Source organism: Anastrepha ludens, chromosome 3 (genome assembly GCF_028408465.1).
Source record: "Anastrepha ludens isolate Willacy chromosome 3, idAnaLude1.1, whole genome shotgun sequence".
Lineage (NCBI taxonomy): Eukaryota > Metazoa > Arthropoda > Insecta > Diptera > Tephritidae > Anastrepha > Anastrepha ludens.
This window is the reverse complement of record NC_071499.1, coordinates 21,523,064-21,624,365: the sequence shown is the minus strand read 5'-3', so window position 1 is coordinate 21,624,365 and position 101,302 is coordinate 21,523,064. Positions and strand designations below refer to the sequence as shown.

Genomic DNA, 101,302 nt, shown 5'->3' with positions numbered 1-101,302 from the left:
AAAAACGGATCGACTTCATTGCGTTTAAGATGCACAAGATCACAAGCGTTGATTCGGTTTGTTAAATGAATTTCTTTCAATTCATGTGGTACCCAAATATCAAGCTTTTTTACCATATGCTCATAAAAGGTTGATTTTGGTATATTTAACTTCTCTCCAATCTCACGCAAAGTTGCATGACGATCCAATTCGATTAAAGCCTTGATAACATCTTCATCGACACCACTTGGTCGACCTGAACCTGGTTCATCTTTAAGTGAAAAATTCTCCAGAACGGAATTTGATAAACCATTTTCGACACTGCCTTTCTTTTAAGACGTTATCACCATACAAATCAAGCAACTTCTTAACAACTTTCTCTGCGCTTTTTCCTTTATGAAAATAATAAAGTAAAATATGACGAAAATGCTTTTTTGTGGGCTCCATATTAAAATTGACGCCAAACAAACAAATATAAACACAATTGTGCGTACTTTTTTTCTAAAGCAAGCTAAAAGTGACAGCTAATAACTGTCAAAAGATAAAATTAAAGTAAATAGTCACAAGCTGTTTAGAACACTGGAGACTTTCTTCTTTAAAAGAAAAAAAAAAACAAAAACTGATGCTATTCTAATCAAAGATGAACTAGTTTGATTTCTTCTATAAAATACCAGTACCTGCACTGGTATGCTTCCTAACTTGTTTGGCTTTGGCTTCCCTGCAGGGCATTAATGGCCACATCCATACATACATACGTAGGTACGTATGTGTGTGCCCTTATGCTGCTAGGGGACACATTAGAATTTCCGTCTAACCGCGATTACATATCTAATGATGTTGTGGGTTTTTTGCTTATTGTTCTGCTGTTGCTGATGGTTTTGGACAGAAGTTGTTTTGTTTTCTGTTGTTGCGAAGGTTTTTTGTTGTATTGTTTTAGTCAGCGACAAATAAGTACTCGCTCGTACAATTGCCAACGTCTCCTTTTGTTTACACACTCAAATATTTGTACTCACTTATTTTTATAGTTATGTGCCTTTGAATGTTTCCATTTAGACATTAAATGAATGCTTTGGACAATTTTTTCATTCATGCGAATTCGTATTTAATGGGCCAGGTCAGTCGCTAGTGCAGAGCTTCAGGACAGTAACTAAGTAAGGGTGTGAAGGGAAAGTCCATGTCACGTTGCTTAATATACATGTTCACCTATGACACGGAGATTTCTGATTTCCTAGAGCTAGCTTCCAAAAAAAAAAAAAAATGAAAATCCAGCGCACAATCAGGCGGAATTTTCCAAATTTTAATGGATTTATGTACATTGCCGTATTAACGCCTATATTCGGCCTCTCCCATAATTGTTAGAGGCATTGCCCCCTCAGGCCCTTGAGAGGCTAATTGATCGGTTCGTAAGGTGTGAAATTCCTTGGCGGTGTTTATGCCTATTGTAAAGGCCGAAAGGTGGGATCGGCCTTGGATACTATTGCTAAAGATATTGACGGGCTATTAACAGTGTCCTCCCGGTTGCAATCACTAGGTTCCTGGATGAACTGGAAGTCTGAACCGACCTTATTAGGCTTATCCACACAATGCTTTGCAATAGAACGGTTGTGGTAAAAAGGGGCGGTGCCTCTCCTGTCGGCAGGTGAACAGAGGCACTCCGCAAGACGGTGCTTGCTCGCCACTACTCTGGGTTGTCTTTCCTAATGACTTGCTAGAGGAGCTGAAGAGGAGAAGCTGCAAGGTGTTTGCCTACACGGATGACGTTGCACTTATTGTTAGAGAGAAATTTTTAGATACTCTGACGGAATTGATGCAGGACTAGTTGAAAAATGAAACGCAGATTGCGATCTTTCGGTAAATAATCTGAAGACGGAGCTTGTCTTATTTACGTGGAAATATAAAATGCCTAGAACTCAACTCTCTCCAATAGCGGGCTCTCTCGGTGCTCTCGGACAGGGTGAAGTACATAGGACTCATCCTTGACAGCGGGCTAACCTGACTCCTCTCTCGACTGTATTCCAATACTTCGATATTAGACTCATTTGGGTTCCTTGTCACAGTGAAAAAGCGGGAAGCTGTTAGGCTGATGAGCTGGTCAGATGAGGGATCTTCGAGACGATTTTACCGCAAAATAAGAACATTGTGATTCCTTTGAGAACCTGTGGTCTGCTCTTGCAAAGATGAGCCTCGCGTCAACTCAGAGAGCGCTGGGTTAATGCGGGTAGATCGGGTGTGCCTCCAATCATAGGCTCGCGAATAAGCATAACAGACCACGTCAGAGATCGCAGTGTACTTTGGCCCAACGAAAACGTAGCGTAACTAACTAGTTAACTGATATTCGTGCTGGCTTAGCTTACAGGAGTCGGTAGGGGTATGCCTCTTCTACAGAAGATCTTAGTTTATGCCATCTTCGTACGGCAGTTAGGATTTCATAAGACGCTGTTGAGGGGTAGTCGCTATTGCGAAAAGCTTTCTTAGGTAGGTAGGTAAGTAGAAGTGGCAGTCAGTCTTGAAACCAACTCACTTAGACCGTTACCAATCCTTTTAAAACAATTTTGTTTTAAGTGCAAGCCCACTGATCTGCCTGACACTTATATTCCTAAGTACATTGGCATCCTTCAAAAACTTTGAGCTAAAGTATCTAAACCTAGTGGCATGGCACGCGGAGACATGAAAGAGAAGATGTCTGACAGACTGTCCCTCCTCCTCATAATTGCAGCTTCTGCAATAGTCGAAATGAGACACGCTAAATCTTTGAACATGTCGACTTAGGATACAGTAGCCTGTGATCGAAGCAACTAACATAGAGACGTTATTCCTTGGCCGATTAGGTAGCCCCTTGAGCGCCTGACATCCCAGATTGGCCAAATTCTTTTTGTAGCGTTACATGTCAGACTATCAACGCATCTCGTCTTGACCGAAGTGACAAAGCTGCTTGCACCACGCTGTCTGTAGGTTGAGAGGGGTATACCTACAATCTCCATACCTAGAGGGAGGCGAGTGGAAGTGTACTCTCTCGCTAATTTGCCCTGGCACGCATATCAAATGGATGCGGAAATATTCCGACCTCTCGCTAAAAGATGTCCGGCATTTGCGCGCTATGATGGAATTAGTGACAACCCCACCAAGAGATTTAATCACTGTCTGGCTATAGGAGTAAATATACACTTCTCACATTTTTGTTTAACCACACAGCTACCCCATCAATTGCTACAATTTCAGCCTGAAATACGCTATAGTGATTAGGTAGGCGAATCGCTTACTTTTGGCTTCTTACAGTAGACGCCACAGCCAATTTCATCGTGTAACTTTGAACCATCAGTAAAGAAAAGCTTTCTTTGTCATTTAGTATTTCATCGGTGGACATAGAAAATGGACTAACCGATCGGTAGTTAGCACAAACCCTCACTTTTACGGAGACCGCAAACGGAAAACATTTGTGAAAAGCCTTCATTTCCCTTGGCCTTGTTGGGCAAGTGGCCAAATTACATCACCAAGTTCCACAAATGTCTCAAGCTCAGATGGTTTTTTTTTAAAAGCTTTTTCAAGGTAGAAATACACTTGGAGAAAAAAAATGTCTACCATTAAACACCAAATGTTTGAGGTTCCGAACCGAGCCACTATCAAATGTTATTCACGCCACATTTATCGGATTACCGTAATAAATACAGTTGCGTTAGATGCAATTCTAAAGTACAGGGAGACTAAGTTCCCCTGCTGTCTTTAAGTTTTTCCTAATGACGATTAAAAAATAAAAACAATTACAATCTTCAAACCATACATAATTACATGTTTTCATTCGGGGGCATCATTGTTTATACAGAAACAAAAAAACAGTAAAAAATGGGTGCTGGTACTATTTTTTTACTGCCATGTTCAAGGAAATGAAATTGCCGATGAATTGGCCAAGTGCGGATCAGTTCCGCAGAAATCATGAAGTGGATCAGCGATTATGTAGACAATCTACATAAAGAGTGATGGTCCAGTCTAAACCACTGCAGTGTTTTGTGACAAGCCCGAACAGAAAACTGTCGAACTTTCATCTACGTTCGGTTGATGGTCGGTATTATTACAGGACATAGCCCGTCATCATCATCATGAATTCCCTGAGTTCCAGTGTAGAACATAGGACCGCAACGGATTTCTTCCATTCGGATCTGTTTTGCGCCAATCTTTTAACTTTAGCTAAGCTGCATGGCGCAGGTTTCTGACTCCAGCGGTTCTCTGCAGGTTGGTTTTTCACGTCTGTGGCTTCCTGGGGGGTTCCAGTCAATGACGGCCCATGGACGCAACCCATGGGGTCAGCATATGACCGCCATTGGAATGAGTGAGGACCTAATTTGCCTGTCTTGTTTAGAGGAGGCGGATGGCACTGAGCATTTTCTCTGTGAGTGTCCCGCATTTGCTAGAGCAAGGCTACGAATTTCGGGTTCCGATGTTATGAGTATGAGTAAAATTCGTGCTCTCTGGATATTTTCAGATTTGCCAAAAAACCTGGAAAATTCTCTCCCGACTAGCTATCAGCTATGTTTGTCGCTATTCTATCCTATCTCTTTCTCTTTTTTACTTTTCTCCTTTCCTCCTTGACTATCCAACCTTTTACCTTCCAGAGCTTGGAATGCAATGAGCTTTTTAGCCAAAGTCCTTAAGGAGTTACCATTCGCCCGCTGCTTCTTGGCTCGCCTTTTTCAAATTTCAATTTTCAATTTCACATGGAAATTATAAAATTTACTATATTTGAGGATTTCGTCCAAATATTTCGGAAAAATATTGAGATTTACATAAGCTGGATCGATTTCAAGGTACCTTAAAACATTGCATTTTTTCACATCAGTTAGTACAATTTTTAAATATTTTTATTCACACCTTTCCTTTGAGAACCTGTGAGCTGGCCTCTCGTCAACTCAGCGAGCGCTAAGCTAGTGCGCAAATGTGCAAAGTCGCGAGATCCTTCTGGTCACGAGTAAATCGTGGGCACTCGAGGGAACTTCTAAGGCTAACAAAGCCGGACATTGTCCGTTAGGTGTCCATGCGGTGAGACTGGAAGAAGCTGTCTGGAGGACGAGGTGAGACTGGAAGAAGCTGTCTGCCCTACTCTCGTCGTCTTTCTTCTTCTCAGTTGTTATGCTTTCATCTGGGCTCTCACTTTTTCGCTACACCTGCGGATATTGCGGGTTTGAATATACACATCTGGTGTAATTCATCAGTAGCTTAAAGCGGTTAATTCAAACGTAAATCGCTGTTGGTCGCCTCTTCTAATCCAAACTCCTTTCTTCCTTTTCTTCACCCTGTCTGATTCCTTCCCATCTCCTTTTTCCCTACCTCCCCCTGTATGGTATCACAACGGACAAATTTAATATTTTTGTTCAAGTGGGCCCCTCGCAAGGGTAGCCTCTTAATCTAACCTAATCTCTTCACACCTTTTAAGCTTCAACTCTTCTATCCCCTGAGGGGATGGAACAAATATTTTTAAAAACTAATTTTTTTGGCCGTAGCCAAATTGGTTGGTATGGGAGTGCGTAAGTTAAAATCTCCGTCCATGAAACAGCAAAATAAAAGAAAAAGTTTTAGTTCTAATAGCTGTCGCCCCTCGGCAGGTAATGACAAGCCTCTGAATGTATTTCTGCCATGAAAAAGCTCCTCATAAAAAACCATTTAACGTTCGGAATCGGCTTAGGTCCCTCCATTTGTGGAACAACATCGTGACGCACACCACAAATAGGAGAAAGAACAGTCTCTTACTGCTCCACAAGACTTTGTTAATTGTATTTTTGAGTTATTTAATTTGTTATTAGTTTTGAGGCTTAGAAATGGAATACCCAGGAGGCAAAAATCGCCATTTTCGACACTCTTCCGCTTTTCATCGAGGCCAAAAAGCTGCCGAAGCAGCCTGATCCATTTGCGATGTGTATGGAGAAGGTGTCATAGGCGAGTCTACAGCGAAATGGTTTGCAAAGTTCACTGCACCTCCTGCAGTGTAAGGCCTTTTGAATTCGAAGAAGAACGTTTCAAATCACTTTCAAACGAGAATCAGTCGTGATTTGGCGGAAAAAATGAGCTACGATCATAAAATGATTTTCAATCACCTTCAAAGAACGTCACCTTCAAATTGCTTCTCGGCATGTCGTCCGCCACCGAGCAACACGCGATCATAAATAGCGTCGAATGAGATGAGAAATGGTGCCTTTACATCAATATGAAGCAACGAAAGAAGTGGGTGGCTCCAGGAGATACGCCAAAGTAGAGAGTCAAAACGGATTTTCATCCAAAAAAGGTCGTGATATGAGTTTAATGAGACTGGTGCACTGGGAGATGCTCGAAAAGACGGTCAACAAGGAGTCCTACATTGCCCAGCTACACCATGTGAATGAGGCTGTTCGACTGAAAAGACCTGATCGACATGGTCGAACCATACTCCTTTACGACAACGCCAGACCTCATGTTGCACAAGTCGTCAAAGCCGCACTCTAGAGAGCTCGAATGGGAGGTTCTACAGCATCCGCCCTATACTCCGGGCTTTGCACCGACCGATTACTATCTTTTACGCTCCCTGTCAAACCATGTGAAGGGCGTTACCCTCGATGACAAAGAGGTCCTTAAAAACTGGCTCAACAACTTCTTTGAACCAGACCAGGCGATTTGTAGCGAAACGGCATCAACTAATTGGCCGAGATTTGGGAAGAGGTTCTAAAGGGTACGAACTTATTCCCTGACCCAATATAATCGACTTTATAAAGGGTTTTCTAATAAGAGGTGTTATTTTGATATTCAAAGAAAAATGCTATTTTTTATTATAAATGATCGGATGTTTATTTCATTATAAAGAAGAAGGTATGCCGTTAATAGTGGAAAATAACATCAGGCAAATGACCACCACGACCACGCTTACAGGACAATATCCTTTTCATAAAATTTTCCATAACCGAATTGCAAAGTGGCTGCCCTATGTCCTCAATAGCCTCACGAATTCCATCTTTGAGGTCTTGAATCGACCCTCGGCTTTTGGCGTAGACCTTCTCTTTCACGTGGCCTCAAAGAAAAAAGTCCCAAGGTGTTAAATCACAAGATCTCGGTGGCTAATTGTGATCACCTCTCCGAGAGATAACACGGTTCGGAAACTCGTCCCGTAAAAGATCAATGATTTCATTGCTTGTGTGGCACGTAGCGCCGTCTTCTTGAAAATACACCTTGTCCAGATCAATATCAACCAAATCCGGCCATTAAAAATCGTTAATCATCTCTCGATAGCGCAATCCATTCACCTGTAACACCTGTTATTGGAAAACCCTTTAGTTCCATTGGAAAAACTGCAACTTTTTTTTATGACGCACCCTAATGTACCTACGTGGCGTTCATGTGGCTCAACAACCGAAAACGCACTTCTCCCTTAAGGTAGAGCAGTGCTGTGATTTTGTCAAACGATACCCGGTCACACACTTAAGTGAGAGATCATTTACTTCCTATATACTTACACACCGCTACTATTAATTCAATTTGCTGTGGCAGATCACTTTTTAAATGCATCTGCTCGAACGCCGTTACGACATTGCCTCAAAGACCGACTAAGTGTGATTTACAAAGAATTCCCAAACATGAGAACGCCGCCGAGATGAACAATGGCTAGAGTGGTGATGGAGCTGATGCTGGTGCTCCGGTATGTGTGCTGTTGGTGATGGCAGCAGAAGTGTCTCCAATGCCAAGCATTAACGGTGAGTTTTCCAAACGCACACTCAACCAAAGCTCAAGCGCTACATTCAGTCCAAGTAGGTACTCGTCACCATGAAAACGCTTGTCTACTCTAGCGAGCGCTTACACATATTTGCACGCACACATGCATGCGCTAAAAACTCCCACTGTTAGGTTGCGAGTGAGCTTACACACGACTTGAACACGGCCAACTCGATCCAACTCAACTGCGCTTCTGCGCATGCGCATAGTATATTTTGTGTGTGTGTGTGTGTGCCTAAGTATTACCACGATCATGCAAGGGAAAGGTAGCTGGTAGTACTCTTGTTTATTATTATGCGATGGAAATTAAAATATACGACTAACTGCCATGTCTACAACTGCTGGCGATTGCCCCTCTTTTACTTATTATTACATATTATTTTCTCAGCCCATTCAAAAACGCCTGATGGTATTGGGTTGCCAGCGCTCGCCTTCTGCGCCAGTCACTCAGTTTACTTCCGAAAACCTTTGAGAACGGACGCGTTTTTCTTTCAACTCGACAATCAGTCTGCAAATTTAATTCTTTCTTACGCGCGCCGACGACTTGGTAACAGAACGGTTAGGAACCACACGAAAAAAAAGAAGAAGAAAACACAAAAACAAATAAAGTACTAAAAACAACCACCGACCGAACGAGCAACACAATTTTAACCACCAACTGCGCCTTTTTTTATTGTGTCATTAATGTTTTGTTTTTGTGCGTTTTGTTGTGTTCGCTTGTTCTACGCGGCCAAAAACCCTCGCTCATTCATATGCAAGCCCGCGATCGCCTCCGAAGCGTGACGTGATATTACCTGTGCGTGTATTCACATGAGTTTGTGTGTGTGTGAGTATGCCTGCATTGGAATTTTGACTACTTTTCGGTGGTTCAAATTTATGTGGGAAAAGTGTTTGTGTTGGTGGTGAGCAGTGTCGTCCTGTAAGGATATTTACATATGGCCGGCCGTATGGAAGGTGCCTGCACCTGTCACGACGTGCAACCGTATAAAAGTGAAAAATTGGAAACTCCTTTCGAGCGCGAAATATTGACTGCCATTAAATTAACTAAAATATTCTAAACTTCAAGCGATAAGCAGGTAATTCATTTTGAGATACGAAATTCGTACAAAAAGTTCACCAGTTTTGTGTTCCCACGCTGAGGAGGTGATAAAAATAATTAATTCTTAGAATTTTTTGTTTGTTTCACATTTGTGTGTACAGAAATCCACGTAATGAGGAAAGTTTTTTAAATGTCATTCACCTAAGAGTGAAACGATTATTTTGACCTCGATTCAAGCAGCTCACAAATTTCGATTCGGCGTAGTTAAGTGCCCAATGGATAGCAATCAAACTCACGATGAAATGATAAGAAGACGAATCTGGGATCTTCTTCACCTTTCTTGCTTTTATCCCATTTCACTTGGGGTTAACTCGTAATCTCCAGATTCTTCGATCTTGGCTCGTCTCGGTTGTTGTCGTTATTGTAGCAACATAAACATTCCCGTTACATATACTGGGAATGTTGCTGAAGTGACAGCCTTTGACCGGATAAAATCCGGGTCGTTCAGGTTACATAGAACCGACTGTCGTCGCCTGTGTGTTTAAGTTTGCACGTTTCATATCACTTTCTATTTGCTTCGTCCATATATGTTGTGGTCGTCCTGGCTTCCTCGCTGCAGTGGCGTTGCTTACCACGTTTTTTGTCATATCTGATTCAGGCTTTCTCGGGACATGCCCATACCAGCAAAGACGACTTTCTTGCATTTCTTACTCAATTTACGCGATTTTAAGACTTCCACCAATGTGTCGATTAGGCACTTTGCCTAGTATTGTGACCGAGGCTGACCATCTCAACATTTTCATATCGGCCGTTTGAAGTTTTCTTTCGTGTGTTTTTTTTTTATAGGCCAACACTCGGCTCCCGTGTGAAAGAGAAGTGTCAATCTTTTGTCGCATAGCACTCCGGTAAGAGTTTTCCATTTTAACCATGCCAAGTTAACCTTGTGTTGCACATCTTTGTTAACTTCTCGAGTATTTGTTAACTAGGCCTAAGCATTTAAACATGTGAACCTCATTTAGCGGCCTGAGGTCCAACAAAATTGGTGTTAAGCTGGCTGTTGTTGAGTTAGCGGAAAACTCACAGCGCATGGAAAACTTCTTATGGGATCCCGCCGGTATATTCAAATAGACTCTTTAATTTAGGTAAAGAGCACATAGAACTCTCACTGTGGGTTACTCGAGATGCGATTATCTATACAACTATCTGAGTAGACTTCTTCTTCATTGGCGCGATAACCACTTACGCGATTTTGGCTGAGTTTAACAAAGCGCGCCAGTCGCGCCAAAGCTCGCACACCAAGTGAAGCCAAGTCCTTCTCCACTTGATATTTCCAACGCAGAGGAGACGTTCCTCCTCCTCTGCTACCACCAGTGGTACCAGCATCGAATACTTTCAGAGCCGAAGCGTTTGTATCCATTCGGGCGACATGACCCAGCCAACGTAGCCGCTGGATCTTTATTCGCTGCGCTATGGCTATGTCGTAAAGCTCATACAGGTCATCATTCTTGCGCAGAATCTTTCTCTCAAACACTTCAAGCGTCGCTTCATCGGATGTTGTCATCGCCCCTGCTTTTGTGCGATACGTTAAGACGGGCATGATGAGAGCCTTGTAGAGTGTTGGTATAGTTCGTCGAGAGAGGACTTTACTACTCATTTGCCTACTTCTGGGTAGATTGCATCTTTTAAATACATTATTCGAGACATGGACGACGTAACGATGAAAAATATTACCTGGGGGTATGCATTTTTACTGTCGCTAGACGAGAATTTCACTAAGTAAGTAGTGAGACTCTTGATCACAAAAATGCTTAATTTTATCAAAAGCTTTCAAATACTAAGCTTTCCAGAACAAATCTCAAGTTGATGCAATGTATATGGACTTCTCTAAAGCGTTTGACAAAGTAGGTATTCCACTCACCGAATACTCTTGCCGAATTATGCATCAAAGGGTATTCACACCACGTTCTTGTCGTAGATCAAGCCATATTTGTCCAATAGTCTCTGCGTAGTAACCGTTGATAATGCGACATTTCGTGCATTGTTCATCGTATTGGTTCATGCTTTTCATTTGCTGATCCCTTGTTGTATGCTTATGATCTTAAAATATTCGCGGACATTAACAGTGGTCGTGACTCTGAAAAGTTTCAATCCGACTTACATAATGTTTAGAATTGGTGCTACTTCAACCGTTTATCGCTAAATTAACCCATACTTTGCATACTTCGTGGACTATTGCTGGCTCATCCATGCAATGCGTTGAAGAAATTAAAGACTTGGACGTTATTTTGGACTCTAAGTTGAACTCCGCTAGCCACATTTACCACTTTATAAGACGGTCATATTCGATGATACCATTCGTACCCCGAAATTGTTCTGCATTGACTAGCCCACACACTCTCAAAACATTGTATTGTGCTTTCGTTAGATTGAGATTAAAGTATGCCGCTGTAATCGAATAGGTCTCTCTAATCGGTTTGAGAGAGTTCAGAAAGTTGGTCTTACTTTTGCACTCCGATCTTTAAACTTTTCAGAATCTTCACATTTACCTCTCGATGTTTATTGATTGACTTAAAAATACTTGATAGTAAAAGATTTATTCTATCGAGTTCTTTTATTACTCGTATCATTAGGGGAACTATTGATTGCACTTAGATTTTGAGTAAAATTTTATGTAATGTTCCTAATAAGAAACTTCGACAATATGAAACCTTGTAAATTGGCTACTCGCGAACCCATTAGGGGCTGAATGCTTCGATTTCTAGGGCATGTGCGGATTTAATTACGCTTTTCAATTCTTCTGGTGCCGATTTTACTTAGTCAACCATTCGAAATGGTTTTTTTTTCTTAGTAATTATTAAACTATTGTAATAGTTCTTCTTCTAAAAGCTATCTGCATCCCATTTGTAGGGCAAAATCAGGACATTGAAAGCAAATTCAAGCGTTCCCGATCACTTAATTAAGAATATGGCGGCTGTTGTCCATAATGTACGTAAAGAAGTGTAAAGCCCGGAAGATTTGCTACCGCAAATTTGGGATCCATCGGAAATGTAGCTTTGTGGCTTATATGTTCTTTAGTGTTCGTGTCCGGAATCAGACAAGGAACAAACTCTAAGAGCACAGTCTATATGAGAAGCCTCGGCATCCCACAGGTTAGCCAAAATAATGATATGAACTTGCAACATGAAAATTACCAACTTTATTTTATCACTCCCAATCAAGGAATGTAAAATATTGGTTGAAGTACGGACGGGACATTGTCTCACTCTATATTATACAGCTGAAATCGGATTGGTTCTGAATGAGCCGTGAACTTATGCGAAGAAGAACGGGCTACGTTAGAGCACCTCCTTTGCCACTGCGTTGCTGTAAGCAGAACTCATTACAACTGCTGGGATGGGTCAACCTGAGAACATCAAATCGACTCAACACATCTCAACAGCTTACCATTAGCCACTTTAGACTGAGTAGAAAAATACACACTCACCTCGACTTGTTCGTTTATGAGATTCCGTAACACTATGCAGGACCAAAATAATAAACCCAGAAATTATGAAAAAGGAGGAGCTGTAGAATATTGTACCATGTGCCGTTTTGTTACATTACATTACATTACATTTGCACACTAAATTTCTCCTAATTTGGTCTCAAGTTCTTCTATGTATTTAACATTATTTGAAAAAAAAAAACTCGTTTGAAACTTCATTTACCATTGATATTGTTTTTAAGAGTCTATAATATTTAGAATTTAAGGCCTCAAAATTTTTTGGAGTACTTTAACCCAATTCTTACCCATCTTATTTATCATCGTAATTCTTACGAATCTGAAAAATATTAAGCTCATAGGTTCTATGGAGGGTCAAAATGTTTAATAAAAATATTTCCCGGAAAATTTCGGTAGGGGTTTTCTCAGACAAAAAAGTGTGCCATAATGAAGAAAATTATACCATATATTTCATATTCAACCTTTTCAAATGAATTATAATATATGTAGTAGAAACTCGATTCTTGCACTCACGATATTTTTTTTATTGCGTATTCAGTGCTTGCCACAACCTCGAAACTTGCATTGGCTATCATTGCGTGCATGAATCGAGTTTTTACTGTACCGACACACATCAATCTCTAAAAAAAACACTTTCCAGCACCACATTATCTATATATGTATCTTATCATATAAAGTACAACGAATTCTGAATAAATATAAAAATAAACTAAGGGTTAGGGGTAGTTAGAGACCCGAAAAAATGCTGATTTTCAATAATTTTTTTTTTTGCTAGTCAATTACTTTATTTTACAAAAATAAAAACATAGCATTAATACATCATGACTTGCATACAATTCGATTTGACTTTAGCAAAATTTCAAAACAAAAATAATAATAATAATTGTAAAAGTTATCGCTGTTTATGCGGAACCCGTTTCTCCAGAAGTCCCTTTCGGTGATCATCACAAGTCCTGGGAGATTCATCTACAATCAATTGGACAAGAGAAATTAGTTTTCTTAATAGATAATCTTGTGCCTGAATGAAGCTTTTTTTTTTTTAAACTAGCCATATTGTGGCGGCCTCAGGAAATATTTTTTTAGATTTTCGAGAAAAAGAAAAAATTCATTCGATCAGGCATTTTTTATGTTTTTCAAAAGCAGTATAAATTTTATTCAAATCTACCAAGCGGTTATTAAGTTACAGTGATCACCAGTTTAAAAAACATAGTTTTGAGAAAAACACATTTAAAGTTTTTGTTTTTGTTTGTTTTGGCTCGAGCGCCCTTTGTAAATTGTTGAATAACTCGAAAAGCATTTGTCATATTCACTTCAATTTTTCGCACAATATTTTTAAGTTATTGTACTTTAAGAAAATGCAAAATGCAAAATCAAATTTTTTGAAAATTCTGACTACTCCTAACCCATTAACAAAATTGTTGCCGGTACTACAAAATTCAAATCTATTTAGAAGCTTTAGAAATTGTTGCGTAAACTTTTTCGTACTCTTCAACATCATTCAAGAAGCGCAAATCTTGGTTAGATGCTTTGGTCGCCCCTGTGCATTCGAGCCAAGCTTTAACATACAACATCCCTACAAGTTAACCAAACATCTTTTAGAGCATTTTTGTCCTTCGCAGTAATTTTGCATTGTGACTGACTTGAACATATTTCCAAAGAATGGATCGCTCTCACCCTCCAGGGTGTCTAATGCATAGCTCGGGGGCCCTTAGTTTTAATTTTTCCTCTGTGTCTCCTCCCAAAAATATTACGCACAGTTCGACCAATTCGGAGTAGTCCTCTCTTACAAAACCTTTGTCTAATTGTCGGCCTTATAAAATATTAACAAAGCTTGAATGTCCGTCACGGCGACACGTTCTTTTATGAAATTAAGAGCTGGTTCAGTGTTACTAGAATCGATGTTTTTCCAATTTTCCTTGAACTTTTTGAATTTCGGAATATCCGGGCTACTAGTAATTTTCTTAATCTTGGCTTAACCCTTCTTTGCATGATTTTTTCTAGAAGCCAAGCATAAATCTAGACTTGGCGATCATAAAGTTTATATGTTTAGAAAACGACATTTTTGATGTAAATATGACCCCCAATCCTTTCTTTTCATACATTTTTTTGAGAGTGGTAGTGTCCAACTTGTAATCGAAATCACTCGTAACTTTGCGTCTATTGAAGGACAAGTGCTGGCATTTACCAGCATTAAGAGGTAAGGAGTTATCATCACACCAAGCTTCCAATCTTGTTAAGTCTTCTTGAAGTCTTATGCAGTCAGCTACGTCCTCTATAGGAACGTAAATTTTCAGGTCATCTGTCAGGGCGATGTCTCGAAAACATTTGGAATGGCATTAACAAACATTAAGAACAATAGTGCCCCAAGATGGCTACCTTGACGTACGCCTGAGGTAACTTTGATGGCATCAGATTCTATGTTATATATATGAACGAATTGAGTTATATTTGTTAGATAAGATGCAAACCACTTAGGTAAGCTAGGATGAATACCAACTGAACCCTCCTTATAAGTAGGATAGTATGGCTACCTCTATCGAACGCTTTCGAAAAATCGGTGGATATGACATCGCATTGTTGGTCTGATCCAAAATGGTTTAAGACAAAATTGCCGAATAACCCTAAATTCGTAACAGTAGGTCTACCCTTAACAAAACTGTGCTGATTCGGCGATATGAGATCTGAAATTTGAAAGATGAAATAGTTCCTTTAGTTTAGTTACAAGTCACAGCGCAGTACTCACGCAACTTGTATGGACAAGTTTAAATCGCAAGTCGGCACGGGTTATCGTTAATAAATCGAACTCATATTTTTTTCCAGACAATAAAGGGTTATTACGAAACTTTTAAGAAGGTATGCGTAAAAAAATATTGAACTTAAAATTTAAGGAACACCCTAATACATACTCGCTCTTGAATTTATTCTGCAGTCATTTCAGTATTTTCTTAATTTTATTTGCAGCCTTTAAATGATTGGAAATCTGAGTACCCGAGCAACCGCTTCGGTGACACATTGTGAAATGTTCCAACAACAAACATGATGTTTCTTGACTTGCTGATCTTCTCCGCAGCCAATTTACAACGACCAGAAAACCACGACGCAACGGCGACGGAGGGTGTCGAGGTAGCAGCGGCTGCGACAGCAATTCACAAAATGACAACTGAAGGCAAACAAAGTGCGCAAACCGCAAACGAATTACAACAAAAGCACCAAGTAATCGTTGGCAACTTATTGACAACAAACAGCAAACAACAGCCAGTAAATAACAACAAAAGTGCAAGCCAACCAAATGCCAAAGCGGCAGTGAGCGCTGAAAAGGGCAAGGCAACGCTTCGCTTTGTCGATGACAATAAAAGTCAAAGCGACAACGACAATGCCAACAGCAACAACAATGGGAGTAGCGGCGGAAATGCTTGCGGTGCAGGCAGGACTGGTGCCGTTGATGTTAGTGCGAGCAACTGTTGGCCGTTTGTGGGCAGCGAAAATGAAACGCTTCAGTGCGCAATGCTGGCAGAAATTGAAGTGGAAGCACCAACAGCAGCGGCATTTGAGCCAATTGAATGCAACGCTGGGGAAGAGTGTGTTGAAGCACAAATTTCGTTGCGCCTAGGGGACGTTCAAGCAACAGTAAACGACAAAGCGGGATTAACAGAAACAAAAGCTGTTAATAACGAGGCAATAGCAACAACTGTAGCAGCAGCACCACCACCACCATCAGCAGCAGCGGGAATAGTGAATAGCTTTGCTTTAGCATGGCCGTCCAGTTTGGCGGAAACGCAAATGCAAACGGCAACGAGTAGAGAGTCAACATATGGGTGGCTGGATGCGGCGCTGCCACTGCTGCACGGTGGCATGGAGAGTAAACACGACACACCACGCACAGGTGGGAGAGCAGGAGCATGCGCTGTGGACGCGACGACGACAACAGTGGCAGCAACAATCACTGTGACGAGTGTGACTTATGCTCTGGCAGCCAACACAGCAACAACACAGTGCTTTGCCACTGACCAGAACAACGAACAGAACAGCAACACAATCAGCCCTGCCAGCCATGCCAGCCACACTAGGCAGCTGAGCTTTGACGACGTCGCCAATAGCTGTGGCAACATACAGCAAAGAGTCACCGACTTGATTGGAGCGGCAGGGGACGTGACGAAATCAACTTCGTCATCGATCGAAAATATTTCACCACAACGAGTAACGATTAGGAGCACGAAGGACTACGCCACTACGTGTGCGGCGCCAACGAACGCCGTTTTCCCCACCACAAATAACACATTCCAACAGGCTGAGGACGTGACAGCGGCAAAGGGTCAACCAACGAAATCCTTACAACAGCAACAACACAGCAGTGGCAGCAGCGGTGAAAGCAGCTATCATGGTGGCGTGGTGGATGTGAAAGCACACAGCACAGCCAGCAGAGCCAGCGACGACAAGCACGACGAGGACAACGACATACGAGTACGACGTGTGGCTGGAGCAGCAGCAGCTGGAGCAGCTGAGCAGGAAAATTTATTAAACTATAGAAAAAATTGGAAAACTGTGAAAAATATAAAACCACCCAGCACTGGTAGCCCGCAAGAAAGTGTTTTAGTGCTTAACGGTAATGAAAATGATTGTGAAAATTTGTTGTGTAGTGGAATTTGTTTGAAAGCCAGTGCTAATAGTATCTATTTATATAATTTAAATGATTCGGATGAGTGGTGTATCTGTGAGGCAAATTCGTTGACTGGTTGCGAGGCCAGTGAGGTCAACAGAGCGGGTGGGGACGACAACAACGTTGCTGAGCTCGCTGATGACGGTACCAGCAGCCGCAGCGCCAGTGCCAGTGCCAACGTTAGTCGTGTTGGTGACAGTGTCGATACCATAAAGACCATTCATGAAAACATTGAAAAAGTAGCCAGTAAGTTTAACGAAAATCGAAGTGCTCCCATAGGTAACAATAATTATAACGGTAAGTGGCAGCAAAACAGAAGAAGCGAATGCAAGACTGGAATAAATTCAATTGAAAACGCTGAAGAAGACAAAAGAGGTCTTGAAAACTTCATTGAACAAAAAGCATACACAGCTGGGGAGCGAAGAGTCGACTACAACAACGACGACGACGACGACGACGACGAGGGCGAAGGGAACTACATTACACATAGCGGGGACGAGGCGGTAGAACTTGAGGGACACTTTTGCTGCAAATTGTCTACACTCGTTGAGAACAAAGCACAGCAACAAATAGAGAACGAACAGCTGAAAGAAAGTGAGGAAAACGCCAAAGAGACAAGTGAAAGGCGAACGAAACAAATTCAAAAACAACCAGCAAACGAAAGAGTAGATAAAATTGAAAAATGGCTGTATCAATGTGCGATATGCACAAATAAGTCTAAGCAAAATTGTGGCAAAGGCACCCAGCATACAGGCTGTACGCATCAAAGCCAGCGGGACGCGCCAGCAGAGGAACCCACCAATGGAGTAGGCACTTATTTCGAATCAACGAATTCGCAACGAGCGCAACGAATACATAATTCGCAAAAGAAATTCAATTCTACCATTGCGAACGTCCACTTCCACGACCACGACCACGACCAACGCCACCAACAGGAGCTTCAGCCTGACTACAAGGCGGCCAATGTTGCGTTCGTTCAACACCGCAATGACAACGAATTAGTACATAAAGTGAATGATAAAGATTCCTTACGGGTGTGGAGCACAACAGACGAAGCCTTAGCGTGGCCACAGCGCAGAGGTGGGCAAGTGAAACAAGACAGTCAGAACGAGGAGCAGTGTGGGCAGGAGCAAGAAACGCAAAATTACACCCGTGACTGTGAAGTTATTAATGAAAGCAAGACTGTCTACACGACCAACCCTTCTGCACCCACACCCACAGCAAATAGCAACCCAACTCAAGCTGCAGCGACGTCTAACGGCTTACAGCAGATAAAGCAGCCCAACCACAAAGCGAAAGCTACAGAAAAAAGTAGTAAAAGTGACGAGCGAGAAGTAGAGGCAAAAGTAAAAGAAAAGTGCGGTGGGTGCGAGGAAGACGTAAAGCAGAAGAGCCAACACGTTGAGGGGAAAGCAGCGACATTTAAGCGTGCAAGTGTTGTTGCAAGTGGGCGCAACACCAAAGGGGTGCCAGAAAGTGCAAGTAATGCACGAAATAAGTGGCCAGAAGGAGACACTAACGACACCGCACATCAAACGGTCGAACAAGTGGCAAATGTTGCCATAGAAGCCAGCGCGCCAGACGACGATACAAAAGTGTTTAAAGAGGCGAGAACGACCAACACGCATTCTCCAACTTTGACTAAACCAGCACTAAGTGAAAGTAATCGACAGCTGGGGTGTTGGGGCAATTTAGTTCAAGTTGCAACACATAAAACTATTGACGAAGAAGAAAAAGTTAAAAGTGCGAAATTACCCGACAAGTGCACTACAGAAAACGGTAAACAAAAGGGACTACTACTAGAGGAGCTAACGCAGCAAACGAGCGTAGAGCAAAAACAAATATTTAGGCTAGGCCAAGAAGAATGTGGGGAGCGTATCGCAACGAAGCCGCAAGCACACAATGCAAAGTTAAGTGAGGCAGATAAACTATTTGTGCATAAACAACAGATTCCAGAAGCAAGCGACGCCGAACACCAGGGAACACATTGCGCCCCACCACCGCGCACAGATAGTAACGATGAGTTTGCGGCTAGTCAGCGTTTGCAACGCTTGCAACAACATTTTCGTGGATTGATATGCGTGACACGCAATCATTTGAAAGACGAGCACGAGCCCCAACACGACTGCGACGACGACGACGAGCATGCTAACGAAGTGAACTTAGGGGAGCCCAAAAAGCAGGAATTACCGTTAAGTGCGGAGGATGAAGTAGTTTATGTATCACATAAATTTTTCCACTCGACACAACACGCAGACATAGAGGAAGCAGCCTTGAAACGCTGCGAAGGCAAACAATTCGAAGGTAAGCACAAAGACTTGTTGGAAAGCGCAGCAACGCGGCAATTCGCTGCCAGACAGGCGACGAAGGCGCCAACGAAGGAAATTGAAATTCCACAGAACAAAAACAACAGTAACAGGCAAATAGACGTAGCTGAAGCCGAAGCTGAAGCTGAACCTGAGGCAGCAGTTGTTGTGGTGTCGTCAACAGCAGCAAAGGCAAGCACAGCTAAAATAATAACAACAACACTTGCGGTTGGCCAAATTGCACACAAAAGACGAAATTGTTGCGGCAGCGTAAGGTCGCCACTAATAGTTTCGACAAACGGCCAAGTCGGAGGCGTTGAAAAGCCAAGTGCAATCCAATTAACAGCAACTCATTGCAACAGCAACAGCAGCACCACCTCCAGTGTCGGCAGTGGCAGCGTCAAGTTAGCAGATAACAACAACAACCAACAGACGAAAACTATTTGTAATCAACACAAAAATACAGAGGAAATTAACAACACCTCTAAGAAGTACAGTAGCGAGTGCGCAGCAGCTACAGCGCACGCAGTCAATGAGTGTGCGAAAAGTAACGAGCAAGGAGCGCTAGAGACCGAAGCCGAGGCAGAGGCAGAGCGCCACTCAGTTGTAGCCACCAGTCGGCTACGAGAGAACGCATTTGACTCGCTGGTAGCGACTAGTGATAGTGGAAAACTAACGGTGCACAATACAACCCCAACTGAGGTAAGAATAACTACAGTCGACGGACAAGCCGAGGTGCGACGGCAGGACAAGGTGGTGTTGGAAGAGGCCGCGGTGAGAAGAGCAACGGCCACCCTAACGCATACAACAAATGTGAGCGCGACGCTGCATACCAATAGTGTAATACCAACAACAACAACAGCAACTACTGAGGTGGGTGACAACAATAACAAAAATCGCGTGGAAATACTTGAACAGTCTGCACGCCATAAACAAAGTGGCATAACAGATGCGTCGGATAACGTCGAATCACGCGAAACTGCACTGACCAACGCAACAGCCGTAGGCACTGAAGCGACGACAAATAAAATTACTCCAACTGTGGAAACAACTTCAGCTAACCCCACATCCAGTAAATCCTTTGCGCATCCAGCGAAAACCACAACATTTACTGAAGCGCAGTGCCAACTTTTGAACGTGAAACCGGAAGTAGACTTGGAAACGCCATTGGCACGAACTCCATCGCCAACGCCAACGCGTTCACCATCACCTCCACCGCGTCCGCCACCACCCAAAGCGGCTTTGAACTTTGGGCGGTTAAGCGCTTTTGTTGCCACAAAACCCTCAAACTCAAAAAGGCATCATCTCCAAACGACTACAACACCATTTCTATGCTGCAACAACGCCAACAACACAAATTGCAGTGTGCACAATAGCTTTAGCCCCTACGCTGTAGCAGCTCCCTTCACTTATCATCAGCCTATATACGCTTTTTATCCGCTTGTGGGCCACTCGTCATCCGAATTTGATGCGCGTCGATTGAGTGATATCATCGGTGGCGTATACGCTACAACAGCAACAGCAACAACAACCGCAATACCAATAGCATCAAGTGCGCTGCCATTGTCCATTGGTGTGGACACAAATCAAAATTTCGTGCGCGACACAAAGAAGTGTGAACTCAATCGAATCCGCGGCCAAGGTAGTAGGGACAGCCCAGTGCCGTTGGGTACGCGCGGTGGTGTCACCGCATTTGCAAATTCCAGCGCTTTCGAATGTTACGACGAATTATTTGACGAGGTGTCGTCAATCGGTATTGAAGCGGACGTGGACGCGAATGCCGTCGATGCGAGCGCGGATGGCGAAACAAGTTCGATATGTGATTGCGTGAATTGTTTTGCGGAGCAAAATGAAAATAATTTACTTAACAACAACAACGATAGTGTAAATAAATTGAAAACAGTGAACAGTGACAACAATTACGCCCGCTTAAACCAAAGTGAATCGTGCGCGTCAGACGTGTCCGCGAATAGTGTCACCAAAAGCTGCCACACGCAAGCCAATCAAAACCACAACCAAAGCAAATACCAAAGTTTAAACGTTATTACAACAGCCACCGCCGCCGCCGCCGCCGTCAAAATGCGTGAAGTTAACGGTCAGTTGCGCGGTCTGTTGAAAAAACCGAATCGTCCGCCGCCGGCGCGTAAAAATCGTGTCGTTTTCGATGAGACACGCAACGAGTTCTTCGAGGCGGATTATATTATTTTGATACGTGAGGATTGTGCCTACGATGAGGAGGACGAGGAGCCGTGCACATGCGGCGAACACGAATTGGTGCGTTTGTGCTGCGAAGAGGGCTGCCAGTGTAATTACTCGGCTGTGGGTGCGAACGTTGGCAGTGGAGGTGGCGGTGTCGGTGGGCCCGGCGATGATACGCGCACGCCGCAGGTAAGTTAATACAACAACAAGAACTGTATGCACGCTATCTACTAAAATAATTGAATTTTTTATAGTTGAACTTTTCCGAACTTTTTGAATTCGATAGACTAGTCCAGCTTTGTGTTACTGTGAAATAAGTATGACATTTCAACTTCGTTATATTGTACTTAACTTTTGTTATCCCGTAAGTTTCAAATGGCGACCGAAAACAGAGCAGATGAAATTTTTGAAAGATTTGTTTGTGATGTAGCGCCGTATAGAGATAATCCATAATCGATTTTGCCAATTGCAGCCAGAAGAAAGGCACACACGCTCAATCCAACCCAGCTCTATCCTAAGTTTAATAGGGGAACTGGGTCTGGATGAGGTACTGTGATGAGCAAAGGGCACAAAAAACCATGAGGTCGAAGTGCAAACCTCAAAGTTATCCAATCTAACCCAACTCATTACAGAAGGTTTTATTGTTTACAATACAGACAATCAAACAAAAACATAACAACTGCGGTTACACTACTGCACTAACCCACTTCACTACACCAAGCCACCAAATATTTAACCTAATCCTTACTCGCTCACGCTAAGTCATTTTAGGCATAAAGACAAAATTTCATGTTCTTTCTATTTGACTTGTGGGAAAATACAGTTACATTTGAGTATATGCACACTTCACGCCACTTATAGTATGTCGTGTCGTGCACAAACCCAGTATTAAATGGGCAATTAATTTATTCGTTCACAGAAAAAGTAATTCACGTTTATTTGCACTTAATTGGCCTAAGGTCTATAATAAATATTTACAGGAAGTTCTTTGTTTCACTAACGATCAACAACTGTCAATGTAGTCATTTGAATGCTCTACTCGGATATGCATGTAGTGGTGTGTGTGTACGTGTACTCCATCCACTCATACCCGTATATGTATTAGTGCACGCATGACATTTGGTGTCTGTTTCCCATTGCTTAGTTAATAGCGAATAATTCACTTATTGAAAGATTCCAGAATCGACCAGAATTTTATTAGAGTTTGCAGTAGCTACTAGCCGCCGCAGCCGTGCAGGCTTGTGTGTGACAAGCATTCTTTTGTTCTCACATTCGATAAACACTTTGAACATCAAATATCAAATGACAGAAAGAGTAGTTCCTATTACCGCTTGTCCCTCCATCAGGTCATGGTGGCATGAAGCTGTGGGCACCTCCATTTGTAAGAGAATATCAAAAAGTACTGAATATACACAATAGGAGATACATACATATACCGATGTATGTATGTATTGTATATTAGAGTGACGAGATGTGCAGAATTTACACATCCACGGATACGACTGAAGATGTGAAGTATTAGAAATCCAATATTTTCTAGATGGCTGTAGTGAACGATATTTCGTAAAGTAACGACCAAATATTGGGTATGGGAATAAGTTTCCGTCCTTTCTCAGTCGAAGTTACGAATTATTTAAACAATGTGCAGTATGTGAAGTATGTGCCATTGGAAGCTACAAATTTACTCCATCTTTCAGGTAGCACACGGATTCCTCAGACGAAGAATTTGAGTTCTTTTGACTTGACCCATTCATTGAGCCAGCTTGCGATGGTCTCTTAAGAAGTGAGCCGCTTTGCAATAAAAGCTGACTGCATTGATACGAACAGATGGTTGTTGATGTTGTTGTTGTTGTTGTTGAAGTGGTTGAGTATTTCCACTGAAATAATCCTAATTAGTTACCAGCACCGTTTTACTACCACTGTCTTCGTGTGATGATGTTTTTTTTCTTTATCCTAAGTCAGATTTAGTGAGATCCAAGTATAGCAGCAAATTCTTTATCTCGATGTCTGAGATCTCATTAATTTGCTACAAGAAAGGCTTACCGAAGGAGCGGAGTCGTACCCAAGCTAGACCTGGATATTCACATAAGTAGTGAAAAAGACTTTCCTTCACCCCTTCCGCTTGACAGCTTCTGCAGATGGGATTGAAGGGTAGGTTGAGTTTAGCTGCATGATCCCCTACTCTCCCATGACCTGTAAGGGTTGCAGTGGGGCGTGAAATATTTGGCCGACAACATCCGAACAGATCATTCGTCCTTTGGATTTCTTTACTTTTCCTTTACTTTTTTGCCGTTCAAAAAGCATCTCACACGTCACCAAACGTCTCTCGATATCCCTTTCCTACATTTGATGTGGTACCCAGTTACCTGCTTTCTGGACCATTGCATGAGCATGCACACGTTTACCGACAGCTGATCTGTCAACATCCAACTCTTTAGACATATAATCAAGAGTTCGACATGCGTCTGCATCCAATAATTGTTGTAGTTGAGTATCTTCGAATTTTTTCAGTACTCATTCGCGATCTTTATCACTCACGACTCATAAAGAAAGTGCCAAAAATGTCGATAAAATCACAGAAATAGTCGAAGTTGACCAGCGTGTTAGTAGTCGCAACATCGGCCAGGAGCTGAATATCGCCCATAAAACAGTTTTAAACCGTTTGCGCAAAGCTGCATTCAAAAAGAAGCGCGATGCACCGATTAACACCAAAAAAAAAACACGATGGATCGAGTCTTCATCTGTGAAGCCTTGACCAAAAGGAATGGACATATTTCTTAAACGGATGGTGACTGGGGATGACAAATGGGTCACGTACGACAATATTGTACGAAAACCATCAAAAGCATCATAAAGCAGCTGAAACGGTGGCCAATCCAAGACTAAGACCAGGAATGGGCTACTGTGTATTTGGTTGGACTTGAAAGGAATCATTTGTAATGAGTTGCTTTTGTGTGGCCAAACACGTAAATTCAGATCTCTACTGTCAACAACTGGGCCGTTTGAAGCCAGCGATTGACCAGAAACGGCCAGAATTGGCCAACAGAAGAGGTGTTGTGTTCCATCAGGACAAGACAAGGCCACATACGTCTGTAGTGATTCGCCAAATACTCCGGGCGCTTGGTTGGGAAGTTTTAATGCATCCACCATATAGTCCGCACCTAGCAGCTTTTTCTCTCACTGTAAAACTTCCTGAGCGATAGGTGTTTGGTATCAAGAGAAGATTGTGAAAATCGATTACTAGAGTTTTGCGCCAATAAGGCCCAAAACTTCTACGAGAGAGGAATTATGAAGCTACTTAAAACAAAATAATAATTGGCGCGTACACTTCAGGAGCTCCTCCTCCTATTTGTGCTGTGCATCTTGATGTCGTTGCACAAATGGAGGGACCACCTATAGTTTTAAGCCGACTCCGAACGGCAGATGGTTTTTTATTAGGAGCTTTTTTATATGGCAGAAATACACTCGCATTGCCTGCCGAGGTGCGACCGCTATTAGAAAAAACTTTTTCTTCATTTTGGTGTTTCACAGAGTTTCGAACTTACGTCTTCCTATGTCAACCCATTTGGCTAAAGCGGTCACATATACCTTTAAAATGGCAACCAATTATATAACAAAACGGATTTCAAATAATGGATTTATTTTTCTGCTTGATCAAAGTTTTCTTCTCAAGAGTAGACCACCAGACCAGAACTCAATAGGTCATGATTGGTCTTACAATAATTGTATAAAGCCAGTGAGCTATCTTCAGGGGATAGACCCCATTTTAAACCTACTGGAGGAGTAGAGTGCTGTAGCAGCCTTCTTTACTCTATCTTGAACGTTCACTAGAAACATTTCTTATCTAGGATTAATCTGCTTAACACGCATTAAATTCTTGTAGAACCTCCAAATACTGGCTAGCCTTGAAGAGAAGTTCTACATGAACTAGAAAAAATCGAAAAACTATCTGTCAATGACAATTCACTAAACTATTATTCCATTTACGTCGTTCAAATTCGCTTTATCAATGAAGTGGAAGGAAAATTTTAAAATTCTTCACACATCAACTGCAACTAATTTTAAATTCCTTTCATCACTTTTTATACTATGCCACGTACCTGTGTGTGTGTGTAAATATACGCCAGCTCCAATAATTATTGGATTAAAACTTAGGAGCTTCCAATACACAATTGAATAGTATTTTTCTCCACAATTGACATGCATCATTGGCTTTGACATAGAAAAGGTCAGCTCTCTGGCAACCTTCTAAGAATAGCACAGAAAAAATAAATTGTATGAACAAAAAAATCGAATGCTAGTTTTTGTTTGAGGTGGAAAACATTTCAATTGTCGTTTATACGAAAGCTATGTTGCCTTGATAACGGGAAAACAGCAGAATCCTTGAAGCGTACAAGGCAACAGACGCGAAGTAAGTTGTATGTACGAGTACTAGTACGACGACATTTGTACACAATGGGGGACTACAGGGCGTATACGTGCTTCCTACACATTTTTACATTTTCTCATTATTTTTGCGCTTGCACTGAATCATCAATCATTGCGCATATTTAAAAACAATTATGCTGTTAAATTGTAACAAAGTGAAGGTGAGCTCGACTCATTTACTTATTGATTTTATGAACTTCTAAAAAAAGTTGAGGTGCATGTACGAGTAGTAGTGTGAAAGGGACTGAACTTCAGGAGTGAATTTTACACGGGAAGATGATTAATTTTTCCAAGTTATAATTTGTGGTAGTAATTGGACCAATAGTAATAAGAGTAATGAGAGTGCACCTACCAAATGTGAAAATTGTTGGCCCTATTTTGATTTCAATTTGTGGTGTGCGTCTGGATGTTTCTCTACAAACGAAAGCCGTAAGCCGAATGCAGTTTTTTTTCAGTACACAGAAGATCCTAAAAATGCCTCAAAGTCTCATAAATGGTGAGCTTTTATTAGAATTTGTTGATCACACTTATTTAGAAATTACTTAGTAATGTAAATAGTGTTTAAAATCGATTAAATGAATTCTGATAACTCGCAAAATTTGACGAAAATTTCCATGCTTTAACGATCTGCAACAAACGATCTGCGACAAACAAACGATTCGAACAACAAACCGTAGGAGTTCGTCGCTGAAGCTAAATAAACAATTCGTCAGAAAATGCGTCTATTTTTGGTATTTTCTTGCGCTTTGGCCGCAGTCGCTCATGCCAACCCACAAGGTTATAATTATGGCACTGGCATCTCGGGCTGTAGCTCGTCGGGCAACAGTTTGCAAAGCGGGAGAGGTTTCGTGGGTGGACTCACTGGACTTGGTGGACTAGGTGGCTTAAGCGTCCCCAGTAGCCACGAAAGCTTTGGCAGCGCCAACAGCAGTAGTGCAATTTTTGGTGGCTTCTAGAGCGGTGGTATTGGCGGCAACTTTTTGGACGCAGTGCTGGTGTTGATGGTATCCAAAGTGGTAGCACTCATGGCAGCTTTGGTCACAGTGTCGGTGCAGGTAGCTTCGATAGCAGTAGCGGCATAGGCGGCGGTTTTAGCGTCATTCGTGGTGGTATTCACGGTGGTGGCGCTTCCAGTGGTTTCGGCGGACAACACCAGCAAACAGGCGGTTTCGAAGCACCACTTGTGCACAAACGATTTCTCACCATTTCTGCACCGGAAGATCATGATTCACTAGAGCAAAGCAAACAGTATATTATTGGACGTCCGCAAAACAACTATCGTGTGATCTTCATTATGTGGCGCCATCTTCAAGTGCAGTTAATCTAAAACTCTCAGCTGAATACGCGCCAAAGGAAGAGAATACCGTTATTTATGTGCTGTCCAAAAAGGATTCTACACTCGAGGTAAACGACATCGCTTCACCCCCACCCACCGTGTCAGCCAAACTAGAAGAATTCTTCATCAAATAAAAGACCGAAGAGGAGCGGCATCATGCACAACAACAAATTCAAGCCGAACATGAGAAAATCGAAGGCACATCCGAGCATGTCGACGGCGGTATTGGACAACAACAATCGGTTGTTGGCATACTGGATGGCGGCGTTGGTGGTTTTGGTGATGCTGGCAGTCGGGGAGTTGGTGGTGGAATCCGCGGTGGTGTTGGTGCTAGCAGCTATGCTTCGGGAAGTGGTGCTGGCATTGGTGGTAGCTTGGTTGGTGCTTCCAGCTCAAGCTTTGGTGTTGGCCAAAGTGGCTCGAGCGGTGCGAAATCTCCCACTTACCTGGCACCTTCCAAACGAGTGTAAAAGTAGACAATTTGCCATTTTTCCGATAATGATTGTTGAGCGAATTTGAATTTGCAACACGAAACTTGAAAAACAATTTGCAAACATTTGTATTTGTAAAAATTACTGTAACGAAATAAAGATGCTTCAAAGTCAAGCAGCCGTTTTGTTCTGTGAATATTTCTTAAGCTATTATATTAATATTATTTGGTTCACGAAATTTCTCTGCATTACCCTTCGTATAATGAGTCCTTCTCATCACTTTAATAAAAAAATTAATGAAAGTTTGAGTTTAGTAGTTGAAAGAACTTAACTAAACTCTCTCAGAAAATATTAAAAGCAACTGGAAATTTTAACTTTTATCAGTGATTTGATGGGTGTAAAAGGTTATTAGTCTTAAAACTTACATACGAGGTATGTTCAAAAAATATCGCGAATTTTGAATTTTCGCAGGTTATGTATTCGACTTTCGGTTTTTGTACTCAAGTCTCTCACTCATGCCGACGAGTTCGACCATTTTGAATGTTCAGTTAATTCTTGATAGCTGCTTTGCTTGCACGTGTTTCGGCTCGTCTTCGATTTTTACCTATTCAAAAAGATGGATCAAAGAAAGTGTATCAAATTTTGTGTGAACAAAATTAAGTGCGCGGATGCATTCCGAATATTGACTGTGTCATACGGAGAAGCTACTTTGGATCAATGCAACGTTTATCGGTAGTACAAAATGTTCTAAGAAGGTCGAGAAGATGTGAACGACGTAAAGCGTGCCGGACGCCCGAGCACTTCAACAACGAACTTCAAATTAATAATTTTGTTAATTCTCTGAATAGAATCTTAGACCTCATATTTGTAAGTGATAACATAAACTACGAGATCAATGAATGTTTGAATTCCATAACTCCTAAAGGTGAGCATCATCTACCCTTAATTGTCAAAATCGACTTTTACTGTTTTGCTACTATTGCGTCTGATGTCAGGCTATCATTCAATTATTCTTTATGCGATTTTGTCAATTTCAATGACTTATTACTGGAGATTAATTGGGATAATTTATTTGCTGAACTTGACACATCTAGTATATTAGTTTTTCTGCTTTTAAGTCTATTTTGTCTAAACTCTGCTTAGATAACATTCCGCTTAGAAAGAAAAAGCCCTATAAATTGCCCTGGTATTCTAAGTCTTTGAAAAGGCTTAAACATCTTAAAAATAATTATTTCAAGAAGTTTAAATCTACAAAGAATCATTTGTACTTCGTTAAATATAAGCAAGCGTTAAAGGATTTCAACGATTTAAATAAATCTCTCTATAACAGCTATATTACCAATATAGAGTTAAACATTAAAGCAAATCCCAAAATCTTCTGGAAATACAATACATAAAATCTAGAAGGAGTAGCGCCAGTGTTCCCACTGGTATGTTTTTCGATAATAGCCAAGCGCGAAGCCCAACTGAAACTGCAAACTTGTTTGCTGAATTTTTTAAATCTAATTTTGTTGACGACGAACTTGATCGCCCATCCGAATTTTCTTCTGACTTAGATTATGCCCTGAACTTTGGAGGTCTTTGCCTCTCTTCTGAGGATATTAGTAACGCTTTAATTAAATTGAAATCATCCTCTCAAACTGATGCTGATGGACTTTCAGCAGTTTTGATAAAAAATTGTCCGGCCTTCGTCTATCTCCTGAAAATTATTTTCAACAAATCTTTATCGTCGGGGTGTTTCATTGACGCATGGAAACTCTCTTTCATTACGCCCTTCTTTAAGAGTGGCAATAAAAATTACGTTAGAAATTATAGGCCTATCTCTAAGTTGTCAATTATTTCCAAAATTTTTGAGCACGCGGTCCATGCAAAGCTGAGTTTTGCCGTTAAATCTTTAATTTGTCCTAATCAGCATGGGTTTATTGCTAACAGATCTGCAGTATCTAATCTGGCTGTTTTTAGTGAATACTGCATTGATTCTTTCTCCGCTGGCTTCCAGGTCGACTGTATTTACACCGACTTTTCGAAAGCCTTCGACAAAGTTTCTCATAGAATCTTAATTAAAAAATTAGCTAGTCTTGGCTTTCATTCTACATTTCTGCAATGGATAAACTCTTATTTGTGCAATAGACGCTGTGTTGTAACAATTGATGGTATTTCATCAATCTCCTTTGCTGCCACCTCAGGTGTTCCGCAAGGAAGTATCTTGGGACCGTTTTTATTTGTGTTATTTATTAATGACATCAAAAGTTGTTTCACATTTGCTAAATTTTTGCTTTATGCTGATGACCTTAAGATCTTCTCAGCGATCAAGACGCAAGAGGATGCCATTAAACTTCAAGCCGATATGAATAGGCTTTACTTGTGGTGCCCAGTTACTCTATACATCTTTTGTTAGATCTCATTTAGAATATGCTGCTTTTATTTGGAGACCTTGTAGTCAGCAAGCTATCAATATAATCGAACGTGTGCAAAAAATATTTCTCAATTTTATTGATCCCATGCCATTATATTCTGCTCGTCTCATGCTTATAAGTCTCAAGTCCTTAGAGATTCGTAGGTCTATACTGTGTCTGTCTTTTACTCATAATATTATTACTGGAGTAATTGATTGTCCCTACTTGTTGGAAAGGATTCGATTTAATGTTCCCCAGCGATCTCTTAGGAACTTCTACCCTTATTATGAGGGAAACTTTAAAACTACGTATGCCAGTAATGCTCCCATTACTCGTGCTTTACGGGAATTAAATGCCGTTCATAATGATGTTCTTCTTGATTTCTCGCTTTCAAGAACAGCATTTTTAAATCTTTTGAACTCTATAATATAGTTAATTAGTAGCTAGTATAGTTTTTAAATACATGTAATATATTTGTAGTTTAATCTAAGCAACTTTTGTATCATAGTCTGTAAGGATTGTAATTCATAGACTTAAATAAATAAATAAATACAATAAATAAAATAAAAAATTGATGAAGTGGAGAAAACGATATTGGCCAATTCGCGAATCACCGTTAGAGAAGTTGTGAGGACCGAGACATATCGATTGGCTCGTGCCATTCGATTTTTTTCAATGATTTGGGCATGAGACGGGTCGCCGCAAAATTCGTACCAAAACTAAGATAACACTTAGAAATTTTTTCTTCGTTGAAGTAGCTTATAGAAGCTCCTTCTACAATTATTGTGCCCAGCACCAACTTTAATTTGTTTGTAAAAGGAACAATGGTTGTCTTGCTATAATTAATAGATCATTCTTCAGCACGATAATAGTCTGATTTGATTGACGTACATACGATTAAAGTCCCACACCACGACTTTGGCCATAGGTTTTTGCTGCTGTCTGCTCCAGTTTTATTAGGAGATCATCAATGAGCAAAGACCACAGAAGTGGTTACAAAACCCTTCCTTGTGTACAGCCTTTCATTGCCTTGACTGAGACAGTTTCAACCCCTAGAGTTGAGCTAATTATTCTGCTTCTGCCAAGCATCGTTTTCACCCACCCTACAGTCGGTGCTTTCATTAAGATATGTTGGTGCACGCTTTTTATAGATACGCCTGCGAAATTTTCTTAGAAGCATACAGCAGATGATGAAAAAAATATCTTCACCACTCATGATTCGATCAATCAATCGAATACATCCTTTGCTCATATTTCTCCCCATTTCCTAGGAAAAGCATGAAAAGCTGCTGTATTCAGTATATTCTCCATCGGGTACTTAACTCACTGCGTCTGCTTTCTGCTGGGTCGATTGAAGAGCTAATCGATTTCGTTAAAATTTCATGGACTTATTGACCCACTCCAGTAGGTACAATGAAATTACTGCAATGTTGCAGAAAACCCCATTGGCAATATTGTAGAATTTTTTAAAAACAAATATTGTGAAATATTTTCGCAACAACAAATATCGAGCGTAAAGTTGTGTTTGTTCAGTTCTTGACCAATTATTCAGACAAGTCAAGAGAATAGAATCCCATTAGAAAGTGCAACTTAAATTTGGTAGCTCATATCAATAGTTTCATAGCTTAGTTTCGTATAACAAAAACAAAAGAAAAAAAAACAACAAACAATATATATTTTATGAATGCCAAAGACGCCCAAAGCAGCAAGCATTTGCACTCGCATGAAATATTTACAATTTACGTAGTACAAGAGCCTTCACATGTCTTCTGTTATGTGTTGTATGTATGTATATGTGTCGTATGTGCATGTGTTTGTGCGTATGTATGCGTATAGTTTTTCTTGTGAGGTTTTGAGTTCCAAAAAGTTACAAATTTATGCTTTTAGGTAAATCGTGCTTTGCCACACAACAAAATACGATTTTCGTTGGAATAGCCTATTTACTTTGAGTGTGCATGTGTGTGTGTGTGTTTGTGTGTGAGTGAGAGTGTCGTAACAAACTAGAACAATGCGTATTAACAACATTGAGCAACACGAGCTTACATGCTTTGGTGCAAGTGCATACAAGCACATGTATGTATGTATGTATGTGTTGTACAGTATAAAAGTTTGACGAGTTTGGGCCCAAACTTCATCCTTCATCGTTTTTTTTTTTTTGTTGCCCAATTTTTCCTCCAAAAATATGTGACCCAGTTTGCGCAGACTCTGAGTGCTTTTGGTTTTTGAGATTAAGATTTATGAGATTGGGTTACGTGGCACTGAGGGCTCGCCGTCATTAGTGGGGTTGACAAAAGCGGACATTTTTTTTTGTAAATTTTCAATTAAAAAGAAGGAGGCATCAGACACACAGAATCCAGTTATCTGGGGCTAATAGTGGGCTGTCGGGACCATCTTACATTAGTTTGCTCTCAAACGGATATTCGGGAGCTACCCAGAGGATACTTGAGCGAAGCTCGGAAGTTGTGAGCTGAAGAAGAATCGTCGTGGCCACTCCCAAGTGAACGGCAATCAGGGACTTTCCCCACTTGCGTGGACTTCTATACCCGGAACCATCCTCCAATCGCTCTTGCCAACAAGTTTTACTTCGGACTAAGTAGGCAATTCAGTAGTAAAATAGGCTCTTGACGAACAAAACTAGCACTCTACAAGACTCTCATCATGCCCGTCCTAACGTATTGCGCAAAAGCTTGGACGTTGACAACAGCCGATGAGGCGTCCCTTAGAGTGTTTGAGAAAAAGATTCTGCGCATGATTTTTGGATTTTTGCACGTTGCTGATGGTGACGGTGAGTATCACAGGCGATGGAACGATGAGCTGTATGAGCTTTACGACGACATAGACATAGCGCAGCGAATAAAGATCTAGCGGCCACGTTGACTGGGTCATGTCGTTCGAACGGATATAAACGCTCCGGCTCTGAAAGTACTCGATGCGGTACCAGCTGGTGGTAGCAGAGGAAGAGGAAGGCCTCCTCTGCGTTGAAAGATCAGGTGGAGAATGACTTAGCTTCACTTAGTGTACCCAACTGGAGCCGTTTAGCACGAGAAAGAAACGACCGGCGCGCTTTGTTAAACTCTTCCAAAATCGCGTAAGCGTTTATCGCGCCAATCAGGAAGAAGAAGAATAGGTTTGTTGGAAATCAAATCAACCATGGCGAGTTTTGGAAGGGGACTCTCTTTCAGATCATCGTCTAATCGAATTCCGACTTGGAAGTAATGCTATATCAATACCTTTTGGTAGAAATCCTTGAAATATGGACTGGTACAGGTAGGTGAGCTTGTAACAAAGCGGATACCAAACCTGAAAAACCCAAATCAATAATAATCAAAATAATTGAAGATGCTACTGAGGAATTAGAAGATATTTTAATCAATTGCTTTGGTGAACTGTGCCCACTCAGTGAAAGCAGACAAAGCGGTCCCTTGGTGGTACGCTGAGCTCTCGAAGTTTCGTGAACGATCCAGAAAACTACTTAATAAGGCCTTAAAAACTCAAACGAAAGAGGACTAGACCAATCGTCGACTTACACAGAGAGAATAAAAGAAAAAAGTGAGGCAAGCCAAACTTGAATCTTATAGAAATTTCTGTAGTAATGTCGAAGAAACGAGGCTAATAGCTAGACTTTGTGAGGTCCTTCATTTAAATCGCTCAATTAGGCTGGATTTTATGCAGAAACCCGACGGATCGTACATCAGTTCTAAATCGGACACGTTTAATGTTCTACTTGAAACCCATTCTCCGGGTAGTAGAACGCTTTTAGATTCGATGTGGTGCTAGCTGGTGGTAGCAAAGAAAGAGGAAGGCGTCCTTTGCATTGAAAGATCAGGTGGAGAAGGACTTGGCTACACTTGGTGTGTCCAACTGGCGCCGGTTAGCACGAGAAAGAAATTACTGGCGCGCTTTGTTAAGTTCGGCCAAAATCGTGTAAGCGGTTGTCTCGCCAATGAAGAAGAACAAGAACACTTTCGGAGGTAGGAAGCAGCAGTGACATTAACGGTAGTAATGGTGGAACCTCTTGTTTTCCTTTGAAAACTTTAAGTCACCTGGATCGGCAAATATTCAGTAATGCAAAAAAGGAGCAGACAAGCTGACTGAGACCCTGAAAAGGATATTTATGGCCTGTCTTGCTCTTGGTCACATACCATCGCATTGGCGACGCATAAAAGTAGTATTTATGGCGAAACCAGGAAAAGATAAAACTTGTAGACCAATCAGTTGGACATCGTTCTTGTCGGGAGATCTAGAACGAGTGGTCGAGAAACATATTCAAGTGAGGGCATTGCCGAGAAGTCTAGAAATCTAAACCTATCTAAAACTTAGTAGAAAAGAGGTTCGGTTGATGGTCGGTATTATTACACGACGAAACCCATCATCATCATCATCATAAATTCCTAGATGTCCGAATATCTTCCATTCGGATCTATTTTGCGAATGTTCTTAACTTGATTCCAGTTAAGCTGCATGGCGCGTGTTTCTGACTCCAGCGGTTGTCTCCAGGCGTTCGCTGGTCTTCCACGTCTGCGACTTCCTTGGGGGTTCCAGTTAATGGCGATTTGCCTGTCTTGCTTAGAGCAGGCGGATAGCACTAAGCATTTTCTCAGTGAGTGTCCTGTACTCGCTGCAGGTAATGCTACGAATTTTGGGTTCCGATGTCAAGGGAATAAGTAAAATTCGTTCTCTCACATTGGAGGAGTTGTTCAAATTTCCTAAAGAATCTGGAAAATACTCACAGGACTAGCTATTTCTGTCTCTGTCTCTATTCTATTCTATCTCTTTTTCTCTGACATTTCTCTCCTTTCCTCCTTGACTAACTGCTCTTTTATCTTCGCAATGTCCTTTTTAGCCTGAGTGTTTTAGTAGTTTCCAGGTCTCTCGCTGCTTCTTGGTTCGCCTTTTTCAAATTTCAGAAAGCTGATATGCCAAGCGCAAGCATAATCGGTTACAGCTTCCGCCAAACATTTACATACATACATGCACACACACCCACATACACACGAGAATTCAGTTAACATTTTATGTGTACAAGAACGAGTAGTTAAATATAAAATAAATTCTCTATAACTGCACGAGCAGTACATAAATCAGCCAAAAGTTTCGTCCTTCTGTCAAAAAAGTGCTTCATGCACTTCCTTCGCACACATACACACACATACATACATGTATGCATGTGAACAGACTTTCCTGCTTGCCAACTTTGCTTGCAGCAGTTACACCAACAACAGTAGAACAAAAACTAAACCAGTGACTTGTAGTTAGCAAAGAAATTTTTTTGTTTGTTGTTTTTGTTGCATGCGTTATTGGCAACAGTTGTTTTTATTTTGTGTGTTTCTGCTGCTTGTTGTATTATTTCGTAGTTCGCACTTTCAAGAATTTGCTACTTCCAAGGAATTTCACTTCTGCTCAGTTTAGTTCCATTTAGTTGAGCTGAGCTTCAAAGCTCTCTTCTCTACTTACACAAGTTCATGCAGCACACACACACACATACTGGTATTCTAGCATCAACACACACATGCACAATTAGTATTGAAGAATAACTAGGAAGGATGCGTTATATAAAAACTATGAGTTACTGCATAATCCCCGAAGAATAGCCTGCTTAATTATGCGTGTGGGATATTTGCAGTTGGACGTAGCGGTGTTTGGGGTGAGTTGTAGTGATTGTTTAACAGCACAGCTATGGCACGTGCTCTCGAAATTGCGCAAACAAAGTTAGCAAATGGATTGCTATGTATTTCGTAAATCGTTTTAGGAATAGTCCAGAACTAGTTCCGTTTGGGGTAGTAAAGCTGTGAGCTTAACTCGTATAATAAACAAATTTCGGCCGTAAATCAAAACAGTGTTGCTATTGAAAAGGACGGTTATACTAGCTTTCAGGACTAGTCCCAAACTAGTTCCGTTGGGAGAAGTAAAGCTGCGTGCTTAACTCGTATAATATAAAGTTTTAGGACGTAAATCGAAAAAGTGCCGTAATTGAAAAGGATTGTTATAGTGAGACTTCAGGACTAGTATAGAACTAGTTCCATTTGGAGTAGTAAAGCTGCGTGCTTAACTCGTATAATAAAAATGTTTAAGCCGTAAATCGAAAAAGTGTCGTAATTGAAAAGGGCGGTTTTAATAGGACCTCGGACTATTCCAGAACTAGTTCTGTTTCGAGTAGTAAAGTTTCGCGCTTAATTCGTATAATACAACATTTTAAGACGTAAATCGAAAAAGTGTCGTAATTGAAAAGGGCCGTTATACAGAAATGTATAAAAAGCGAGGTGTGGGGAGGTATCGAAGAGGTAACGAGGCATCGAGGTGGTATTCGTATGTCTGTCTGAATCCAAAGCAAATTTTCTCCACTTTGAATACTTACAATTCTTATAACTAAATAACTTAAATGAGCTCAGGCTTAGTTTTTTCAGAATGCTTCTCTCTAACTTTAACCAAATTTTATAACAAGTTAAAGTTATTTTTTTCAAAAAAAATATGTTCAACTAAACAATTATTTAGAACTTCTGTCCACCGAGTTCACGTTGAATTTGAGAGGCGCATTGAAAAGTTCGTTGAAGTTAGTTATTTTTGCTTTTTTTTAATTCTTAAATAAAGGCGATTTTTAAGGCTTCTAAGGCAGCATACCCTCAAGTTATGGAGAAATCACTTCTTCTAGTTGTCTAATGGTACATGTAGCACCGTAGATGGGGAAGTAGACTTCGATACCCCAGTCGCTGGTGATGGAAGCGTCGTACCACCATTAGGCGATTCAAAAACTACAAAGCCGTTGGAGCAGACGGACTTCCCACCGAGCTATTCAAAGCTGGAGCAGAAGAGCTGATAAACTGCATGCCGATGCAGGATATGGTCGGATGAGAGCATAGCAACCGACTGGAACCTGAGCTGCCCAATACAAAAGAAGGGTTATTCTGCACTCTGCGCAAACTACCGCGGGGTAAATCCGCTTAACATCGCATACAAGGTCCTGATGAGCGTATTGTGCGAGAGAATGAAGCCCACCATTAACCAACTGATGGACCTTATCAATACGGCTGCATAGCTGGTAAGTCCATCATATACCAGATCTGTATAATACGCCAACTCCTAGAGGAAACCCACGAAAAACAACCAGACACACACCATCTCTTTGTCGATTTCAAAGCCGTCTTTGATAGCACGGATAGAAATCACCTCCATGCCGCTATGTCTGAGCTTGGTATCCCCGCAAAACTAATACGGCTGTATAAGATGGCGTTGCGTGCTACCACAAAATTGGAAATAACCTCACCGAACCGTTCGAGGTTTCAGACAAGGTGATTCTCTATTTTGTGACTTTTTCAACCTCTTGGTGGAAAAAATCTTTCGCGCTGCCGAGCTAAATCGGACTGGTACTATCTTTCATAAGAGTGCAACGCGGACGATGGAATCGACATTATCAGCGAAACCAACCGCGCTATATGCTCGGCATACTCCAGTTTAAAGATAGAGGCGAGCAATGTGGGTCTTGCGGTGATTGAGGGCAAGACGAAGTACCTGCTGTCAATACACAAGGAGTCTTCGCGTCTTGGATAATATGTCAGTGTTGTTGGCAGCATACCATATAAGGGGTCCCAGTGGTCTAGAGCTCGAAAATTTAGGGTGTTTTCAGGAATTTTTTCTTACAATAAAAATATGAAAAACGATATTTCAATTTTTTAGGCTTTTTATTTAACTTCTTTTACATACAAAAATAAAATAAAAATTTTTTTTAATTTTAATAACTTTAAAAATGGCGCTGAAGTTGACCCACCCAAAAAATTGGACCTGGACGGTTTTGTCCATTATTTATCTCAAATATAAAAACCAAACAAATTATTAATCAGTATAACTGTAACTAAGTCCCGTACTAGAATAAACAAAAAACAAAAATTGACAAAATGGCACGGTTTTGAATTTGACACTCTAAAAATCGAAATGATTGACATAATAATATGATTCTGGTTTGGGCAAAAGTCATTGATGTTATGAACAACATATTCAAATTTCAGACGATTCGGTTGAATAGTTTTTTGTCTTTTTTCTGACAACACCAGTCCGAAAAAAGTAGTCTTGAGATAACTGAGCTCAAAGTTTTGAGAGTGGATATTCTCCATTGATGGCAGGCTAATCACCTACCCTGCCAGAAAATAAAATAGATTAATGAAACCAACGCAAGACCGAGTCTTGTCGAGGGCCTATGCTCCCGAGTGGAGTGAACAAGGAAACAAAATTCCATTGATTCCGCCGCGTGACGCATCTGACTCTAGCGGCTGCTGAAGCGAAAATACTGGGAATATCCCTCTAAAAATTCTGCAGTATTTTCTTAAAAGCCTATACTTTCGAAATAGAAAAAAAACAAAAGAAACGATTTGTTGAAAATTTTAGATCACCGCGAACCCTTAAGTCGATTTAGCACCCCACCTATTCTGTTTGGCATTCATTTTACCCTGGATTACTGAAAGTTAAAAATAAAGTGAACCAAAACTACTTCGCTTTTAATATTTCATTCTTGATTGAAAGAATTATTTATACATAGTGTCCACACATTCATATATATATTCTTATACAGTTATGTATAGTAATTGACTGCTTCCGAATAAGCTCATGAAATTCACTAACAAATTTGTTGCCTTCCGAAAGCTATAACCACTTGAAACATGAATACACATCTGTATACATATATAAATACATATACGCAACCATGTGTATATACACGCATACATATATTGTACATATATGCACACATACATATTATTTGTTTGCTCCTGACTTCTCAGCTATTTCTGTTGGCTGGTGTGTGTTGTGGCTTTGTTGCAGAGTTAATGAGATTAAAATGCAGTTCAGTTCACTTGTGATATGAGAAATTTATTACAGTTTACTTAGAAATATTTTGCAAATGAATGGTGGGTTTCAAACACCATAAAAAAAGATGATAGCACACATTCCGTAAGCATTTAGCAACAGCAATCAACTCCAATATTTATATTATATAATGAATTTTTTCAAGAGTCTTTTGGTATTAGAGTTGCTTTGGAAGAAATGGAAATAAAATTTTACATATACTTATACAATACATTTTATAAATACGGTAGGTTCTGTTTTTATGCGGTAGATACGTAATGTAATAAAATCGCATAAAAAAGCTACTAGTTCTATAGTAAAACTATAGATACGTTTCAAATGCTAAAACAGCATAAATCTGAAATAATGTAATAAAATCGCATAAAAAAGGGCACTAGTCCCATATTATAACTATAGATACGTTCCATAGACCGCATGAATCTGAAATAATTAAATAAAATCGCATAAACAAAAAATTGTATTTTTGAAAATTATATCTTTATTTAAGAAACGTCAGAATCGAAAAACAAATTTACATCGACAGAAATAGAATCAGACAATACCCGAATGTTGCGCATTCGGTTAGGATTTGGCGTATAATCACTTCCGTCACTTGAGGAAATGTACACGTCTAATCTGGATGGTGATGCAGGCGGTTCCATACTTGTAGGGTTAGCATTTTTGATGTAATCTGTGATGAGTTTTTGCTTAGCTGGTTTAGAATCTTGTTTATATGTACAATTCGCGATAGGTCGACATGCATTTTGTAATTAAAAAAAAAACCGCACTATTTCAAAACCGCATAAAAAAAAGCCGCATAAAAACAGAACCTACTGTACTTACATATACATATGAACCAAAAGCGAGAATAGCATCTGCTCATTTCCACTCATTTCCGCCATCGTGGCTTATAAGGAAACACCACGTCGAAAGTCGTGAAGTGGAAACTCTGGTGAACGAAGTCATTCAGGCTGAAGTATTAGACCTCATAGAGGTGTTGAGGCAGTGGGGAGTCGAACGTTCACTAAGAGAAGTGTTCATCTTCTCAAAACTACTAAATGATGATGAAGTGAACACACACACCAATGGAGTTACTGGACGATGTTACTGATGACGATGCCGACGTTCCACCGTCCAACTATGCCGAGGTCTTGAGAGCTTTTGCCCGGCTTTACAACATTAAAGTGGGGTGCGACTGCGGGTGCGGTTGGTCTGCCGGCAGAGCTCTTCAATGCTTGAGGTGATGAGCTAACGATAAGCATGCAAATACTTAAAGGCAAATATGGTTGGATGAAAGCATGCCCAGCGACTGGCATCTTAAACTGCTCCGTCTAATCCACAAGAAAGGTGACCCCTCGAACTGCGCGAACTACATCGGGATAAGCCTTCTCAGTATCGCATACAAGGTCCAATCAAGCGTACTTTGTGAAAGGCTGAAACTGCTCGTTAACAAACAGATTGGGCCTTATCAGTATAGTTTCAGTCCTCATAAATCTACCATCGACCAGATATCCACATGATGCCTAGTCCTGGAGAAGACTCAAAAAAAGCAGATGGACACCCACTACATTTTCGTCGGTACAAGAAGGGCGTTCTGAAACCAGGCTGAACCTGTTTATTTCCATCACCTCTGGCTACGGGCCAACTGTCAAGTATTACTTAGCGGAGAGGGAAGGCGATTAGCCGCCGCTGCTGTGTAGCAGTCTTCCCAGACACCTCATCTCTTTCATAATCACGGCCACTAAATCGCATGCCGCATTCCACTTTTCTTTCGGACGTCATATGATGTACGAATATTTCCGGCGAAGGAGGTTCTCCAAAGGTTCTATGTAGTTTTTCTTTTGCAGAACGGAAGCGCGTACGATAAGGGGTCACCTGTATGTGGCCATGTCTGGCCAAGCTCATCCGGCTTTGATGACCTTGTGTCAACAACCAAAAAGTCTATGCGTATTGGACAGCAAGATGCGATTGACATTTACGAATTCGGTGTGGTTAAGGATTTTGTTTACCTGGATCCTAGGTTTTAGCACGAACAACCACGTGAGCCAAGAGATCCAATGAAGAGATCTTACTAACAGGTACTACTTTTAGCTCGGTGGGCAATTGAAAAGCAGGATCCTCTCTCGACGCGCGAAAAAAAAAGTTCTATCAATCACTCCCGATCTTACTGTATGGCGCTGAGTCCTGGACATTGACGAAAACCAATGGGCGGTTATTAGGAGCTTTCGAGAGAAAAATTCTTCGCAAGATCCGATTCGTGTGTGAATGAATGAATAAGATGGAACCACGAGCTGTGCGCCGACACCGACGTAGTGAAGCGCATTAAAATTCAGCAGCTGCGCTGGCTAAATCCTGTTGAGCGAATGGACAACAACAGTCTAGCAAAGAACTGGTGGAACTCTCAAGAAAGAACGGCCTAATTTACGTGGGAAAGACCAAGTCGACGGTGATTTGACCGGCCTTGGTGTTTCTAACTGGCGTCAACGCACGCTCTGCAGAGGCGACTGGCGCAACATTTTGGTAACGGCCAAGACCGACCATCGGTTGCAGTTGCCAGCTATGTAAGTAAGAGTTCATCTTCATTTAAAATGCTTTCATTCCATTTTCTACTTGGGTTCGATTCTCGATGTTATCTGTAAGGGATATCTCGAAAGTTCAAAAGGGCATAGTATGGTTTTTCGAAACTGTAATCGGAGTTCACACAGGCTATGGCTACACAGATACGCGGAGAGTCTAGGTGTGTATTTCTATCTCTTGGCAAAGGGCAAGTATTCATTCGATAGAACTCTTTCTGCTCTACAAAACTATGTTAATTGAATATTTGAGTTATTTAATTTTTTATTAGTTTTGAGGCTTAGATATGGAGTACCCAGGAGGCAAAAATCAACATTTTCGACACTCTTCTTTGCTTTTCATAGGAGCAAAAAGTTGCCGAAGCAGCCCGTAGCATTAGCAAGGGCAAGTATTCATTCGATAGAACTCTTTCTGCTCTACAAAACTATGTTAATTGAATATTTGAGTTATTTAATTTTTTATTAGTTTTGAGGCTTAGATATGGAGTACCCAGGAGGCAAAAATCAACATTTTCGACACTCTTCTTTGCTTTTCATAGGAGCAAAAAGTTGCCGAAGCAGCCCGTAGCATTTGCGACGTTATGGAGAAAGTTTCATAGGCGAATCTACAGCACTGAAATAGTTTGCAAAGCTCAAAAATGGTGACTTTGACGTCGATGACACATCCCGTAGCGGAAGGCCTTCTGAATTCGATAAAGCACGTCTCAAATCACTTTTGAAGAACGGTCGCCAAACCAGTTGTGAATTGGCGGAAAAAATTAACTGCGATCATAAAACGATTCTAAATCACTGTCATTCAATGGGATTTACCGAAAATTGGGAGCTTGCGTGCCACACGAGCTTAACGAAAAAAGCAAAGAAAGTTGCCTTCAAATTGCTTCTCAGCATCTAGCCCGCCAAGGTGCAACACGCGGTCATAACCAGCGCTTTTTGTACCGAATCGTCAGGAGGATGAGAACTAGTGCCCATACATTAATATGAAGGACAGAAAGGAGTGGGTGGCTCCAGACGATACGCCTAAATCGAGAGCCATGCCGGATCTTCGTCCAAAGAAGACCATGATACATATGTGTTTGGTGGCACTGGGAGGGCATGGTGCACTAGGAAATGCTCGAAAATAATACCACGGCCAGCAAGGTACTCTACATTGCTCAGCTACAGAGTATGAACGAGGCTATTTGTCTGAAAAGACTTGATCGACATGGTAAAACCATACTTCTTTACTCATGTTGCACAAGTCGTCAAAGTCGCGCTCTAAGAGCTCGAATGGTAGGTCCTTCAGTATCCGCCGTATTCTCCAGACCTTGCACCGACCGATTACAATCTTTTCCTCTCACTGTCAAACCCTATGAAGGGCGTTAACTTCGATGACAACGAGGTCTTAAAAACTGGCTCAACTACTTCTTTGACACCAGACCAGACGAGGTTGAAAACAGTAATGGCGAATAAATAATTGATTAACTTTTTTATATAATTATTGTTTTTTGTTTAAATAAAGTCTTCGGTAAAAACGCTACGAACTTATTCTCCAACTCAAAACGTTTTAAGTTAGTAGACCACAATGAAATTATTGAATTAGTTTTTGAGTAATAAACGAAAACTGAAAGGCGTTTCTGATATTTTCCAACCTAGAATATTTACGAATACTTTTGAGAGGCACTGTATATTGCTTAAGGCGCGGAATTGCGTTTAAGGAGAGTTGCTTCTAGCGAGGACACACTGTGCACGAATAAAATTATTATTGCAAGCATGCAAACTTCAATGTAGACAAATTTTTCGATAAAATGTTATTTTTTATTTTTAACCAACCAAATAAATTACCAGGGAATTCTTTGAAGACCACTTGAAATTGAAATTTGAATAGGTCGAACCAAGGAGGACCAAGAGATTTGGTGGCTCCTAAAACACTCAGGCTAGAAAGCCTATTATTTTCAAAGCTCTGGAAAGTAAAGACGTAATTGAGGATTGGGTAATTAAGGAGGAAAAGAGAGAAGAGACAGAGAAAAAGGGATAGGATAGAATAGAGACAGAGACAGAGCCAGAGCCAGAGATATCTTGTCCTGTGAGTAGTTTGCACATTTGTTGGCCAATTTAAAAATATCATCCAGTTTTTTACTCATTCGCACGACATCAGAACACAAAACTCGTAGCCTTGCTCTAGCAAAGGCAGGGCACTAACAGAGAAAGTGTTCAGTGCTATCCGTCGATTCCAAGAACGACAGGCACAATGATTCCAATGGCGGTCATATGCTGACCCCATGAGTTGTGCCCTGTAATAATACCGACCATCAATCGAACGTCTTTCCTTCTAAATTTTAGTAAAAAGTTTGACAGTTTTCTGTTCGGACTTGTCACAAAATGCTTTGCACTTCTGCAGCGTTCGAGACCGCAGCATGGTTCTTTATGTACATAAATTGCATACATAATCGTTGACATAATTCATGATACCTGCGGAACTGATTTCGATTATTGGCCTATGGGTGGAACCGCTGATCCACGATTGACCAATTCATCGGCAATTTCGTTTCCTTGAACGCCGGAGTGTCCCGGAACCCATATAAGTACAAGCTTATTCTAACTTGTAACTGAGCTTCTTAAGCTTCTTCTTACATTCTTGAACAATCTTTGAGTTTTGCTTCGCGTTCTCCAGGGCCTTCAGTGTAGCCTGACTGTCATTGAAAACTCCAATCTGTTTCCCGCTCCATCTCCTCTCGATTATCCATTCGGCTACTTTAAGGATGGCAAAAATTTGCGTTTGGAAAACAGTTGCCATTTCCCCCATAGCATAGTGATACTTATTACTATCGTTTAAGTGCCATCGGTCTCCAGACCCTATTTCATTCTTGGACCCATCGGTAAAGAAAATATTCGTCAAACCTCCCTAAATGCATTCTGGTTTGCTCCCTTGCTCACGCAATGGAAATCTGAAACTATGGGTATCAGGTCGTCTTTAGGTGCGAAAAACAGTGGATACAGCTCAGATAGCAACTTAAAGAAGTTCCGTCTTCGTGCCAGAAACCATATTTATGGAGTCTACACATTGCTTGCTTCCAACAAAATTTCGGCCTCAGACGCCTTAAAAATGTTGCAGACAACCTATGGGGACTCTGCTCTATCGCGTGCATGTGTTTTCCAGTGGTACAAATCGTTCAAAGAGGGCCGTACATCAACCCAAAAAACCACGCCAAAGTCGCTCAAAAATTAAGGTTATGCTGACTGTATTTTTCGATTACGAAGGTGTGGTGCACTCGGAGTTCCTTCCGCAAGGTCGATCGGTTAACGCTGAATATTATTTAGACGTTTTAAAGCGTTTGCGCGAGAACATTCGTCTTAAAAGGAAGGAATTGTGGGACAACAAGTGATGGTTCTTGCATCACGATTATTTGAACAAAAATAATGTTAATATCGTTCCGCAAGCACCGTATTCGCCTGATATGGCTCCATGTGACTTTTTCCTGTTTCCCAAGCTCAAGTTGCCGCTCCGTGGAAAACATTTGGAGACAATTGAAGTCATAAAAGAGAATTCGAAGAAGGAACTGAAATCCATGCCGAAATCGGCCTTCCAGAAATGCTACGATGATTGGAAAAAATGTTGGCATATGTGTATCGCCTCCAATGGTGATTACTTTGAAGAAGATAAAATAAAAATTGAACAATAATTAACCGTTTGTGTTTTATTAAATCAGTCTCGTTCATATTTTATATACATACATACAGACATACATGCATATATACATACATATGTACATATACCTTAAACTCCAAAGTGAATGAAAAAATATCTGGATACGTGCAGGGGGAGAGCATAAATACATTAGTATATATTTACACACATTTTTCCCTGAAATTTAAGCGAAGAGAAAAACGATCTCATAAATTTCTAGCTAATCTGAATGAAGATGAATTCAGAATTGCAAATTATTATTGATGGAATGAACAGAAATTGAAGAAGGCATTACGTGATGCCCAATTCACTGGCAGAAATAATAAATGTTCGGTTATATGCATGAGCATTTTTTCTATTATTTCCATAAATTTCTATTATTTTAAATTAAAAAAAAAATATTAAATTGTGAAATTTTTTCTATGGCGATTGATTTACATAAGTGAAAATGTTCGAAATATCTATTTTCATGTTGATATTAATTGGAATATTAATGCATGCACTTTAATTGAATTTATCGCAATAGATGCACAAACATGCATTCAAATATACACACACACCCATACATACGTATATCACGTACATCTGCATATGCATTCATTCACATTTCTTTTTCCCACTTACTCAATAATCCAAGGTAAACATTTTCCGCTTTAAAAGCATATTCTGCAAATTTGTTCAAAGCTCGTAGCCGTTATTTTTGGAAAAATCATTTCCACTGTCATTCCCACGTACACACATACATACATGCCTACACATGTGTACACTCATGCTTGCCAATGTGTTCGGCAAATGAGCAAATCTGCTTTATCACATTTTGGCATGCTGAACATCTATTGACTTTTGACAATCCATCGTAATTATTAGTGTCACATTATGTTGCTCAATTGGGGTGCAGGGGGTGTGGGAAGCTTATGAATCAGTGCTCGTTAATATTATCTCATCAGGTAATATGTATGTATGTACTGCCAAGGTTGCGAGGTGTTTGGTCGTTATTGAAAAATTATAAAAATTATTGAGTAAAAAATACATGATTTCTGATTGTTACAAAATTTGTTTCAATCATTTTTTTAATGCAATATTGACAACTGAAATTTGAAAGAGGCGAGTCAAGAATCACCAAGAGATTTCTTCTTCTTCTTCTTTCATAGCGTTACAGTCGGTGTGAGTTAAAGCTTCCTTCAAAATGGTCCTCCAAAGCGGTCTATCTTAAGCTGTTCCTTCGTTGTTACGTATGCCTTTGGCCTTCACGCCCATTAACTTGCCTGTCAAGGCTTTCTTTACGGTACAGTCAGCAGTAGGCCGGGTCGATTTGTGGGGAGGCAAAAAAATCGCCCATTGCTCTTTGAAAATCATATTCTAGGGATCAAAATAAGAAACTTTGCCGAAAGAACCATACCTCTAAAACGAATTCTGTTGCCCCCCAATTTGGGTCGAACTTTTCAGTTTCTTTTCTCTTGTAAAGGCCAAAAATGGTGATATTTTGAAATGATTGTATGGGGAACCCCCCAGGGGAGTTCCAGGGGGTGTGCCACTGGCATGGGTGGATCGGCCGTCCAAAGTTAGTGGGGGTCGGTCATACATTTGGACTCGATTGGACTTAAGTCGTCAACCTTAAGAGTCCATACCTCACAACCGTACATTAGGATTGGTCGAACTAGCCTCTTGTACATAGTTAACTTTGTAGCTTTAGACAAAAGTTGGGACTTGAACAAGTTAAGGTGGGCTTTGTTGGCGGCGTTGGACTGCGGAAGTTGAATCACCGCTACATGCGAACATAACTCCTAGGCACTTAAAATGCTGCACTGTTTCAAAAGTATAGGCTCTCACATGGAAATTTTGCATCTGTGGAGGCCGCCTCGATTTCAACAGATATTTGATTTTGCCCTCGCTTACAGAAAGGTCAATGCCGTTCGCAGTTTTGTTAATTTTTAGGAAAATTTCTTTTAAATCATTCTTATTTCTTGAGAGCATAGCGATGACATCTGCGTAAGCGCATATCTGGGTTGTTTTAGTTATCTAAGTACCAACTTCGTTGACTTCCCTTACGACAAAGTATCAAATTGAATATGACTGTTGATAAGGCATCATCTTGTTTTACGCCTGATTCAATAAAGAACGACTATGGGAGCTTCCCTTTAATGATCACTTTTGCTTGTGTATTTGTGAGCGTTGTACTAACGAACCTCAATAGTTTATCAGGTATTCCAAGAATAAGCAGTATGTGCTGGATCCTATCTTTTTTAATACTGTCGGAGGCTTTTTTGAAATCAACAAACAGGCAAGAGATTTGGTAACTCTTAAAACACTCAGGATGAAGAGCCAATTATACTTAAAGGTCTGGAAAGTAAAAAGGTAGATGCTCAAGAAGGAAAGGAGAAAAGCAACGGAAGAAAAAAGATACGATAGAATAGAGACAGTGACAGAGCCAAAGATAGCTAGTCCTGTGAGTAGTTTCCAGATTCTTTGGTAAATCTGAAAATATCCTCCAGTTTGAGAGAACGAATTTTATTCATTCTCATGATAGCGGCACCTAAAATTCGTAGCCTTACCTGCAGCGAAGACAGGACACTCACAGAGAAAATGCTCAGTGCTATCCGCCTCCTCTAAGCAAGGCAGGTAAATCGGGTCCTCAATTATTCCAATGGTGGTCATATGTTGACCATCAACCCAACGTTTTTTCGTCACAGTTTTAGAAGAAGATCGACAGTTTTCTTCGGGCTTATCACAAAATACTTTGCCGTTCTGCAGTGTTCTAGACTAGACCATCGCTCTTCATGTAAATTGCATACGTAATCACTGATCGACTTCATGATTCCTTCAAAACTGATTCCGAGTATTGGATCTCTGGACCCGGTGGGAGAACCGCTGCTCCACAGTTGGCCAATTCAACGGAAATTTCACTCCCTTGAATACCGCAGTGTCCTGGATATATGGGTTTCAAGCTTATTCTAACTTGTAACTGAGCTTTTTAAGCTTCTTCTTACATTCTTGAACAACCTTTGAGGTTTGCTTTGCGTTGTCCAGAGCCTGACTGCAATCTGTTTCCCGCTTCATCTCCTCTCAATTATCTATTCTGCTACTTTCAGAATGGCAAAAATTTCCGTTTGGAAAACAATTGCTATTCCTGCCATAGCGTAATGACACTTACTACTATCGTTTAATTACCATCCGGCTCCAGAACCTTTTTCATTCTTGGACTCATCTCCATCGGTAAATAAAATATCCGTCCATATCTCTTTGAATGCACTCTGAATTACTGCATTGCTCATGCAATTTGACATCGGAGAGCTTAAGTCGCAAGATGCAAAATGTTAAAAAAAGTTGTTTCTAATAGCGGGCGCCTCTTGGCTTGACAAACGAGTTTATTTCTGTCATGGAAAATCTCCTCATAAAAAACTATTTGCCATTAGGAGTCGGCATAGAACTGAGGTCGCTTCATTGCCGGAGCAACATCAAGGTTAGATTAGGTTAGATTGGAATGGTTGCCCAAGGAATAGGCACACAGATTCGCTCTTTGTGATACCATTGTGAAGGAGCTAAAGTGAAAGAGAAAACCGATGGGATGAAAAGAGAGGGCGGGGAGCTATGGTGGTGGGATGGTTAGGAGGATTCGTTTGGAGTGTGTGTATTATGAACGATGACTGTGCAGCGTTTGCGTCAACTGCTTTGTGCTGCTGATGAAATTCATCAAATTTTTAATGTCAACGCCAGCTATTCAGCACGCGTAGCAAAGAAGTAAGAGCCAAGATGCCTAGATCTTAACCCCACCAGAGCAGGGCAACTAAGGAGAAGGTGCTGAAATGATTCCACCTCATCCTCCATACAACGACGCAAAAATGACTCGAGGTAATTCCAAGTATCATAGCATGCATACCTCGCGGATACTGTTCTGTGAGAGCACGCACGAAGTTCGAGAGCTGAGATTTTGTCAACCTCAGAAGCTCGCCCGAGTTCCCCCGATCCACACGTGGCCAGAAGGATTTTGCGACCTTACAAGTTTGTGTACTTGCCCAGCGCTCGCTGAGTTGGTGCGAAGCCCATCTTTCCAGGAGCATACCGCAGGTAGTCAGGGGGATCCCAATTCTCTCCCTTGGCGGGAAAATCACCTCATATGTCCCTTCTCTGGCCAGCTCATCCGCCTCACAGTTTCTTGCAATGTCGCTGTGACCAAGAACCCAGATGTGCCTTGAGTCAAAAAATTCGGAGGCAATCGAAAGTGAGGCAAGGCATTCCCTGGGCAGTTTCGAATGCACCGCCCTTGACCCGAGGGCCAATTATTTATTTATTTCTATAAAAAAGGTTGGCAGGCTTCGCGCCGCCCATAAGCATGCAAGTTTTCGGGAGGTACAATTTAGAAAATCCAAGCCAACCCATTGCTATTTAGTATCAGGCTCCTTTACGTATACTTTTTTCACAAAACCTACCATACGTAGGTGCCTTCCCACCAGAATGTGGTGCCCTCCCATCAAATTTCATTGTTGTATTTCCCGCTTGGGCTAAAATAGCTGCGATTAAAGAAACAGAAGGGCCAAAGTCAGCTTCTTAAGCCTTCTTGATAATATTATTGAATCGACAGCTTTGCCGCTTCTATGAAATGGCGAAAGTACCTGCATACATATAAATGTATCTATTTTTGAAAACATGTACGAGCATGTAAGTGGTGCATTTATTAAGAACATCACCATCATTCACGTCAAGTAACTGCAAATAAATTAAATATTTAATGACAAAAGAGATGCAAGGCAGAGTAACTGATTTCACTACAATTCAAAGCAAGCAGCGTTAAAGCCTTCTTCCATTACCAGCCCCTTTCATGTACTCATACATGGATGTATTCGGACAACAATAAAAGGGAAGGCAAACTCGCAAGCGCAAAAACTAAGTTTGGACCAACACGTTTTAGCCATTGCACAAGACGTGTAAGATTCGTATTAATGTCACCCATGCCTGTGTGTCTTCTACAATAGTTTTGCACATCGCTCTTCTGCTCTTCCCGCGCTTCAGAGTGGCATTTGTTGCCACGCGCTTGTTGAACAAAATGTCGTACAATGACTTCAACGCGCGTTGTGTTACATTACCGTCGTCGTCGTCGTCGTTGCCGTCGATGTCATTGTTGCTGCTATTGTTGTCGTCGTTGTGATTGCGCTGCTGCGTCGTTGCGACATAGCGCTGCGATGTGACGCCAACTCGCTGCATTGGCCACCACGAACCGAACTAACAGTGAAGGACATAAAAAATTCATACGACTATAATTGCCTGACAGGAAATCCTAATTTTCCGGTCGCAGCAGCCCAAAAAGCATCACTCAAACTTACACCAACCAAAGCAGGAAACCCACACACATCAAGGGCGTAATAGGGAGAGAGAAGAGGCCTTAAAGCTTCTCAAGTTCTCAAGTTCCCGCATGGAGCTACAATGTGCAGAAAAGTTTGCATGTTCGTGAACATTATTTGGCGTTTGATTGATTTCGAAGCTAGTTTTTTGTTTCTACATATAATATTATCTCATTTTGATCAAAATGCTTCTGTTACTTTGTAATATTGAAATTAGAAAAATACCGCCAAATGTTTCTAAGCATTGGGTTGGGGAATAAGATCGTAGCGTTTTTACCGAAGACTTTTATTCAAACCAAAAACAATAATTACATATATCAATAAGTTAATCAATTATATATTTCCCGTTGCTGTTTATAACCTCTTCCCGCCTTCTCGACCAATTTGTTGATGCCATTTCGCCAAAAATCGCCTGGTCTGGTGTCAAAGAATTTGTTAAGCCAATTTTTAAGGACCTCTTTGTTATCGAGGTCAACGCCCTTCATATGGTCTGACAGGGAGCGTAAAAGATGGTAATCGGTCGGTGTGGGGTCCGGAGTATAGGGCGGATGCTGAAGGACCTACCGTTCGAGCGTTTAGAATGCGGCTTTGACGACTTGTGCAACATGAGGCCTGGCGTTGTCCTGAAGGAGTATAGTTTAACCATGTCGATCAAGTATTTTCAGTCGAACAGCCTCATTCACACGGTGTGGCTGGGCAATGTAGAGCTCCTTGTTGAGCGTGGTATTCTTTTCGAGCATTTCCCAGTGCACCATGCCCTCCCCTTCCCCCCAAACACTTATCATGACCTTCTTTGGATGAAGATTCCTTATGACTCTCGTCTTTGGCGTATCTCCTGCAACCACCCTCTCCTTTCTTTGATTCTTATTGATGTATAGGCACCATTTCTCATCTCCCGAGACGATTCGGTACAAAAAGCGTTAATTATGACCGCGTTGTTTTGACCCGCGATGGCGGGCGAGATGCTGTGAAGCAATTTGAAGGCGAATTTCTTTATTTTTTTAGTTGAGACACCCAGTCTCACAATTTTTCGGTAAATTCCATTAAATGACGGTGATATGGTGACGGAGAAACCTTTTATGATCGCAGCTCATTTTTTCTGCGAATTCACGACTTGTTTGGCCATCGTTTTCCTTCAAAAGTGATTTGAGATGTTCTTCATCGAATTCAGAAGGCCTTCCACTGCGGGACGTGTCATCGACGTCAAAATCGTAATTTTTGAACTTTGCAAACCATATCCGTGCTGTTGACTTGCCTATGACACTTTCTTCATACAACGAAACATATCGCTTGAAATATATAAATTGGGAATTGTTTATAGAAAAAAAACAATGTTTAAAAAAAAAATTCCTTTAAAATCTTTTTCATAAAAAACTTTTAATCTGTGATAGTTTTCGTCTACACTGTTTCTATTTGCTGTTTTAGCTTTTATTTAAAATTTCTTAGCCAAAAAAAAATGTTGGAATTAAAAGATGATTATTATTTTTGAAATTGTCATGTTTTTCATAAAAAAATGTATGCACAAAGCGATTAAATTGTGTTTAGGTTAGGTTAAGTTCACCTGGCTGGCTGAAAGCCATCACATAGACCTACTGGTCCTTAGTGGTATCAGACGGAGCTAGACCCTTACGTTTCTTTGCAGTAGGCTTCTTGTAATAGGTAAGCCTGTGTATTTTGCGTATCTAAGTAAGCTCTGAAGCTATAAACCCGAGAGGCATTCTAACTCCTCATATTGTAGAGTTCCTAAGCATTTTAATTTGGTTCTAGCTAATGCAGGGCAGGAACATAGAAGGTGTGCTAGCGTTTTCCTCTCTTCCAGGTCATTGCAAAATCTGCAGCTATCGTTGTTCGTAGCTCCTATCTTGTATGTGTGTGCCGCTACAAATTGTGACCTGTCAGCATACCTACAATAGTTCTGCTTTCTTTTCTACAAAAAGAGCTAGTACGAATCGGACGTATTTATCTGCACTCTGTATACACATGATTTTCGCGGTTTTGCAAGTGACTAGATTATTCCACCTCCTGTCTGTCCGTCTTTCATGTCAGCAAAGATGCCATTGTAGATCTTTTTTAAGGGTCTTAGTATGTCGGTCTCTTGTTCGAATTGTATGGAAACAGCGCTTTTGTCAATCTCATCTACAATTTCGTTTCCTGCAATGCCCTTATGCCCGGGTACCCGATAGATGTGTAACTGTCTGTCTGCGGCTGGTCTCTCTATAGCTTCCCTGCTTCTTAGAACACTTTTAGATGAAATTTCTTATGAGTTTATTGCTTTTATCGCCGCTTGGTTGTCACGTGTATATTTATTTTGGAGTTGCTTGATGTCTTTGCGAATGCTATTTCCGCAGCCTTACCTACAGCAAAGACTTCTGCTTGAAAGATACTACAGTGGTCAGGAAGCTTAAATGGCAGCCTGATGCCTAGCTCAGCGCAATAGATCCCTGTCCCTGCTCCGTCTAATTTTTTCGAGCCATCAGTAAATATATTAAGAGTATTTGGGTTAGGTCTCATTCCTTTTTTCCATCCCTCTTCTTCTAATGTTGTTCGGAATTTCTTCACCCAATTGCATTTCGGAGTCATAGAGTCCGTATTAGTCCGATAACTTATGCCTATGGAGCTATGCCCGAATATGTTACAGGTAAATTCCCCCGTTGCCTTAAGTCTAGCGGCAAATCTAGGTGCTGTAGGTTGAGTATTGTGTCAAGTGCTGCCGTAGGAGTGGTTTTAATTACCCCTGTTGTGCAAAGTGTACCAAGACGTTGAATACTTTCCATAGGTGTTTTGTGTGTCTTTTCTCTCAATGCAGACCACCATACTAGAGCACCGTAGAGTAATGTTGGCTTTACTACAGCTGAGAATTCGACCATTGTTTATAGATAAATAAAAATGTGTTTCCTAAAATCTCTTTCTTAAAAAAAAACTTTTAATCTGTAACAGTTTTCGTCAATATTTTGGCTTTTATTTAAAATTTCTGAGCAAAAAAAAAAAATAATCACAATTTTTGAGCAAAAAAAATATTGAAATTAAAAGTTGATTCTAATTTTTGGAATGGTCAGGTTTTTCATAAAAAAATGTATGCACAAAGCGATTAAATTTTTTTAATCTACAACCAGCTTATTAAGCTAATGAATATCATCGCTGTAACTTAAATGGCGCTTCTTTAGTAAAAAGGAAACAAAATATGAAATTAAAATATTAATTGAAAGTTTATTTTTTTTTTAATTTATCATATATTCCATAAAAAACATGTTATTCTTAATCTGATTAAGTTTCTATTAATTTACATGAGCTTCATTTTAAATGGCGCATTTCAAATGGCTCCACTCTAGCAAAAAAAACTAAAATGTAAGGATGAATTTTTTAAAGGAAAACATTGAAATAGGAAAATTTTGCATTTATTTGATGAACACGTTTTCTTCACAAAATAATACAATTTTAATTTTTTTCTTCTTCTTCTTAATTGGCGCTATAACCGCTTACGCGATTTTGGCCGAGTTTAGCAAAGCGCGCCAGTCGTTTCTTTCTCGTGCTAACCGGCGCCAGTTGGACACACCAAGTGAAGCCAAGTCCTTCTCCACCTGATCTTTCCAACGCAGAGGAGGCCGCCCCCTTCCTCTGCTACCACCAGCTGGTACCGCATCGAATACTTTCAAAGCCGGAGCGTTTGTATCCATTCGGACGACATGACCCAGCCAACGTAGCCGCTGGATCTTTATTCGCTGCGCTATGTCTATGTCGTCGTAAAGCTCATACAGCTCATCGTTCCATCGTCTACGATATTCGCCATTGCCAACGTGCAAAGGTCCAAAAATCTTACGCAGAATCTTTCTCTCGAACACTCCAAGCGTCGCTTCATCGGATGTTGTCATCGTCCACGCTTCTGCGCCATACGTTAGGACGGGCATGATGAGAGTCTTGTAGAGTGTTAGTTTTGTTCGTCGAGAGAGGACTTTACTGCTCAGTTGCCTACTTAGTCCAAAGTAGCACTTGTTGGCAAGAGAGATTCTACGTTGAATTTCAAGGCTGACATTGTTATCGGTGTTAATGCTGGTTCCTAAATAGACGAAGTCTTTTACAACCTCGAAATTATAACTGTCTACAGTGACGTGGGTGCCGATACGCGAGTGCGCCGACTGTTTGTTTGAAGACAGGAGGTACTTCGTTTTGTCCTCGTTCACCACCAGACCCATTCGCTTTGCCTCTTTGTCCAGTTTGGAGAAGGCAGAACTAACAGCGCGGTTGTTAAGGCCGATGATGTCAATATCATCGGCATACGCCAACAATTGTACGCTCTTATAAAAAATTGTGCCTGAGCGATTAAGTTCTGCGGCTCGTACGATGCTCTCCAACATCAGGTTAAAGAAGTCACACGACAGCGAGTCACCCTGTCTGAAACCTCGTTTGGTATCAAACGGCTCGGAGAGGTCATTCCCAATTCTGACGGCGCTGCTGGTGTTGAGCAACGTCATCTTACATAGCCGTATTAGTTTTGCGGGGATACCAAATTCAGACATCGCGGCATACAGGTAACTCCTTTCCGTACTGTCGAATGCAGCTTTGAAGTCGACGAAAAGATGGTGTGTGTCGATTCTCCTTTCATGGGTCTTTTCCAAGATTTGGCGTATTGAGAATATTTGGTCGATGGTAGACCTTCCAGGTCTAAAGCCACACTGATAAGGCCCAATCAGTTGGTTGACGGTGGGCTTCAGCCTTTCACACAATACGCTCGCTAGAACCTTATAGGCGATATTTAGAAGACTAATCCCGCGGTAATTGGCACAAATTGCAGGATCGCCCTTCTTATGGATTGGGCAGAGTACACTTAAATTCCAATCGGCAGGCATGCTTTCATCCGACCATATTTTGCATAGAAGCTGATGCATGCACCTTACCAGCTCCTCGCCGCCATGTTTGAATAGCTCACCCGGCAGTCCGTCGGCGCCCGCGGCTTTGTTGTTCTTTAGCCGCGTGATCGCTATTCTCACCTCGTCATGATCGGGCAGCGGAACGACAATTCCGTCGTCAACGATTGGGGTATCGGGATCTTCACTTTCTCGGTGACATGCGCAGCTGTCACTGTTTAATAAGTTCGAGAAGTGTTCCCTCCATAATTTAAGATTGCTCTGTACGTCAGTCACCAGTTCGCCGTCTTTGTTCTTACAGGAAAACGCCCCGGTCTTAAAACCTTCTGTAAGCCGCCGAACTTTCTGGTAGAATTTTCGGGCGTTGTTCCTGTTGGCCAGCATCTCAAGCTCTTCGCACTCACGTATTTCGGCCTCTCGTTTCTTCTTTCGGATAATACGTCTCTCTTCCTTTTTCAGCTCTCTGTAGCGATCCCACATGGCTCGCGTTGCGCCCGATCGCAGCGTGGCTCTATAGGCGGCATCCTTTCTTTCTGCGGCAGCATGACATTCCTCGTCGTACCAATTGTTTTTTCGGGCTCGCCGGAATCCGATTTCTTCTTCGGCGGCGGTACGTAGAGAACGAGAAATGTTGCTCCATTGTTCGTGGATGCCGGTTTGTTGGGCAGTACTCTCTGAGAGCAGGAGTGAGAGTCGAGTGGCGAATCTTCTGGCTGTCTGTTGTGATTGCAGCTTTTCGATGTCGAACATTCTTTGCGTAGGTAGATGCACGTTTTTTGCTGCACAGAGGCGTGTGCGCAGTTTGGCTGCAACAAGGTAGTGATCCGAGTCGATGTTGGGTCCTCGGATCGTACGTACATCTAATACACTAGAAGCGTGTCTTCCATCTATCACAACATGATCGATCTGGTTTCGTGTTTTTCGATCAGGAGACAGCCAGGTGGCTTGGTGAATCTTCTTATGCTGGAATCTGGTGCTGCAGACTACCATGTTTCGGGCCCCGGCGAAGTCGATCAGCCTCTGTCCGTTACCGGATGTTTCGTTGTGCAGGCTGAATTTTCCGACTGTGGGACCAAAAATTCCCTCCTTGCCCACCCTGGCGTTGAAGTCGCCAAGCACGATTTTTATGTCGTGGCGGGGGCAGCGCTCATAGGAGCGTTCCAGGCGCTCATAGAAAGAATCTTTGGTCGCATCGTCCTTCTCTTCCGTCGGGGCGTGGGCGCAAATTAGCGATATGTTAAAAAAACGGGCTTTGATGCGGATTGTTGCGAGACGCTCGTCCACCGGAGTGAACGACAGTACTTGGCGACGAAGTCTCTCTCCCACAACAAATCCGACACCGAATTTGCGCTCCTTTACATGGCAGCTGTAGTAGACGTCGCAAGGTCCTATGGTTTTCTTACCTTGCCCCGTCCATCGCATCTCTTGGATGGCAGTGATGTCAGCCTTTACTCTCACGAGGACATCAACCAGCCGGGCAGAGGCACCTTCCCCATTAAGGGACCGGACATTCCAGGTGCATGCCCTCAAATCATATTCCTTATTTCGTTTGCAGGGGTCGTCATCAGCATAGGGAGGTCTCATCCGAGGCTTTTTCAAACTTTTCATTGGGGGGGGATTTTTAAGTGGCGGGTCCCAAACCCAACGCACAACCAGCTATCCTGGAATGTTTCGCCTTCTCACGTTAGCTCACTCCCGAACGGGTGTTCGGAAGCTACCCAGAGGATACGTGGGCTAATCCCGGCCGTTGTGAGCTGCTTGAACCATATGCAGAAGAATCGTCCTGGCCATTCCCAAGTGAATGGCGATCAGTAACTTTCCCCACTTGCGTGGACTTCTACACATGGAACCATCCTCCATTTTAATTTTTTTACTATAATAAAATTTTAATTTTTTTTTTATTATAAAAAATTACAATCCTTTTTTATTATACAAAATTATAATGCCTTCTTATTATGAAAAAAATTTAATGTTTTTTTATTATATTAAATAACTTAATAATACTGCATAACTGCAAAAAACTTAGTGTTTTTTTCGTTTCGATAATTTCAAACAAACGTCCATTAGCTTAATTTATTCAATTTAATTTATAACATATATATTTACAGCCATGGTCATATAAATAACACATTTAGACTTTGAAAGCCAAGAGTTGAATATGTTTTTAAATAATTATTTTTTATTGGGGGAAAAACAACATAAAAAATAAAAAACTGTAACGTTGTATTTCTTTTATTATTTAAAACTTACAACGTTGTGTTTCTTTTTTCGTAAAATATATCTCTCGTATTTTTAATTGTAATAAAAACTCCGGAAAACAAAACCGTTTAGTAAGCTAAGCTGCACGAGCAAGAGCAACATCTGTTTTGCAGCGGCCAGCCACTACAAAGGTAGTTATTGGCAAGCACCTAAGCTCTGCTCATCGCCCATTACCAAACGGAATGTGTGTCCTTTCCAAAAGCGCGCAGGCTTTTTATAGGCAAAATCGATCCTATTAGAAAATTCAAATTTAGAGTTTGAAAAAAGACTTCTAGTGGTCATTACAATTTTAGGGCATTGCCATATAAGAAAACTTTAAATTAAATCTTAACAATTTGAAGGTATTGCCATATGGAAATAAATACATTAATAAATTATAAAATATAAGTATGCTACAAAACTTATTTACTTCTACTTTAAAACAAAAAAATGTTTAAAAGAAATTTCAGTTCTGATTTAATTTACGAGAACGTTGATAACTCACGAAACCTCCTGGACACATAAATAGCACATCCTAAAAAATTCTAAATAAAAGCCAAAATAGTAAACAAATCAGATAGTTAAGTAACAATATTGTTTTACCAAATTAGTATTTTGTACTATATCCATCGTTTCTGATTACTTCTTCAAGCCGTCGCTCCATGCTTTCTATAGGGGTTTTCAGTAAGAACGCTTCAACTTTTAAACTTTTTTGAATAAAACACAAACGGTTTGACTTTTTTAACTAATTTTTTTTTTTATTATCGAGTTTGAACATATACATTTAAGAATGAAATTCGATTTCTTTTGCATGACCACCGCGTGCACGTTTTACGAAGTCCAATCGTTGAACCCAATTTTCGACCACTCTTTTGCATAAATCGGCCGAAATTCCAGCAATTTCGCGTTCAATATTGGCTCTGAGCTCACAAATCGTCGCCGGCTTGTTACTGTAGACCAATGACTTCACATAACCCCAAAACGGGGTGGCTTGTTAAATGGACCGTAAAATGGCCGTAATGCTCTTAAAGTAGCAGCAACAGAACGATTATTTTCATAAAAAATTTGCATAATTTGCAATCGTTGCTCAAGTGTGTAGCGTTGCATGATGAAATGTATACTAATGAAGCTTACAAATGACAAGCGAAAAATAAAAAATATTGCGTCGTTCGCCCTCCCTATCGGAAAAAAGTTGAAGCGCACCTATTGAATAACCCTATACAAGCTTGTGGCATCTTTCCTTTGGAATCGCGTACCAAACCTCTTCAACTGCGGCCCACAAATCATCAAAATTTAAAAAAATTTTGTTAGCGATTTTGACCTTAACGTCATTCCACAAATTTTCTATTGGATTGAGATCAGCGCTCTGCGCCGACCAATTCAGTACATTATTTTTTCTCTTCTGAGCCATAGCTTCACTGTCTTTGCAGTATGATTTGGATCATTGTCCTGCATAAATGTCCAATTTAATGACATAAACTCAAAACAAATGGCTCCATTTTATTCTGGAGTATATCCAGATACTGAAATCTATCTATTTTACCAACCACGTGAACAATCGGGCCAACACCATGCCAGGAAAAAGCTTCCATGATGCTTTCGCCGCCGTGTTTAATGGTTTTTGTTTTGTGAAACTAGGATTTAGCGCTTGATTTTTTGGTGCCATCCTATTTATTTTGATTTCGTCGGTCCAAAGTACGTTTTTCCAAAACTGAATAGATTTGTCTTTGTGGGCTTTTGCAAAGGCAAGTCGGTGTTTGATATGTCTTTTTGAGAGTAGTGGTTTTTTTCTGCTTATGCGGGCAAACAGCTGAGCTTCGTTAAGTCGCCTTCCTACAAGCTTTCTGGACACCTGTAGACCAGATTCTTGGTTTATTTCAAGCATTATTTGCCGTACCGACTTAAAAGGATCTGCTTTGCTCTTGCGTATTATAGCTCTATCCACATTAACATCAATTTTTGCGGCTTTGGTTTTCTTTCCGTTTGCTTAGATAGGATGAATTTTTCTTAACTTAAGATCATTATAAACCATTTTGCGAGAGCACATCATCATTACAGCTATTTCTGCATAGCATAAGAGCTCTTTTCTCCGGCGTGCAATGTTTTCCACGTCCCATTTTTAGTAATTATTTTAAAATTTTATTTAAGAAACAAAAAATTATACTAAAAATCGCTGAAACAATATTAAAGTTTTACTCTCCGCTGCACAGGTTAAAATGTGCTATTTTTGTGCCCACTTCAAAACAGCAAAAAGCATAAATAAAATAGAACGCAAAAAATTCCATAGAAAAATAACGGTAAATTCCTCGCATAAATGTTATATAAATGTAAACAAACAAATTTATTTGATCAAATCAGAGTTCCTACTAAAAACTTAACTTACTGTCCATGGCTGTATGTATGCGTACATCTGTATGTGTATGCAGATAACTGCCTAAAACATATACGCCAATTAGTAACTAAATCTCTGCCGCTCAGCGAGTACTTACATATGTGCGCATACATGTGTGTATGTATGTATGCATGTAGTAAATTTTGATAATATCCTTCTCAAATGAATCCCCTTTTCGCTCCCCTAACACACACACACACATTCTCATTCTCAATTTTTTTTGTTTCTTTCTTTTTCGCAGAGTCCCAAATTCGCGCCACCCATAGAATTTGTCGATGAGGCCGCTCTGAGTCCTCCTGATGGTTACAAGGACAATGGCTTAAAGAATACCCTCGGCGGCGCGCTAAGCGGTCACATCTTCGGCGCCCAACACATCCAACAGCTGCAGGTCATACAGAGGTTGCAGCAGCAGCGGGCCGCTATGCTGGCTGCACGCAATAATAATCAAATTCCGCCGCCGCCGCCACCAGTGGGAAGTGCAGCACTTAGCCAGCACCAACAGCAGCAGCATCAGCAACACCAACAACAACAACAGCAGCAGCAGCAAGTAGCACATCAGGCGCAACAACACCACCAACAATTACAGCAGCAGCAGCAGCAACAACAACAGCAGCATTCACCCGACGATGACTCGTTAGGCGTTTGCACTGAGTGCGCCGAATGCGCCGAGTGTGCGGCCAAGCAACTCCAGGATACAGGTAAATACCATCTAACCACTTTGTGCTCGTATTTGCTTATCGTTTTTCGTATTGCCTTTGTTGCTGTTGTGGGGCGGGGGCACAAACACCTGTAAACTGAAACGTGTCTCTGTCGTCGAAAATCACCGGATGTTATGCACACGAGCACCAGGGCACCAGTTGAGTGCTGGGCAAAGAGCGTGGGGGGAGGGTTTGGGGTCGTGTAATGGAAGTAGGTATGCGGTTAAATTAGAAACCTACAGTGACAATGCAATTAGTCTGACTACTCGCAGCCGATTCTGTTGGCAATTTACGTTGCAGTGCTGGTTGGCTATGCGGCGCTCGGCTGTGTCAGCGGGGTTGAGATCAGCAGCATAGAGTCGCAGCGACTCCTCTGTGATTAGTCTGTGTTAGCTGCGTCTGTTGATTCGCCCACACCTGCAGTTGTGCGCACGGGCGGCTGCACTTCCTACGACTGCGAAATGCAGACCGCCTGCTGTCAACCGTCGACTGGCGGAGGTGAATGCACCAGTTGGTTGGTATTTTAATTAATCGAAAATTATGTGGTTTGTTGATTTTTTGTGTTTTCACTCATAAAGCAGCGCAGTGCCGGTAGTAAATGAATGTGTGATTTTGTTATAATGGCATTCCGTTATGGGGAGAATAATTTATTTTGATTATTATTTTTTGTTTTTGTGACGTGATTGCAGGTCAACTGTATACAGTTTGCCTATTTTAATTAAGATTTTATTTTGCCCGTTGGCTGCGTGTTGTGATAACCGAATTTGTCTGCGCCTTTTGCGCTTGATTGAATGTTTCGCAGCGGAAATTTCACCTAAGCAAAATAATAGAAAATTAAACAATCATCAGTAACGACGCACTGTGGAGATTAACGAACGAGGAACCAGCTTCTTAGGCAAATCAAACACAGAAAGTGGTGCTGGATAGGTCACACACTGAGAAAACCACCAGGTAGCATCACGAGGATGGCGCTTGACTGGAACCCGCAAGGGAGCAGAGGTCGCGGTCGACCAAAAAACACTTGAAGAAGGTCGATGCTGCGCGAACTAGCAGATACCGCGTTTGATGGGACGGTGCAAAAACAACAGCACAGAACCGTGTAACATGGAAGAGTCTTGTCGAGGTGCTAAGCTCCCGCGAGGAGTAAACAAGGACAAAAAAAAGTTTAAACAAAAACTTGCCCAACTGGGATTATCAGATCGACTCAGTAGTTTGAGTGTAAATAGTCACATAAGACGCATGCGCTTGGTAAAAGTTTGAGAAACTTTGATTTTATTGATTGATATCAGAGCCGGACCGTTTGTATCCATTCAGACGAGATGACCCAGCCAACGAAACCTCTGGATCTTTATTCGCCGCGATATGTCTATGTCGTCGTAAAGCTCATACAGCTTATCGTTCTATCGCCTGCGATACTGGTCGTCACCAACGTGCAAAGGTCCAAAAATAATTCGCAGAATCTTTCTCTCAAACACTCCAAGTGACGCCTCATCGGTACTGTGTTAGGATAGGCATGATGAGAGCCTTATAGAGTGTTAATTTTGTTCGTCGGGAAAGGACTTTACTATTCAATTGCCTTCTCAGTCCAAAGGGCAAGAGGGATTCTACGTTGGATTTCGAAACTGACATTGTTGTCGGTGTTAATGCTGGCCCCTAGATAAACGAAGTTTCTTACAACCTGGAAATCATCACTATCAACAGAGACGTGGGTGCTGATAGGAGAGTGCATCGACTGTTTGCTTGATGACATGAGGTACTTCGTTTTGTCCTCGTTCACCACCAGTCCCATTCGCTTTGCTTTTTTATCCAGCTTGGAGAAGGCAGAACAAACAGCGCGATTGTTAAGGCCGATGATGTCAATATCATCCGCATACACCAACACTTGTACGCTTTTAAAAAAAAACTGTGCCTGAGCGATTAAGTTCTGTGGCTCGCACGATCCTCTCCAACATCGATTCTCGCTTCATGAGTATTTTCCAAGACTTAGCGTATTGTGAATATCTGGTCGATGGTGGACTTCCCAGGTCTAAAACCACACTGATAAGGTCCAATCAGTTGGTGCGTAGTGGGCGTCAGCCTTTCACACAATACGCTCGCTAGAACCTTATAGGCGATATTTATAAGACTAATCCCGCGGTAATTCGGACAGATTGCAGGATCGTCCTTCTTATGGATTGGGCAGAGCACACTTAAATTCCAATCGGCAGGCATGCTGTCATCCGATCATATTTTGCACAGGAGCTGATGTATGCACCAGATCGCCGTCTTTGTTCTCACAGGAAAACTCAAATTTACAGGTACAAATTTCGTTAAGTTGGCGCGTAGGGCATCAAATTGAAGTATTTTTATTTCGAAATGAATTTCGTGCGTTGCCTATTGAATGCGATGCTTCTCCTCTTTTATTGTCAGCATTCTCTCTGCACTTGTTGGAGAAACGATAGCTTCTCATCATGCCCACTTCTTTTCCTTGGTGGAGTTTTGGTGCTAACAGCAGTGTATGCTGACGTCCATGACAAGAGTTTGCCTCCTCGTCATAGCTGATGGTATTTGCGTAGTTTGGCGCTTACATAATTGACGAACTTCCAAATGTTGGTACGAGTACATTTTTAATTCTCTCTACGCAAGCCTCAAGTACAGCTGCCTTGATTGTCATCTATTCACTGGCACCAATTACCCTTTCACTAAAGGGTCCTTTTGTTGTTGTTTTAACAGTAATAGAAGCCTCGTCAGTGAAGGGTATATCACCAGTCGTCTCCGTCTGGCTCATCTAAAGGTGGGCCCGGTTTTAAAGGGTGGGTAGGTTTTAAAGGGCATGTGAAAAGGAAGTGTCGTGCGGGGTACCTTCACATGCCGGATATATGTTTGGTATGTCGGAGTCAATTCTGGACAAGTAGGAGTTTAACCAGCTCCAGTATCCAGAACGTAATTGTGCCAGTGGTACGCGTGTCTCACGAGGAAGCTGGAGCTATTCATCTGTAATAGGTGGTGGTTGGATTCCGATTACGGCATTCATTGGACGGGAGCTTAAGATGGTGGTGACGGTCTCCCGCTGAATGTCGTTTAATGACTGCCTAAATATTGTCTGGTCCAGTAGATTTTTGTCAGTGTTGTCCTGGATCTCGTCGGCGTAGGTTAAAAGGTGTCTCCTGACGTTCCTAGGAGGCGGCTCTGTCTCAAGTAGTTATCTGCAAGGGTAAAACCTGCGGTTGCACCCTAACAGGAACTGCTTGTTGAGCAGTTTGTTGTGCTCCATTACCGGGAGCATCTGTGCCTCTTTGTGAAGGTGCTGAATGGGGGACATCAGGAGGCAAACGGTCGCTGTGCGAATGGCAGTATTTTGGCATGTCGTAGCTTTATCCACTGCGTGCCACTAGTTCCAGGCGACCAGACAGACGCAGGATACTTTAGAACAGGCTGGCCTATTGCCTTAAATGTCGATAGCAACAATTCTTTGCCTTTGCCCCAAGTGCTGCCGGCAAGCGATTTGAGGACCTTGTTGCGATTTTGGACTTAAGTGCCAATAGCGGTAGTGTGCGCGGAGAAGGAGAGCAAACTGTCAAAGTTCACACCCAAAATTCTGGGATTGTTTCCTGTCGGGATTGGTGTGCCATCGACTTTTACCTTGAGAGGCAGTTTGACCTCCTCTGTCCAGGTGGTAAAGGTGGTCGCCGTGGATTTAGTGGGGGAAAGTTGTAGATTCCTCGCAGTGAAAAAGCGAGAAAGGTCAGTGAGATAGTTGTTCACTTTCAAACAAAGGCCATCGATATCATTGCCTGACGCCATTATCGTGCAGTCGTCAGCGTATGAGACCAGGGGAGTCTCCCTCTCTGGTGTTTGGGGAGTTTCGAGATGTAGAAGTTGTACAGCAAAGGTGAAAGGACACCACCCTACGATACACCTTGCTTAATCTTCCTCTGCTTTGATGTTTGGTCTCGAAAGATCACTGTCGAATGACGACCGCTCAGGTAGTTTGTGGACCACCAATTCAGCCCAGGCGGGAGTGTCGATTCCATAATGTCATCTAGTAGCTTTGAGTGGCTGACTGTGTCGAAAGCCTTCTTCAGGTCCAAGGCTACTAGGACAGCCCTCTCGCAGGGACGGTTTTGGTTAAGCCCGCGGTTTATCTGGGCGTATATGGCGGTGAGTGCAGTGGTGGTGCTATGCACTCGTCGGAAACCGTGCTGATGTGGCTAAAGTGTCCTCCACCTGTCCGCTGTTTGGGTGCTTTGGTGAAGGAAAGCTTTTTATAGTCTGATATTTCTAAACAGCAAAAACCCATAAAACCAAGAATAACTTTTCACTTTCGAAAATATTGTATCCCATTTATATGCACACCTTCCTCGACATCTTGGCATCTTTGACTGGGGGCCCAGTAGTATTTAGTTTTTTGCTAGCTCCTCCCAAGGTCTGTTTGTCACACCTCTGCGGTATTCGGCAGACTATTTTTTGCCAAGCTAGGGTTGTTGGCTATACTTATATACTTTGGCACATCTGACATCTTTTTAGGTGGGGTTGAGTTTATTAAAATTCGTCCTACAATAAATTTATTGCAAAAACCATATTTAATTATATATTTTTACAATTTACTTACATATTTGGTTAAATTCGATCGTTTACGGGCGGCTGTCGGTGTTCGAATGACAGTTTGATCAAGCGATTATGTTCAGCACTCGTTCACATACATATGCCATAATACGAAATGTGCTTGTTTTAGTGGCGAGTGGTACGTGCACTGATGTGATCGAATCATGTCCCTGGTTTTTTGTTTGTTTACATTCCGATTTAAATTTTGACATTCAAAGCACAAATTGGTAATAACAAAATGCATGTAAATACTGTTTTTGCTCCAGTGACTTCACTTTGTACGGATTCGCCTTGTGCGAGGAGCAGCTGGAAGCAGTTTATTTGTATTTGTGAAATTATCTGTAGGCAATCAAAAGAAGTTATTGAAAGCGTCAGTGGTTCAAGATTCAGTAGTAGTATTTATTTCAGGCGAAATTATGATGGATGATTTTTTGGCACTCCTTGAATATACAAACGCACACAGGCTTAACATCAGTTTCACTCAGGCTGCATATTTTTGGGCGTACAAGGAGAGCTGCCTTTGGCGGTGCAAATTTAACAATGGGAAATTTTCGCTTAACAGCCATGAACTTATACTATTTATGTGCCTAACTGCATACATATCTACTACATATATTGCATGTATGTGTGTGTGCTCACATGCAACGCCATGCTGGTTATCTCGATTTGACCTTGCGCGTTTCTATAGGAAACCAAAAAAACAACAAGAATTAATAAGTGAAAAATAAATGCATAGAAAAAAAAAAAACGAAAACCCACACAAATTTTGGTGCAGTTAATTTTAGTTGATTGACATGAATGGATTTGCGCAGCGTCATTGTTACGCTTTGATTATTAAATACACAAATCGATGATTGCTAATTGATTGATTTATGATTTGCGCATAGCAGTAAAGTCTAACAAAAGGCATGGGATTTGCAGGAGTACGGAGACCAACTGTACAGTCGCCAATACATTTTCTTACCACAAATCGGAGGTGCCTCATAAAGAGACTAGTTTTACACTAACCACTCAGGGAGTGGCCCTAAACTAATTCAAAATCTATGCTGAGCGTCACAGTTTTGTTCTCAGATGCGCCACCATTGCATTTTGAAAGTGGAATTTCGGAACGATGCTCACAGCCAATAATAGATACAAAGTCTGTCACAAGAGCTCCCGAACTGCCGTCGTACCACAGCAACCAGTAGCACCAGCTGCAGGCCTTTTGATGCTACAATCCATCAACCATTTGGTTCAATAGAAGCTGAGTTATTGCGTCTCACGTGGCAGGACTATTCAATTAATGCATTTCGGTCTGGCGACTACTGTTTGCTGGACAAAAGTCGAGAAGTAAACAAATTGCTTTGAAACTTGGTGCGTGAAGGGATTTGAGGGCGCTGATTTGGAATCTGATATCTGATTTTTGGAATTCGAAATGACAGATCTTATAAGGGTACCAAATTTTCTAATCCTTACCGTTTACCTCAAATTTATATGCAGGAGTGATTTTCATTGGATCCATTTTCAAGCACTTTTCTTAGTTTATGAGCGCTCGTAAGATTTGAAAAAACTGTTCTCAAAGCAACAATAAAATCCTATGTGCCCTCTTTTTTGAGTAGACGCTGAAGTAGCGCGAATCGTGAAGCCTTCCTCAAGTTCTTCTTTGTCTTCTTTCGATTTTCCTTGTCTGATTTTCGACTATAAGCAAGAGATTTGCGGCCCATTTGCGAAGTGGTCGGTAAATTCTAACTTTGCTTTTTATTGAGGCCATTCCGCACTTTGCAAAATATTTGCTTTGTCGAATTCGCTTTCCTGCAGCTGTGATCGAGGTGATACTCGAGCTGACGCCGCTTCACATACTTATTGAGCAATCAGCCAAGCGCACCCTGTTTAATATGACTAGGAAACTTTCGGTAAAGGAAAAATCTTCTCATCCAAGAGCGTAAAATCGTTAAGAACGCAGCTTCTACTTAGTCAGTTTTCCAGGGATAATATCACTACGGTTATTAAATTTGAGAAGAAGTTCGGGATCGAACTGAATGATAAAATGAGCGAGAGCTCTCGAAAGGCAACTTTAAGAATTTACAATGCACTGTATACAGATGGATCGAAGACATCTGAAGACATAGAGGCTGGATTATATAGTCCAAAAACTAACGGGTTTGTTTTCTAACATCTAACAACGAAGCTACCAACTTAGATAGCAACCTTCGGAATGAGCAAATTGCCATTCTAAGCGACAGTCAGGCGGCTCCTAAATCATTGGCGTCCTTTGAGGTTAAGACCTCATTTCGTTTCTCGATGCCTGGACATAACCCCAAAGGACGGAAAAGATTTAAAGCCGCTTAACTTTCGCTCAGTCGTTGAGTACATCGAGAAACGAATTTTACTAGGAATGCACAATCGCATTCGTCTCATATGGGTCGCTGGACATAGGGGTATACTTGGGAGCAAAGTAGCGGATGCATTGGCTAGATAACTAGCGGTCTTGTTCTTAATATAACCCGATCGATCCCTTCCTTGCCATGGAACAACACACCATCAAGTAGGAGTTAGGAAGCGAAAAGATAAGGCTACAAAACGTAAGCTGGCACTAAACTATAGGGCTAAGCCTGTCCTTACTGGGTGATATAATCAAAAGGGATTCAGGTAACTCATAACCCTATCCAAGGATAAATTGAGAATACTTGGGCATTCTCACATTCTCACTGCAAATTACGCAGCCATCTGCATAGGCTTGGGATATGGTCCAAGGACACCTGTCGTTTCTGTGACCAATCTCCGGAAACTCCAACGCACCTTCTTTTCGAATGAAGAAGGATTAGATATCTCGGACGGTTGCGGGCGCAAAAAAGACACATACGCTCAGCTTGGTTTTATTAAGCGAGCTGGGTTTGAAGAAAAAAGAATAAAAATATCGAAATTTTTACTGAAAGCTCATAATTTTTTGAAGAAAAAGCAATAACTGCTAAATTCAAATAAATTGCATTTTAAAAATTCCACAGATATTTACTTTCCCAATACATTAGACGCAGAACGCAGATAGTCCTGGGGACTCCATGCCATTCATTTGTAGCAGAAAAGCTGGGTTTACCATTTAATCTCTATTGCAGAAGCTGTGGAGACCTTTAAGAGTAGGAGACCGTTGAGCAGTTTCTCTGTAAATGTACGAGCTTGCCAGCTAGATGATTAAGATGACTGGGCGTTCCTTTCTTCGACAGCCTAGAGCGGACCACGGCCCACCAACCTTCTCCATTATATCAACAACTCTGGTTGGCTGTAGATATCTTGGAGATCTCATAAAGGCATCAAAGCGGCGCTTTAGTGTTATTTGGGGAGTGCCAGAGTGGCACTTCAACAATTTCACATACTCTCCCAAAATGGACCAGTCCTGCACTAATTCTCATTTATGCAGTTCGATTTACTGCAGGGAGTGCAAATGTAAATATATTTGCAAAAGTTTGCTTGTAGTCGGTAAGGGTGAGGCACATGCTACGACGTTACGCTTCATTGTATTTCGACCTTTACGAATCGTCAGCGAAGTACAGTGCGTTTCAAAAGAGTGTGCACATATTATTTATATATGTCTACATTAGAAGGACCATCAATTTAGTTTCGCTTATTAATGCTTTATTAATTATGCTTTATTTAAGAAAAAAATTTAAGAATTTTTTCGAGCGACGTTGAAAACTCCCCGAAATTAAAAGAATGTTGAAAATTAGAAAAATAAAAATGTGTGTCTCGTTTTTTTTTTATGTTTGCTATAATTTTTTAGACCTTTATGCAGATAAATTAAAAGCCAGGATTAAATAATATCGATACGTAAAAATGTTATCCCAAATTTACAGCAAAGTGCATTAAAGAGTCATGAGAATTCAGTGATACTTTGAAAGTGTAGATGATATGGCTAAATATTAATTAGAAAAAAGAAATAGCTGCTTCATTTTTTCGGCCATAGAATACATTTAGGTGGTATATAGTATATGTATATATATGTAATAGGCGCTACGGCGGCCGCCAGTTCTAATGGTGGTCGTTCCTCGGCAGGCAATGACAAACCTCCGACTCCGAGAGTATTTCTGGCATGAAAAGGCTTCTCATAAAAAATATCCGCCGTTCGGAGTCGGCTTGAAACTGTAGGTCCCTTCATTTGTGGAAAAACATCAAGACCCCCGCCATTCAACAGATAATAGCAAACCTCCGAGTGTATTTCTGCTATGAAAAAACTCATAAAAAAACAATAATTGTATTAATTGTCTTTGTTCACGCGCTTAGTCTTAATAATTCGTCGTCACCGTACCTGTACTTCCAATTATCGTTAAAATTCACGATGTAGAGAACAATGAGATGGCGCCTATCGTGGTCCCGTTACTTTGCTGTGAGTAAATTTGACAATATCAGCTGATTTTCGTGACATCACCCTAGCCCAATTGGAGGAGCTCGGCCAAACACCCAATAAGGGTGCAAGCGCCAATTATATATATATATATATACACATGCAAAGTCGCAAGATTTTTCTGTCCACTGGTAGATCGGGGGTATTCGAGGGAACTTCTAAGGCGTACAAAGCTGCAGCTCTCGAATTTGGTAAGTATCTTTACCGGGCATTGTCCGTTAGGTGTCCATGCGGTGAGACTTGGGAAGTCCATTGTGCAGAAGCTGCCTGGAGGACGAGCTGAAAAGATCTCAGCTCCTTCTTCTCGGCTGGGTGAGGTAGGATTCAAAATGCTTCGCACTTACAGCGACCGTCGTCTACTGCGACGTGTGGTGTGGCCACTAAAACGATCCCTCCTCTCCTTCTGCGGAGACACCCTCCCCGGAACTGCTTTCGATAGGGCCCAGAACGGCATCCATAAAGGACCAATTCTATTCACCCAAGTCTGGGTCCACCATATTTGTAGCCAGCTTTCATGCTATAGCTCGTCTTCTTGTGTCTCTATCTGTCCGGCTTCGTTTTGTTGTACTGTGTCAATCCTTTTTTCCCGTAGTACGTTCTCGATGTATTTCTTTACCGCGTTCCAGCTGTCCTCGCATTCGAGCATTTTGCTGATTATGTTGCTTGGTGCGATGCCGCCAATCTGCTCCCTCAGAGCATTTCTTTCTGCGAGCCATCTATTACAACTAAACAATGTGTGTTCAGCGTCATCGCTCATCGCTTCGCAGTATATGCACTTGGAATCGGTTACCTTGTCCATGCGGTATAGGTATCTCCGGAAGTAACCGTAGTCCGAGAGGAACTGAGTTAAGAAGTAGTTCACTTCCCCGAAGTTCCTTTGGACCTATTTGTCATTTGATGGAATAAGTTTCGCCGTCCATCTGCCACTCGGTTCAGTGTCCCAACGGCTTTGCCACCGCAGCATGGTTTGGTATCTCCGTTCTGAGAAGTTAGTGATGACGTGTTTCTTCTTGGAGTCCCACGCATCCATTCGCTCCCGGACCATGAGGTCGACGGGTATCTGCTCCTGTATGGCATCACAACGGACGAATTTTGAATATTACTCGAAGTGAGCCTGTCGCAAGGGCGATCCAATATTCTTGCATAACCACAAAAGGAGCAAAAATTAGATTTTCACTTTCAATACAACAAATTTTATACGCTTTAAATGAAAGAGTGGCCTCTTTTAGTCTTTTTTTTAATTATACGATTTTTTTTTAACTTACACTTTTTGTAGCTTCAAATTAATAATTAAAGAAATAAGCAACAAACTCAAAAATTTTCACATTTCGGATATAAAAAGCACTAAATTGATTGCTAAGAGCGAAGGGATGCCAATTCTGCACAACTAGACTAATGTGACGTCACGCACACTCTTTTGGCGTAATTGTGTTTCTATCATTCTTGCTTTAAGATCATAACATTTAGTGATCGATAATTTTTGCAGGCTAAAATATCTCCAGTACAAAGCGAACGTCCGTCTCTACTGAAACGAACTGTCACTGTTTCACTCTTAATTTTTGAATGATGGATAATTTTTGTCGTTAACGAACGCGTACTTACAGAAATTAAAACCAACAATCACAAAATTTGTTGTTATCGAACACGACAACTATGAATTGCTGCTATTAATTCCGCTTTTATAGTAAATTTATAGGTCTACGCTTTTGTGCAAGCCACTGTACTGTGTGTCGAATTGTGTGCGCTAGGTACACTTATTGTACCATAGCAGATACCTTCATTGGCAATTTAGCATTTGTTTCTTTTTTTGTTTTTTGTTACCCCTAAAAGTGTAAAAGTTAACTGCTGTTGCGCTTAACGAACGCCACTCTTGGCTCGCGAGCTAACCAATCCCTGAAAATCATTTGCCGAAATTGCCCTAATAGTGGAGTGGACTCTGCCTGCCACGCCTTAACTGCTTGCCAACCCAGGCAGTCATCAATTCTTCAAGCAGAGTTCCGCTCGGGCATGGATTTGGAAAGCAGGCTGTTGTTGTTTTTTTTTCGTTTTCAATTTTTTAATGTTTTTCGGAAGGGGGCAAACATAGAAATGCGTGTGCACTCAATCACTCATTCATTCAAGCGTTTCCATATTTTCATTTAGCCTTGCGCACGTGCACAGACATGCAGGGGGAATCAAGAAAGAAGGAACAAAAAAACAAAACGCAACGGGCACTGTTAGTAAGCACATACATACACACGTAGGTATGCATGTATTTGGGTAGTCAAAGCCAGCGTCGCCGATATGCATCTAAAATCTGCAGTTGCATATCACATTTTGACATTGTTGTAGGTAAAAGGAACAGCGCTTAAAATATATATTCCCTCTCCCTCCACGTCGTCCCTTACATCACCCAAGTACGATACAAAAGTGACATTTTTACACGCTCTGCACCTTCACATATTATAATTACTTACATGCATAGATACATATGTACATACACATACATACATATATGCAATCACATACACACATAAACTCGCTTGGGTAGCAATTTCATACATACATACATATACTCGTTCATTTCTAACTGGCTTTAGCCGTTAGCTATGCATTAGCCACTGATTGTGTCACTACTTTTGATTTCATCTATTCATTTTTGCTCGTATCGTATCGTATTGTAGAATGCACTTCACCACAATGCCAAGAGGAGCTCACACCGCTCGGCGTGTCAGCCGTTGCACTGTTGCCATTGCACACCAGTTCACCCGAACGTCGTATCACTCAGAAAGAAATCATTGCCGGCGAAGAGCGTCCCAAATATGTACTCCAATCGCAGTATAAACCATCGCCAGGTATGAAATGAAATATGAGCTCATATTCACTATTTAGTATGTATGTAGTAGTAGTAGTAATCATATGCGCATACATACATACATGTATGTATATATAGTTTTTATTCATGTAAATATGTATGAATATGCTTTGCTTTTTTGTATTTGCTAGCCTCATACGAGTATGCTTTCATCTAAATTAAAGGCACTATTTTCATTTACTTATGTTTTACTGTTATTTGCTTAAGGGATACCTTATGGGCATGCATAGGTGTATATGTGTATATAGAGTATGTACTCGTATGTGCTATATATATACATACATATACATATAAACATTCTCGCCATGATGCATCGAATGTGAAATGTTTGAAGAGACCCAATACAATATTGACTTTGAAGCTTCTCTACCGCAGTGATGTGAAGCTAAAGCAAGACACAGAAATATTTTCAAAAAACAAAAAACAAAACTTTAGATTCATATTTTGAAATTAAATGGTGAATAGTTGCTTTGCTATTCTCTGAAAGTGATAAAGAGACAAAAACGAAAGCAGACTTGGAAATTTCGTCCTAGACCACACGAAATGAAAATTAGACGGTTACTAATACGAAGGCGGTTCAATAAGTACCCGTGTTAGAAATGAAGTCACCAATTTTTCAAAATTTTTTTTTTCAATATAGTCGTCTTTTAGAAATAAACATTTCTCCATTTTTTTTAACCCAAAAATAGGATTTGTCGAGCTCTTCATATACATTTTTTCTTTTGGCGACACTACTATTATTAGAGGCGGAATTTTTTCGCATTCATTTGCGTTTAATACAAGTAATGAACTTCCAAGCACATGCTTTAAATTGATTAAAAAACAAAATATAAACTTATAGTTGAAACAATATTTGATTTATTTATTATTTCATTACTAAGGGGTTAGGGGTAGTCAGATGCTCGAAAAAATGATGAGTTTCAATATTTTTCTTTGCTAGTCAATTGCTTTATTTTACAAAAATGAAAGCATAGCATTAATACATCAAATTTCGACTTGACTTTAGCAAAATTTCAAAAAAAAGAATTAGTAATTGTTAAAGTTATCGCTGTTTGTGTGGATCCCGTTTCTCCAGAAGTCCCTTGCGTTGATCATCACAAGTCCTTGGAGATTCATCTAAAATCAAGCGGGCAAGAGAAATTAGTTTTATTAATAGATAATCTTGTGCTTGATCGATGCTTTTTTTTTCAAAATCAACAATACGGCGGCCTCAGAAAGTATTTTTCAGATTTTCGAGAAAAAGCCGACAATTAATTGTTTAAAAAAAATCGAAATTTAAAAAAAAAATTCTGTGATGAGGCCGAGTTTTTTATGTTTTTCAAAAGCAGTATTCAGAAACAGTTATTGAAATCTACCAAGCGGTTTTTAAGTTACCAGTGATCTCCCGTTCAAAAAACATAGTTTTGAGAAAAACGCATTTAAAGTTTTGCTACTTGCTCGCAAAGGCTCCGGAGCACCCGAGCGAATTTTCACACAATATTTTTTAGACAATATACTTTAAGAAAATGCAAAAAAAAAACATAGACTTTTTTGAAAATTCTGACTACCTCTTAAGTTAAAACAAAAGAAAATAACGAGATCTCTCACTTGATTGCCTACATAACATTAAGTAATTGCAGCAAAATGCAAATATAGCAAGCAGAAAGTCCGCGTACAGTTTTAAAACATATGGAAAAAACTTTATGAATACTATACAAATACGAAAATTAATATTTTGTTGGGTAGCCATGATGTTTTAGAGCTCCAATCAATCTATTTGGCATTGAGTTTACTACATACATAACTTCTCTGTTTCCTCAGTTGGAATCTTCGCTCATTTTGCCCGCATAACACTTCGCAAAGCCACTTTTCTCGTTATTTCATGCATTCGAATTATGTTTTCTATTTTTCGACTATGAGCTGTTTTGAAGCATTGTACCAGAACCAAAACTTAACGATCTTTGTCGAGTGTTTCAGGTCGTTATATTGTTGGAACCAAAACGTTCTTGATAAGTCAAGATTTTAGGCCTTCCGTTTCAAATTCCTTTTTGAAATGTTCAAATACTCCCAATTATCCATTGAGTTAATAAATTCTAACTGACCCACACCATGCCATACATTCCCACACCATAAATCGACCACCGCCGTATTTGACTGCAACAGCAAGATTTTGTTTCTCAAGAGCGGTTTCTGATTGGCGCCAAACAATTTGACGACCTCTTATCCCAAAACTATACAATTTACTTTCGTTTGAAAAAATGACCCGTTTCCAATACTCTGGAGTCTTATTAATATAATTATTAGTGAATTCAAGGCGCTCTCATCTGTTTACAAGTGAAATGAACGGGTTTCATGGAGCGACTCTACCATGATTCCAACTTTACGTAAAAGTTTACGAGCAATTTCCGACCTTTTTTTAAATGTTTTGCCATATTGATTATGCTGCGCTCTTCTCGGACCAATAGTGTTCTTGGACGCTCAGAATTGGGCTTACATAGATGTTAAAATCTCGGTTTGCTTCTAATTTTTTACTACGCGTTGAACAGGAAACTGTTCTCTCAATCGATTTGCCGATATTTCGGAAACTATTTCCACCTTTCTACAATTCCACAAAAACCGCGAAAAAACGAAAAAAATCTTAATAAATTAATCGTAGAAACAAATTGTACGTAGACTTTCTGGTTGCTATATATTTTTATGCTGCTGCAACTACTTACTGGCCAAACATGCAATAAAGAGTGCAAATGCCAGTTATATTCTTCTTCTTAATTGGCGCCATAACCACTTACGCGATCTGGATCTTTATTCACTGCGCTATGTCTATGCCGTCATAAAGCTCATCGTTCCATCACCTGCGATACTCGCCGTCGCCAACATGCAAAGGTCCAAACATCTTCCGCAGAATTTTTCTCTCAAACACCCCAACGGACGCCTCATCGGATATTGTTATCGCCCACGCTTCAGCGCCATACTTTAGGATGGGCATGACGAGAGCCTTATAAAGTGTTAGTTTTGTTCGTCGAAAGAGGACTTTACTATTCAGTTGCCAGTTATATTAGTTTGAGGAACAAGAAATCCAATATTTCCTCGGTATTTGGCCGTATTGATCGATATCTTGTACAGTGAACGGTGCTGGAGTCACAAGTCTTTCGACGGATATAAATTCGGGTCATTCCGCTAACGTAGAACCAACTGTCGTGGGAATGGATGACCTTCGTTGATGGTGAAGAGCCCCCATTCTGATTTTAATGCTTTTAATTGGTTGAGGCGATGGGTTTTCATTAAAAAAAAAAAAAAAAAAGTGTAATTGTCACATAAAGTACTCGTTTTCTTCAAATCGACGCAAAGGCTCGTAGACGTCTACTCACAACAAAACTACTCGTCTTTGATAGATCAGACAGTGTCAGTGACAAACTGAATTTTAGATCTTAAGGGGTCGCGCTGGTCTAGGACTCGAAAATTTAGGGTATTTTCAGGAATTTTTTTTTACAATAAAAAAATGAAAAAGTATATTTAAATTTTTTTAAGGTTTTTATTTAACTTCTTTTATATACAAAAATCGAAAAAAAAAAATTATTTATTGTACAATTTTTAATTCTTAAGGCTTTTTATTTAACTTCTTAAACAAACGAAAATGAAAAAAAATGTTTTTTTTATTTTAATAAATAACTTTTAAAATGACAATTGACACTCCCATTGAACCTGAACGGTGCTGTCTATTTTGGCTCTTCTATTTATCTGAAACACAAAAACCCAAAAAAATTATTAATCAGTATAACTGTAGCTATGTTCCGCTACTAGAATGAAAAACTATTTAACAGAATGGGGCGGTTTTGCATTTCACACTCTAAAAATCGGGTTTTTTCAGTTTTTAATCAAAAAAATACGAAATAAATGCAATAATAATATGATTCCAGTACGGGCGATAGCCATTGATGTTGTGAATAACATAGTAAAATGATTAAGTTAAGATGGTTCGGTTGAATCATTTTGTTTTTGACAACACCAGGCCGAGAAAGTTGTTACGAGAGGAGCGCGCTGACTGCTCTCTACCTAGTTAAGGGGCTGTAGAAGCTGTAATATTGGGAATTTCCGCACGAAAATTTCACAGTATATTCTTAAAATGCTATAGTTTCGAAATATCGAAAAAACAAAAAATTGATTTTGTGAAAATTTTAGACCACCGGGTCTCCTCCTTAATGATTTGCTATGCTTTCGAGTTTTCAAGGACTTACTGATGCATCCTTGCTTGCTTGAATTTTAAGAGGAAATTTAATGAAAATCTTGGCAATTAATTAGCCCTTGAAGAAATAAATTTTGCAAATTTCTTGTAGGCGCTTGAATTCCGCTTTGGCTAAACCCTTTAAGTTATTTTAAGATTATCGTAAGCTTTGCCTTTTTAAATGCGCATTTTTGTAGTACAAATCCCGATTTCATAAACTTTGGTTTCATGCTGTAAATAGACGCACACGCATTAGCAAAGATACATACATACATACATATCTATTCATGCTATTTATATAAACATAAATGAAGCTTTCGCATCAGAGCATTTCGCATCGCGCATTTCGCATTTCGCCTACGCACTCCGCATTCAAATGCATGGCTACATACATACATACATCCATCGCCGCTCCTCCTAGTATGTAGTGCAAATATATGTAGATACTCGTAATGTTTGTATGTATGTAATTTTCATTATGCTGCCAAATCACATTTGTGTGGGGGTGATGATCTACTATACCAATGCGTTCGGGCGACGTGAACTCAAATTGCGCTCATATCTGCGTCAAAAAACATCTACATCTACTTAAATATTCGCTACTTATGCGCTTCTAACTAACTACAACTGAATCCATTACTAACCAATCAAAAAAAAAAACTATAATAATTTTAATATAAATTTTTTACTAACACAACAAATACTAACAAAAATCGTTAAACCGTACATGTAATTGTGCTGTAATTATGTTGTAATCGTAATCGTAATCGTTAACGTAAATACAAATACTTGACTTGATCGTATATTTTGTAATGAAGTCAAAGATAGAAAGGATAATCGCTTGAATGTCACGAAGAATAAACGTTTTGTTGTTGAAACTATTACCACTATGACCACAGTGACCGAGCGGCGCATTGTGCGTGAGGCCAGCGAGGATGTGACAGCCGGCACTGACCTATTGCCGCCCGCATTGCCAGCCAAGCCAAGCGCCATTGTGAGTGCCAGCACTGGCCAGCAATTGTCCCAGCAGCAGCAGCAGCAGCAACAGTCGTCAAACGCTGCCGGTGAGGTGTACGACGAGCAGAAACCGCCACCCATACCACCAAAGGAGTCCTCGCCCACCCAAATCAGTGGTATTTTGAAGGGCGGCAAATTGTGGAAACAGGATTCAATGTCACAGGTAAGTTGAACGTGAATATTCACATGAAAAGATTCCATTTACTTTTGTTATTTTAAAGACTTATATAAGATTGCTAGGATATTGTATGAAATAATAGCAGAGGCTGTATAAGGGAGTTGTTCCAAAATGAGCGCCTAGATGTTGTTTTAAAATAAAACATATAGAAATTTAGGTTTTTTCAGATTTCACTACATTTATTCCAAACAAACTCTTAACAATATGTGAAAAATTGCATCACTTAAATGTCCACCATGAGCACGTCTACAGGTAAAATCCGTTATTTCTGTGATTTTATCGTTATTATCGACATCGACCAAATCAAAGTTGCACGTAATTATTTAGCTGTTACAGCCTTGAGCCCCATAAGCACCATTCACAATTTCCGGGGCCTGGCTTGCATTTTCACCGTTATTAAAGAAAAACTGGAAAATGTACCCAATCCCCTCTTTGTAGGCTTTCATTGTTAACACCCTGTAACTCATTACTGAATGGATCAAACAAAAGACGGCATAGGATTTTTTAGTGTGAAATGTCACTTTGAAAACGAGCATAACCTTTAAATTGTTTGGTCGATACTTTACGAGATATCGATCGCTACAGCCATCTACCGAGAACCTAATGGATTTATTTTTCCCCAATATACAAGTATAAGTTTATTCCTCAAAAGTGACATTATCGACTTCAAAGTACTTTCTACTTATGCCAGCGTTTGTTATTACTTACTTGCTTAGCTGGCAGTTACAAGCAATGGTCGGTCTTGGCCGGTACCAAAATGTTGCGCTTATCGCCTCTGCATGGCGCGCGTTGACGCCAGTCAGAGACACCAAGCGCGGTCGGGTCGCCGTCGACTTGGCCTTTCCAACGCAGATGAGGACGCCTTTTTTTTGCGAGTTCCACCAGTGCATTTCGAATAGAGCACCTTCTTTGCTGGACTTTTGTTGTTCATTCGCTTAACGTGACCTAGCCAGCGCAGCCATTGAATTTTAATGCGCTTTACTACGTTGATGTCGGCGTACAGCTCGTGGATCCATCTTATTCGGTATGTATCATTCACATACAAATCGGACCATAGATCTTACGAAGAATTTTTCTCTCGGAAGCTCCTAATAATCATCCATCGGTGTTCGTCAATGTCCAGGATTCAGTGCCATAGAGTAAGACCGGGAGGATGAGTGATTGGTAGAGCTTTTTTTTCGTGTATCGATAGAGGACGCTAGCCTACCCAGACCAAAGTAGCACCTGTTAAGAAGATATATTCTTCGTTGGATCTCTTGGCTGACGCTATTGTTGGTGTTAATGGGTCCGAGGTAGACAAAGTCCTTGACTACGCCGAACTCGTAATTGCCAATCGTAACCTGCTATCCAATACGCGTAGACTTTGTGGTTGTTTACCGTCGTTTACCGCAAGACCCACTCAGCGGGATTCTTTTTCAAAACTGGAGAAAGTTGCACTGACTGCCCGCTGACTACAGAAGAAACTGAACTTTCAGAATGGACACTGTGCACAGAATCCGAAGAAAGTTAACAATAACGAGCTTATGAAATAAGCGGGAGCGCGTGAGATTACTCTCGAGTTGCTGGTTCACCCGACAGAAAAGCGCCTCGAGCGCAAAGGGTTAATACATTTCTGGGAAGCAAATAATGTTGCACTATGGCTAAACTTGGCTGTTCTATTTTACTTTGATGGAACTGTTCCCAAATTACCAAGTTTTAGAGAAGTCAGCTGATAATTTTTTCCGAAATGTGAACAATTTCTTCCACTTTTCTGAAAGTGCTCAAAAACGCATTCAGACACCGTTTAGAGTTTACTGAGCACGCGAAATTCACTTTTTATTCACTTTGATGAAAATTTACTGAGGTCAAATGACTGTCACAACATTGAGAGATCAGACAGAAAATTGAGGTTCGTTCATTTGAAAAATCCTTCACGACAAACGAGAAGAATTGCCTTGGATTATGACACTCTGACAGCAAGTGGGCGATGTATAGAAGGCCCGAATTTATTTTGAGTTAAAATTAGGTTTAGCCGCTTAGAGGAAGCTACTGAAGATGAAAATATCTTCAGTTTTACCACCACCATTCACAAAGATATCAAGGCTGAGGAACTAATTCTCATTCTATCTGATAAGTCAAACTCGCCACAAGCGAAGTTAAGCAATTTTCGAATAGAGAATAAAACAAGTACCTTTTATTAGCTTTCAATGACAAGAAATTTGATAACTAAAATTTTTTTATATCTTCTCTCTTTTATCAATCACTTTTAGTCGGATGACCAGAACAATACCACCTCGGAGGATGAGGGTGGCACAACAAAACGTTCGGTGCGCTTTGTCACCGAAGATTTGGCTGGTGACGGCGAGGGTCAGACAACTGGCGACGCCGATGAAGGGGAGAATCAGATAAACGAACTCATACCGATCAAGAAACATTCCACATTATTCAATAACGCATTACGTCCCAACTCCGCCGTACGCCAGTTGTTCCCAAGCGTTGCTCACCAAACACCGGTGCTCACCTCGGAAGCATTACGGGCATTTGACGAGTCGAAACGTGCTGGTTGTTTGGTGCCAAATCTGCCCGGCTGTGGTGATACGGACACTATCAGGCGTAGCATCGAGCGTAACATATTGCGACGATCATTGATCAAGTAAGCAAATCGCCTCACTCACTACCCATTTCCCCCCTTTTCAATCACATGAACTACTTATGAATGCATTTTTCCTGAAAACACAAGAAAAAAGGCCGTCAAATCGGACATTTCACTGGAGGAGCGTATCAAACAGCTAACCTGCGACATCGACGAGACGAATGAGGATAGCGCTGCGGAGAACGGTGATGAGGAAAGCTCAAAATTGGCTGCGGAAGCCAATTGTGAATTGATGCATCGCGGTAGTCCCATGGGCGAAGAGAATCCACAGAAGTTCGCCAATGGCAACAGCGATAAAAGTTTTTCACCCAGCTCGTCTGTTTCAAGCTCGTCGAGTGGTTCATCGGCTTACAAGAAGATTTCCGACATATTCAATCGTGACAAGAAACAAGAGAAGATACTTGAAATGGAAGAGAATCCCATAGTTATAATACCTCAGGTAATAAGAATTTATGAGCTACTTTAGCATTCAGTCCAAATAATACTTAAAATCTTGAATTTCTGCAACAGGAATGCCGCTGCCCGGCCGCACCCGATCTTGGCATGGGCATACAAGTGCCCGTCGTACATACCCAAATCCATCGCACACCACCACGTCAAGTGGAGCCGAAACGTCAATTCCTCTCTACACTGGCACCCCTAACCGCTTGTGTGGCCGGCAACAAGGACGACCTATCTTCCTATTACACCTTGGCTGCTGCTCATCATAGCGGTCATGCGGCCAATAATGCACAATTCGCTGAATTCCATTTGGGTGGCGCTAATTTGTGTGAACGGCCAGGCGTTACGCAGGGTGGTGGTGGTGGTGGTGGCGCCACTGATGAGGTGCGCAAAGTGGCACCTGATGTCATTGCTGGTACGCCCGGTCAGGAGCAGCAAGACGAATTGGCAGCCTTTGCTCAGCAGGAGGCCAATCGCACGGAAAAGATTAAGAAGCGCTACACCAACGAAAACTCCAACAATAGCTCTGATGATGATGAGCAAAATGATTATGGCTTTAATAAGCGTCCATCGGTGCGCGGCATCAAACCGAAGTTCAGTTCCACCAATGAGATTTTGCAGCAAATGCAGGAGCAATTGAATCAGCAGATGCCCAGCGTGGCAGTGGGACAAGTATGTAGATATAGTCCATATGTCTATGGGGGTTCGTTTAGCCGGTATATGCCGTAGAGCATTTTCTTAGGTAGTTAAATAAATTTCTGTGGTTCTCAAGTATTGAAATTTTTGCTTAGTACCATTCGTACAGTCTAAATCAGTGAAAATCGCATGGACAATTCGTTGGTTTATTTTCAAAAGTTTTGCTTTTTCTGTTTAGAATTTTTTTGGTTGACACAACCAGTGTTAGTTTATTCGTAAATTTTCATTCAATAGACCAACATTTCAAGAATATTTTTCTAAATTTTCAAAACATTCAAAATTGAGTGAGCGACATTGAATCCTCGGAGGCTACTCAAAAAAAAAACTTTATCTTGCGGTGTATAGTACATCGTAACTCCAAACAACATCATATGAAGAAAAAAACCTCGTTATACGGCCACCGTAGCCGAATGGGTTAGAATTCAGAGAGAACGTGGGTGCGAAACCTGGTGAAAGACCAAAATGAAGAAACACTTTTTTCTAATAGCGGTCGCCCCTCGGCAGGCAATGGCAAACCTCCGAGTGTATTTCTGCCATTAAAAAGCTCCTCATAAAAATTATCCGCTGTTCGGAGTCGGTTTAAAACTGTAGGTCCCTCCATTTGTGGATCAACCCGACTAGAAATTTTGGTAAGGCGGTGATTAGGCGCAAATAAGGCAGACCGCATTCCAAATTTGCGCCTCATAAGGTAGCCAAACTAGGCCCAAGTCCCGAAAGGTATCGCCACACATCTGCCTCATTAGGCGCAGGTTCGAAAAACCGAACTTCGGTAATACTACGGATGCCCTTCTACAAATCAGTTAGGGATTCCAATTTATGCCTAAGTGAGACGCTGCCATCGATTTTCGTGACCACAACCAAATTTGGTATTGTTCTGGAATGACAATCTTTGCCTTGCCTAACGTGGGCCTGGTAAGGTAATAGTGAGGCGTGCCTCAGTAAGGTCTACCTAATTCGGGCCTAACTGATTCTTCGGCATGCCTCACTGTAATTCTAGTCGGGAACATCCAGAAACACCCAGAAAGAGTGTGCGCGTCAATTATATATATATTAGGGCGGGTCGATTTAAAAATCGCTCATTGCTCTGTGAAAATCGTACTCTAGGGATCAAAATAGGAAACTTTGCCGAAGGAACCATACCTCTAAAATGAATTCTGATGTCCCCCAATTTCAAAATATCACCATTTTTGGCCTTTACATGAAAAAATCAGCTAAATGGCTATGTTTTTTCTTTATTTTTATTTATTTATAATATTAATATTTATTATTTATTTATAATAATATCTATTTTTTCTTTTAAGAAATTTATTTAGTCAGAACATATGTATGTAAATGAAAAAATTAATTTAAGTGAGTTATAGAAAAGAAACTAAAAAGTTCGACCCAAATTGGGGGCATCAGAATTCGTTTTAGAGGTATGGTTCCTTCGGCAAAGTTTCCTATTTTGATCCCTAAAATATGATTTTCACTGAGCAACGGGCGATTTTTTTGCCTCCCCACAAATCGACCCGGCCTAATATATATATATATATAGATATATTTCATTTGTTAAAAGAGATGTTTTTCGATGTATCACTGGGAATATACTTCGTAGCACTTGAAAGCCAAAAACCCGATTTTCGCTAAAAAAACCGATTGATTTCTTATTGTAAAACTAAATCATAATATACATATATCTACTTGTATGTATGTACTACTAAGTAGGCCCTAGAAAAATTTAATTGCTAACGTACTTAGCATTGAAATACATCCTAGGTTAGTTTAGGTTAGCCATATTGCTTGTCTGAGACAAGAAACTCCGTGGCCCTGCGGCCGTTGTCCCACATACATTTTATTTCCATCTCCTAACTAAGTTTCTTAAACCACTTAGATCTTTCTAGAAATGTAACTAGTCCTTCTAGTAAGACATTTTGCGAATTTCCCAGGTCCTCAAAAAAATAATCGCCAAGAAATTTGTCATGACTTCTTCGAAGAGCAGAACAATTTCATCTTCAGCTCCACAACTCCTACAGAAGTCATTGTGAGGTACACCCCTTCTACTGGCTAGGGTGCCAATTGTGCAGTGACTCGGTATATACAATATAACACCTGTAAGGACGCTGGTAGTTGATCTGTTGAGTCCAAGCAGACATTTTGTTCTTCTAAGAATCACTTTTGGCCTGTGCGCTTTGGAGATCCTGCAGTTAGTAGTCAGAGACCTCCTACTCGTATTGGTTTCCGCGATTACGCTCAAGTCAATCGCAGTGTACAGTTCGTTTAGAGAAAATGCGTATGTTCTCTACCACTCGCTAAAGGTCAAGCTCGGAGCCTCCACTCCAGAGTGGCGGGACCCAACAAAGTGTGATGTTGTGTTGCTGGAAATTTGAGAGCGGTCTCCTGCATTCTTTAACTGATCTTGAATTGGTGTTCGCTGATGCCAGTGTCTTGATCGGAAATAAGCCCGGAGATAAGTCCATTAGTCTTATCGTTTTTGCTGCTTTGTTTATAGCGTAGATTTTAGCTTGAAAGACGCTTCACCGGTCTGAGAGTCTGAAGGAGCAATTTAAGGATAACTGTTCCTAGTACACTCCCGCTCCAGTGCAATTGTCCATCTTTGAGCCGTCAGTATAGATATGGTTACCACTACCCCCTTATTTGGCTTTGGTCTGACAATCCTTTCTGTCTGGTATTCGTATTTTATAGTCTTTGTTCAGATCTATCTTGTGAACCAGATAGTCTGTTTTCGATGCGTCTTGTAAGATTCGCACTGATAGTAGAACTGCTGCTTGACCGTGCGTGTTTTGTTTTTGCATGGCTGCTGCTTTAATCCTGGAAACAGATTTGGCTGTCATTCCTTTAACATGAATGTCAATTTGAGGAATGTGTCGGGTCACTTCCAGCTCCACCTGAGGCGTCAATCGGAGTGCACCTGTTATTCCTACGCAAGCAAATCGTTGGATTTTTATGAGATCCTTTAGGTAGGATTGTGTCTGCACCGCCTCCCACCACACAAATGCTCCATAAGTCAAAATTGGTCTGATGATCGTATTGCACGCTCAGTAGCTTATATACATTTTCAGACCAAATTTTCGGCCAAATGCCCTCTTACAGATAAAAGGGCATTACAAGCTTTCTTTAACCTTTTCTCGGTGTTCCTTTTCCAAGAAAGCATTGATTCTAGAGCCAAGGTTCAAAGGCTTCATTTAATAGGGTTAGTGTTACTCCATCTATGGAGGGTAACTGAAAACTCGGTATCTTATGTCTTCTAGTGAAAAGAACTAGTTCAGTCTTGGATGGGTTAGCCATTAGACCGTTTGAGGTTGCCCACTAAGGCAGTTCCTTTAGCACTGATTGCATGAGCCCGCCGATAGTCTAGAGAAACTTCTCTGTTATCAGAATGACTGCATCGTCCACATAAGCAACTATTTTGATCTTTTTATTGTTCATGGTAATAAGCAATTATTTCAACGTTCCATAGTAAGGGCGGTAAGCCCTGCTTGTGGGGTTTCTCGTTTCCTAGGCTAGTGATACCTTAGTTCAAGGTCATCCGGTCACTCAGTTAGATAGCATATTGTCTACCCGCCAAATAATATTTTCTTTCATCTTAGAAAACATCCTAAAAAATACATCCTAAGAAAACAAAAAGAAATTTTCAGGACATGTCTGGTAAAAATAGTATTAGAATCTTACATTTTATTTTCCCAACCGTGTCTATAAAACTCAAAAAACCAAGGCGAATATATTATATTAGAGTTGGTATCGGCGCATCAGCTGATCTGTTTTTTTTTTCTTTCGCCGTGTCCATGTGACTGTCAACCCAAAATGAAACAAGGCGAATTCATTCTTTGCTTTCTATTCTGCCACTACTTTGTCGTGACAGTCAAACGTACAATGCATTGTTGTTGGTCTAGTGCCACCGCCTTTAATGAATGTCCCTTGTAAAAGAACAGAATAAACAAAAATAGGAAGCTTTTTAGAAGAGTTGCTGTATGCAGCAGGCCGTGTTGCGCCAGTCAAGCATTTCTCATATCTGGCTGGGTGAGAAGTTCTAATTTCGCTTTTTCATTTTGCAGCCCATCAACCAGGCCATCAAGAGTTATACGCTGCCAAAACAGGCCTCTACAAGTTCCATGACCAAGCAGATCTCTCAAAATCCTTCCCCACAAAATGTGCCACATCCCATCAATGTTGTACAACAACAGCAACAACAACAGCAGCAGCAACAGCAACAACAGCAGCAACAACAGCAGCAACAGCAACAACATCAGCAACAGCAACAACAACAGCAACAACAACAGCAGCTACAACTTCAACAATCCCAACAGCCACAGCCACCATCACAAATTATGGTCGGCCAACAACAACAGCCCACGTCACAGGCAGTGCAAGTGCAGGCCAACGCCATCGCTCAACAACAAACCGAGCAACGCACGTGGAGTTTCTACACGGAAGGTGGCGCCGAACAGCATCGCCTGCCCATCGAAGGCGCAGGCCTCCAGCAGGCATACTACCAAACATTGCCCGGTGGCGCCATGTTCCGCCAAACCATTATGCAGCATGGCCAGGACGAGACGGCGATGATGTACGCCGCACAAAATTGTCAGAGCGTCACCGCCATTGAACAGCAACACTACGGACACTACGCACGCAGTCCTACCCGACGTCCAGAGTCACCGCCACCGCTGCGCAATTACCATCAGACAATGGTGTTGATACCCTACAACGCACAGACCTACTCACAATTCGCCGCCACCAACATGGATCCGAAAGTGGCGCACATACAACGTCAAAACATACTGGAGTACCAGCAGGTGGGCACCCAAACGCTAGAGGGCGATGCATTTACACACTATTATGTCACACGCTAAATCAATTGCCCTTTGTCATTTGCCATTTGCAGGTGACTCAGCAGACGATTCGCGTTCCCATCGGCTATGCGCTGCCAGGCATGCAACTCCACGTGATGGCTGGGCGTGGCCATGCAGGCCATTATGCGCAACACCCGCAACAGGCAGTCGGCGTTGAGGCTGCGGCCGCTGCCGCTGCTGCTAACACCCATCCGCACCAACATCCACATCCACCGCATCAGCGCATCATGGCTCAGCGCTATCAATTCGCACAGGAGGGAAATATACCTGGTTTTAGTGAGCGTGGCGTACCAGAGGGCGCGGCGGCGGTGTCTCACACTGATTGTCACAGCATGGTGTCGCCCACCGCCAGCCAAGCAGCGACTGTACAACAACAAATTCAACAACAAATGCAACAGCAACAACAGCAGCAGCAGCAACAGCAACAACAACAGCAGGTGAACATAGCGCAGCAGCAGCAGCAGCAGCAGCAACAGGCAGCACAGGCGAACATCAGCCAAGGTGGTGGCGGCGGCGGTGGCGGCACCGGCTTACAACAAGCCGCCGCTCAAGGTTCCGTCTATTACGCGATGAATGTATGACCCGCGGCCGATTAGTCGGCGCCAACGGCGGCGGTCATTGTAGAACGTCGTCAGTGTCAACGCGTCGAAATGTCGTCGGTACAGCTGAGCACACGGTAAACTACAATGGGGACAAGGGGCAGTGGCGGCTGAGGGTAATTATGGAGTTATGGGAAGAAATGCGTGGGGTGCACAAAGGGGGAACAGTGTGAAGTGTGCACCAATGGAGGACTTTAGGTGCGGATGCTATGGCGAGAGGGGTTATTTTAGTAGTACAGCATGAAATTGCATGCAAACAACGGCAACGAGGGAATTTAATTAGAACCAGTTTAGATTTAGTAACGGTAGTCAAGCGTATAAAAATTATGAATGGATTCTTAAAGCATTCAAGTACTTAACTTAAAAATGTGTAACCAAATGTTGGTACTGGTCAGCGCTGGCAAATGTGTCATATTCCATTAGAAATGAAAAGAAAGCTTCCATTTAATTGAGAGAAGACAGAAATTGTTACGGGTATGCAAAAAAAAAAAAGAATATATTCAGACGCTAGTACAGCATAATTGCACTATGCAACCAAATTTTTGTGATCTGCAGCTAAAACAGTTTTCTTATTACTCTACTGAGGAACTCTGATCCCAAGAAAAGTTTGGAAATTTATGAGTAACACTGAATAATATCGAGTGTAATTTGTGAAATGTGTTGTGAAAGGCCGATCACCATTGAAAGCTCCCACACAATGAGTTTGCTCAGAGAAGCGATGTTGAGCTGTTCCGTCTCAAGTGATCCATGTTTTTGGACATTGTCGTAAATTCTTCAAAAAAAAATTTGAAAAATCGGTTCATTTGCAGGCTTAAATATCTATAAAGAGAAGTAAATTGAACAAATTTTGAAAATAAAAAATTTCAATTTTGAGATTTACAAAGTCCGCGCCAAAATATAAACTACTTAATGGTTTGTAGTAAACCATTTTCAGCATAGTCTCTTTTTAGGCTTATACAGGCTTCGTCCAACGTTGCCCTAGTTTGTTGATCCTTTCCGAAGCTATTTGCTCTGCAATCACATCCTCGTTTCATGAAAATCTTTTTCCCACCAGTCGTTTCTTTGAATTGGGGAACAATTAGTAATCCGAGGGATCGGAGGGAGTCAATAGAGGGATGGAGAATAGTGGGACGGAGAATAGTGGGACGGAGAATAGAGGGATGTGAAACGAGTTTGAACACTATTTCGATTAATTTTGATTTTAATTCAATTAACTGCTGAGGCGTGAGCTGGTCCGTTTCCGTGCTGGCTCGACTTTCTCGATCTGGCTGAAACTTGGTGTGTTTTGTTCCAAAAGATGCTAATAACTAAACATAACCTCGATATGCACCACTAGTGCCATCTCTCTGACTTTACAAGAACTTTTAAAACGACCCTCTTATCCCATGTTGAAAATTATGGTAAAGAATTTTTTGGGCGGAAAATTCTTCAGTCCTTTTTAGCATTTTTCTAATATTTGGTTATATTTGAGAATATAATTAACTATTTAAGAAAACATTTTCTCGAAAGATTATGGAAATAGCATTACGCAACTTGTGCGTAATACTGAGCATTTTTTTTCCTTGTTCACTCCTCTTGGGAGCATAGGGCCTCGACAAGACTCTTGCATCGTATACGGTTCTGGGCTGTTGTTTTCGCAACCGTCCCATGAGATGTTGGCATCTGCTAGTTCCCGCAGCATCGACCTTCTCCAAGTGTCTTTTGGACCACCGCCCCCTCTGCTCCCTTGCGGGTTCCAGTCCAGTGCCATTCTCCTGATGCTATCTGGTGGTTTCCTCAATGTGTGACCTATCCATAGCCTCTTTCTGCATTTGATTTGCCTAAGGATAGGTTCCTCATTCGTTAGTATTAATATTCTGCAGATGGTGCGAAGGCATTCGTTGTTGACGGATTGTAGCCTCTGTGTGATGGTGTTAGAGACCAGCCATGTTTCGCTTCCGTACAACAATACGGACTTCAGGCATGAGCTGAATATTCGTAATTTAGTGCACCTGGAGATTTGCGAACTTCCCCATACTGTATGCATTCGCCCGAATTGCTTTGTTAGCCTACAGTTGACATCTTCATCTGCTCCACCATCTGCCGATGATGCAGCCGAGGTAGCAGAAGCTTTCGACGAATATCTGCCTTGCGTTATTGTGGTTAACTCTCATAGCCTTGGACTTGGTGATGTTGACCTACAGTCCGGCAGTGCGTGCCAGCGCGACTAGTTTGTCCCCCTTCGCTTGAATGTCAGTAAATTTGTGAAAGAGGAGGCAGATGTCATCGGCGAAGTCCAGGTCCTCAAGATGTCTGGTGAAACCCCATACGATGCTTTTTTTATGCAAGGTCAGTTGGCTCATGATGTCATCAAGGACGATGGAAAAGAGAAGGGGCGACAAGGGACAACGCCTGCGTTGGTGGTGAATGGGTCGCTGGTGTTGCCGATGTGAAGCATTGCTAGTTCGGATTTCTCGTAAAGCTCTCTGATTAGGCGGATTGAGCCTCTCTTGATTGTGTAGAATGCCTTCTTAAAGTCAACGAACAGCATGAGAAGTGGGGAGCGCTACTCAACTGATTGTTCTATTATGATACGAAGAGTGTTGGTTTGGTCAACACACATAATTTTGTGGATGGTATTAAGTAGGGTTATTCCTCGCCTGTTGCCGCAGTCACGCTGGTCGTCTTTCTTGGACAGCTTCACTATGATGCCTTTTGTCCAGGACGCTGGAAGATTTTCATTGCTCCAGACGTCGGTGATGTGGGGATGAAGAATTTCCGCTGATATTTGTGGGTCGGCAGTTATACTGAACATAGTCTAATTAAAAAAAATAATAATAACAAAAAAATATTTTCTTACGCTTTTCATGTCCCATTCACGTACCCTATTGTTTTTTGTTTTTGTTTTGCAAATAATATATCGTTGATCAGTATTTGTATACTAGTGTCGATTCCACAGGATGTGAAGTAAGTGTCTGAGTATATCGAGACAGAATAATAAGGTTATCTTTTGCCAGAAGAATGTCGTTGAAATTTAGTTTTGCAATTTTTTTCTTGCTCGGAAGTGGACTTCTTATTATTCTGAGATTAATTTTACGAAAATTGAAACTAAACACTACTTTTATAAAGATTTTTCTGAAAAATCCGCTTTTTCATTTTAGAATCTCTAGAATTTTAGAATGCTTCTCAGCTACTGCAAAAAGTTTGTGAGGAAAAAGAAGTAATTCGTCTTCACTTAGCTTACTTGGAATAGTAACACAACTACCCATAAACAAACCCTTATTGACTGATATGGCAACATAAAAAGTGTGCATTTTTGCAATCGGAGTAGTTTAGTATATAGAGGGTCTTTTCAGCCTTTTGTTACGTTCAGCCTTTTGTTCCGTTCAGTCTTCTGTCAGCAATATCCTTGAAGGATGAAAAATATGTTGATCATAGGCACATTTGTCGCGCCCTACAAAGAGCAGAGCCGTAGCAAAGTAGGTGTTCCAAAGTAGCCCTAGCTTTCGCTTCGTTGCATGTGTTACACTGGTCGTTCTGGACTAATTCCATTTTGGCTGCATGAAGTGGTGTGAGATAGTGTCCCATCAGTACTCCAACCAAAATTTTGCAGTCTTTCCTAGAATAAGTTTCCTAAAATAAAGTTTCAAGTTTCGTATTCTAAGTGCTTAGCCTAATTTTGGCAGTTTTGTGCGAGCTTGAGTGTTCCCGTATCGACTGCGTTTCGCCTGGAAGAAGACACGCCAAATTTCAGCCAAATTGGTATGTTTCTTTGTGCTTGGCATTCCTTTGAATCGAGGAAGTCGAGTGATTTTGCTTTGATTTTCCATCACGACAACGCAGCAGCTCACGCCTCAGCAGTTGTGGGCGCAAAATTAATGGCAACAGAGTTCCAACTCGTTTCATATTCCTCTATTCACCAGACTTGGCTCCCTCGGAAGCCATCAATCTATTCCCTTATTTCAAGAAATAGCTGGCGGGAAAAAAATTGTATTCAAACGTGGAAGGGATTGCCGAGAGAAATGGCTATTTTTCAGGCTTGCGAAAATTTTATTATTTGGAAGGGAACAGCCGACTAGAACCGCGTTGAACGAATGTATAAGTGTTAAAGGAGGCTATGTCTTTAAATAAAACAGGTTTACCGTAAACAATTAAGTAGTTTCTATTCTTGCACAGACTTCTTAAATTGCCCTCCTATATAGAATAACAATTGGTATTTTATTAGTTGACAAAACTGCTTCAATAAAATTTTGTTGCATAGTGAAATTATTGAAAGATTGCGAAAAGTTTATAAACGAATATAAAATTAATTGGTTGATTCAATACAAAACGCACACAAACATAATACTCGTTCAAAAAGAGGCAACAACAATAGCAAAAGTGCAATTCCAAACAATAATGACAACAAAAGCAACAACGTTTTTATACCAAAATTTAAATTGGGAAAAAAAAGAAAATGAAAAAGTAAATTAAATGGAACTTAAATTAGTAATAAATTAAAAATAGTTGAAAACCAAAAATTAAATACATATACATATTTACTTATATGAAATAACAAAAACAAAAAACTAAAAAAAAAAATAACAAAAACAAAAATATGCATACTACAAATGTGTGCGTGTGTGCTTTAGTGCATAAAAGTAGTCATTACGGAATAATGCAATTTCTCGTGTATTTATTTATTTTTAGTGTAATTAGGTAAACCGTTACGTGTATTTGTATATAATTGCAATGGATTTATTGCTTTAAGAAGCTCAGTAGTTTATTTACATTTACAATTATTCACACATTTACATACATACAAAACCGACTTAGAATTAGCGTGGGAACTTAAGGCCTCTAAACTACTTGAAGTCTTCAAACCTGGTATTTGTTTAGTTCAAATCGAATTCGAATGTACGAACACACACACATGCATATGTATGTGCTTACTAATGTATGCGTGTGCTGCCTTAGTATCAAGCCACTCCGCATACTACTAACAACGCATTGGGGGTAGAATTCCGCGACAAAGTTTCACTGGCTAAGGAATATCAACTTTTTAAATTTATTAATTTTTTTTTAATGGGTCATAAAAATTTGTGTATGAGTGGATTTTGAAAATATTCCCGAAATAAGAAATTTAGCAACAGACCATTCGGTGCAAAAGTCCGTATGAAATTATGAGTCAAAATAGATTTCCAACCCAATATCCTTTATTATACTTAGAAGCCTTTTTCTAATCTCTATGATTAGTAAAACAAATGGAGGGTCCTACAATTTGAAGCCAACTCCGAATGGCAGACAGTTTTTTATCAGAAGCTCTTTCATGGCAGAAATACACCTGGAAGTCACAACGTCTAGAGCGCTTAAGATATGGAGGACTGGAAAATTGGCCAGCCCTGCGTATCAAATATATATCTCATGACGTCCTATCATTATTGAGCATTCTTGAGGTGCTTTGCATAAAGGCTCAAACATCGGCATGAATTCGCATGGTGCGGCCAATATCAGATCCTTAACTGGTTCTTAGCGAATTCGTAGAAATCAGTTAATTTGCTTTCCCCATCTGGGATGTCTAGGCTGCCTGTTTACAAGATTGTGTTGGTAATACAAAAAACAAAAAAAAATTAACGCAGCCAATATCCATTTCACCTCCTTGGCAGCTGATGACTGATTGGACGAGTGTAGAATTGCGTGTGAAATGAGCGGGTAGAACTCTGCCGCCAAATTTCTGATGGCGTGGCAACCGAAGTTACTCTTACAATTTGGCTTCGGATGGCCAAATTTTGTGATCTATCATCCTTGGAAGCTCCATTTATGCCTTACAAAAAAAGGCCTGTCACATCCCCGGTTACGCCAGCATATCAGCCTATTTCTTCTTCGGTGGCAGTACGAAAAGAACGAGAAATGTTGCTCCATTGCTCGCGCATACCGGATTGTTGGACAATACTCTCTTAGAGCTGAGGAGTGAGAGTTGCGTGGAAAATCTGCTGGCTGTCTGTTGCACTTGCAGCTTTTCGATGCCGAACATTCTTTGCGAAGGTGCCGTTTTTTTGCTGCACAGAGACGCGTGCGCAACTTGGCTGCAACAAGGTAATAATCCGAGTCGATGTTAGGTCCTCGGTTCGTACGTACATCGAATACACTAGAAGCGTGTCTTCCATCTGTCACAACATGATCGATCTGACTTCGCGTTTTTCGATTAAGAAACAGCCAGGCTGCTTGGCGTATCTTCTTATGCTGGAATCTGGTGCTGCAGACTTCCATGTTTTGAGCCACGGTGAAGTCGATCAGCTTCTGTCTGTTATCGGATGTTTCGTTGTGCAGGTTGAATTTTCCGACTGTGTGAGCAAAAATTTCTTTCTTGCCCACCCTAGCGTTGAAGTCGTCAAGCACGATTATTATGTCGTGGCGGGAGCAGTGCTCATAGGAACGTTCCAGGCGCTCATAGAAAGAATTTTCGGTTGCATCGTTCTTCCGTTCCGTCGAGGCGAGTGCGCAAATGAGTGAGATGTTGGAAAATCTCGCTTTGTTGTGAATTTTTACGTGGCGTTCGTCCACCGGAGTGAACGACAGTACTTGGCGATATACTGTTCACTAGACAGGGCTAGTTTACTGGGGCCGCAGCCCTTGGTCGGGGAAAACCCGAGTCATTCCGGTAAGGTACAACCGGCTGCCATGGGAATGGCGACGCCAGGACAAAACTGACAGAAATCTGCTGGTCCAGACAGTGTTTAGACAGTCAATTAAACGACTTTCATAGGGAAACCGTCACCACCTTCTTAAGCTCTCATCCTGTGAATGCCGTAATCTTTAGATGAGCCAGACGAAGACGGCCGGTGATATATCCTACACTGGCACGGCTTCTATAACAGTTAAAACAACAACAGTACTTGGCGACGAAGCCTCTCTCCCAGAACAAATCCAACACCGAATTTGGGCTCCTTTACATGGCAGTTGTAGCAGACTTCGCAAGGTCCTACGGTTTTCTTGCCTTGCCTCGTCCATCGCAGCTCTTGAATGGCAGTGATGCCAGCCTTTACTCTCACGAGGACATCAACCAGATGGGCAGAGCCAACTTCTCCATTAAGGGACCGGACATTCTAGGTGTAATCCTTAGTTCATTTAAAAAGTAATCTTTACTTCGTTTGTAGGGGTCGTCATCAGTATAGGAAGTTCTCAACCGAGGCTTTGTTCGTATTTTCATTAGGTGGGAGTTTTACGTGGCGAGACCCAAACCCCGCGCATAAACTGCTATCATGGGTTGCTTCGCCTTTTCATATTAGTTCGCTCTCGAACAGGAGCGGGGATACTTGGGCTAAGCCCGGAGGCTGTCAGTAGTTCCTTCCATATGAGGAGGAATCATCCTGTCCACTTCCAAGTGAATGGCAGTCAGTAACTTTCTCCACTTCTACATATGGAACCACGAGCGGTGAGTTAGAGCCTTTAAAGTGAGTTAGAGCTAAATTTGTAGTCAAAAACTGATCCTCAGTCGTTCATGCAACGCAGCATGGCTTGGTACATTCCCTCCCGATGCATTCGATCTCATGTTCCACTCTAAGCAAACCGATATTCCACAACATTTAACGCGTTGAAAATTCTTCAGCTTTCCAAAATAGCAAAATGAGCTTCCCGCAACTCTTTCCAAATACAAAACAATTTTGTGTTACAATTTTTAACATTTAAATAATTCAAAAATCAAAAGTGAAGGAAGAAGTTTTTGAAAATTAGTGTACGTGTACATACATACATATATGTATATATAAGTAATATATAAAGTGAAAGGTATATATGTAGATGTGAAAGGTTAGTCTAAATATTAAATCAGATTTGCCGCAAATCTGAATTTCTCAAACAATTCGGGGTGCTACAGTTCGTCAACTTAAAAAATAAGGCAAATTAGTGCAAATTAGAATCCTGTTTTGCTCAAAAGTATTAAATTTAGTTTATTTTTAGCATTAAATTAATTTAAAATAATTAAGTATTTTTATTTTTGTGGGTGCATGAAAAAGTGATTATATATATGAAATTTATTGTCTATGTATTTGTTAAGTGCATAAATTAGCGAAAAAATTACTTAAATATACCAGTTAAATATATATACACACACAAACTATATTGAAAATATATGAAAAATTGAAATTTGAATCAAAAATTCGGTAGATTGTTATGACAAAAAATATTGAAAAAAAATGTGTGCTTAGCAAAATTTATATTGTATAAACTTTAAATGCGAATTTTCGGAAAATTTAAACTCAACTAATTTACGTATGTATATTTGGCTAAGTTATGTATGTGTATGCGCAATAAAAACAAATTAAATTAAATCAAATTTTCCGTTAACGAATAGCGCTTCGTGGAATTATTGTACTCGATTAGACTGTAGAAAAAAAAACCAACTTTTTTTGGAAATAACAAAATTATATGCGGAATGTGTGCACTAAATTCAAGTTCATGAACGTTTGAGTCTGCATATGTATGTGTTTATCCATATATATATATATACAGGGTGATTGCCAATTCGATGCTTTACTACTAAAGAAGCCAGCTAAGTGAGTTATACTCTGGGTTATTTGCAGCAAATTTAATACGATAAAGAAGACGTCAGAAATAAATGGTGGACGAGTTGTAGTTGATTTTAGTTTATTTTGTATTTTTTGAACTCCTGCGATTTTGTTTTCTCAAGAAAAATGGGTGAGTGTGAAGAAATTATATTGGTAACTGTCTAACAGCAACTGAATTAGAGACAAGACACAAAAAAAAATGTATTCACAAAATATTACCACAGCCTCACAAAGAGCAAACATAAATCAAAAAATTATATTTAAAAAAAAAAAAATTTCCAAAACTTTGTATAAAAAGTACCGCAAAATTTTTCTAATTTCATTAGCTTATGAAAAAAGTACAAGTATTCGAATCTAAGCTTCAGGCCGAGCTCGTTTACTAATTTATTTAAGGGAGTTCCGTGGCGGTTTTCAGTAAGAATGATAGATTACAAGGTGTGGCCATCAGCAATGAAGAAAAACAAAATTGTGATTAACTTCGGTTGCACGTCACATGAGACTCGGCCAAGGATGATATATTTACAAGGTTTGCTCTCTAACTATGGTGAAAAAAAAAAACAAAATTGTAAGGCGAACTTCGGCTGACACGTCACATGGAACAGCAGAAATCTCTCCGCTCATTTCACACGCATTCACACACTCATCCAATCAGTCGTTGCTCAGCAGGCAGCAAAATAAAATATCTGCGATAATTGTGTTGATTTTTTCATTATTTACCAACACAATCTCAGTTTTTCGTAAGCACACCGCTGTCATAACCTTACTTACGTCAGCTAATCAGCTGATTCTTTCGAATTCGCCACGCCTTCTAAATTTATTTCACCATGCTCACATGGGACTCAGAAGCAGAATTCTGCCCGCTCATATCAGCCTTATTCTTACACTCGGCCTATCAGTCGTCGGCTAGACGGCCACGAAGCAACTTGAACGAAGAATGTGTTAATTTTTATGGTATATCATCAACACCATCTCCATTTTTGCCGACCTCTACTATAAACAAGTGATGTCAGCCAATCAGATGATTCTTTCAAATTCGCTGAGAACCGGTTAGGTTAGCTAGGTTGTTTATCGAAGACAAGACACACGATGTCCCTAATGACCCATTGTGATACCTGAATTTGATTTCCATCACCTAACTAAGTTGTTTAAATCACTTAGATCCTTTTAAGAAGGTAACCAGTCCCTCCAGTGAGACATTTTGCGAATTTGTCAGGTCTACAAAGAAATAATCACCAAGATATTTGGCACGGCTTCTTTGAAGTGCGGGACATTCACAGAAGAGGTGTTGTACCGACTCAATTTCTACTTCATCTCCACAACTCCTACAAAAGTCGTTGTGACTAGCACCCGAGAGCCGATTAGCTACGGTGCGATCGCGGCCACATCTGTAACCATTTTTTCAGCATAGATTAGAATGTGTAAACATTTACTTCCACACAAATCGATTTGCCCTAATGTTCATAAGTGGGAATGTACCTACCTGTATAAAATATCTAAAATTGGCGTGTGCGAAGCATTCTTACGCGCTTATCTTAAGACGTACGAGTTCTTCATATTCGACGTCCCTCCATAAAATGGATTCGCTAACAGCCTTTCTTAACGTCCTGTCATTATTAGCTGTTTTGGGAACGGGTCATAAATGCCCAATTAGGTAGCAGTTATAGCGTGAAAATCTGCTAAAAAAATTTCAAATTTGAAGACTACGTAGAAGTTACAAAAAGTGATTGCACCAATTATTAACTACAACAAACACTTTGAATACGTTAGAGTGATTTTTATTTACAGTTAGTTTTACGCAAGTCAAGAGTAAACACAATCGTCAATTTTTTTCGTGTCCAATCTTTAGTACAACAAATTACAAGTATTCCATTCTATCATTCTGAGCTCAGACCTTGACGAACAGTACCCTTCTAAATCGAAGCTTTCGACGTCGCTCACGGACCCCATACGATCTTCCTCAGCGTCATTAGCTTCAATCTCTGAGGCTACTTGGCTGATAGCATCAGCGTCTGTCTTAAAGGATCTGACTCTCGCCTTGCCAAAAGCGTAGTTTATGACACCTTCGCTTTTCGGCAAAGGTTCTGGCGAGTCATTAGTGAGTAGCAGCATAACCTGGGTCGTGGCACGTTTCGTTACCACACCGTCTATTGTAATTGTGTCGTCAAAAACCTTGACAAAGTTCCAACCTGCCGTTGGTAGGCTTAGATTGCATGCACTTACGATCTGCATTACCTGTTGTGGGTCGGAGAGTGTAGGGACACATACTCGTACCCCTGGCTGAGACAGGATGTCGTTTTTGTCGGCTACCACGAACTTCGCTCCAGGGTAAACTTCTCGGACCTTAGCTATTGCTGCCTTATATAGCTCTACAGCTCTACTGTTTCGCCATCACAGGCTATGATTTTGATGTGGCCTTGATACAGCCAGCGTCAGTTCATGGTGGCGGAGGACCCGCATTGCTTAGTAGCCCTGTGAATTCTTCTTTCGGGATCACTCTCATCCAGGACACCGAAATGTTTTGTTAGGCGCTATACTTCAATTTTTTTGGTCTTTTCGCTGGCGGCTTGACCTCTTCAGTTGCCCTTTGTCTTTGGCGACAGTTGACGATGTATTCGGCCTTTCGAGAGTGAAGTTAGGCAGTACCCCTTTCGTCCTCTCTAACGACTCTTTCACTTCCTTCGTCTGCTCTTCCGCTGTTGGTGGTGCTTCGTTCAGACTTTTGAGTATCTTGACGGCTTAACGCCTCTCCGAGTAACCTGATTTGCTTGGATTGGTGATCTTTACTGTCGTTGGATTGGTTCCGACTGTCATAGGAGGCACCAATGTACTGGAGCTAGGCTTAGCCCCAGCCGATCCACTCTGACTAAATTTAACTTCTGTCTTCTTGGTGGCAGATAGAGAGCTCATTTTTCGGAGCTTGCTACCCTTTCCGGTGTGAATGTTTCTTTGGTGTTTTTGGTTGTTTGTTATCGTATTCATTTTTGGATTTACGAGTGTCAGAGAAGAGATGTCCACCCGTGCATAGCTCCGAACTACACAGGCAAGGCTAGTTCTTACAGAGGGCGCAAGGGATCCATAAGTTCACGTAACGACTGGGCTCCCAGCCAGGCTGATTCTCGGCACGGGTCGCATGACACCTTGATTCGGCGCTTTACCTCACACCATAGTAAAACTCCATTTTCAAATGCTGTACTATTGAAGACTAACGAATACGTGCCCGTGAAGTCTTACCTTAGCTGGCTACCTCTCGTCTGCGTAAAGAATGATAACTCTGGTACATATAATATTATTGGTCGGCACCTTCGGGGATCGCGGAGCTAAGAACTTAATTAGCCTTAAGTTGAAAACTCTTGATTTTTTAAACTTTTGAGAACATTTTCTTTCTTTCAAATAACCCGCAGTATAACACTACAAAAGGAATGCAATCAATTACTAGCCACCCTGTATACAATTAGTACTATGTATGTATATAAATAATATCACATATGTACATATGTATGTGTATCCATTTAGTTACGTAGTGTAAGTAATTGAAGGCGTGGTGGTGTGTATCAAATTGTAGGTGTGTAAGTATTTGTAGAAAACATAAAAGTTGCGACAATTTTCAGTGACAGTGCCAAAAAGGGGGCTCGACCGTACAAAGCTTGCATGAAAACAACAACAAAAAGTAAGGTTTTTATGAAACAGAATTTAAATACAAAGAATTAGTGCGGCAGTGAGATGTAGGAAATAGAAAAAAAAACTATAATAAATATAAAAAAATATAATAAATAAAAATAAAAAAATAACTATAATATAATAAAAAAATAAAAATAATAAATATGAAAAAATGTAATAAATATAGTATATTAAAAGGGCTAGTTAGAGATTTATAAACAACACTTGGCTTGGCAAAGGAGTTTTAAATTCAAAAGATTTATAATATAAAATTAGCAAGGAGCGTTGAGTCGGACGTCTGGAATACATATTTATGTATGTGCTTATGTATAAGTAGGTATGTAACAGAGTGAAGCATAGAATTCCATAGAAATAGGTTTAAAATACTAAATACTCACGTTTACTGTACTTAAAGGAACTTAGAGTTGATAAGTTTTTGCATAACATTTAAGTTTTATTTATTTCACATTTGTTTTTGTAGGAGTTTAGTTTTTTATTAAGAAGTTGAAAAGTTACGGAAACCAAAACGTATGCAATATATGGAATAAAAAATATATATACAGTCACTCACAGCTTACCTGTAGGTGGTACAGATGCAAATAATTAAAATATCTGAAAGCTCTGTTTTTCATTTTCGCATAATATTATGAAATATAAAACACTTTACAAGAAAATCGTAGCTGTATCAAATAAGCTGTGAGTGACTGTGCATATAAGTACATACACACATACATGAAAAATTAAACAAATACAGATATACATAATTTAGCACATTTGCATGTGTGTATGTAATTGCGTGTATATTTAAACGGAAGTGAGCATTAATGCTGGGCGAGTATGCATAAGAACACCACGAACACACGAAAACAAAAAAAAACAAAAAAAATCATATAAAAAATTATAATATATAAAAAGTAAAATAAAAAATTATATAAAAAATAATACAAAAAATATATAAAAAATTATATTAAAAATAAAATAAAAAATTATATAAAAAATAACACAAAAAATTATATAAAAAATTACAGAAATAATTATATAAAAAATTAAATAAAAGATCTACAGAGAGCAGTGAGAAAAATAGTTTTTAAAAATTTGCATATATAAATACTCGTACATATGTATTGCAGTATATAAATGAAATATAGAACCACATATATATACTCATATGTAGAATTTAGTACATATATACAGGCATACATAACTACATGCATATAATACATACATACATACATACTATATATTATATATATTTGTTATAAGCACCTAAGAATTGCGTGTGTGACTCTACCCAATAGCAGCGAACACTCGAAATTCTTAACAAATGAAGAAAAGTATGGCTTAAAAGAAATAAAAAAAATAAAAAAAATGTTTAAAAAATTTTGTCGCAAAAATGACCAAAAACCCCAAAACTCGAGACAGAGATAATGACAAAAGAAATATTATATATATGTATATGTAACTATATAGAGAAATAGGCATGATAATGAAACAAAGCACACACATGCATGCATACATACAAACGAATATTTCTACGTACATACATACAAGCAACTGGCAAGTGTGAGCTAAGAAAAAAATATATATAAAAAACAAATTAATAATTGTGCTAAAAGGAGAGCAACGCAAGTCACCTTCATATATATGTATGTATGTATGTGTGCATATGAATACATATATGATCATACATACATACATACACATAAAATGTACTTGTCTATGCACACCACATAAGCATCGCATGTATGTACGCATATTTGTATGCAATTTTCGCCAAACACTTTTTGCAAACACTTTTCATATTAAAAAGCCGCAGAAAGCAGCAAATAAATAAATAAATGAATAAAAAAACCCATCAGAACACAGAGTGAAAATGTAGAACTGTATTTTTCTGTACTAGCCATAAGTTAGCAAGAAAGCAAGCAGCAAGAAGTTATTAGTAAGCAAATCTAAGTAAATAAATAAATGTGTATGTAACGTTCGCAGCCTTTTTTGAGAAGGCTTCACACAGCGGGCAACCAGCTTTCGGCGATGAATTGTACGAACGCGTTACGGTTGTGTAGCCTTCTGGGCGCTCTCTTTTGGATTTTCGGATGTTCGAAT

General features: G+C 40.7%; 1 protein-coding gene and 1 pseudogene across 1 annotated transcript; both read left to right on the top strand.

Moving 5' to 3' along the window:
- Positions 1-15,281: 15,281 nt before the first annotated feature.
- On the top strand, positions 15,282-87,820 carry LOC128856593 (uncharacterized). The gene is made up of 8 exons (XM_054091903.1): positions 15,282-21,596; positions 60,137-60,593; positions 77,507-77,787; positions 80,052-80,434; positions 80,522-80,873; positions 80,945-81,547; positions 85,624-86,361; positions 86,451-87,820. The coding sequence occupies exons 1-8, from the start codon at positions 15,282-15,284 to the stop codon at positions 86,997-86,999; spliced, it is 9,678 nt and encodes a 3,225-aa protein (XP_053947878.1). The 3' UTR covers positions 87,000-87,820.
- Positions 26,552-27,641, top strand: LOC128857132 (keratin, type I cytoskeletal 9-like; annotated as a pseudogene).
- Positions 87,821-101,302: the final 13,482 nt, after the last annotated feature.

Coding starts and splice junctions, on each gene's coding strand:
- LOC128856593 (XM_054091903.1), top strand. CDS start 15,282: ATGATGTTTCTTGACTTGCTGATCTTCTCCGCAGCCAATTTACAACGA. Junction 80,435..80,521: donor TTGCGACGATCATTGATCAA/GTAAGCAAATCG, acceptor TGAAAACACAAG/AAAAAAGGCCGTCAAATCGG. Junction 80,874..80,944: donor CCATAGTTATAATACCTCAG/GTAATAAGAATT, acceptor TTTCTGCAACAG/GAATGCCGCTGCCCGGCCGC.